Source organism: Pseudorca crassidens, chromosome 5 (assembly GCF_039906515.1).
Source record: "Pseudorca crassidens isolate mPseCra1 chromosome 5, mPseCra1.hap1, whole genome shotgun sequence".
NCBI classification, from domain to species: domain Eukaryota; kingdom Metazoa; phylum Chordata; class Mammalia; order Artiodactyla; family Delphinidae; genus Pseudorca; species Pseudorca crassidens.
This window is the reverse complement of record NC_090300.1, coordinates 136,933,047-137,044,716: the sequence shown is the minus strand read 5'-3', so window position 1 is coordinate 137,044,716 and position 111,670 is coordinate 136,933,047. Positions and strand designations below refer to the sequence as shown.

General features: G+C 48.3%; 1 protein-coding gene across 5 annotated transcripts; it reads right to left on the bottom strand.

Annotated features, from left to right (window-relative positions):
• Positions 1 to 28,272: 28,272 nt before the first annotated feature.
• On the bottom strand, positions 28,273 to 111,101 carry EVA1C (eva-1 homolog C). 5 transcript variants are annotated; one of them, XM_067739345.1, is made up of 8 exons: positions 110,751 to 111,098; positions 76,464 to 76,660; positions 72,554 to 72,677; positions 64,169 to 64,321; positions 48,177 to 48,320; positions 39,406 to 39,486; positions 37,594 to 37,683; positions 28,273 to 28,844 (listed from the first exon to the last, which is right to left on the bottom strand). In XM_067739345.1, the coding sequence occupies exons 1-8, from the start codon at positions 110,959 to 110,961 to the stop codon at positions 28,468 to 28,470; spliced, it is 1,377 nt and encodes a 458-aa protein (XP_067595446.1). In that variant the 5' UTR covers positions 110,962 to 111,098; the 3' UTR covers positions 28,273 to 28,467. The 5 variants fall into 5 exon arrangements, with proteins under 5 accessions (XP_067595446.1, XP_067595447.1, XP_067595451.1 ...); XM_067739346.1 differs by having other exon boundaries at positions 110,802 to 111,097; XM_067739348.1 differs by having other exon boundaries at positions 28,529 to 28,844; positions 37,590 to 37,683; positions 110,751 to 111,101.
• Between the last annotated feature and the right edge of the window lie 569 nt (positions 111,102 to 111,670).

The window sequence follows — 111,670 nt, the reverse complement described above, 5'->3', positions numbered from 1 at the left end:
ATGTGGAGTGAACAGACAGCACTCCCGTCTTAATTCAAGAGCTGCTTTGCCTTTTTTGCTCATTGATTATCGAAAGGGGCGATGGGGCCAGAGTCGGGCAAGGTGGGGTAGGGGGGATGTTAATTCTTTGCAAGTCTATGCCTCGGGGTCAGTGATAAGGGTCCACAGTCACCACCCTCCGCCGGGCTGTCTGGTCTTGCCTGGAAGATGCTACTGCTCCCACACACTGTGGCTGGATGTGGACTTTCCTGGTAGAGGAAGCAGTTTGGGGATAGCGCTCAGCGCATAACGGACTGCTCGGTTTACAAGCTACTGTGTGTGCCTTTGTCACCACCGAAAGTCCTCCGTGAAAGTCAGCCTTACAGCTTTTGTGACTGGGGAAGCAATGACAGGATCGGACTTTCACTTTCGGAGAGGGGTCTTCAGCAGAGCACGGGAAGTTCTGTCATCACACAGAGCGCACCATATGTAATAGATCATCTACATTTTTTTAATGAAAACATTTTAGGGCCAAACATTTACAATGGATCTGTTCCACCCAGCACATCTTGAAATGGGGCACACAGGTTCTTTTTGTTCTTGGAGTCCTCCTCCAGGCCTGTGTTTCTCCAAAGGGCTGTAGAAATGCTACCAAATAGAAAATTTACCAAATATTCGTAGAACATTTTCAAATAGAAGAGAAATGTCTCTGGGAAGCTTCCTGCTGCGTATGTGGAGCAGAGGTGTGTAGACACCCACCCTACCCTCAACCCAGGGATGTATCTTCCAAAAGGGGAATGAGGCACCCTTCCCCCGGAGCTTCCTGCATGGGCTCTGTAGTTGTGGCTCGTGGGCTCAGTAGTTGTGGCACGTGGGCTTAGTTCCCCCACGGCATGTGGGATCTTAGTTCCCCAACCAGGGATTGAACTCGCGTCCCCTGCATTGCAAGCGGATTCTTAACCACTGGCCCACCAGGGAAGTCCCAAGGCAAAATTTTAAAATAAAAATATAAGGAAATTGAATCCAAAAATGCATTAAATATGATATTTCACAACCCAGTGGGATTTATTCCAGAATTGCAAGGGTGGTTTAATATTAGGAAATCTATCATATTAACGGAGCAAGGACGAAAATCACACGATCGTGTCCATAGGTGCCTACAAGGCATTTGACAAAATTCAACTCCCATTTGACTCCGGCTGTGAACCACAAAGCACACTGTACAGGTGGTTTCATCCTGCCACACTTCGTCACGCTCTTAGACATTCTTCCGAAACATGACAAGGATGAGGTTCCAAGGGGGTGCTCTGGACGCCCCTCCCCCTGGGGAGGCTGAGTATGGAGGGTGAGGTGGAGGAGCTCAGGTCAGACAAGGAAGCAGGGTTGACCGCAGATGTGCAAGCAGTTGAGGAGGAAACAAAGAGCCACAGGCCAACATCAAGCTGGCAGGTCTGGTGTCTTCCGAGGCCTCTGTGCTTGGCCTGCACATGGCCACCTTCTCTCTGTGTCCTCGTGGTCCTTCCGCTGTGTGTGCGCATCCCTCATGTCTCTTCCTCTTCCTATAAGGACGCGAGTCTTATTGGATTAGGGCCTCACCCTTATGACTGTGGTGTAAGCCCTGAAAACGAGGTTTTCTCTTTTTTGAAATGCAAGTGCCAGATTTAAGCTTTGATTGAATGAACACATTGCCAGCCACAGGACTAGGTAAAGAGCCAGGCCGCCTTCCCCCACTAAGGCTCTTTTGTTTTAGAGATCTTTTCTTTTGTTTTGTTTTTGTCTTTGTTCTTGTTTTAGAGATCTTGATTGACTTCAGTAACTGCCGGCTTTGGGCCACTTGGTTTTTCTTTTCCCTCCCTTTAAATTCCTGCTCTTATGTTTTGAACTCAGCAGTAGTGAGCCCATGAAACCCTAGGCCCCCACCCTCACCCCTATAAAAGGAGAACCCCTGGCCTGTGCTCACGCGCTCTCTACCCACAATCTTGCGGTGTGACCCCAGGTGTGCCGTGTAATTGCCGGGTCCTGTAATACATATTTTTTTTCAGTTTCCTGATGGTTATTGCAGTTTGGTCTCACACCAATTGTGTTAAATGTTTACAAGGACCGGAGGACTGAAGCCTGTTCTCTGGAGGAAATAAAGAAAGTATGTTTGGAGGGAAAAAAAAAAAATGTTTATGATTGTGTCTTGAAATCATAATAACCACAAGGGCTTGTCCAGCCACAACATTGGTTATTAGCAGGCTGAGGCTGGCACACAACAATGACCTCATTTAACCTTGTCTGCAAATGCAGTCACATTCTAAGATGCTGAGGGTTAGGGCTTCACCATATGACTTTTGGGAGGACACAGTTCAGTCCATAGAGGCTCTGTCATTTAAGAGCCACCAGGCTTTGGGTAATTTTATTAACATTATAGGCTTCAGTCTCCTCCTCTATAGAAGGGAATAATACCATTGCCTATTTCATCCATTAGGACTAAAGTTGGCTGCGTGTACCAGTGACATAATCACAGTAACTTAGCCAAATAGAGGTTACGTTTTTCTCAGGATCCAACTACTTGATCCAAATCTGTCCTGGTCAGAATTGAGACCTGGCATCTCCATGTGTTTCTGACGCTTTGACTCTGGGCCTTTGCTGGCCCTGGAGGGACTGCCCCTCCCAGGGTTAGCTGATTCCTAGAGACAGCAAACAGCTCACCTGGGAGCACACCTCTTGTCTGCAAACCAACCAGTCCAGGGCCCACCCCAGTGACCTCCTTTACTGAGCTCTCACAGGACTCTCACACTCAAGGCCACTTATCTCCCTGCCCTCATCACCCAGGGCTAGGTATCAGACAGCCCTACCCTCCAGAGCTTGCTGGAATTATTCAAACTAGCCAGTCTCAAGCCTGCTTACCCTGCCTAGCCCATTCCTTCCAGTTAAACCACAGTAAAGGCTCTGTTCACATTTCCCCTGCACTCCCTCCGTCTCCTGACCGACCCTTGTGCTTCCCCGTGTGGCCCTGCATGGGGCGGTGTGCCCCCTCCTCTTAGGAACTGTGAGTAACAAGCTGTCTTTTCAGCAGCAGTTGTCTCCTGATCTGCTGCCTTCACTACCCCCAAATAATAATAAAACCGATGTTTTAACAGTAAGAGGATAACACAAAAATATAGGCAAGTGCAGGCAGTTTAGAGAGCTGCTCACGCCTGGGCGCGTGGCTGAGATCCTGGTGTGCAGGTGGCCTACCTGCCTCTGCCCAGCTCTGAAGGCGCTACTTCTCCCACCCATACAGGATGCACAGGAAGCACGGGGACGCCGGCCCCTGCCTCCGGGCATGGCCCTTCTTGGCAGTTCTTCCCCACATCGCCACCTGACCCCTGCCCCACTGCCCAGTCCCCATGCACCCCACCCTGGCCACGAGGCTGTGGGGTGCAGCGACTGGACCTTTGGATTCCCAGAGTGTATGCTCTATCTGAACCCATATTTGGGGAACAGAGGGGGGAAAAAAGGCTGCTAAGTTTAGAATCTCAAAGAAAGGTTCACAGCCTGTGAACCCAGATGCGTCTGGCTGTTTCAGTAAAAGGAAGTTTATAGAAAGCTGTGGGAAATATAGCACTTCCTTGGATACAGACACAGCCCAGTTACACATGAGCTCAAGATTTTGCCATCGTGAGAAGGAGTTTCAATAGCTGGAGACTCCCAACAGGCTGGGACTCCCAAGCAGACTCCCAACAGGAGCGTGTGGTGGCCAAGTGAAGTCAGAGGGGACGGGCTGGTTCTCAGCGGCCCCGGGTCCTCGGCTTCGGGAAACCAAGTGCTCCCCAGAGTGAAGGAGCTCGGCTGGGTGTGGGGAGGTCATCATAAAGCAGGCCCGCGGGGATAACCGGAGCAGCCACGACACGTGGGGCAGAATCTCCGAAAGTCACCTCTGAAGCGAGACTCTCTGAGTGCCTGGCCGGCTGTCCCGAGAATTGCGAGGTTTTCCAGCCTCGCTGGTGGAACAGGCACCTCTTCTCCTTGCAGAGCTCGGGATGCAGCTTCTGCTGGTCCTTGCCTGTTTTACCCACCCCACTACCCCAGCCTCGAGTGGTCCCCTCCCAAGCACATGTGATGAGCTCTCAGCCGCCTTCTCGAGGGGCCTCTGCTCACCCCTGGGTTCTCTCTCCCTGTGCACCCCTCTCATCCCCGACAGTCTGTCCCAGGGACTCTGGCCACCTTGGTGTCCCTGGATGCTCAGCTCCATGTCTCCAACTCAGGTGAGCCACTGACCACCCCCCTGCCCCCGGGGCTGCCCCTGCCTACGCTGCCCCCAAGGCAGTGAGTGGGGCGAGCACTGCCCCTCCTTGCCTCATGTCCAATGTCTTGAAGACGTTGTTTCACATACTTTTTAAAGTTTTTGATTGTTGCAGGTGAGAGGGTAAATCTAGTCTCTGTTCTCCATTTTGGCCAGAAACAGAAGTCTCAGGATACTCTTTTTAATCAAATATTATCCTCACTATAGATCTACAGTCATTAAAATACCAATGTTTAAAGAATTAAAATAGGGCTTCCCTGGTGGCGCAGTGGTTGAGAGTCCACCTGCCGATGCAGGGGTCGCGGGTTCGTGCCCCGGTCCGGGAGGATCCCACGTGCCGCGGAGCGGCTGGGCCTGTGAGCCATGGCCGCTGAGCCTGCGCGTCCGGAGCCTGTGCTCCGCAACGGGAGAGGCCACAACAGTGAGAGGCCCACGTACCGCAAAAAAAAAAAAAAAGAATTAAAGCACATCAATCACTGGAAACTATACTAAATATGATTGGGTTTGGGGTGATCAGGAAGGTGACTGGGGGCATATGGTGTTTTACGGTCTCTGAATTGGACCACTGCCTCCAGTTTCTCTCTGCTCTGATTTTGTCTGATTCCCACCACAAGCCCCTCACTCGTTGGAGCCGCCCCTCTAAGGCTCCCCTTTGACGTCACAGTTCAGTTCAAACTCCTCATTCAAGCAGGAAAAGCCGCTAGAATGGGTCACTGTGGGTGCTTCAAACCCATCCCACGACCGGCTGGCGTCATGATCTGGGCCCAGCTGGCCGTTCGTGTTTCCCCACCCCCGGCGACATAGGGATCACCGTCATTCTCTCTGGGTCCCCATATTCCAGCTGAAAGGAACTGCGCATCCTTCCCTGTGATGGTCGCTGCTGAGCACACCTCCCTCCCCCACCATTTGCTGAACTGGGCTGATGTGCCCATCCCCCCACTGCTGTGAGATTGGCTGCTGAGTTCCCACCACCACCCCATTCCCTGGGGAACTGCTCTCTGCCGGCCAGGAGCCACCTGGATGGGGAAGTTGGCCTCTCTCCCCTCCAAGTTCCCCAGGCCACGCCCGACTGTGGACCACTCCTGTGCACGCGCTTAGCTCCAGGGCTCCAGTGGGGCAGGCTGCATCCACACCCCTGCTGGGCTCTCTTCCTCTGCTCCATCCCTCTTCCCCCTTCCCCTCGGACAGCCCTCCCTTAATGAATCTCTTGAACATGAATCCCCGTCTCAGGTTCTGCTTCTAGGGATCCTGACCTAACACATTCCCCTAAGAGGCTCGCATTTCTGGCGTCCGCCCCTCAACTCCTGTTGCCCCCTCTCCCCCAGAAGACCCTCTTCCCGACACACTTCTACCTGAGCAACTCCTACCTGGACTTCAGGGACCTGATCAAGGACCCCCTCCTCCATGAAGCCTCCCTTCATGTATAATGAGACGAGACAAGAGCAGACGCCCTGGTCGTGCCAGTCTCACTCTTCCGCGATAGAGCTCAAGAAATCCTCGCTATTCTGATTATTGGGTGTGAGATGGAGATCTGTCCAAAGAACGTTCGGGATTCTGCGCTAAGTGCTTCAAGCACCACAGCAGAGGCTGTAGCAGCCCCCCACTACCTCCTCTACTTCTTTAATAATTGAAACCCCAATATTCAGCTGGTAGCAGGACCCCCCCGAATAAAATCTACATTTCCCAGCTTCCCACTGAAGCATAACCTTGTGATTTCTGGGTTACAAGCAGAAACTGTGTGTGTGACTTCTAAGACATGTACCTTCTCACCTGCCCACCCCTCTCTTTCCAGCGAGCTGGAATGTGCAGGTTATTTGTCCCTGGGACTCCAACACCATGGACCATAACCTGACCTTGAGAAGGGAGGCACATCTTGGAGCTGGAGGTACCTGCCGTCTTGAGTACGGGGAGAAAAGAAACTGGTATTTTTTTAAGCCATTACTCTCTTGGGTTTTTCTGCTTCTCAAAGCTGAGCCTAATTCTAACTAAACCACGTAGGTTATCTCTCCCTGAAGCCCAACTCATAAGTGCGTAGCCAGGATTTGACCCCAGGTTTATCTAAATCTGAACCTATGTTCTTCACTGCTTTGCTCTATCCTCTCCAGCTTGGCAGGGTGGAGGGAGGGCCCACATCAATGGGGCAGGAGTACAAGGTACTCCTCACACTTGGGAAATAATCAGTAATGGTTGTTTGGGTGACCAGGAAACGTGATGCCAGCCCCTAGTTTATACCCTCTTTATCAGGGTTGCCGTTCACAGCTGTTCAGGTTGTACACAGCACAAATGGTCCTGGCTGTGTGGGTGCTGAGACTGAGCATGGAGCTGCATGTCCCCAGAGAGAGTACCTTTTTCTTATTTTTTTAATTGTCACAGACACAACATCTGGGCCAGTGGGGGCCCTGAACCTGACCCAGCTGAGACTCCTCCTACATGGGTGGCTTACTGAGCCTGGGGAAGCTGGGCTATGCATGGACACTTGTAATAACGGGTCTGAACTCATGAGAGATGGACCGAGTCCTGAACTTGACTTTCTGTGACATTGTCAAGGATCCTGCAGTGGTTAGCTGAGTGTCAGAATAAAGAGAGACAGACAGGGATCCCATAGTGCTGGGCCCTCATCCCTGGCAGGATGAACTAGAGTGGACCCCTGTTGAATTGGCCAGGAGACAAATTTAACATCTTCTTTTTACCATTTAAATAGCACCTCCCTGTGCCTCCCTCCTTCAGGCTGCTCTGGGGGAGGCAGAAATCACCCTTAGACCCACCACCTCGGGGCACTTTGCTTGCATACGCTTACCCAGCATAGCTTGTCCACAGATCCCAGCACCAGACACATGTATGTCTCCTAGTTCTTCCTGAACCCATGACCTTGATCTTCTTCCTCATAATACAGCAGAGTAACTATAACAAAGCCAGCCATTTGCCTCCCAGTTGCAATTCTTTCCTTTTCTCTTAGCAAAAGAGCACTTTAAAAAAAAAAAAAAAAAAGCTGGACACAGTGCTGCCAGCTAAAACACTACATCCCCCAATATTCTTCACATCTAGAGGTAGCCATAGAAGAAAACTTTGGAGAGAGAAATTAAAGTGAAGGGGTGGAGGTAACAGTGGAACATCTCTTTAAAAGTGATTTCTTCCTCTTCTTCTCTTTTCTGTCACCTGGAATGCAGTGGTAATGGCTGGAGCTCCAGCAATCATCTTGGACTATGAGATGACCTTGGAAAAGAAAGCCACGTGTGGCAGAGCAACGAGGTAGAAGAAGCCTGGGTCTGTAACACCATGGGCCACCGTACCACTCAGGAAGGCTTATGTGTGTTCTCTACAGGTTAAGTCACTGTTTTCATTATTAGGTTACTTGCAGATGAACCCAATCTAATTGGTATAGCTACACAACCCATCTCCATCTTCCTCTTACCTCACGGCGGCCCCATTCCTGCAATGCTTAACAATGTAAACAAGAGAAACCAGAGACAGAATTGATAAAGTTGCCTCGGGCGGTGGAAAATCGAGATGCACTGAGCCAATGCTTTGTGCTGGAGTGTTGAAAGACTGAAGGGCACTTGCCTGCCAGAGGAAAACAGAGGAACACTTCAAAGAGTCTTCCCACGTTCCACACTCAAAAGAAGACCCGAGCAAGATGCTTCAGCGCTCGACTGTCAGAAAAACGTGGGAATCGCTCATCGCTCCTGAATCAACACCTAATCTGGCAACGTCTCTTTTTCCTCTACTGAGCATTTTCTGCTGGTAGTTTCGAATTGGTAAGTCACCACTGCAAGCACCATTTGGCCATTTACTGAGAGAGTTAGAAACAATGAGAGCCGATCACTGAGTGGGTGACTATGGGGGAGGATTCTTTCTGAATCGAAAGAAAAATCTTTTCATCTCCAGAGTTGGGGCAATTGAGCATTGCCCCTCGTGTCAGTTTAGGCTTTTTTGCTGGTAGCAGGCAGAGGAGCTTGGGTGAAGATCACAGGCTCATGTTCAAATCCTGACACCACCTCTTGCTGGCTCTGGAATCCAAACAAGTTACTTTACCTTTGTCTGCCTCAGTGTCCTCATCTGTAAAATGGGAATGATAATACACCTAACTTCATAGGGCTGTTATGAAGACTAAATGAAATGCTCCCTGTAAAAACACTTAACGTGGCACAGAGAAAGAGTTCCAAAATTTTCAGTTACTGTTCACAGTTTCAGGAGATGTGATTTGAGGACAGTCAAACCCTCCAGAACCAAGTGATAATTGAGTTCTCCTGGATCAAGGGAGGTGACGGACCCAGCATATCATGGCCTCAATCTTCAGACACAGCCTCCCCAGGAAAGATGTCTGTCAGGTTTGGGTCCAGCTGGGGTTCTCTCATGGTGCCTGCCACAGGTCAAATTTTAAGAGCAAGTTGTTGAATGAGGAACTTCACTAGAATGTAGAGGGTCCCAGGCCCCTGTGATCTGCTTGGGGACCATTCTGGCTGGTTCCATCATGCCCTTTATTCCCGTTTTTGATGGTCCCAAGAGGCCCAAGACTCCTGGGTCTCTCATCCAGACCCCTACCATTTGGCTCGGGAGAGCCTGTGGTACATCCACAAAAATCCCTCATATGCTCAACCTCCCCTCCAGCGTCTCCTTCACTCTGTCGCATCGAAAGCCTGACTCTCCCCTGAGGCCCGCTGTCTGTGCAGCCTGTGAAGTGGGGACCGGTTTCTCCCCGATCCCCCGATTCCCAGGTGGGTGATTCCCAGGCGGGTGTGGGTCGATGTCCTCCTGGCTGTTCTAGATCATAATCCTCTCTCCTCCCTCAAAACCCTGCCTCTGACACTTCTTCAACCCCTCGGGGTCTTTGTACAGCTCTGTTTGCTGCCCCTTCACCACCCTGCATCTGAACACCCCCTCACAGACCTCAGGGCGCCTTTAAACCACCACAGCAGGCCCAGTCAGCTCCCACACTCGGCCCTCTCCCTTGGGAACTTTGTTTGGCAAAACCCCAAACATTGTTAAAAACAACATTCCAGCACAGCACGATGGAGAGAACAGCACAGTCATGGCCATGGGGAGGGCACCCCTGGTCCTTAGCTTCTCCCCTTAGGCACCCACGTCACGTCTCCTCTCTCGCCACACCTCTGCGCTCCTCCCATCCTCTCTTGCCTCCTAATTCACAGAGAAAACAGAAGCCCCTACCAGAGAGATGGTCCGCATGCTCCTGCCACCACTTCGCCCCCACCTGGCATCTGCCCGCATTTCAGGGGGCAAACTGTCTGGGCTCCCGCCAAGGCCAGGGCCTTGTTCCCCGGCCGGGACACAGCTCTGGCCGACCCCCTCTCTGCTCCACACCGCCATACTCCCTACAGCATCATCCATCCCATTAATCTATAATTACATAAGGGTCCCCATCTTAAAACAAATCCTCTCTGTCCGCACAATGAATTCGGTGTCAGAAGCATCTCTTCTCTTTTTTGCTTCCTTAATTGGAAAAAAAAAAAATTTTTTTTAATTTTTCCTTCCATTTCTGTTTTTATTTTTTGACTATCTGATTCTAGGTTTTCTTTTTGTTATTTGTCCAAATAAGTCTTGTGCTTTGTAGTTGGTTTTAGGGGAAGAATTTTCATCTACCGAAATGTTTTAATTTGCATTTTCTGTTTACTTTTTTTTTTTTTTAAATATTTATTTACTTGGCTGTGTTGGGTCTTAGTTGCGCACGCAGGATCTCTTGTCATGGCGCGTGGGCTTCTCTCTAGTTGTGGCGTGTGGGCTTAGTTGCCCTGCCGCATGTGGGATCTTAGTTCCCTGACCAGGGATTGAAACCGCATCCCCCAAGTTGGAAGGCAATTGGTAATCCATGAAATGGAGGATACCTCCTCATCATGATAAAGAATAAAGAGCAGCTAATGTCATTTATTTATTTATTTATTTATTTATGGCTGTGTTGGGTCTTTGTTGCTGCGCGCGGGCTTTCTCTAGTTGAGGCGAGCGGGGGCAACTCTTCGTTGGGGTGTGCGGGCTTCTCATTGCGGTGGCTTCTCTTGTTGTGGTGCACAGCCTTCAGTAGTGTGGCACATGGGCTCAGTAGTTGTGGCTCACGGGCTCCAGAGTGTAGGCTCAGCAGTTGTGGCGCACGGGCTTAGTTGCTCCGCGGCATGTGGCATCTTCCCGGACCAGGGATCGAACCCATGTCCCCTGCATTGGCAGGATGATTCTTAACTACTATGCCACCAGGGAAGTCCCAGCAGCTAATGTCATTCTTAACCTTGACATATGTGGCTAACACTTCCCAAGTGAGTCCTCAGAAAAGGGGATCTGGTGTTTTTATTTTAAAAATAGTATCATGGCGTATTAGTTAGGGTAATGTGACAAAAGCCAACATTTCAGAGGCTTAATACAATAGAAATGTATTTCTTGCTTCTGTAATAGTCCCGTGTGGACGTTTCTAGTTGGTGGATGTGTTTTTCCGCTCGGTGGTTCAGTGACTCTTTGATGGATTCCTTCCACCATGTGGGCTCTACCATTTCCCAGGGCCTTGAAATTGGCTTCCAGCTGGTGGAGAGGAAAAGAGAAAGTGGAGAATGCACACCCTCTTCTCACTTCCCTTGGATGCACACATCACTTCTCTTCACATTCCAACAGCCAGAGCTAGATTTACAGACTTCACCTGTCGGTGAAATGTGCATGCGTGAGACCCGGTGGGGGATGGGAAGTCGCCCCAAGTCGGGGATAGGCATTCTTGTTTATAGTTGGCAGAAGCTGAAATTAGGACCACCCTGATGAAGGGCATTTTGGTAAATATCTATCAAATTTTAAAGTACACTTATCCTTTAACCTCATAATTCCACTTCTAGCAATTTTTCCTACAGATATAGTCACAAATGTGTGTAGATTTACATTTTGAGGATATACTTATTGTGTTTGTTTCTTGTGGCTGCTATAAATTACCACAAACTTGGTAGCTTAAACAACAGAAATTTATTATCTCACATTTAGGAGATAAAGTTCAAAATTGGTGTCACTGAGCCAAAATCAAAGTGTCAGCGGGTCCGCACTCTGAAGACAAGTCCTTCCTTGCCTCTTCCGGCTTCTCGTGTCTGCCAGCCTCCCAGTTTCTTCTTCTGTCTTCACATCACCTTCTTTCTGTGTGTGCCTTCTCTTCTGTCTGTACCAAATCTCCCTCTGCCTCTCCAAGGACACATATGATTTCACTCAGATACAGGTTCCCCCCCTGTATTGAGAGCATAGTAGAGCATTGCTATGAAATCTTCTGCAAGCCGAACGGGCATAAAGTAAAGAAGCAATTACCTTAGGACACATCTTGTTAATGAATGCACAGAGTAAGTTGAGCACGGATGCTCAGACAGTTCAAAGCTCTGGCGGCTTGATGCTGAGATGCTGAGTGGTGCTCCTAGGGAAGGAGCTTGGTGGCACCACTCTAGCTGCTGAGGATGACCACCTCTATAACAGCTCTCTGCAAAACAAATGCTGAATGTTATTTTTCAATTTTTGCCTTTTTTTCATATAAATGAAAATCCTCTTCGAAATTCTTTCTGTTAGCAAAAACAGGTACTAACGTAAGTCTTTAGTAAAAGCGAAGTGGCCTAAAACGAACTTTCAGAAAGTGGGAGATAGATGTAATCTAGGATCATCTCTTCATCTTGAGCCTTAATCACACCTTTAATCACATCTGCAAAATTTTCCCACATAAAGTAACACTCTCAGGTTCCAGGAATTAGGGCTTGATAAGTTTGGGTGGCCACCATTCAGCCTACTACACCTAACAGCACTGTAATAGCAAAAGATTGGAAGCATCTTGAACGTTCATCAAAAAGGAATGGATGGATAAATTATTGTACATCCACATAGTGGAACACCTACAACCACCATGAGGAACAAGGACACGATATGTGTACTGACTGGGGATAGAATAATCAAGATACAAAACTGTGTATGCACTCAACCATTTGTTTAAAAAGAAAAATAAATACATAAATGCTCATATACTCATAGACTCTTTGTGGAAAAATCACAAGAAACTGGTAACTATGACCACTTGTGGTTAAAACTGTAGAGAGGAGGGGAATGGGATGGAAGGAGTCACGCTTTCACTCTATGCTCTTTTTTTTTTTTCTTTATTTGCGGTATGCGGGGCTCTCACTGTTGTGGCCTCTCCCGTTGCGGAGCACAGGCTCCGGACGCGCAGGCTCAGTGGCCATGGCTCACGGGCCCAGCCGCTCCGCGGCATGTGGGATCTTCCCGGACCAGGGCACGCACCCATGTCCCCTGCATCGGCAGGCGGACTCTCAACAACTGCGCCACCAGGGAAGCCCCTATATGCTCTTTTGTACCTTTTGAAGTCACCTATCCAAATAAACACGAGAGCCAGTTGTAGTACCATGCTCGTAGCATCATCATTCACTATAGCCAAAAGGCAGAAGTAACCCAAGTGTCCATCAAGGAAGGAATGGATAAACAAAATGTGGTCTATCCATATCATGGAATATTATTCAGCCTTAAAAAGGAAGCAGACTCTGACACAGGCTACAACATGGATGAAACTTGAGGACATTCTGCCAAGAGACATGACTCAGACGCAAAAGGACAAATACTGCATAATTCCACTTATATGAGTTTCCCAGAGTAGTCAGAGTCAGAGGCAGAAAGCAGAGTGGTGGTTGCCAGGGGGCTGCGGGGGGCGTGGAAGGCCGAGTTAGTCTTTAATGGGTTCCGAGTTTCGGTTTTGCAAGATGAAAAGAGTTCTGGTGGTGGACGGTGGTGATGATTGCCCCAAAATATACTTTATACTCCTGAACTGTACACTTGAAAGTGGTTAAAATGGAAAATTTTATGTTATATATATTTTACCACAATAAAAAATAAAGAAAAAAATTTAAAAGTCAGTTGTAGAAGTACAGTAAATAACATGGGAAGATAGTTGTAACGTATTGTTGCCACAAAGTGGCTTACTGAAATTATATATAAATGCGACTGCATTTATGTAATAAATAAAAAATTTAAACAGTATATTAAAAAATCCTCTCTTGACCTCTCATCCTTCTCTAGCTCTTGTCTCCCTTCTCTGCTTTCCTTTATGGAGAAGCACCTTAAAATCATTGTGCACACCTGCTGTTCCCTCGCATTTTCTCCTGAACCTACTCCAGGTGGCCTCTAGTCCACACAGCATCACGGAAGTGGCTCTTGTCACACCGCCGTTGACCTCCATGCTGTTGGAAATAGAGCCTTTGCAGATATAATCTAAATTATGGACCTCGAGACAAGATCATCCTGGGTTATCCAGGAGGGCCCTAAATCCAATGACGTGTCCTTTTAGAGACACACAGGGAAGGAGACATGGAGAGAAGGGAAGGGCATGTGAAGAGGGAGACAGACACTGGAGTGATGCAGCCACAAGCCAAAACCACATGGAGCCACCAGAGGCTGGAGGAAGCCGGGGAGGATCCTCCCCTAGAGCCTTCAGAGAACACGGCCCTCGCGCCCCCTGGATTTCTGGCTTCTAGGGTTCAGAACTGTCAGAGACTAATTTCTGTTGTTTTAAGCCACCTAGTTTGTGGTATTTGTTACAGCAGCTGCAGGAAATGGATCCACAACCCAAAGCCAAAGTCCTTCTCAGAGGTCTACATGGCCCTAAATGACCAGCCCCTGCCCTCCCCCAACCCGACTCCACCACCCTGACCTCCTGCTCTCCTCCAAACAGGCTGAGCATGTTCTCTTCCTCGGGGCCTTTGCACTCACTCTGCCTCTTCTGGGAGCCCTCTTCCCTCTGCTTTGTGGCTTGTTCCTTCACTTCCTTCTGGTTTGTGGCTTGTTCCTTCCTTCCTTCCTTCCTTCCTTCACTTCCTTCCTTCACATGCTACCTTATTAGCAAGACCTTCCCTGACCATTCTTATAAATAGCATCCCAAGGTCTCTTCCTCCACCTTACTCTGTTTTATTTGTCCCCATAGCATTTATCACAAGATGGCCTACTGTGGGTTACTTAGAACGTAAGATCCATGCGGGTGGGTTGTTTTCTGTTTTGTTCACTCCCTAGAACAGTGCTCGGCACAGAGTAAGCCGTCATATTTTTTAAAAGTCCTTATCTGATCAAGGTCTAACATCTGAAATATATAAAGAGCTCTTAAAACTCAACAATAAGAAAATAAGTTTATTTTGCCAACTAAAAATAGGCAAGAAATCTGAACAGACACCTCACCAAAGAAGAGATGGCAAATTAAAAAAAAAAATTATTGAATGAAGAAATGAATGGAATTTAATAAACTGGGACATTTTCTAATTTCTCAAGGAACTTGTCTGGGTCCTTTTTTTAAAAAGTAGTTAGCCTTTATTTACCCGTATTTTTTTTTCTTTTAAATAGATTTTATTTTTTCGAACTGTGTTAGGTTCACAACAAAACTGAATGGAAAGTACAGAGAGTCCCCATAACTTCCTGCCGCCTTTCCCATTGTTGAGACCCCAGACCAGAGGCATACATTTGTCACAATCCATGAACCTACACTGACACATTATTATTACCCGAAGTCCATAGTTTACATTAAGGTCCACCCTTCGTGTTGCACATTCTATGGATCTGGGCAAATGTATGACACGTAGCTACATTATAGTATCGTACAGAGTATTTTCACAGCCCTAAAAATCCTTTGAGTTCCATCTATCCATCCCTCCCTCTCCCCTAACCCTGGCCACCACTGATGCTTTCACTGTCTCTGTAGTCTTGCCTTTTCTAGAATGTCGTATGGTTGGAATCATAGCATAGGCAGCCTTTTGAGATTGGCTTCTTTCACTTTGTAATATACTTTTAAGTTTCCTTCATATCTTTTCATGGCTTGAAAGCTCATTTCGTTTTAGCACTGAATAATATCCCGTTGTCTGGACGGACCACAGTTTATCCATTCACCTACTGAAAGACTTCTGGTTGCTTCCAAGTTCTGAGGATTATGAATAGAGCTGCTCTAAACATTCGTGTGTGGGTTTGTGTGTGGAGATAAGTTTTCAACTCCTTTGAGTAAATACAGAGGAGCGTGGTTGCTGGAATGTCTGGTGAGATTGTCTGGGCCCCTTTAGACTCCAATTTCCTACCTATCCCGCTTGGCCCGCCACACTCCCCCGTATCCCTGCACAACCAGCACCCTGCGACTCCTTTCCTTTGTCTGTTTCTCATGGTGGTCTCGAATACGGGGTTTTCCCACCATGGCTTCACCACAGGGTAGAAAGAGCTGCAGCCTTCATTCTAGAAGGAGGTACTCCGGCTGTGAAACGCGGGCTGAGCGTGGCTGAGGAGACCTGAACCAATCACTGGCAGAGTCACACAAGTATTTTGTTTCATAATGTTAGCTTTTCATTTTTAAGTATGAATATCAATGTTTACGTATACTTTTTGACTTGTGATAAGATACACAAAACACAAAACCTACCATCTTAAACATTTCCAAGGGCACAGTTCAGCGGTGTTAAGTACATTCAGACTGTTCTGAAACCCATCTCCAGAGCGCCTTTCATCTTGCAAAACTGAAACTCTATACCCATTAAATAACAACTCTCCCGTTCCCCCCACCCCCAGCCCCTGGCAACCACCATTCTACTTTGTCTCCCTGGATTCGACTACTCCTATACGTGAAATTACACAGTATTGGTCCTTTTGTGTCTGCCTTACGTCACTTAGCAAAATGTCCTCAAGGTTCACACATGGTAGCCTGTGTCAGAACGTCCTTCCTTTTTAAGACTGAATAGTATTCCGTTGTGTGGACAGACCACATTTTGCTTATCATCTGTCAGTGGACACTTGGGTTGCTTCCCCCTTTTGGCTCTTGTGAATAACACTGCTATGTCAATGTTTATGTTTTTATATGTAGGAATGCCACTGCCTAGCACATTCTAATAGATGTTTTTTCTATACACTAATGTGTTACTTTCACTGTTTTCCTAGATGAGCCTTAGAACACAGGATTTAACAAAGACTTTCCATCCTGTGATCTCCCTGAAGGGCTCTGGAGGGCTGGGCAGGGCGGGGTGACGGGCTGTGGTCTTGGGGATGGTGGGTGGGCTCCAGCGCTGACCAAAAGGGAATCATTCTTGGGGCACAAGGTGACATGAGCCGGGCCTTCTCCAGGGAAACAGCCCAGGTGGCCGAGAGGGCCCCTGAGCCCAGGGCCTGGCCAGGTGTGCATGGACAAGGCTCCTTCCATCCTTTATCTTCTCTCTGGTTTCCTTTTCATTAAAGACAAACTTCCTAGGAATTCTGTATGAGTAAACTTCCCACTTTCTTGACCAAAGCCAGGCTTTTCAACAAGCAGTGGGGTTGGAGGGTTGCCTGTGAGGGTGGGAACACCTGGAGAATCCTCAGGTAACAGGGCCTCCCGGCTACCGTTCCCCGGGCACTCTGACATCTGGGCCCTGTGCAAGCACTTGGCGCTCCCAACCTCATTTACTTCCCGCCACAGCACTCTGTGGTTGTACCATCTCTATTTTCCAGAGGAGGAAACAGAGGTGCCAAGCCAGCCACCCAAGGTCATGCAGCTACCTAGTGGCAGAGGTGGGGTTTGATCCCAGGTCAGCAGAAGCCAGCACCCACCCTACTGACCTCTACGCCAGCGGCCGCTATTCAAACTTACACGTGCAGACCTGCAGAGTGGAAACGACGCCTCATGCCCTGGCCACTTGGCAACGTGCTTTTAAGGGCAGAGGGAGATAAGACACACATGCCTGCACACACACATGTACACACCCACAGGCATACACGCACGTGCACACACGCGCATACAGATGCACCCATGCACGCACACCGTGTTCTCTTTGCCCTTCAAATAGCTAATGATTCTGATGGAAAGAACAACTGAGCAAATGAAGATCTGAGAGGGTGAAAGCCTGGTTTCTGCAGCTCTGGGGCCGGGGAGCCTTTGTGAGCGGGGTGGGGTGGGGGGGATGCGGTGCTCTGTCCCTGGGTTGATGGGGCTGGAATTTGAAGGTGCTGAGGGATCCTTCTGGCCCCGCCCACACGAGGGCACCTTGTGTGAGAGCCAGATACACTTTCACGCTGGAATCGGGGTGAGGGGCTGAAGCTGAAACGAATGACGCTCGTGTGTGAAATGAGTTTAAACAGACCCCGTGAGCAGGAAGGGGGTAAGATGGGAGCAGCGCCAGGCAAGGCCGCTGGACCGGACCCTCCCAGAACCCAAGTCCGCCAACCAGCCTGGGCAGCCTCGCAGGCCCCAAGGAGCCCACGACCTTAGAAGCACCGCGTTCTCCTTTCTTGTTTTCTAGGGTCACATTCCTGGGATCGCCGAATATGTCAACCTGACATTTCATGATTCAGGCATCCAAGCGCAGAAAAGGGCATTATTTTAGACTGAAAAGGTGCATTTTATATTCACACACTTGACTTTCAAGACCCTGAATAAATTTTGCTGAAATAAATATTCACCTTTGGGTCTAGTCCAAGTATGTGAAGTTTCAGTACCAAGGGCCTTCTCTCTTTCTCTCTTATATTAAAAGGATATTAAAAGTGACTGAAAAGAGGGATTTAGAGATGAATGGCAGTTTTTCAACATGCCTTATAAAACGAAAAAGAGCAAACGCTATAATATTTCTTTGGGACATGGATTTAAGGAAAATGAGATTTAGAACCCGGTGGCTGTTCGTTGCAACGTGAGACTTCTATCCTTGCACTGCCTGGTCAGAAGGAAGGTGAGAATTAGGGTGACCACCCGTGTGTGTCCACCCATCACGACTGCCCAGGATGACGACCCTGGTTTTAGTGCTGAGACTCCCGCATTGCAGAAGACCCCTTGGCCCCCAGCAAACCAGGATGGTGGGTCACCCTAGCTGAAATTACTACAGATACGGGAAGTGCTTGTAAAACCCACTCACCTGAGCTTCTCACCAGCCCTGTAGGCAGACACCCAAGGATACCCACTGGGTCAGTGGGAGCTTTTAGACAGGCTTACAGGAGGGTCAGGGGTTTCTGGAGGCGTGAAGTTGAGCTGTCTTCACCTGCTTGGCTTCCTGCCCCCTGCCTTTCCCAGGTCAAGGACCTCTTGAGGTCCTCAAGGACCTTGTCCTCAGCCCATCTGCAGCCCCCGCCCAGGGCTCTTCACATTGTCTAAGAGGATAGATTCCAAATCCCCACCCAAGAGCCACTGAGTCTCAGGGGGCAGGGCCTGGGAATCTGCATTCTTATCACAAACTCCCCTGGGTTTCGTTCTTTTTTTTTTTTTTTTGGCCGTGCTGTACGGCTTGTGGGATCTTAGTTCCCCGACCAGGCATCAAGCCCGGGCAGCGAAAGCGTAGAGTCCTAACCACTGGACTGCCAGGGAATTCCCTCCCTGGGGTTTCCGATGGGCAGGAGGCTGAGAGGCCCAGCCTGGCCTCTGCCTGGGCTTCCTGAGCCCTGTCACCTACCTGCTTATATCTTGCAGCCCAGGTACCCCCCATATTTGGGCTTTTTGTTTGCCCTTGTACAGAATCCCTTCCCTTCGCCCTGACCCACCTGCTCTCCACTCTCTTCCAGCCTTCTCCACCCTGTCCTTCACCCCAGTGCCTTGTCAGCCATCCTGACTTCCTACAGGGCTGGGCCCCCAGCAGGAGATCACATACTTAAGGCTGTTGGGGGCATGGATGGAACAGGGAATGGACACAGGAGCCGTGTCATCCACACTTCAGTATGGGAGGCCCCTCCCAGAGAGGGACAGAAGGGAGGTGGGACTCGAAGGGTGGGTCAGGGGCCAGAGTATGAGACCAGCCCCCTCCTCCCCATGCAGCCGTGTTGCCGCATCAAACCCTGAAAAGCCTGGGAATTCTGTTTGAACCTGGGCTTCAAGGTCGTTATAAAGGTATATGTGTCAAGGAAGGCAAGAGAACATTTATATAACTTTATATTTTCGGCCTGATGTCTATAACATTTTAACACTTCGCTGTTCGGTATGTAACACTCGTTCCTCCTCTCCGACCTGCAGATGTGAGAGGCAGACCTATAGATTTCTATGCATACACAGAAAAATATAGTTTTATGTGGGAGTCTTTTTCTTTTACATAATGATATCATAATCTATGCATTATTTTCCAATTTGCCCTTTTCATTGAATAAGACTTCAAGAAGTTTTCATGTCTGTATGTACAGATCTACCTCATTTAAAAACACAGTACAACCCGTCTTTATTCTAATTTTTTCCGAACAGTTGGAATTCCTCCCAAGACATCTTCCATAAGAAAAGAAGTTTTCCACGTGCCTGAGCTGAGTGATGTAGGCAAGTCTGATTTAACAGAAACCTCGGAGGAGGCGAGTCTGGCTATAGCTCCTGTGAGTCCCCCTCTGCTGACAGCACACGCCTTGCTCTCCCAGGGTCCAGAGGCTTTACAATCAGAGGTCAAGTTCTAAGGAAGGAAGTTCGGGGAGCTCAGAGCTGGGAGGCAACTCACTGGGTTTTGTAGATTCCTAACACATTCTCTTGCTCCTTCATGGTTAGTGGGTTGGGAACATTTTGCTTTTTCTCCGTGAGGGAGGTAATATCATGATTCTACACATCCCTCTAATTGCTACTCCCTCCCTTCCTCGGAAACTAATCAAGCATTTTCCAGGTCAGATTGCTGTTTAGTCATCTGAACACGAGTCCCCTTCCTCTTGCCGTAATCTTTCCCAGGCTGGATTTTGTCTTTGAAACAATAGGAAATGACAAGGTCTATTTTTCTTTTCTTGAAAGAACTCCATGCATGGAGTCATGAGTTGCAACAAAGTACGGGGAATTAATATGCAGCCCCGATCGGAAGTGACCAGCCTTCCTGTCTTTGTTCTACTGAGTCCTGCAGTCTGAGCTCATGATATCGTGGGCAGTTTGCTTACAAGCAGGAAGGCTGCATTTTCATCTCAAGATAAATCCCCAATTGGATTTTCTGCCGGACCCATCTGAAAGAAGTGCAGTTGGGCCGTGAGCAATCTTCAGGCAAAGATTGGGAACATTCCAAAGAATGGCTCTGCTACAGATCATCTGTCAGGTCCTGGACATATATTTGTATCATTGGAGAAGTTCATTGCATCTTTTTTTTTTTAAGAGTTTTTTTGATGTGAACCGTTCTCAAAGTCTTCAATGAATCTGCTACAATGTTGCCTCCGTCTATGTCTTGGCTTCTCGGCTGCGAGGCATGTGGGATCCCAGCTCGTCCACCAGGGATCAAACCCACACGCCCTGCACTGGAAGGCGAAGTCTCAACCGCTGGACCACCAAGGAAGTCCCTGGACCGCCAGGGAAGTCCCCACTGCATTTTCAAGCACCCTTGCGAGTCAGTCCCTGGAATAGCTTTCTAAGAACGTTGTTTAATTTCTCCAACAGAAAATTAAGCTGTAATTTGGTAACTTATAAGATAGTAAGACTAGCCGGATAGTCACCAGCAACCTTAAAATCAGGAGCCATTACTGTTCCAAGAGTTCGAGGCCCAGGTTTGAGGCCAGGCCCAGCCCGTTACTGGCTGTGGGTGCGCTGAATAGGCAAGTCCCTTACGTGCTCTGAACACTGGCTTTTGCTTCTTGGAGATGGAGGGATCCTGCCCAAAGTGGGTGATGCCCCCTACAGCCAGTCCTGCACCCTGGAGTCCAGACCCAGCTCGTGGTGTTCTCTACCCCGTCAGCCTGATTTCCCATGGCGCCCCTCACCCTGGCAGCTCCCCATTCCCAAACATCCCCTTCCTGTTCCCACCTCGTGGCCCACTGCTGCGGCTCCCGTCTCCCCCTCAGGTTTCCTCACCTTCACCTTTTAAAATTCTGCTCATGGGCTTCCCTGGTGGCGCAGTGGTTGAGTCCGCCTGCCGATGCAGGGGACACGGGTTCGCGCCCCGGTCCTGGAAGATCCCACGTGCCGCGGGGCGGCTGGGCCCGTGAGCCATGGCCGCTGAGCCTGCGCGTCCGGAGCCTGTGCTCCGCAACGGGAGAGGCCACAACAGTGAGAGGCCTGCGTACCGCAAAAAAAACAAACAAAAAAATTCTGCTCATTCCTGAGGACCCTGTTGAGCACCGTCTCCATTAAGCATCTCCAGCCCATTAGGTAGAATCGTTCTCTCTGGGCTCCCATGGCCATTTGGTTTGACCATCTGATGTCATTCCTTTTTTCTTTTTTCTTTCTGGTCCCGCCCCAAGGCTCGCAGGATCTGAGTTCCCCCACCAGGGACTGAACCCAGGCCTCAGCAGCGAACTGGACCGCCAGGGAATTGGGCTAATGTCATTCTTATACTCTGTCTTGTGAAGCTAAAACCTCCAAAGGATAAAGAAGAGGGCCTCTGCTGACTCCACTCACAGGTTCAGCAAAAAGATGGAAGGTCCTGAAGGTTACGAGGAAGAGGAGGGTAGGAGGTGTGGGCCTGGTGGACCAGCCACTGCTGCCTGGGAAATGGGGAGACAGGGCCTTGGTGTGAAGAGGGCTTGGCCTGAGGTTCCTCTGGACGCTTCCTGGGGGTGCCGCTAGCCTGCTGGGCCAGGAGGAAGGGGCGCTGGCTCTTCTCGGAAGGCACGCTCTTCTCACGAGGCAATAATAAAAGGTGAATTGATAGCAGCAGCGGTGCCCAGAGGAGGGCTGGTGGCAGCAGCTGCGGCAGGACAGGTGGTCAGAGCAAAAGGGCGCCATGAGCTGTGTGCAGCTGGGGCAGCAAAGGTGGACATGACGGCTGCGGGCGCGGCTCTGCAGGGGTCGGTGCCCACAAAGGCTGGGCTGCACCGAGGTGTCCCCGCAGGACCAAGCCCTGAGGGCTTGGAGACTAGGGACGTGTGAGGGCATCCCCAGGAAGGTGAGCCAGGGTGGGAGTAGGAGGTACTTTACCCCATGTTTCTGTGCCTGGGATTTTGATCTGATTACCCCCTTGGTTGGTAATAAAATATCTGCTCCATTTCATTGCAGTGAGTTGGGCTTGTGTCTCCGAGTCTGACTTAATACACCAGCTCAGCATCACCTAAAAGAGCTCTCTGCACCGTCCAAGACGGGAGCCACTGGCCACGTGGCCACTGAGTGACTAGCGTGATTGAAGAGCTCACTTTTACATTTTATTAACTGGACTTCCCTGGTGGCGGAGTGGTTAAGAATCTGCCTGCCAATGCAGGGGACACGGGTTCGAGCCCTGGTCCGGGAAGATCCCACATGCCGCGGAGCAACTAAGCCCGTGCACCACAGCTACTGAGCCTGCGCTCTAGAGCCCGCGAGACACAACTGCTGAGCTCACGAGCCACAAATACTGAAGCCCGCACGCCTAGAGCCCGTGTTCCGCAACAAGAGAAGCCACGACAATGAGAAGCCCGCGCACCGCAACGAAGAGAAGCCCCTGCTCGCCGCAGCTAGAGAAAGCCTGCGTGCAGCAACAAAGACCCAATGCAGTCAAAATTTAAAAACTTAAAAATAAATAAATAAATAAATGTTATGAACTGATTTCAGTTTAAGATTAGCTAAGCACACGTGGCTGCTGGCTCCGTACCAGACGATCAGCGTGGTGATTAGTACCGTCTCATTCATTCTCCAGGGAGCCCAGCACTGCCCCCACGGGGAGGTGCCTGTTGATTTGAAATTCCTACAAAGGATGTGATGGCCTTGGATAATTATTAGCTGGCTTCCTGAATTCTCCCTTATCTGGTTGATGCTATCGTGCTTCTTTCTTGTCTTACTTCCAGCTATAGGCCAGGGTGGCTTCCAATTGACAGGGCATTTAGTTGGAGTATTTATTTAGGATTTAATCTCTGAGGCTACCGTCCAGTCATGGGATGGAGTTTGGCCAACTCTGCATTGGTGGTCAGGCTTACAATGGGCTTCTGAAAACCCAGTGACCATAGTTCCGGGTTTACAGCTATCCTGCCAATACTGGGCCTGGCCTTTCAAGTCCAAGTGTGGGAAACTTCACAATGGACTTGGCTGAAGACTCCCAGCAAGGTCAGGCCTTGACACTTTCCTTGGAGCTCTGCACAGTCATTCCTCCTCCAAACTCCCCTCTGTGGTGAGGCTGGAGGGGTGCCTTGTTCTCCCCCTCAGCAGCTTGTTCTTACTTTGCCCTAGAGCTCTGGCTGATGCCCTGAATGTGGTAAAACTGGAGAAGTTTTGGCCCTGCTGGATGCTGACCCTCAGGAGGAAGAAATAATCGAAGATAAAAGCTTTCATTTACGGTGGTTCTTATTAGGTGTGAAGCACGGTCACTCTCCACACCGCTAGGGAGGAGTTACTATTATTGTGCCCATTTTACAGATGAGGAAACTGAAGCACAGATAGATCTTCCTGAGACCAAGCTAAGACCAAGTCAGACAGAAGTTGGGAAACAAGAGGGCAGCACAGCAGGAGGGGGACCCTGAGGCCAGGGCTGGTGCAGAGGCATGTCCAGTCTGGTTGACATCAGTGTTCCAGGGTCTGGGTGGGGCAGGGAGTGGGGTGAAAGTTTCAGGGCAGTGGTGCTTTCCAGGAGGCCCCCACTAGACAATATGGGCTGCCGAGAGTGGATCAGCCCTGGGGAAAGTGGATGAGAAGGTTCATGCAGCTCCCCCCGCTGCCAGGGAGGACTCAGCGTCAGACCTTGGTCCCCCAGGTAACCTGGAGCCGGAATAGGGGGTCGCCACGCATGGAGAAGGACAGGGACAGATTGAAAGGGGGCCCTTGTGGGCATCACTTTTCTGAGACTCACCAGATGCCAGATGTATGAACCAACGGCTAACTCTTCCCTGACATCGCTTGCTAGTGGGGAGGCTCCCCCATGTTCCTTCCACTCTGGCTCCCCCAGAGGCTGCGGGTGGCATTGTGCCAGCAGTGTGGGCCGACAGGGACCAAATAGGTACCCCCAGGCCCCTCACACTGGATGTCTCAGGTCAGTTTCCGAGATCCTTGAATGAGTGGTTTATTGAAACAGTGCTCTCAGGGGAAATACTTGTAAGAAAAGTGCTATGGTCTGAATGTTTGTGTCCCTCCGAATTCATATGTTCACATCCTAACTCCCAAAGGTGATGGTATTAGGAAGTGAGGCCTTCGGGAGGTTTTTAGATCAAAGACCTCATGAATGAGATTAGTGCCCCGTGTGCCTCCCATCATGTGAGGACGCAGCGAGAAGTCTGCAACCCAGAAGAGGGCCCTCACCCCACCATGCTGGCACCCTGAGCTTGGACGTCCATTTCCATAACTGAGAAAAAAAATTCTGTTGTTTATAAGCTACCCTGTCTGTGGTAGTTTTGTTATAGCAGCCCACGCAGACTAAGACAAAAATGGTGAGGGGGCAATTCTCTGCAAAAGAGGGCAGCTGTGGGCCGTTAGGTCACCCTCGCAGCAGCTGGGGCAGGTAGCAGGCTTGGTACAGGGATCTGGGCGGCCACAGCACCGCGCACTGCCCATCTGCGGGGTCGGCAGTGGAACCGCTCACAGGGCCGCCCAGGAACTGTTTGGTCCCTGGGTAAGCACTGCTTTTTCCTGAAGCGGCAGCAAATGCCCCAGCATCAACAGAGCGGGAGCGGCCCTGCTAACAAGTTCCGTGAATCCATGAGGGCTTAATTTTACAGCAGGCGGCTTGCATTTTGAAAGTCAGCATTTGCAGCAAGTAACTGAGGTAGTGACACGTGCAAACCTCCCACCGAGAGCTGGCCTCTTGGCACAGGACTTCCGGAACCCCACAGCTTGGAAACAGTGGGGTGTCTGTGGCCCAGAGAAACACAGAACTTAGAAGCAGCAGCCCATGTGTGCCTCACACTCCCCGGGTGGAATTCCACCTGGGAGCTTCCACCAGCCACCACGCTCCATCAGAAATCCTTCATCCAAATCTGGTTTGGTCCTTTTCCTCCTGGGCGTGGTGCCCGTCCAAACACATTCTCAGCAGGACCTCTCAGGCTCCTTCCATGAGAAGACCGTGACATTCTTCTCTTGGGCTCAGAAAATGCAAATAAACAACTCGTTGCTTTTGATCAGGCCAAAGACTGCCCCTCGCTTTGGCCGGCCTGTCTTCCAGCTGCCTCCTCGGGGGTCCTGGGAGGAGTGTGCACTTGGGTTGGTGTTGGGGGGGAGACGCAGATAAGGGAAGATCCAACGCGGCATTCAACAAGAGCTTTGAGACTGAGGTCAGTGTGGGCACAGCTCTTCCTCCAACTGGAAAAGTGAAAACCTTCAGCTGGCGCGTGCTCTCTCTTTAGCTGCACAAGGTCATCGGAAGGACAGCGGTTACGTTCACGGAGCCAGAGAAGATGCTGCTTGGGAATTAGAACTAGAGACCATGGCGGAGGCTGTTCTGGGACCTGAGACAGTTTCAAAGTGCTTCAAAGCTCAGGAAATAAAAGGACAAGGATTCTCTTTGATTAGAACAAAATCCTCATGAAGAAGTTAGACAATGGGGCCATATGTTCATTCTCTGCTATGACCTAGAACAGATTTATCTCTAATGACAGACTGAAGGCGAGTCATCTTCGCCCCGTCAACTTCTCCCAATTCCCTCCATTAAGGATGGAGGACTCGGGTTCCTGGAGGTGCTGAGGCATTTCAGCTCTGCCCACACGACCCCCGCCTGTCCATATGGTACCCCTCTGGACCAGTCTCTACTCTCCCACCTTCGCAGGTAAGTGTAAGGGAAGCACCCTCTGAAACTGGCAGAAGCGGGGGTGAGAAAGGGGGTTTCACTCTGACTCACCTTCACTCCCCCTTCCCTCTGTTGAATGGAATCCGCGAGATATCTCATCAACTTTATCTGCGGTTGCCGTTTTATGTGGTTTCACTGCTGTTAAAATACCACACGAGGGGCTTCCCTGGCGGTCCAGTGGTTAAGACTCTGTGCTGCCAGTGCAGGGGGCACAGGTTCGATCCCTAGTCAGGGAACTAAGATCCCACATGCTGTGCAGTGTGGCCAAAAGATAAAAAAGAAAAAGAAAACACACATGAATGTTTACAGCAGCACTATTCACAGTAGCCTAAAGTGGAAGCAACCCAGATGTCTACCAATGGATGAATTAATGAACTCAATGTGGCCTATACATATAGTGGAATATTATTCAGCCAAGAAAAGGAAGAAAGTACTGATTCATGCTACAACGTGGATCACCTTGAGGACATTATGCTACACGAAAGAAGCCAGTGACAAAAGATTACATTTGTATGTGTGATTCCCTTTATATGAACCCTCCAGGATAAGTGAATGCATAGAGACAGAAAGTAGAGAGGTAGCTGCCAGGGGCTGGAGGGAAGGCGGAATGGGGAGTGACTGCTGAATGGGTAGGGGGTTTTATTTTCTGATGTTGAAAATGTTTTGGAACTAGATAGAAGTGGTGGTCCCATGACACTGTGAATGTACTAAAAGCCACTGAATTGTGTGCTTTAAAATGGTTAATCTTACTTCGTGTGAATTTCATCTCTGGCGTAGACCAAATGTTTGTGTTCCCCCCAAACTCAGAGTAAATCCTAACACCCATTGTATTTGGAGGTGGGGCCTTTGGGAGGTGATCAGGTCATGAGGGCAGAGCCTCCCTGGATAAGATTAGTGCCCTTATAAAGGAGACCCCAGAGAGCTCCCAGCCTTTCTGCCATGTGGGGATCCAGTGAGACCGCCAGCTACGAGCCAGGAAGCCAGGCTCTCACCAGACCCTGGCCCCTTGATCTTGGACTTCCAGCCTCCAAAACCGTGAGAAATAAATTTCTGTGGTTTTATAAGCCACTTGGTCTATGGTGTTTTTGTTATAGCAGAATGAATGAACTAGGACAAACTGAATTTTAAAAAACAAACAAAACTGCAGCCCCTCTGCCCTCCAGGCAGCTGGGCTAGTTGATGAGAGACAGGCCCCTCCCTCCACACCACCCCCTCCTCTGGATTCCTCGGATGGGCCTTTCGCCCTCAGGATCTGGGGGCTGAAAGAGAAATGCCTCCTGTCCTACCTGTCGTTACTGGGGTTCCTGAGGGAACAGCTAGTATTTCCTGGTCACCTTACAGCTGAGCCAGCTCCAGCACTCTCTACCGTTTGACTTGGCCCCAGTACTGTCAGCCTTCAGCTCCCTCATCTACATATGCCTGCTTGCAGGGCTGATGTGATGATGAAGTAAGATAAGGCAGGGAGACCTCATTCATAGTCAACACCATCATTTTAATGCTCGAAGCCCCCTAGGACAAGAAAGAGAAAAAAATTCTTTTCTTATTCTACTCCACAGCTATAAGCCTCCTGTCCACCAGGGGGCGCCTTCTAAAAGAAACCATCACCAGTTCTCCCACCAGGAATCTTGTTTCCTCAACTCCTTTTTCTTTTACTTCTTCACCTGCCCCTCCCCTTAATATGGTAGGACCTATTTTTTGGCAATAATTTGAAAGGTAGCTCTACTTGATCCTTGCCCACAGGCTGCTGGGGAATCTGGTCGACTGTTTTTTTACCACTAGAAATTCTGTAGTTTTCATCTAAGTCGGGGGTCAGCAAGCTTTTCCTGCAAGGGTAAATGTTTTAGGCGTTATAAACCATACTTTATTTACAAAATCAAGAGGCAGGCCAAATCTAGTCTACTGCCTGTAGGCTACTGGACAGCCCATGAGCTAAGAATGGCTTTTACATTTTAAAATAATTGATTAAAAAGAGAAATATGTGACATGTGAAAGTTAATTTCAGATTGCAGTTCCCACAAATAAAGTTTTATTGAAACACAGCCGTGTTCATTCATTACCTATTAGCTGTGGCTGCTTTTGAGCTCCAGGGTCAGAGGTGAGTAGTTGTGGCAGACCTATCTGACCTACGATGCCTAACATATCTTTCCCTTAAAAAGAAAACAAACTTTGCCAATCCCTTCTCTAAACAAATTATGTTAGTGATTAAAGTCTACCACCAGTGAACGTGGAGTGACTGAACTCACGCTTGCCATTGTGAATATTAGTATAATTCTTTTATGGATAGATAGGGATCTTCTGTTTACCCATCTGTAAAACGATAATGACAGTACCATCTCCCGAAGTTGTCGTGAGCATTAAATGACTTAATACATGAAAAGCAGCTAGAACAGTGCCTGGCATTATAAGTGCTCAATAAATGTGAACTCTAGTTCTGTTAGCATATAGACATGAATTTAAATAAATACAGAAAACCAAGACTTCTTCCCTCCATATTTATTTTGAAATGTGCTGTAAACAGTTTGAAATGTCCCTTTAAGAACTTTCTGGCTTCCTCAGTATTGGATGACATGACAAGTTCTCCTTCATAGAAGGTACGAGTGAAACAGAACTGGAGGGGCCTTCTCAACCCTTCCCTCTTCAGAAAGTGTGATCATATCAAGATGCATCTGGTTTTCAGTAGAACTGGCTCATGTTTCTTGGGAGTGAAGTGTCCAAACCACTGTTCATCCATATTTCCTGGATGATTTGCTCCCTGCGCTCAATCCTTTCTGCCAGCTCTGCAGCCTCTATGGAACTGTAGACAGGATATGTAGTCCTACGAAACCCCGACAGTTCCCCCGGAAAATCGGAGTCGGAGGAGTCCTCCTCCCCCTCCTCATCCTGGCTGTCCTCCTCGGCTTTGTTGCTTCCTGGCACCAGGTGCTCCCTCGCCAGCTGCAGCTCCCGGAAGTCCTTGGTGCAGGACACTCTGATGACCAAGGCACACAGTGTGAGTGCAAGACCGATGCAAACACTGGACACGAACAGCAGGGCAGCTCTTTCCGGGTGGGCTGTAAGGGAAAGAGAACACGTCAGGACGCGGGGGAGCTGTCAGTCTTCACCAGGCCAAAGTCCCACAGAAGCAGATACGTGCAGTCCTGGACAGCATCTCCGAGACCATCCACACCTAACTGATCATATACCCCCACTAATTAAAAAGAAAAAAAAGGTTTGGAGCATATATAGTCAACATGTGTATGTTTATGAGAGGACACATAGCAAAGGACCTGAGAAGCTGGGCCCTCCTGAGTTCAAATGCAGATCTGTCATTCCCTAGTAGTGTGACTTTCGGCGAATTACATCACCTCTCTGTTCCTCAGTTCCTTCACCTGTAAAATGGGGCCAGAAGCCCCTTTCTGTCAGAGTTAATTCCTGTGAAGCTCTCAGAACACTCAATGACACACAACAAATGTTCAATAAACTGTTAGCTATTATTAATAGCAGTAAATTTTGAAAAATTAATTTACATGTGAAGTATATATATGAATGTAAGTACTAATATAGTAAATGTTACAAAGCTTAATTTTAGATTAAAAAATAAATATAAATAAAAGTTCTGGTAGTAAAAGTTCAACCTCCAAATAACTGTACGATAGAAATAGAAAGAACGCTAATTTGTACTATGTACCTTGGTCTAAATCTTTACATATGTTTAATCCTTACATTAACCCTGCTTGGAAAGGACTATGACTTTTCAGCTGTGTACCCCCTGAGGTGTTAGCACTCCCATTTTGGGAAGTAATGATCCAGCTAACTTCCTAATATAGGTCAGGAGTTGACAGATTTTTCTGACCCTTCTGTCAAAAGGTCAGATAGTACATATTTTAAGGCTTTGTGGGCCATACAGTCTGTGTTGCAGCTACTCAACTGTGCTGTTGTAACACGAAAGATGATACAGCTGTGGCTGTGTTCTAATAAAACTTTATTTACAAAATCAGCCCGTGGGCCGTATTTGTGGATCACTGATACAGAGACTCAAGCTGAGGTCTAGGCGAGCCACTGTCTGAGCTCAGCTGGCCTCTTTAGCTGGAGCCGGGACAGGAACCCAGCTCCTGAGCTGCAAGCAGCTTGTGAGATGTGCACTGGCCGTTTGCTCCTACGTCTCGACGGAACCAGCCTCCGCCAGGCACGTGGCCTCCTCGTTCACTAGACTCGACTATAATGATGACTGTTGTCGTCACTGCCTCGGTCCCTCCCCAGAGGTGCAGACTGGAGGTTCAGAACTTGACAGTTGTTAAGTTTCATGTACAGTCAAGGGATCTAGCCACTGTGATCTGACAGGAGAGATCTAAGGGGGACACGTTATCTCCTTGAAACATGCAACTTCCCTATTCGGCTTCCTTCACTTGCAGCTCAATTCACTGGACCCAAATGTCCTTTGTTGCCGTCGCCCCTACGAGCACCATCTCATCACTCTCTCTAAGACACAGAAGTCTGAATGCAAAACTGATTTTGGCCAGGGGAGGGGCAGTGAGCTGTGTCTGTAGTGCTATTAATAACAATATATTTTTCCTAAGGGTCAAGGTATTTTGGAGATTTGGTCAGATAGAGACACACATCCTTTGTGCTGTGTTCATTTCTGGGAGTGGTGGTAGAACAGGGATTGGAAGACTGGCATTTGGGACGCAATCATTAAACTGTAAACCACAAAATGATGCTAAGACCCGAGGCCCTGATCTGATGGGGCAAATCGTTTCTCCTCCCCCTGCACATCAAAGCCTCTGCTGGGAGTGGACTCACCACTCCCAGCTTCACTCTCACCTCCCTTTCCTTTGAAACCTCCTTTCCTCTCCCCGCTGCCTCCGGCCCCCCCTTCCCAAGCCTCCTGGCCACTGTCCTCTCCAGTCCTTCCTGTCCTCATGGACTCGGATATGGGCTTTCTGTGCAGCCACAATTCATCTCCTCTTCCTCCTGGGAAAGCGTAAGCCTTGAGCCCACTGACAGCCACGCCTGTAGCCATCACCTTCCTGCAGTGCCTGGAAGGAGCGCTGCCGATGGGCGAATGGAGTCCCATCCACTTGTAACCTTTTCCAGCCATCCCGGTTCAGGACAGGGCCAGCTCCAGGCAGAAAGATCCCATGCTGGTCAAGCTTCTGGGAGACCATGATCACCCACAGCCCCCTTCTCTCCTCGCCCACGAAACCATCATTCCCAGCGGTGGTCTCATGGGTGAATCAGGTACTCAGGCCAGGATCAAGGAGGATTTAAGGTCTGGCTCTGCCCCAGACAGGTGGGTAACTGTGGGCTAGTTACTGTCCCCCACTCCTTTCCCATCTCTACTTCTTTCTATTTTATTTTATTTATTTATTTTTTTTGCGATACGCGGGCCTCTCCCGTTGCGGAGCACAGGCTCCGGACGCGCAGGCTCAGCAGCCATGGCTCACGGGCCCAGCCGCTCCGCGGCATGTGGGATCTTCCCGGACCGGGGCACGAACCCGCGTCCCCTGCATCGGCAGGCGGACTCTCAACCACTGCGCCACCAGGGAAGCCCCGTTACTTCTTTTTAAAGACTCCAGGTGGACAGAACTAAACTCACCATAATCCTCAGGATATGACACATTCTGTTTATCGGTCAGTACGCGGCCTTCCTTTATGTTTATTTATTTAATTAATTACTTTAAATTCTGTAATCAGCACCCGCGCTGTGAATAAGCCCCCCACGTGGGAGTTAGAGCCTTGACAATAATCATGTCTAACCTGTGGGTTCCCCTCCCCCCAGCCTCCTCCCATCAAGGTAACTACCACCTGAATTCCATGCTCGTTACTCCCCCACTTGCCTTTTTACATAGCTTATCGCACCTCTGTGTATTCCTAAAAGCTTTATGGAAAAGGTGTAACGTTACAGCGTTGGGGGTTTGGTGTTTGTTTTGAACTTGACAGTATATTGCTGCATGTTATTCCGCTATCTTGACTACACTGTGGTTTATTCACTCGCTCTCCTGCTGATGGGCATCTGGGGGGCTGCCAGGTTTCTATATGTGGGCCTTGTAGCTGTGACCATTCCTGTAGATGTCCCTGGTGAATATCTGCAAGTGTCGGTCTCGGCTACTGACCTAGGAGGGCAACCGGATGAGCTGTAAGGCATGTGAATTGGGGAAATACTGCCAACGTGGTTTCCAAAGTGGCTGCAATGCATGAGGAATCCTGCAAATCCTCATCTTCTCCAGCACTGAGTATGGACAGGCTTCTAACATTTTTCCAATCATATGAGTATAAAATTGCATCTCACTATGGCTTGACTTGTATTTCCCTGATCCCCAGTTATGTACACATCTCTTCAGATACTTACCTATCCCTCGTCTCAAAATGCTGTCTCAGGTCATGTGCCCACTTTTTAAATGGGGTTGTGTGTGCTTTTCTTCTTACATATAAAATATATCTGTATCTATCTATAGTTTCTATATATTCTTGATATTGATCATTAGACAGTATATACATCGTGAATATCTCTGGGTAAGTGGCTTGTATTTTCCTTTCATTAAGGTGTCTTCTGATCTAGTGAATTTATCTGAAAAACAGGAATGATAACACTTCTCTTCTCCATCCTCCCCACCCCCAGCTGGTCTCCTCTCTCCTCTCTTGCCCCTCTCATCCATCTTCCCCACCGTGGCCACTGTAATCTTTTTAAAAGTGCACATCAGATCACATCACTCCCCTACTTCAAACCTATAAACGGTCCCCCTCCTCCCGTAAGGTAAAAATCAAACCCAGACCACTGCCTACGAAGTTCCTGGTCCATGGAACTACCCTCCCCAAGTTCAACTCCAAAGACTCATCCCTCTGCTTTCTGCTTTCGCACCCACTGGCCTCTCTCCATCCCTCGCAGGGGCCAGACGGCTTCGCACCTTGGCGCTTTTGCACGTGCTGTTCCTTCTGTCTGGAATGTTCTTTCTCCCCTCTTCATCCAGCCCTCCGTGACCCCACCCCCAGTCTGGACCAGGTCTCCTCTCTCATTAGGTCTCATAGCCTCTGGAATGGCACTAAGTTGCTGAGTGTGTTTTGTCCTCCCCCTCGCCCGCCATAGAATGCAAGCTCCGTGCGGACTGGGACTGAACAACCTTGTTTTTCACCAAATCCCCAGTGCCTGGCCCAAAGCAGGGGTGACACAGCTATCTGCTGAGTGCTTGAAGGGAGGGGTCGTGGGTCTATGGCACGAGGCTTGGTGCCCTGTGGGTTGGGGGCTCCATAACGTTAGTTGCCTTTCTTCCTCTCTCCCTCTGCTCCTGGGGAGGGAGGGTGTGGATTCTATTGCCAGGAGCGCTTCTCACTCATCAGACCCTAGGTGCCTCTTGGCTCAGGTGTACCTCCTGCCAAGTGATCACTCTTCAGGCCATGTTTACACCAAGTCTGCTAACATCCAATAATCAAAGATGGAGAACATGGCACCTCTTGGAAAGCCCGTTGGAAATAAGGCTTCCTAGTCACCTGAACCAACTAGTCTGGAGTCATAGAATAACCAGATCTTAGTTAAATGGAGCCCTGGTGGTGAACTGGCTCAACTCTTCCTGTCACAGCTATTTAATGTGTCCATAGCCACTGCTTGGCTGGGACCCCAAGCTCGGGGCCAGGGTTCTCTCCAAAGCCCCAGGCTTTAAACTAAGGGGATACCGTCTGTTTTCTAAAATCAATTGGACCACTTTAGGCTTCTGTGACCCCTTTTCTTATTATACTGAATGCGTTCTGTTAAAATAAAGGCATTAGTCTCCTTGTCAAACAGAATCTTCACACTGTGCTATTGTTGGTCTTATTCTCATTTTAGCCTTAGTTCATCACAGGCTCAAGCGAATGGCTTTAATTTCATCAGCAGTAGCAAGCCCTCGGGAATCTCACCATGGTGGCCCGTGGCCTTTAAGGCCCCTTGACCCTTAGATCCCTGGTCTGGAGCCAACACAAACTCCAGCTCAAACTTATTTGTGTCCAAATAAGACATCGAGAGGCTGGGGCGAGGGTTCCACCCCTTGGGGCCCTGCTACCGTCGGGTGAAAGCACAAAGAGTATTGGGCCTGGTCTGACAGCACTTAGGGATGTGATAATAACTTTCTGTCATGGAACCAAAGATTAGAGGCCGTGGGAACACTTCAGAATCCACACCTATGTGACAAGGCGGCGCTGATTTCCCATCGTCCTCCCTGACAGGGGATCGTGTAACTTCAACTCTGGAATGTGTTATGATACTTTCTATTTCAATGGGGGTTTGCCTGATAGCCTGGAGTTCCTTTCATATGAAACAATGACGCCCTCCCAACTCAGGAGAAGCACTGCTTTCTCACCCATGGCCCCAGTTACCCCATGCACCCCGCAAGTCCACAGTGAGCGCTTCCAGAGGCCAAAGACACACACAGGCCCGAGCCCAAGGCCGGGGCTGAAATATTGGGCCACGAGGGCACACGATAAAACACTAACTAGGTGGAATGGAGGACATCAAGTTCTGAGCCAGCCTGTCTAAGTCTCCTTCAGAACAACCTGCAGAGGTACAATGGCTGAGCCAGCCAACTGCCTTCTGCAAGCCTCCAATACAGACACACACACACACACACACACACACACACACACACACACACACGGGCACCTCTTTCCATTTCCCGGATATCAAAAATTCTCTATGAGTTTCTTCAGACCCATGATCAAAATTCTAGAATGAATTCAAGGAGTAGGTCTCTATTACTGAGAGGAGGGTAAATTCTAACACTCCTAAGAAAATGTCTCACAGACCATTTAAATGGCCCAAAGCAGAATCATTCATCACGGACCCTTGGATATCCTTGTGTCCGTTCCAGCAGCCTCTCTGTCTCAACATCCCAGGACAGGCCCCTTGATTCTGGGTCCTGGTCTGCTGGTCCTTCATGTGAACTTGGCTGCACTAATAGAGCAAAGCTACCTACAGCCTGACCTGGGAAACGTCCTTCTGGATTTGCTCAATCTATTGTCTATTTAGCTGATTTTGCTGGAATCTTCCCAGCTCATTCTTGGTGGCTCCTGTCGGGGTCCCTCCTGTAGGAGGGTCTCCTCCCTTTGGTGGGTGCCCAGGGACCCCAGTCCAGCCTTCAGATCATGTCCCTGCAACAAGGGTAAGGATGCTACTGAGGGTTGGCTGGGGCACCGCTTTCTAACGACGATGAGGGTGATGCTCTCACGTGTGACGCTCGTGTTGAAACAGCTCAGCCTGATGTCCTACCCTTCGCCGCAGTGTGCTGGCCTGACTCGTGAGGAGGACGAGGTGGGCTGGGGACCTCTAGAGTGACCACCCAGAGGGCGACATGCCCAGGAAATTCACCAGCAAGTGCAGATGTCCCTGTTTCCCTACGACTTGGTGAGTCTCTGTGATTTGACAAATGAACTCCTATAGCAACTTCATTTCACTAACACCTGACACCACACGTTCAGAGCCTCTTTCTCTTAGTCATGAAACTGCGGCCTAAACATCCCTCTATAAAACCAAGTAACAACCCACCAAGTCCTTACATTCCTTAAAAATTTAATACCTACAAACAGCAAATACAGGGTGATGATTAGGCGCAGGACAGCTCATGACACCAAAGGAGGACACTTCATATGGTCACTTATTAACTACTTAGTGTGCACCTACTCTGTGCCAGCTCTGTTCCAGGCAGTAGGATATGACAACGACTAAGGTGACAAACGTCTGTACTTGAAATAGTTAATGTCTAGTGGAGAGATGGGTGTTTAACAGATAAATCTCTCCAACGACTTCTGGGAGCGATGAGTGTGTAAAAGGTTAGACAGGGATGGAGGCAGTCTAACTTAGATCACTCGAGGTCATGAGGTTTCCATCCTTCAAAGTTCTGAAAGGCATACATCTCTCTTGGAGAAGCTGGAGGGCAGGTTTTATAACTGCTGAGTCTGAATCCTGCCCTGTTGCCGGCCACTTGGTGTCCTCAGGCACCTGGTTCAACTCCTCTGAGCCTCAGCTTCCCTGTGTGCAGAATAGGGGATAAGAGTCCCTCTCTCAAGGTCACTACTATGGACTGTATTGTGTCCCCCTCAGATTCATGTGTTGAATGAATATGACTATATTTAGAGATAGAACCTATAAGGAGGTAATTACAGTTCAATGGGGTCATACGGGTGGGGCCCTGATCCAACAGGATTAGTGTCCTTATAAGGAGAGACACCAAGGGGGACCTAAAACATGACATAAATGAACATATCTATGAAACAGCAACAGACTCATAGGCATAGAGAACAGACTTGTAGTTGCCAAGGGTGAGGGAGGGTGGGGGAGGGATGGACTGGGAGTTTAGGATTAGCAGATGCAAACTATTATATATAGAATGGATAAACAACAAGGTCCTACTGTATAGCACAGGGAACTATATTCAGTAGCCTGTGATAAACCATAATGGAAAATAATATGAAAAGTATGTATATATATGTAGAACTATATCACTTTGCTGTACAGCAGAAATTAACACAACATTGTAAATCAACTATAATTCAATTAAAAAAAAAAGAGAGACACTTAGAACTCTCTCTCTCTCTCTCTTTCCCTCCCTGCTGTGTGAAGACATAGGGGGAAGGCAGTTGTTTACAAGCCGTGAAGAGAGCCCTCACCAGAAACCAAGCCTGCCAGCTCCTTGATCATGGCCTTCCAGCCTGGAAGAAAATACAGTTCTGTTGTTTAAGCCACCGGGCCCATGGTATCTTCTTATGGTTGCCTGAGCTGACCAAGACAGTTGTTGAGAGGAACTGACAGGGTCCAGAATGGCCGCATCACATAAGCAGCCTCCTAGTTGCTCCTCTGAGTGAAGGATTTTCATGATGTCTTTCCTCCAAGGGGCTCTCCGGGGACTTTGAAAATATGTGATATTTTCAACAATAAAAATCCTTACATCTCTTAACTATGACAATTGTCCGGAACAGCAAGAAACAGAAATGGAAGGGTGGTTAGAAAAGAGAAGATTCTCAACAACCACACAACCCCCACACAGGGAGGATATTGGTAAGGAGGTCCCAAGACTGTTCTATCTCCTGTGTTGAGATGTTTCCTTAAGCCTTTATTTTCTTCTGAGGAAGGCTTACTCCAAACAGCTCCAGCTCTGGCAGGCCTTGAGTAAGTAATGCCGTCATGCATTGTATTACCATGTATTTTACAAAAGTCTTCTGAGGTTCTGGCTCTCTGAACAGAGTCAGGCAGGCACTGTCCAAACTTGCAGAGTTGACATTCCAAAATACGGTCTCTCCAGAGGTGAGCAGTGAGGCTGGTGAGGAAAGGTAGCATGCACCTGAGCAATGTGGGCTCTGCTAATTAAGGAGGGCTGAGTCTGACTGATCCTGAAGGGGAAGATTATCAAGGGAAACCTTGGAACCGTGAGAAGTAACGCTGGTGACTCAGAAAGGGGCTCTCCTTTCACAGAGCATGACCTGTTTTGTTAACCAAGTCATCTTTCAGCCCAATTTTCTCCCAGCCAAGGGTGGAATTCAATAATCCTATGCCCTTCCCAAATTTTACAGCTGGAAAATGCATTCCTTAGCTTCCTACTTTGCAAAGTGGAAAATTCCCATGGAGCCCAACTGCTACATAGTGTGACTTTAGCCTTTGCTACTTCCCTGTGTGGTTCTCTCGTGGGTTGCCAGTGGCAAGCATACCTAAATTCAGGCCTCTGTGTTTCTGGATTGTAGAAGATTGCAGTTGCTGTGTCAAACTTAAAGTCCTTTTTCTTTAGCCAACCAAGTGTTGTAATTGAACAGAGCATTTGTGAGTAAGAATTCAGCAAATCCGTTATTAATTCACTGACCTACCTCGAAGGTAAGCAAATGCTGCCAGGGAGTGGCTGACAATAGCTCCATCTTTCCTCAGAACTCTTGGTTTCCTTGGGTCAAAGTTTATACCTGTTTCGTAAAAAATGCAAGACCGATTAATCACAACTGTTCACAGTATGCATTTTTTCCTAATCCAGGACTGCCATAATAAATAAAAAGTCATAGAGATCCAATAAGTGGGCCTCTGACAAAATTAGGGAAGACTAAGCCAGGAAGAGCATTTAGTAAGCAGTCTCTGAAAATATTAAGTGATAAAAGGGATTCAGAAATTCTAAAATGTGTTGGTTCCAACTTCACTCATCTACTCTACCGCAGAAGGGAACACGTTTATTTTCCCATTTTAAGGCCCATTCATCACGCCTCTGGGAGATTTAATAATGTCCCACTTAACCACAGAGCTGCTGTCTGCTCTGTTCACCACAGATAAGAAGGCCTGGAATTGTGGAAGGAGGTTGTGTTGGGCTACTTTTTTGGAAATGAAGCAGAATACAGGGCAGATCTGGCTTCGGATGCCTGGTGAAGCTGCTGCGATGGAGCTTAGGGAGCCCCTGATGGGGTAGCCTAAGGGCCCTGGGGACCCCTGGGAATGTCAGACACAGCTCTCAGGCCTCCACGCCAGGGGGACCAGGATATCCATGGGATCTGGGTGGGAGCCCTTTTAGAAAGAGCACAGGGGCTGGGAGAGGCTGGGAGAAGCAGAGCCTGGTGGAGAGCTGGAGGGCTGGAACTAGAAGAACATAGGATACTAACAATAGTTATCTCTAAGCTTTGAGACTAAGGGTGAGTTCTATTTCTTGGTGCTTTCCTGTGTGCTCCATAACAAGCACACTTTAGTTTTATTCTTAGGGGGGAACATTTCATAAATGTCATCAAAGTAACACAAGACCAATTCTCAACCTGCAAAGTGCAATATCTTATATAGATTGTCTTGGGGGGGGGTTCTGTAATTTCTATCGAGAGCCCCAAGGGTCTGGGTCTGAACTCCATTCTAGATTTGATAAGAAGACCAAAACGTTCATCCCCTTATTTACAAAAGGCCGGTGAAAACCTCAGGAAGAAGGGCACCTGTGGATAGAGGCACACAGGTCCAGCCTGGGTGTGGCCCACCCAGGCTCCCTATGGCAGAGGTCCCCGTCCCCCGGGCCACAGACTGGTATCAGTCTGTGGCCTGTTAGGAACTGGACCGCACAGCAGGTGGTGAGCGGAGGTGAGCAAGCGAAGCTTCATCTGTATTTACAGCCGCTCCCCATCGTCTGCATTACCGCCTGAGCTCCGCCTCCTGTCAGCATTAGGGTGAGTTGTACACTTACTGTATTATATATTGCAATGTAATAATAATAGAAATAAAGTGCACAGTAAATGCAATGCGCTTGAATCATCCCGAAACCATCCCCCCCCACCCCACAAGCCCCGGTCTGTGGAAAAATTGTCTTCCACGAAATTGGTCCCAGCTGCCAAAAAAAGGTTGGGGACCGCTGCCCTATGTGATCCTCCTTCCAACAAGCTCGTCGGATAATCCAGGAACCCCAGATTTATTTCGGAGCAGATCTCTTTTCAAGGTGATTTTTCTTTTAGGAAATAAGAGAGGGAATGGAAGGGGGATTTATCCTACTTATAATTTAAAACACAAAATGTTGGCCACCATTTGCAACCATCTGCCACAGCACTGCCATCCTCAGAGCTGGCAGCTCACACACCTTCCATCCTAACCAGTGTGCACCCACCTGCGGTCACATGGGGCTGTTCACCTTCACTTAAAGAGAAATGCTGCAAGTAAGCCATAAACCTTACCATAGTCACCGTCTTTCTGTTTCACAGAAGGTTTTAGATTAGCAATGGATGGATCGATCGCTGTGAGTATATTCTTGGGAACTAAAAACCAAAAAGAAATATTTTAAATACTTTGTACACATAATACAACTTTAAAATGCAATGTAGATAAGACAAAAAGAGATCAATTTTCAAATCAGTACATAAACCACTCTGCTTGTCCAATACACTCACATACATACACCAACGGTACCCATGTGATCATCAAATATCCCAGAAAGGTTAAACTTTAGGCCTATCTTGCAGTATTTAAAAAAAACAACATAGAGAACAAATAAACAAGATATGGCATATCTATCCAATTGAATGATATTTAGCGATAACAAGGAATGAAGTATAATCATCTTTCGGTATCCTTGGGGGATTGGTTCCAGGACCCACCTTGGATACCAAAATCCACAGACACTCAAGTCCCTAATACACATAGCATATGATTTGCATGTAACCTATGCACATCCTCCCGTGTACTTTAAATCATCTCCAGATTCCTTACAATACCTAATATACTGTAAATGTTATGTAAATAGTTGTAAATACAGTATAAATAGTTGTCAGTGTGCAGGAAAGTCAAGTTGTGCTTTTTACAACATTCTGGAATTTTTTTCCAAATATTTTCAGTCTGTGGTTGGTTGAATCCACAGATGTGCAACCCACAGATACAGAGGACCGACTGCACTGACACTTGCTACAACACGGATGAACTTCAAAAACATTATGCTCAGTGAAAGAAGCCAGACACAGAAGACCACATATGGTATGATTCCATTCCTATGAAATCTCCAGAAAAAGGTAAATTTATAGACAGAAAGTAAATTCGTGGTTGCCGAGGACAGGAGTGGGGATGGGGACTGACCGCAAATGGGCGTGACAGAACTTTGGGGATCTTGGAAATATTTTAAAATTGGAGTGTGGTGAAGGCTGCACGGCTCTGTAAATCTACCAGGAATCACTGGATCACTTTTACTTACAACGGGTGAATTTTAAGGTATGTCAATCACACCTCAATAACGCTGCTCACTCTGAACATCAACTTCCCTGAGACACAGTGAAACAAAATGAATGGGACCGACTCAAAACTCATCACCGACCTCTCCCGGCTGCGATTCCACTTTTTGTTCACTCTCTTTAACTCACTCCTTCCTTAATAACCCTGAGAGAATTCGAAGTCTCTGTGCTAGAATGCAGCTCTCAGTATTATAAGAAAGGATGACAGAAGGACGAAGAGAGAGGGCCGTGAAATAGACTCCCTTGGAAGATGGTTAAAGATCCTTCCAAACTGACCTTAAGAATAAACCATCCGGATCTCAAGACCCCCCAGGCAAAGCGGACACGACGGTAGCAGGAGCTGAGCAGGGGGGCAAAGCAAGAATTCTGAAGAGCCAGTGCACTGCAGCCAGCTGGGAGGAGGGAGAGGAAACCAAATGTTTTTGCTACAGAAAATTATTTTTGTTTGTTCTTCGGCTCAGCTGGTATCTGGGAGAAGTGGCAACAGGAAATAGAAGTGAAGCCAATACAAACCGGGCAAGTTCAACTGCACTGATTTTTTGGAAAAGAGCTGGTAAGCCATCTTCAGCAGCAAGAAAACCTCATTTCCTTTCTCAAAGTGCTTAACAAAAGTCTTTTGGGGATGTCCCAGGATCAACAACCAGAGGACGTTCCTAAATTGTGAATTTTCCACGTGCAGGAGGCCCTGGCGCCTTTGTGACCGTCAGCAGCGAGGGTCACTTTCCAGGGCGGCACAGTGATGGGGACAGAGGCGGCGTAAGCTGTCCACCCCTCCCCCCGGGAATGCTCCTTGGCCGACCAAGGGGCAGGCACGCTGCTGATCCTGGGACGCCGGCGGTGCCCCAGACAGCTGGGCTGTGCTGCCCCGGATGCTTTCTGATGAACAACCTCTCCATCACTTCTGCGCCCTGATTCCTCGGCAGGAGTTAAGTGCTCCCTGCAGGAGTGGTGTTTCTTTCCCACGTCTGCCTCTCGGCTTGTAGTCAAGATACAGCCGCAGGAGGGCTGGGCTCCCTACAAATGCCAGAGGCTTTCCAGCGCGAGGAGGAATTGCTTGGGAGGAATGAGCTTTGCAGAATAAAACATTAAATCGCCTGTGTCTGCCGTAGGCTCACGTCAGGGAACTTGCTGATTTACTATGTGAAAATGGCTCTCGTCCTGGGAGAATCTCTTAGGATCTTTAAGGTAACAACAGGTGTCAACACACCTGTCAGATTCTCGCATCTCCTGTTTCAAACTGATTCTGAATGAGGACAGGGACTGCGTGTCATTTACTACCACCCCTAAACCCGTCCCTCTCCACTTGAGGTCCTTTTGTGAAAATGCCAGCAAACCCCCTTTTCATGGAGCTCCCGCCACGTGCCGAACCCTGTGCTCAGCGTTTAAACAGTGCCTCTTGTGCAGTCCTCTTAGTGACCCCATGAAGATGTGTGTCATTCCCATTCCCGCAGATGGGAAAACTGAGGCTCAGAGATGAACCATTCACCTAGCAAAGGGCGAAGCTTCAACTCCTGGTCTCACTCACATATGCCCTTACTCTTTTCTGTGATGCTGGGACGTTCAGCCTTTGGGAACCCGATACAGGATTGTTTTAAAGGATTATAAAGATGGCAAAGCAATTCCCACTCAGATAGTCCCCCTCAAGCCTCTTAGGTGAAACCAGAGATGATGATTCTAATGGGCTCCAGTGGTTCGCTAAATTTAGGCAGGCCTCCTTCCTGAATTTTTTTTTCCTGAGTAAATCTGTGTCAAGCCTGGATCCGGGTAGACTTTAAGAAAGAAGCCTCCACAGGTTGAAATTAGAGCCCCACATAATTTTTCACATCAGAGACAAAGAAGATCTCTGCTTACCCTCTCAATAGGTACCCAGATTGCATGAGCACCTCTGAATCCTGTCATTCCCCCCATCCCGCCTGTCCCAAACCTGCAGCACCTATTCCTCCTGTCCCCAATCCTAGCACCTACAGAAGGGGGTACCCCAAATTCTGGTACCACCATCCCTCTTGTCCCCAGATCCTGGCACCCATTCCTTTTACACACAACCCTGGTACTGAAACAGAGCAGGACCTTACGGTCTTTCTCCTCTATGTCCTCTGCCTGCCTTTTGCCTGTGGAAAAACTTTAGCCAAAGAATAAGTTTAATCGGAGAAGTGAGAAAATGCAGAAAGAAAGGAAAACAGTCAAAGGAGACCAAATAATAATAGTTTAGTCATTAAGCATAGTCAAGGACCATTAGTTCCTTCTCAAGGGCTATAGATGATATTCTGAGCCATATCCTGTGATCTGTCTTATAGATACTGAAACCCCCGCCAGACGAGAGAAGTTAACTATGTGTTGACCAGACTGTAGCCATGACGTAAGGTGTCACAATTCCAAGAACTGGCCTCAGGGAAATGAGAACAAACCGACCCTGGAACTGAAGATTAACTGTACTTAAAACAATCAAGATGACGCTGGTCAGACCACCGATGACCAATTTCAAGATGACCGTCAGAGCTGACTGTGCTGTTTCTGCACGTAGCCCCTCCCTCAGCCTATAAAAGCTCTTGCCCACTGGATGTCAGTGGGGGGAGTCGGCCTTTGGACAGGCATCCCCTCCCTCCCACCCCGCGTAGGTTGCCGGCATCCAAAAGAAAGCACACTTCCCTTTCCACCAACCTGGCCTCTTTATTGGCTTTTAAGCAGCGAGCAGCTGGACCCCACTTTCGGTTACAGTACCACCATCCCTCCTGCCCCCAGATCCTGGCATCCATCTCCTGGGAGGAGCTGCAGGCCCCCGGCTGAGGTCCATGTGTTTCCTGTCCCTCTCAGGAACTGTCAGGGCGGGGATGCTGGCTGTCAGGGCGGGGATGCTGGCTGTGCCTCTGTCTTGGTGACCCTCAAGGACCAGTGGCTGTGGACCCAGGGAGAAGCCCTCCCCGTCGGGGTGAGGGGAGAGCAGGCCGTTCTCCAGGTCTGCCTCCTCCTAATAGGAGGAAAGTCTGAAACCTATCCTGTCCAAGAGATGTGGCTAATAATAAAACCTGGATAAAAATTGAGAGCGAGGGCCTCGTCTAGCCATGCATTAAAGAAGGGAGCTCCAGCGATGCATCTCCCAGCCCAATCAAAGACTGATTGCTCCGCTCTCTGAGGGGTTTGACATCAACTAGATGCACCGCCTACAGTTCAAAAGGCAAAAGGTCCACAGCCTGAATCATTTCCCCGAGGGTTCACCAAGACGCTGAAACTCTCCACGCAGCCTAGAGCAATGAGGGAGGGGAAGGCAGGGTTAAAGGAAGCTATAAAATAGGGAGGGGTGTTCCTATCAAAATGCAAATTACTTATGTCCCCAGAGAACACCCTCCAAGGGCTCCCTGCTGCCCTTAGGTACAAGCCAATCCTTAGTCGCCCATCCCCCAAGGTCCCTCCGTCCTGCTCCTGTGCTCACTTCCCAGCCTTTGCCTGCCCGTCACCTTGCTGACTCCTTACACGCCTGGTCTCACTTGCCTCAGACGCCACTCCCCTGGGAAGCCCTCCTGGTCCCCCAAGTCACCAGAGCCTGGAATCACCACATTCCATCCTATAGCTCATGAGGGCAGGGACCACATTGCTCACAGCACTGAGGCAACCTCTCCCCAACCCAAGGGGCGGGGTATATCCTGGGTGGGCGCAGCCAGATTGCTGGGCAGAATAGCAAAGCCCGGTTGGACACTGCAGTCAGAAGCCAGGTAGTGGAATAGATGTCTATAGGGGTGGCTCTTCCATGAGCCTCTTAGGTAAGAGCATCTTGATTTGAGTAGGGGGTTGGCTGGGCCCCTCTCTAGCAGCCATGTTTATAATCACATCACATGGTCTCTGGCCAAGGCAGATCAAAGGAGGGGGCTACTGGACCCCAGCCCAGCCAATTAAATAGCTCTCTGTTAGAAATTTGGAATTAAGTTGCCAGATTGCCAGTCTTCATGTTGTTCGAACATAAAAATCTAACCGAAGAATCACTCGGGCTGTGGGGATAGCTGTATGGCATCCAGCCCAGGGTCAGAGGGCTGTCTGCAGAGGGGGGAGAGAGAGAGAGAGAAAGACAGAGACAGAGAGAGACAGAGACAGAGACAGAGAGAGAGAGAGAGAGAGAGGGAGGGAGAGAGAGACAGAGAGAGGGAGGGAGGAGAGAGACAGACAGAGAGAGACAGACAGAGAGAGGGAGAGAGGGAGGGAGAGAGAGACAGAGAGAGAGGGAGGGAGGAGAGAGAGAGACAGAGAGAGAGAGAGGGGGAGAGAGGGAGGGAGAGAGAGAGAGAGAGAGAGAGAGAGAGGCAGAGAGGTGAGGGACGGCTGCCATCGCTGTGAAGTCTCCAGCTGGGCCCACCCTGAGGCCTTGCTTTCCGGCCCTGGCTTCTGGAGACGGCCTTCTGGCCTCAGGGTACCTCCCCAACCTCAACCCCCTTTCGGCTTAAACCAGCTCAACTTGGTTTCTTCATTCACATCCAGAGAGTCCCAAGTAAGACAGATTCTCTTAGAAATTAATTCCCGACATCCTCTGTTTTTGTATCAACTCCCACACCAGTAGAACTCATGTTTTTAAAATGTAAAACTTTTCATGCCCATTTGGTAATCTACAAAATATGCAGACATTGCAAATCATGTTTTCATGATTCAGGTTTCACAGTGAAGGGTCATCTGTCAGGGGGAGAAATAATTTTAAATGTCAACCACTTAGAAAAGAAAAAAAACATCAACCACTCAGAAGGTAGTTAGAAGTTGCCTTAGAAGGTGTCTGCTTGGACAGTCGGGGCTGGGCTGGGAACATTAAGTGGCCTCAGGCTGAGGGTCACCACCTCCCTTTGGGATAACTCCTGGGGAACCATGCTGACGACAGGGGGCCACTGTCCACGGTCCCACGTCCGAAAGCAAGATGCAAAGCCCCCTCTCTGACCTCGGCTTCCCACCCGCGAGCGGACTCACGTGGATGCCTCCCTCTGCCATCCTTCGACCTCGTCCAGAACCTTCCCCGTTGCCCAGTGAGGCTGGAGCAGGCCTCTGCTCCGTGCCGGCCCTCAAGCAGCTGGCCCTGAGGGAGGGACCCACCACCGGGCAGACCAGGGTCCCCCAGAACGCTGACCGCTAACCCCCTGGGCTCTCAACACACCCAGCTCCGTCACTACCGCCCTTTCCAAAGTCAGCCTGTCCCCACGGCCCTTACTTCAGACCTTCTCCCATCTCCTCAAACCCCTCTCTCCTCCCCCAAGTCCTCACAGCGGACCACCTCAGCTCGCACTTATCTTGAGAAGGTTGGGAAGACGGGGGCCATGCGGTTGGAACCCCAAGCCCTCCCTCCATCCATTCCCAGATCCTCTGCCCCACCCCGTTGGGACAAGGGACAAATCTTTCCCGCCCTCGTCACCTTCTCTGGACCCCAATCTTGCCCAAATAGGCCAGGTCTCTCCAGCATCTTGAATGTCTTCCTACTTTCCCAAACCTCTCAATCCACCCAGTTTGGACCACATCCTCTAGCGCCATTCGGGTCCGAGTCATTGCCTGCCGCTGTCTGACTGGTCTCTGCTTCCATCCCGCTCTAGCCCACCCTCCACCCTACAGCCGGAGTGGTCCTCTAAGGGTCTAATCATCACCAAATGACTCCCTTACTTAAAACTCTCCAGTGGCACCTCCTCCCAGGACCCTGTGGGATCTGGTCCCGGCCCCTCCCGTGCCACCTCATCCACCTTCCACCTCACCCACTGCCCTCGTCTCCCCCACTCAGCACCTGCCAGCTCACGCCTGCCCACCCCTCAGAGGACAGGGGCAAATTCGCCGCAGAGGAAAGTTCTCTTTGGAAAACGTCTCCGTTCCCCCACCTCCCACCAGCTAAAAGGGCCCCTCCACTGTTATCCTTCCACACGGCATCCTGTCCTTCTCAGAAGCATCAGTTATCACGGTGGGTAACGACACATTTCTCTGGTTATTTGTTTAATGCCCATCTCTCTCCCCCAGCTGATAATTCCATGAGGACACGGACAACGTCTTTTCTTTTTTAACTACAACACGCCCACAGTGTGCTGAACGATTGAATGAGGGAGAGGAAGCTTGGACTGGAACACGTGACCCCTAGGCTCTGAAAGTCCACCTTCTCTTCGCAAAGAGCAGCCTCAGCTGGGAACTGCTCTGGCCTCGCCTTGAAGGCGCACCAGGAAATCCACCTTATTTGCAGGTTAATGTCCTGCCCTTCCCTCAACGCTCAGCTGGAGAGGCCTGGAGTTACTAGAACTTCAGAGTGATCTGTCTGGTATCTTGGGGAAACTCAGCCAGAATGGGCTCCATGCTACCCAGAGCTGCTTTACACGGGAGCCAGCATATAGACTGGAGAGCAAATAAAACCGTGCTTCCTGGAATGTGAGCGTGGGTGCTGTTACTGGGTGCCGTTACTCTGGGAATACAATCCTGTAGTCACTGCACTGTGACTATTACAGCTTTGCTATTGCAGAGGACAACGGTTTGAGCTCGGGATAGAAAAGGCTGGGGATGTCACGAAATATTATTGGGCCATAAAAAGCAATGAAGTACTGCCACGTACTCCAAATAGATGAACTTTGACAACATATACTAGGTAAAGAAATCAGTCACAAAGAACCACGTATTGTCCGATTCCATTTATATGAAATGTCCAGAAGAGGCAAATCAGTAAAGACAGAGAGTGCTGGTTGCTTTGGGTGGGACTGGAGGGTGAGGGGTGGGTCGGGAGGTGACTGCTGAAGGGTCCAGAGCTTCTTTGGGGGAGTGATGAGAATGTTTTTAAATGAATTATGGTGGGAGTCGCACAATTCTGTGACTCTACTAAGATCACTGATTTGTATGATTAATGGGTGAATTGTATAGTTTGTGATTTATAGTTCAATAAACCTCTTACCAAAAAAAAAAAAAAAAAAAGACAGGCTAGGGGTATCTGGCAGGGGGAAAGGGGTTTCCATGAGCAAAAGTATGGGGTTCTTCAGTTATGATGTTCTTTGCTTTCCCTTTGCTTCTATACGTATTTCAAAAAAAACAAAAACAAAAACAAAAAACACCTCTAAAAACCAGTTCACATGTCAGGATTACAAACCAGAAATCCACGGCACCCTCTGAGGGTAATTAACACCTGATTTTTAAAGGCGGCTCTATAAAATTAGAATCAAATGAATGAGCAATTTCATTTTATTATTTGAAGACACTAGGAAAGCAAAGTGATGCTGTCATGTAACATATTTAATGGCTGTGGGGTAAGCATTTGATCTGTTGGTTTAACCCCGGGGGTACATCGATAAAACGGCTGTCGGCAGCACAGAGAATTAGTCATTTTACAGCCTAAAGGCTGGGATGGAAGATTAGCTGGGAGTCCAGCAATACTGAGTGAATTTGTGTGACGTACCCATACATTTCAGAGCCTCCTAAGAACCCAGCTTGAAATCATTCTTCTCAGTGACATCCATTTTATCCCATTTGCTTGTTCTTTTCCTGCCCAGCCCGCTTGCTGCCAATCTGATTGCTAAAAGCACTTTTAAAACAAATGTGGACCAGAGACAATTCGATCGCTTATCTGAGGCGAATGTCATAAACAAGGCTAAGGGATAGGAGAAGAGGCTCGCCAGTATCTGGGATGACAGCACAGTTTCAGGGTAGAGTGAATGCAATGGTTTGTTACCGGAAAACTCCTGTTCACATGCTCACCACCTCCCCAAGAGGCAGGGTCTCCAAGCAGCTTGGGGAGGGTGGATTCTTACCACATGCGTAGGCGACGGTGAGGTATTTCTTCACTCCCGGAAGACAGGGGCTTCCGAAATGGTGATTGTTGACGAGAATTTTGCATCTCTGCTTCCCATAACACCTCCTGGATAATACTTGCAAAGCCGAGTAAGACAAGCAATCTGAGAAGCAAAAAAAAATCAAGAACTTCATGTTGGTTGGATTCCACGTATGGCCACCATGTAGCTACTGTTATTTTCTGTAAATAAGGATACTGAGCTGGATCTCACATCTCACGGAGATCGTTTCTCTGATTATTTTCTGTCTCATCAAAGCACCCCGCATGGGCTAGGTATCAATACTACACAGGCAGGCCTGGAAGGGCTTACTTTAATCAGACTGCTCGAACGCTCTGCTGTCACTGGTCGGAAATCCTTATGTATTTTTGAACAAGGGGCCCTGTATTTGCATCTTGCACTGGGCACTGCCCCTGTCTCCCCAGTCAGGTAACGGGCCTCGCATATAGAAGAGGCAAAGCACGCAGAACACTGAATAAAGATTCGTATTTCTTTTGTGAGCGTTACCTCTCTGAAATATTTTAGTTATTGGTTAATTCTGAGAATCCTTCTCCCTGTGTGAGCATAAGCTCCATGAGGACGGGGACTATTTCTATCTTGTTCCTTATCTAATTCCCACAGCCTGGTCCACTGTGGAAATCCAGTAATAACGAATGAATGAATGAACAAAAGGATAGATGGATGAATAAACACAAGGATGTGGTTTTCAGCACCCTGGCACGATGCCATCACAATTAGTAAATATTAATTGAACACGTACGGAGGACAAGGCACTGGGCTAGGTACCGTCTGAAAAACAAGTCAGAAGAAGCCTGCCTTGCATTCGCAGGATGTCGGATGGGGCTGGAGAGACAAAACCCACATTAACCTGACGGCTAATAATGTGAAACACGGAGTGAGTGTCAGCAGTGATTGGTCCAGACAAGAGGTGATGGGGTTGGAGGCAGGAGAAGTTGCCGGGGACCGGAGTGGTCAAGACAGGCTTTATGGAGCAGAGGGGCTTGGTCATGGGAGAAGCAGCATGAATTGGACAGAGGCAGGCAAAGAGAGAAAGGTAGAAACACCAAGGCAAGTGGGCCAGAAGCACTTCGTGGGAGTCTAGGGGCTCAGCGTGAGCTGGAATAGCGGGCGTGGGCAAGGAAGACGCAGTAGATGAGTCGGAAAAGCAAAATGGAGCAGGACCAAGCTACCTCTGAACGCTGAGCTAAAGACTTTGAACTTTATTCTGCAAGCAACAGGGAGCCTAAAAAAATGCCTTGATGCTACTTCCTTTGGGGACAGTGTATGGGATGCCCTGGGAGAGAAAAGGAACCAAAGGCAGGGAGACTAGTTTGGAAGCAATTTTAATAATACACGTTGGGAGGAGTTAAGGGCTTGAAGAGAAGGGAATGGAGAAGAAGAGAATTCTAGATACCTCGCAAAGTTCAGCTCACTATAACAGCTAACATTCTGCCAGGCTCTGCTCTCAGCACTTGTATGTGAACTGATACAATGTTTCAACAACCCCATGAGATAGGTTGTTTATTATAATATCTTATATTTTAGAGAGACTATATATAGGATAGGATATATTATTATGTATCATAAGTTGCTTATATAATCTATAATAGGTTAGTTGATATCTAATAGGTTGTTTATATTACATATATGTTTATATATATCTATATATATATAGAGAGAGAGAGAGAGAGAGAGAGTGTGGGTGTATATATATATAAAATATCAATTTTGTGAATGGGGACACAGATGTGTGAGAGGTTACGGAACCGCATACAGCTAAAGAATGAGGACAGCAGGGTCTGGACGTGAACACCCGGGAAAGGCCCTCAAGTCTGCAGGTTTAACCTTTTAACCTCTGAGCTCCACTCTTCAGGTCTCCAGTGGGGGGGAGTGAGGGCCCCACTAAGGATGAGTCAGACCTTCAGCCTGGGGACAGAGGAGATGGCGGTGCCACTGCCGTGGACAGGGGAGATCAGTAGCAGTAGGCAGTTTGGAGGACGAGATGGTAAATTCATTAAAATAAAACAAAACAAAATAAAAAACTATTCTGCCTTTCAAAGGGGAAGGACCATTCAAGAAAGTTTTCAGATCCTGAGATGCCCGTGGGATGTGCATGCCCGCAGAGCCTGAGGGCAGATGCTATGAAGCTGGTCTCAGGGAGAGCACAGGGGCCCCCAGTCACAGGACTTTTCTTTTCTTGGCTACACCACGTAGCTTGCGGGATCTTAGTTCCCTGACCAGGGACTGAACCCGGGCCGTGGCAGTGAAAGCGTGGAGTCCTAACCACTGGAGCGCCAGGGAAGTCCCCTCACAGGACTTTTCTTGTGCTGTCTGTTCATGTCTTACAGATGACAAACTCCTCTACCCTGTAAAAACAAAACCCCTGCAGTCCAATCCCGGAAACTGTCTCCAGCCTTATCGCCTTCCTTCACAGTCAGGATTCTGCAAAGGTCCTCCATGCCGGCCACCTCCGCTGTGTCCCCCTCCACCCACGTCCCAGCCATTCCCCAACGTGCCTCTGCCCTCCACACACCCTGACAAGGGTCCCTTCCCTCAGATCACAGGGACCTACCACTGTCCTAGCAGAGAGATGTGGCGGCCCTAATCCTCGCCCATCTCCGGAACTCGGGTGCCTGAACACTCTTGCTGGAGGCTTCCTCCCTGACCTTGGCTGCCTGGTGCCCTTCCCCCCCATCTGTCTGACTGCTCCATCCCAGAGACCCCTGCAGGCCTGCTCGCCCCACAGGAGGTCCTTCCTCAGCCTGGGCTCTCTCCTTGCACCTTCACACACCATCTGGGCCCACGTCCACCTGGACCATCGGAAAACTGAGGACCCGACCGCTTCCAGCTCCCATAATGGATCGCCTTCGCTGTTCCCTCAGGAACCTCTCACTCCTCACGCGACATTCATCATGTTCCCCTCCCCCACCAACACCCAAGCGAAGCAGCCTGAGCTTGCTCTTCCCCCACTTGCTGCTCTCAGTCGCGCTGCGACATCCTCTAGGCAGCCCGGCCAGAAGCCCCGCCTCCCTCCTCCGAGGTCTGATGCTCGGTCCTAGAATCATCCCTCCTCAGTTCCCCGCTGCAGCTTCATCTTCAACCCTGTCACTTTTGCAGGAAATCTTTTTTTTTTTTTTTTTTTTGCGGTACGCGGGCCTCTCTCACTGTTGTGGCCTCTCCCACTGTTGTGGCCTCTCCCGTTGCGGAGCACAGGCTCCGGACGCGCAGGCTCAGCGGCCATGGCTCATGGGCCCAGCCGCTCTGCGGCACGTGGGAATCTTCCCGGACCGGGGCACGAACCCGTGTCCCCTGCATCGGCAGGCGGACTCCCGACCACTGCGCCACCAGGGAAGCCCTCCAACTCCATCTCTTATGTTAACTAGATATCCGTGAAAGAGTCCAGTTGAAAGGAAGGATCTGTTTGGAAATTCCCTGGAGGTCCAGTGGTTAGGACTCTGCACCTTCACTGTTGAGGGCGTGGGTTCAATCCCTGATTGGGGAACTAAGATCCCATAAGCAGCACGGTATGGCTAAACCAAAAAAAAGGAAGAAAAAAAAGAAAGGAAGGATCTGTGGTAAACACCACAAAGCTGGAAAGACAATGATCTTGAGGAAAGGACAATTAAATTAAATAAATACACACACACACACATATATGCACACACACATATATACAATATATAAATTATATATTTGTTTATGTAATATGTGTGTATATATATTCACACATATAAAAATATATGGACCCTATAAACATATATGTATATATGTATGTGTGTATGTGTGAATATATATGTATATATTTTTGGTGATATATCTAAATGTATGTAATATGCATATCTCAACAAATGGTGAGGAACATTCTTATAAAAGCACTTGATCTGAATATATTCATGAAGGTTCTGATTTATTTTGCTAAGTCCAGTTCCATGATCACTGGAGTGTTGGGCACATAGCAGACACCCAACAATGATATATTTAATGAATGAATTAGTGGACTGGCATGGACGCCAGGGAATGCAAACATCCCATATATCTGGCTTTAGAATGTGTTTGCTCTGTGTGTGTGGGGAGGGGCGGGGTGTGATCCGTGAGTTCAAATCTGTGCTGAGAAAAGCTGCCTGGAGGGGCTTCAGGAAGCTGTCAGCCTCCTTTTGGTCCCTGGGTCAGTTCTCTGCAACTCGCTCTGGCTTGGAATAGATCCATCTTTTTTCTGACTGCTTCTGAATACTCCAGTCTAAAGGAGGCATCTTGCTGGACCTAATCTGGTGCGTTCTTATGAATGAAAGAAAAGTAAACAGAGCAAGTCAAGCAGCCAATGAAGATAGAATGAAATGTTTTAAGTGCCTGAGCATCAAGTACGTCTTTGTGAAGAGTCAAGAACAGTAACGTGAGCAGTGGGTATCATCAGGGTTCCGGCAGGCCACCCAGCGCTCAAATCGGACAACGTAAAGCAAGCTTGATAAAGAGACTTTACAAAGGTGTGGATGGGATGTGAACACCTCGAAGGATGGTGCAGGACCCCGGGGCAAGGAAAAGCTGTGAGATGCTACCACCCCAAGCCTAAGGGGCGAGGGCAATGGCTTCCAGAGCACAAAGGGGGATGCCCCATGGACAGGGCTGCTGCACGGAGCTGGGGTCTGCGGTGGGCAGTCGTGCTGCTTACGGTGCGTTGTGTTGCGTTAGGTTAGCTGCTTTGGTGCCTGGATCTCTCATTGGATGAGAGCTCCTGGAGGGCATGGGAGTTTCTCTGCTGTTTGCCCAGCACCTGGTATCTGCTCAACTCACTGAGACTCTGTGTCCCTCCTGCGTAGCACGAGGAACATCTTTTTCACTGTCTCTCTGTGAGGTTTGTATGAAGCAACTGCGGAAGTCAAAGCCCACATAAATGTGAACTGTTCTCACCAGCTGTCTCTAAGGTCGAATGGAATACCTCCTATGGTTAAAAGTCCAGAAAGTGAAAACAAGCATATGGTACGATCAGACCTAAATATTAAAGTTTAACCTGCAAATAAGCAAAAATTTAAAAACACTGTAAGGAGAATCACCAAGATGGTAACGGGATATTTCTGGCTGATGGGAAAGTTTTTTTTCCCCTATCGATTTTGAGATACTTTCCAAGTTTTTGAGTTTACATTGCTTTGAAATGAAAGCGTACAAAATGAACTTCCTTAAAAAGAAAAATAAAATTCATGTCTGGATAGAAGACAGCTTTTGAATACGAGGGTCTCTGGGGCGATTATTTTCAGAAATGTAAATTTTTCTGCAAATGTAATGATAAACTATTCTTTTGTATAACCCAGTTTGCCCCAGAAGCCATGAAAAGTTTACCTAGGAGTAAAAATGTATCCTTTGAATTTTCTTCCAGTTTATTTAAAAAGTTTTTTATTGAAGTATGATTAATTTACAATGTTGTGTTAGTTTCAAGTGTATAGCAAAGTGATTCAGTTATACATATATACGTATATATTCTTTTTCAGATTGTTTTCCATTATCGGTTATTATAATACAAGATATTGAGTACAGTTCCCTGTGCTATACAGTAGGTCCTTGTTGTTTACTTACTTTATATATAGTAGTGTGTATCTGTTAATCCCAAACTCTTAATTTATCTCTCCCCAGTCCCTTGCAGTTTATTTTTATTATTATTTTTCATTGCTTTGTGGACGCACAGGTTCTTCTCTGAGCACATGTATGAGTTGAAAAAAAGAAACCTTAAATCTCAAGAGATCTGAGAATGCACTGTATGATTTCTGTATAAGCCACCTACACTGGGAAGAAGTAACTGTACGAATTATGAAGTTATTCTTAGAAGTCCTATAATAACTACTATTGTTTTTGTCTGTAAACTATTATTTTTTTCTGTTTCAAAATAAAAACATGTTTGTAGTTGAAAACTTGAAAATCACAAATATGCCTAAACCAGGAAAATAAAAATCCCTAGTAAATCCCACTAATAGGAAAAAAAAGGTTAACCTTTAAAGAACATCCTTGTAGTCACTTTTCTATGTTTAAATGTCCTTCCCCCCCCAATGGGATCATGTACATATTACTCTGTATGCTATTTTTTCTCATTTATTAATATATTTGTGAAAATTTTAACATAAGCATCATTTTAAAGAGGTGTAGAGATTCTCACTTCATGGATGTATCAGCTCTATTTACAATACCCTATTGGTAGACATTCTGATGAGTTCCATGGTTTAATGCTATAAAGAATTCTATGTGAAACATCCTTAGAGATAAACATTTGCACACAGGCATGGTAGTTTCTAATTCTTGGAAGTAGATTGCTTTGTCAGAGGGCATTCAAAATGTTAAAGTTTTTGACACACACTGCCAACCCGTTACCCAGAAGAGTTGTACCAATTCATGCTCTTGCCAGAACGGTATAAGAGCCCTGGAAACATTATATTTTCTTAGGACATGTGCCTGACCATATTCTTTAAGGCTCACAGAGGAAGGGCGAGGGGAAGAGACTCCCATTTGTAAGACGACAATCCTCTTGCACCCAGGAGGTCCTGTGACCAGCGTGATTTACAGAGGCAGGCTTCTGCACTCACAGCTACCCTGGGAGTGAAAGAATTTATCTTGGTGAGAAGGAAAGAAGCCACAGTGTGTTTTTAGGAAGAGGCCCAAGGTAATTCAGGTCCACTTCGGGTCTGACCATTTCCTTGTTGATGCTGAGCTCTGAACCATTGGCAGGATTCTTTTTTTAAAGTGGTTATTTCCCTCCCAGGCTGATTCTGTTTGCACCTCTCTGCCTGGCAAACTACCCTCCACCCCAATACATGTGATAACAAGATATTCAACTTTTTTTTGGGGGGGGGAGGCTACTGTTTAACAGAAACTGAAGTTAATCGCTCTTTACAACCTGTGTTTATTCAGATAATTAGGCTGGTTGCTCTTAAGAGACTTTCTTGGCAGTGGGAATCCCTGGCACCTTGATCTTTGGCTGAAAAGTCCAGGCTTGCCCACACTTGGCCTTGGGGTGGCCTTAGCCCAGCCTTTGACGTCCATTGTGTCGTTTTTCTCATTCACTTCTTAAGGAAATAGAGTCCCTGGAGCCCATCCAGAAAATGCAGCTGCAGCAGGAAATGACGTCCCATAGTGGAGGCCCAGCGAAGGGAACTTTCTGGAGGCCTGCTTTCCTAAGTTCACGCCCGGGTCTGTGGGAAGGTTCTGTGTTAGGATGCTGCTTCACTGGTGTTTGTCTGGAACCAACGCTGATCACTTCCATACCTTTCTTTCAGTTTCTCTTCCACTAGAGGAGCTGTAAGTTTTCGGGTTTTTTTTTTTTTTTTTTCAAATTTTGTGGCCACGCCACACGGCATGTGGGATCTTGGTTCTCCGACCAGGGATTGAACCCACACCCCCTGCATTGGAAGCGTGGGGAGTCTTAACCACTGGGCCTCCAGGGAAGTCCCAAAAAGAGCCATAAGTGCTGAGGGGTCTGACTTGCTTTAAGATCTTTCAGAAATTTTGGGTCACCACCCTCAAGAAGAGACACCAGATCTACCTGTGTTTGAACCTGCGTGACGGTAAAATGTCACTTTTTGACAGCTGTGACGGTCAGTCAGCCTTTGTAGTAGTTTATAGGGCCGTGGTAATGAGTACCACAAACTGGGTGGCTTAAACAACAGAATTTTGTTTCCTCTTGGTTCTGGAGGCCGGAAGTCCAAGATGTCAGGAGGGTTGGCTCCTTCTGAGGTTTCTCTCCTTAGCTTGCAAATGGCTGACCTCTCCTGCGTCCTCACATGGTCTTCCCTCTGTGTGTGTCCGTGTCCTGATCTCCCCTTCTTATAAGCAGTCATGTTGGATTAAGGCCCTCCCATATGACCGCGGTTTAACTTAGTCACCTCTTTAAAGGCCCCATCTTCCCAGACAGTCACAATTCTGAGGTACTGGAGGTTAGGATGTCAACACGGGAATTTTACGAGGACACAGTTCAGCCCGTAGCAGCCTTCAAGATGGCGCCCAATGGTCTCAACCTCCTGGAATTCACACCCTTGTGTAGCCTCCTCCCTCAAAGAATCAGCTGGTCTGTGAGACCCATAGAGTTGGGTGGAGGTGACGGTGTGTGGCTTCCATTTGCTCTTCTCCATCTTGGGCTTTGGGAGAAGCCAGCTGCCATGTCTCAAGGACACTCAAGAGACCTATGTGGGGAGAACCAAGGTCTCCCACCAACAACCTGCACCAACTTGCCCGCCATGTGAGTGAGTCACCTTGGAAGTCCAGCCCTCAGATGACTGCAGCCCAAGCCGACATGCCAGCTGCAACCATGAGACACCATGAGGCCCTAAGCAAGAACTTCCCAACTAGGGTATCCCAGAATCCCTGCCCCACAGAAACGGTGTGGTAATAAATGTTCATTTTTGTTTTAAGCCATTAAATTTGGGAATATTTCATTACTCTGCAATAGAAAACAAATACAGTAGATGCAAACTATTACATTTAGAATGGGTAAACAACAAGGTCCTACTGTATAGCACACAAAAGTATATTCTGTGATAAACCATAATGGAAAAGAATATAAAAAAGAGGGGTTTTCCTGGTGGCGCAGTGGTTGAGAGTCCGCCTGCCAATGCAGGGGACACGGGTTCGTGCCCTGGTCCGGGAAGATCCCATATGCCGCAGAGCTGCTGGGCCCGTGAGCCATGGCCACTGAGCCTGCGCGGCCGGAGCCTGTGCTCCGCAACGGGAGAGGCCACAACAGTGAGAGGCCCGCGTACCGCAAAAAAAAAAAAAAGAATATAAAAAAGAATGTCTACCTGTGTATAACTGAGTCACTTTGCTGTACAGCAGAGACTGGCACAACATTGTAAATCAACTATACTTCAATTTAAAAAAATAAAAGAAAAGAAAACAAATACACATTGCTGGGGAAAGAAAATCCTAAAACTACAGAAGTAGCTTTGGGACTGGGAAGTGGGCATAGTTGGGAGGACCTTGAGGAGATGGTTCAAGTCCAAGGGCCTTGAAGACAAGCCCAGCATCAGTAACCTTTGCGTCCTGAGCCAAGTGCATCTTCAAGGCAGAGCTTCCCAACTTCAACAGTGAATGCAGGGACTTCCCTGGTGGCGCAGTGGATAAGAATCCACCTGCCAATGCAGGGGACACGGGTTCGAGCCCTGGTCCGGGACGATCGCACATGCCGCGGAGCAAGTAAGCCCGTGCGCCACAACTACTGAGCCTGTGCTCTAGAGCCCGCGAGCCACAACTACTGAGCCCACGTGCCACAACTACTGAAGCCTGTGCACCTAGAGCCCATGCTCCACAACAAGAGAAGCCACCACAATAAGAAGCACATGCACTGCAACGAAGAGTAGCCCCCCACTGGCCGCAACTAGAGAAAGCCTGCATGCAGCAACGAAGACCCAACGCAGCCAAAAATAAATAAATTATAAAAAAGACAAAACCAGTGAATGCACACAGGTACACTGAATGCATCTCCTCAGGCCTCCAGGCTTCCCTTGGACTCTTGATTTTGGGTATGGGCAGTGCCTCCCTTTACCCCTCTGTGCCATGCAAATATAATTTTCTGTGTGTGATGACGTGGGAAGACTGGGAAGCCCTGTCCAAGGCCAGGGTGTGGTGTGTGACCAGCGCCTCACCATGGCTGCGCCTGCCCTGATACATTCCAGATGGGACCAGCTTAGAGTATCACCCATAGAGCGTGGAGACTCTGTCTGCCCTCCTCCCAGCCCAGACCCGGAGGCCTTGCCGAGGACAGCATGAGTCCCCTCATATCCTTGGGGATGTCCAGTAGAAGCTTGGGTCCCGCTATGGGAGGTACTGACGGCCAGGCCTTGGGCAGCCCTGAGGATGCTTGTGGGAACATGATGCCGTCACACCATGATGTGGGGACCACATGTACCTGCCCGACTCCCACCAGGGGCGTCCCCCTCTCCACCACCACTCAACCCATTCCCTTTGAACTTATCCTATGTATGAAGTACACAGACGCAACCAGCCCTATATAGCAAACCTGGACTACTAGTTCAGAAAAAAATATACCGTGGCATGGGAAACGTCCAGCAGAAAAAAATGTATAAAGGGTTCATATCTTTACTCTGTCTTGAGCTCATAAAAATTAATGGAAAAAATAAAGATCTCAACAACAACAAAAGGACAAAGGCTAGAGACACAGTGTGTGCAAAGCACAAATGCAATAACCACAAACACAAGGGGAAAGGTTCAAGGTCATTCATAAACAAAGAAAAGCAAATAAAAAATATACAGAAAGGCCACTATATACCTATTAACTTGGAAACATGAAGAAAAATCATACAGAATGCTGCAAAAATTGCAGGGAAACCCACAGTTCTACGTCACTGTTTATGCACATAAACTGGTATGAAAAGGTTTTGGAAAGACCTCTGGTGGTACATGGGAAGAACTGTAAACATGCCCATGCCCTCCTTTGGAATAAAACTTCTGGGAATTTATCCCAAGGAAATAAACCAGAGGAAAGAAAAAGCTACAAGCACAGGTTCCTTACACATTGTTTATGATATTTAAAAATCAGAAACAATGAAATAGGGACTTCCCTGGTGGTGCAGTGGTTAAGAGTCCGCCTGCCAATGCAGGGGACACGGGTTCGAGCCCTGGTCAGGGAAGATCCCACATGCCGCGGAGCAACTAAGCCCGAGCGCCACAACTACTGAGCCTGCTCTCTAGAGCTCGTGCTCCGTAACAAGAGAAGCCACCGCAACGAGAAGCCCTCACACCCCAATGAAGAGTAGCCCCTGTTCTCCGCAACTAGAGAAAGCCCTCATGTAGCAACGATGACCCAATGCAGCCAAAAAATAAATCAATTAATTAAAAAAAAAAAAGCAATGAAACAGCCACCAGGGAATGGGTAAGTAAAGTATATATTGTATCCCTTTAACAAGAGAGTGATTGACTTTGTCAGGAATTCACTGGTCATGTGGAAAACCACCCGTGACATAAAGTTAAATCTCAAAGCAGAATTCAAATGTATCTACTTCAGAATTGCCATTATGTAAAAGTTGTTCTCTGCTCATCATACACCAGGACTTGGAAGAGATCCTGAAAAGAAAAATCTTTTCATTTGATGGGAAAAATCTGTGGCTGAATCTTTCTCTTATTTCTGTTCAATACAATGACGGTGCTTGTGCAGAACAACAATCATCACAACAATTATCTTTTAGAAAGAAGTGGAAATGCTCTCGCTGGGTATCTGCGTGCTAACGCCCCGCTCCGCCCTGCTTTCTGACCGAGTATGCGGGGCTGCCCTGGGTACCCAGACCCTGAGCTTGTGGGGCTGCACCAGACTTTAGCTTATATGCAAGAGGAAAAGCACACACATCCCCTTTCAGAGGCCCAAGGTGAGACCCGACCACTTGGCCTTTAGGCAACCATCCTCCCAAGTTCACACCAGGTTCCGGGGTTAAAAATAAACAGCCCTTTCTCCTTCTTCGAAGCGCTGAGGCCCAGCTGCAGTAATAACTTAGAACTGAGAGCAGAGATCACACACCGGTGGCCCATGGACCGGATGTGGCCCGTAGGCATGTTTTGTTTGGCTTGCACGGTGTTTTAAAAGTTGGAAAATTTCACATTAAAAAAAAAATTCAGATTCCCAGCATCTCATGAGAGGTTGGAAGCTGTGACAACACCAGGCCCACATTCCAGGCCGGCAACCATCCACCCGCCGGAGGCCAGTGTGGGTGCCTCACTTAGGAAGGGGGGCTCTGACTCATTCACAGGGCTCGAGATTCACACGGGCACCTGCTCTGTGCCAGGCTCTGCTCTGCTTGCTGGGAATTCCACAGGAAAAAAGAGGCATATCCTCTGCAGTGCTGGCCTTCTCCAGGTGAGAGAGACCATATGCACGTAAGTGACTATTTCCACGTTATGAAGACAATCAAATGGGGACAGCTCGAGTGGGATGGCAGGGACAAGGTGCCGTGCTGGCAGGCTGCCTCGGAGAACCTCTCTGAAATGACATCTGAGTTGATTCCCGAATGACGAGACGGAGCTGGCCATGCAAAGATGTGGGGTGAGATTCCAGGCCAGAGGAAGAGCTTGTGCAAAGGCCCTGGGGTATGAAGGAGTGTGGAGTGCTCCAGTGGTAGTGAAGGAAGGAGAGAGAGAGGCGCACCACAGCTGGGAGACTGGGTTTATTCTACAGTAGACAGAGTGAAGGGCTTTAAGTGGGGTGGGGGGATGTGATCTGATTTGATTTAAATAAAATCCCTCTGACTGCTAAGTGAAGAAGGGGCTCAGGGAGGGTGTGGAATCAAGAAGCGAGGCCGGAGACCAGTCAAGAGGCAGCCCAGATGGTCCAGGTGAGAGAAGCCCTGAGTGGGCTGGGAGCAAACAGTCTGGATACTGGGTACGGGGAGAGTCCACAGGACTTGCAGACGCAGTGGATGGGAGACAGGGGGTCAAAAGAGGGTGCTTTTTAAAGTGGGTGATATTAAAGTGTGTTTATATCAGAGGGAAAACTGATGATTTTTGTGGGGCGAACACGCCAAATTCAGTTTAAAACCCTTACGTACAGTTTACCTGGGCCAAGAAGTGGAGTATTTCTTAGCCTTCAGTTAGATCAAGAAACTTCACCAGCACAGGCAGCCAGGGGTTCATATTTCTGCACACATGCACGGTTCTGCCCTTAAGTGCTAACCCGAAAGGTGAAACCAGAGGCCTCCACGTAAGGCTGTGGGACAAGATGAACGGGGACCCGAGACGGTGAGGTGAAGGGCACACGAGATGGTGAGATGAAGGGGGACCCGAGACAGTGAGCGGAAGGGGGACCCGCAAGGACCCTTTCATTTCCCTTGGACCCCTTCGCACTGCAGAGCCTGGGGCCAGTGGATCTCTGGCATTTGGGTGGCGGTTCATGAATGCAGTGAAGAGCTTGACCCTCACCCTCACGGGCACTCAAGGGGCCATGGGCAGAAGCACGCAACTGCGAGGGGAGGGTGGGAAGGGGGAGAGGGATGGGCAGGCTGTTTATTTATTTATTTTTTTGCAGTACGCGAGCCTCTCACTGCCGTGGCCTCTCCCGCTGCAGAGCACAGGCTCCGGACGCGCAGGCTCAGCGGCCATGGCTCACGGGCCCAGCCGCTCCGCGGCACGCGGGATCCTCCCGGACCGGGGCACGAACCCGCATCCCCTGCATCGGTAGGCGGACTCTCAACCACTGCGCCACCAGGGAAGCCCTGGCAGGCTGTTTTTGCCATGTGACTTGGCCAGGGCTCAGGATTTAATAACTGAACAGCCAAGCAAGGGGCACAGTCTCCCATTCACAGCCCTTTCCTGAGTCAACAAGGCTTATTCACAGCTGACCTGAGGATTCCCTGAACTCTCTATGGAAACCTGTCTTTTAACCACGGGGTCTGCTAACGTTTTCTTTGGCTGATGACTTTTCCCTGTAAACCCAACTCCCATCCAACCTCCCAGGAACCTAAGGCAGTGACGTACGGAACGTCAGTCATTCAGCCTGCACACAGATCTACCTACCTGGCTGACCAACTTCTGCTCAAAAGAACTCCTAGGATAGATGTTACTTATTGCTGTCTCCCAAAACACACATGGCTAAGCTAGACTCAGTGAGCCCGAGAAATGGGATGTCCCACACTGATATTAAGAAGTGGAGTCGCTTTCTGTCGAAAGAGATCAGATCACCAAGGGTGCCTTGTCCAGCTAAGCAAACCAGATGATACAGGGAGCCCCTGCAGGATGTTCAGTGATCAGATTTGCCTTTTAGAAGGTACCTCTGGCCACCCAGGGGAGAAAGCCATGCCTAGGGACAGGGGGACTCCTGTGATGACCAGGCAATGGTCCTTTGACCTAACGCAGCAGCAGGAACAAGGGAAAAGGGGGTGGAGACATTGTGAACACGGGGAGATGTTATATGGGAGGGAGAATGGAGTTTCCAAACTCACAAGTCACTTGCTGGAGCACCGGGCACTATGCACAGACAGCAGGAGCCACCCTCACGAGGGTCTCTCTGCCCACGTGGCAGGCAAGCCTGTTAAGACGGGACCTAATTAAGAGCGGCCGGATGCCCACTTCGGCCTGCTTCTGCTGTCTGCCTCGGCTGTCCTTCAGACGACCTTCTACCTTCCCTGAACGCTGGGCGAGGGGCCTCGGAGACACGTGTGACACGTGTTCCTTGTGAATTGCTTTTTGGTTCTCTCTCCAGCCTTGCCTAAGAGTGTGCCTGTGTAGCTAGGTCACTTTACATTCTTTTTTTTTTTTTTTCAGATCCAAGATATTAGTTATGTATAAACTTCTTTTTTAAATTAATGTTTAATTTCACATGTGATCCAGGAATCGATTGCAGCAATTTAACACATTAAGGAGCTCATTTCAGGTTTGATGAATAAAGTGCAACTTCTTGGGCCGTTTCACAATTGGTCTGTTCTCTCTGGTAACACGGCGGGTGGAGCTGAGGCCGTTTCACCACCACAGATTGGGGTGTGTGATGGTTAATTTCATGTGCCATTTTGCCTAGGCTACAGTGCCCAGTGGTTTGGTCAGACACCAGTCTAGATGTTATTGGGAAGGTATTTTTAAGATACGACTAACCTTAGACATAGAAAATAAACTTATGGTTACTAAAGGGGAAAGGGGGGAGGGATAAACTAGGAGCTTGCGATTAACAGATACACACTACTATATATAAAATAGACAAACATCAAAGACCTACTGTATAGCACAGGGAACTATTCAATATCTTGTAATACCCTATAATGGAAAAGAATTTGAAAAAGAATACACACACACACACACACACACACATATATACATGTATAAGTGAATCACTTTGCTGTACACCTGAAACATTGTAAATCAACTATACTTCAATTTAAAAAAAAAGATATGACTAACAGTAAATCAGCAGACTTTGAGTAACGCAGATCACCCTCCATAACGTGGGTGGACGTCAACCAATCCATGGAAGGCCTTAGGAGCAAAGACTGGGGTCATCTGAAAAGGGAGTTCTTCTCCAGGCCGCAACATAGAACTTCTGCCAGGGTTTCCAGCCTGCTGTCCTGTGGAATTCAAACTCAAGACTGAACATCAACTCTTACCTGAGTTTTCAGACTGCCAGCCTGCCCTGCAGGTTTCAAACTTGCCAACCTCCACAAATATGTGAGCCAATTCTTTAAAATCAGTCTATCTATCTATCTATCTATTATCTATCAATCTACCTATCATCTATCTATCTATCAATTATCTATCAATCTACCTATCATCTATCTATCTATCTATCTATCCACCTATCTCCTATTGGTTCCATTTCTCTGGAGAACCCTAATAATAACAGAGGGTGACTTTGAAGGGTGGAGCTCTCAGGTGTGTCGGGTCATCATCTTAGCTCCAAACTGCGGACTTCTAAGAATGACTCACTGAGCCCTTCTCCACCCTGAACATAGCCTCAGGGCCTTAGCATGGGCTCTTCTCCCCGCCTGGAGAAGAGCCGTCCCCAGGACCTGCAGGCTCTGCCCCTCCGAGTCCCTGCTCAGCACACCCATCAGTCCACAGCACTGCGCCTCCCTGCAGCACCCTCCGCGTGCTCTCCGGCCTTCCCTCCCTCCCTCCCTCCCTCATGTGCTCTTCCCTTTAATGCTTATGGGCACCGGAAGTGCGACACATTAGCTCGTTTATTATCTGCTTTCTCATCCACTGCTGGAAGGTCAGCTCCAGGGAGACTCTGTGCTGGTCGCTGATGACTCCCCCATGCTTACAACAGGCCCTGCATACAGCAGGTGCTCAGTAAATACTCGGTGTAGACTAACTGAACAACAGACGGATTCCAGAATGTGGGGCAGAGGGAGACAGGACCCTCGGGGGTGGTTTCCCCCTGCCCTTGACTTTCCCTCTAGTCCAGGTACCAGCCAGCGCGTGGCCTCCTTCCTTAGGGACCGGAGCCCTAATCTCCGACAGCACCCTGACAACAGCCACATAAAGACACATACCAAAGGGGGGGAGCCACGTGGCTTCCGAGGAGCAGACGTCCCTCTCCTGGGTCTTCCTGCCATAGGTCGCTGAGTAGATGTTGAGAAACTTGGACTCGTGGCAGTGCAGTTTCAGCTCGTGGTCTTCACACACAGTTTTGTTTTTTAATTCATCTGAAGCAGAAACAAAAACAGGTGGCACCATCAGCTTCCTCAGAAGGAATCAGAAAGCACTGCCCGTGCCCCGGCCAGGTCCCATCCCCCGGGGGGCTGCACCCCAGGAAGGGGAGAGTCGGGATGGTCCTGCCTGCCATGGGCTCTCTGACCCTGCAAAATCCTCTGCAGGAAGAGGGTCAACAAGTGCAAAGACCCAGGAATTACCCTAAGGACCAAACGGAGGAGGAGAGATGCCAGGGTGAAGACAGCAGGGCTCCCTGGGCTAGGTCCTGGGCCAGGCCATAAAGGGAGTTTCTCTCTCTCCCCACTTGAGGTCCCACGTTCCTTAATCGAAGGGAGCCTCTTCTCAAATGCCATACTGGGACTCACACAGGTAAATACCAGGAATTACCTGATGGAAGATTAAGTTCAGGAGAGAGTCCAGCTAAACGGCACCACCCAACTTCGTAACGTTCTAGTATTCCGTTCGTGTATTTACAAAGAGAAAGAGAAATGATAGGAAAGTAAATTATGTCCTTGTCTAGGCAAGGAAAAAAAGCAAGGCACGGTGTCTGTGAAGGATCGCTCTTTGAAACAACAAGGTCCTACTGTAGAGCACAGGGAACTATATTCAATATCATGTAATAAACCAGAATGCAAAAGAATATGAAAAAGAATATTGAAAAAAAATAAAAGAATCCCTCTTTGAAGAGGTGTGAAGAGTTGGCCCCAAGTCTGGTGATCCAGGAACAACGAGCCCTTGTGCTGGCGTGGGTCCTAGGAGAGGACGAGTCCAGCTTATAGTCTGTTCCAAAGAATTCAGGAAAAGTTTATGTTTATTCCGTGCACCACAGTGACACTTCCCTTTGCAACGTCATACAGAGTTGACATTATACATGCGCCCTGGAGAAAATATAGTTCGTTGGTTTTTTTTAAAAGAGTGCCCCCAAAACCATTCAATTGACTAAAATGTCTTAATAATGATTTGATTTTTTAAAGTAATAATACTTAACACTGCAGACACAATAGAGTACCTAACGTATGATTCTAGTTCTGTGAGCTATCCAGAAAAGGCAAACCTCTAGAGACAGAATGAAGATTAGGGGTCTTCTGAGGCTGAGAGCTGGGGACACGAAGTGACAATGGCAAATGGACACAAGGAAATAGTTTCAGATGATGGAAATATTCTATTGCTGGACTGTTGCGGCTGCACAACTTCAGTACGTCTACTAAAACTCATTGAATTGTACAGTTAAAATGGGTGAATGTTTTGCTATGTAAATTACACCTCAACAAAGACATTTTAAAAATAACAATAGCTGATGTTTACACCTTCTCTGAACTTAGGCCTTGTTCTGGATCTTTAAATGTATCAGTGAACTTACTACTCCAAGCAGCCCTTCCGTGAGCCCCTCTTTACATCCTTTGCATGTTGTGTTTCAGATCTTTAGAAATCACTTGTAGGAGTGATTCATAGATACTGGATGCTAACTTTTGAACTTTGGTCTCTTACATGTTATAAATGTCTTTTCCTAGCCTCCCACTTATTTTACACCTTGCAAGATAAAAGCAAAGCAAAACATAAAGGGGACCGTGGTCATTTCTTTGCATGTGGGGTTCTCTCCCTCCCTCACCCAAACGTTTGTATAAGAAAAATCATGAAAAAATGCTAGCCCCACTCTATCACCCCAGTCCTAGTTTTTTCTACTTTGAGGCACAGCTTTCAGCCAGACAAGCATTGGTGTCAACAGCAAACGAGAGCTAAATTCCATGAGCTGCTCAGGGTGTCACGGGCTGCCTAGGACGAGAAGAAACAGAAAGGAAAACTAGCCCACACCCTCCATCACCCTCACAGTCAACCTGTCTTTCACTTCTCTCTCCCATTCATGTTTTTGTTCCACTTTTCTTTCCTGGATGGGAGGTATAGCCTGATCCCCTGAAACCAAAGTTTTCCAATTGTCATTTGAGGTCATGAAATTAATTTGCTGAGTTGTGATTAAAATTTTAAAAAATAAAGAATAGTTCAGAAAACATCAAAGTGCATCATGCAAAGTAAGGATAAACCGTAGTTTATAAAAGATTTTTTCAGTCGAGCGTGCGTTATGTAGGGCCAAAACGTAAAATGTTTTTCTCACTCGGGGTTGTGATCAAACCAATCTGAAATTCCCTGCAGAAGAAGGCGTGAGCAGTAAACGACAGCGCAACGGTGGCCGGTGGGACCTTCACACCCTGGAATCGCTGATGCTTAAGTCCCAAACTTAAAACATGAAAGAGAATAATTTCCTAATAGAAACGCCACCTTTCGGTAACTTGTAAATTCCCATGCCTCTCTCCTGAAGACAGAGACGTAGCAGTGAGGCCAAATTTTTGAACTGCTTGAAGGAAACATTTTAGGATCTCAAGATTACCATCAGCTCTGGCGCTGGAAAACTTGGGCAATGCTTCTTTAAAACATGATGATGGGAAGATTCATGAATGAAAGGTGCAGAGCAGAAACCAGGTTACAGATGCTCACAGAATCCTCACAGATGCTCATCATTCTCTTTAGTATGTGAACATAGTTGAGGACCCATCAGAGGAGGGAGAAGTCAGGTGATGACTAAGCAAATGTCTAGGAGGCCCTTTACCCACTCACTGGAATCTTAATATAACAGTTTAAACTTAGAGCCAAGAAAAGTTTTGTTTCCTTTTTCTAAATAAAAAGAACACTGTGTCTGACCTTGACATTGGAGGGTTTGATTTCGGTGAGTCATATCCGCACTGGTATGAGTTTTTCAGGGCTTTTGATGAGTAAACGCTAAATCCCACCAACTCCGAAATACTGCCTGACTTCAAAGGTCCAGCGTGAGCCACGGCCTTTGGCGCAGAACAGAGGGCCTAGGAGACACACCAAAAGAGCTCAAGTACCCTTCCAACTAGAAGAATACCAAAAATGCTAAGAATTTTTGGTGAACTGCCTTCCATTGGCAGAGCTTGCCAAGAAGGAGAAGGGAGAACGCAGGACAGAGAGCAAGCCTTATCTCTGTAATCCGGAAACTTTTCAACAGGAATGGTTTCTTTCTTTTTTTATCAGAATTCAAAAAAAATTAGATGAGCTTTTTTAAGGCATGTCACGAAATGCATTTAGTAGGCCCCATCTCTCTGATTTATTGAGACGCGTTCGCGAAAGCTTCCAGCCTCGGTACCAGCCAAACTCACCCAGAGTAACAGGACACTCCCATGTAAGGCCTCCAGTGATTTCTGTCCCCAGAATATGGGCAAATCATCTCCTGGAATGGAGGGGCCTGGGAGCGTCACATTATGTGCTTGGAGGTTAGCGCTGTGTGATGTTGAGTCCTTTGGTTCCTTGGGGGTGTACTAATTCATTGTCACCTAAGAGTGACATTTCTGGGTTCTAAAAACAATGGGACCATTAACATAATTGCTGCTTTTCTTAGAGAACTAGAATTTGTGTTAGAGCTGGGTTAGCGTGTGGGCGGCCTTCCAGAAACGGGTTGCCAACATCTCTGTGGGTTCGGACGGTTGACCCAGGAGCCTGGGTAGAGGTAGAACCACGACTCTGCTTAAAGGACAACAGCAACAAATTCTCTCGCCTAAGTAGAGGTCTTTGTGTGCCATGCATTCCTCTTTAGCAATGCATATGGACTTCCCAGGTAACGCAGTGGTTAAGAATCCGCCTGCCAACACAGGGGACACAGGTTCGAGCCCTGATCTGGGAAGATCCCACATGCCGCGGTACAATTAAGCCCCTGTGCCACAACTACTGAGCCTGTGCTCTAGAGCCCGTGCTCCGCAACAAGAGAAGCCACCGCAATGAGAAGTCCGCGCACCGCAACAAAGAGTAGCCCCCGCTCGCCGCAACTAGAGAAAGCCCGCATGCACAGCAACGAAGACCCAAAACCGCCAAAAATAAATAAATTTATAAAAACAAACGAACAAACAAAAAACAATGCATAGACACATCTGCATATCAGCAGTGGCCTTCCAAAGATGGGCATGTGGAGTGATCTGCCATGATGCGAACATGTTATTATTGACATTATTTATGACTGCCAGCGCATGGCAATGTTAACATGCAGACAGATACTTGGTCTCTTCTATTGTGTTTTTAAATTCTCAGCAGACAGTGCACCCTGCTATTGCCTGCACTCAGGGCAGACCGCACCCCCCTGCACCCCCAGCCATTGGTATATCACTGCCTTTCAGTCATTCACATCTTTAGCAAGAATTATTTTAATCTGCCTCTTGGAATAATAGCTACCAATCGCTGAGCTCAAGTCCATGACAGGTGCTGTGCTAAGCATTTTACGTACAGCACTGTAATTTTAGTCTTTACAACAGCCCTAGGTAGAGGGTGCTTTATCTTCATTTTATAATTGAGTTATGGTGCCTCAGAAAGTTTCCCTCCACTGCCCAAGGTCACACAGCAGCTCCACAGCAGACAGGAGCATGAACCCTAAATTCAAAGACTCACTGGAACCAAAATTCTCTGAAGGGATGATATTTAGGGAGGAAGTGAAGCATGGCACACGATCGGGGAAAAGAAGATTCTAGTGAGGACTGTTGGTACAATACTCTCCAAAAAACAAACATACAAGTAAGCCCTGATTTGTAGCCTTAGCCAATTTCCCCGGTGTGAGAACTTCCATCAGGGCAGATTTCACTGCACACAGGCACGGCTGGGAAGAGATGGGAGTAACTGGCTCTCACGGTAACAGTCGGCTCCATGCGCACCTGGGTGCAGCCATGGGGCCCTTGGACTATTAGAGTGTTATGCAGGGGCTGGAACTGGGGCCATGGAGAAGAGCCTCAGGAGGTGACAGGGTTGCAGAAAAAGAGACAGGAGGGTGCGGGGACCTCACTTCCACCCCTACTTCATAGCAGCAATAGGTGCTGCCACCTAAACGGCAGTGCTTTAGGCCCCCAATGTCCGGGTCACACGAGGGGCTCTGGTTTCTTTTATTTATTTATTTTTGGCTGCATTGGGTCTTTGTTGCTGTGCGCAGGCTTTCTCTAGTCGTGGTGAGTGGGGGCTACTCTCTGTTGTGGTGCGTGGGCTTCTCATTGTGGTGGGTTCTAGGGTCACGGGCACAGTAGTTGTGGCTTGCGGGCTCAGTAGTTGTGGCACGTGGGCTCAGTAGTTGTGGCACGCGGGCTCAGTAGTTGTGGCTCGCGGGCTCTAGAGCGCAGGCTTCAGTAGTTGTGGCTCGTGGGCTCTAGAGCACAGGCTCAGTAGTTGTGGCGCATGGGCTTAGTTGCTCCACAGCATGTGGGATCTTCCCGGACCAGGGCTCGAACCCATGTCCCCTGTATTGGCAGGCGGATTCTTAACCACTGCACCACCAGTGAAGCCCAGGGGCTCTGGTCTGAATGTTTGTGTCCTCGTACAATTCATATGCTGAAATCCTGATGCCCATGTGATGGTATCAGGAGGTGGGGCTTTTGGGAGGTGATAAGGTCATGAGTACGCAGCCCCCATGAATGGGATTTGTGCTCTGGTACACGAGACCCCAGAGAGATTCCTCGCCCCTCCGCCGTGTGGTTAGAGCAAAAAGGACAGCCGCCTATGCGGAAGCAGGCCCTCAGCAGGTACCAGATCTGCACCTTGATCCTGGCCTTCCCAGCACTCCAGAATTGACAGAAATGAATTTCTGTTGATTATAAGCCACTTAAATTATGGCACTTTGTTGTAGCAATTCAAACAGAGTAAGATGCAAGGGCTCTGCCCCTCAAATCCGTTACACACAGGGCAGCCAGAGGGGCCTCTACCACCCCAGCCGAGTAGCCTCCCTGCTTCAATGCTGCCCTACAGGAAGACTCCACCCACTTCCCTGGCCATCAGGGCCCTGGATCACACTCCAGCTCTCTGCCCAGGGCTCCTTTTGCTCCTTCCGGCCCCCGCACCACCCTGTGCCACCCCTGCCACAGGCCTCTGTAAGGACTCAGCTTTCTGTGCCCTGACTCTACCCCAGAAGGTTGTCACCATCTGCCGGGAAAGCCTTCCCTGAGTTCCTGCCGAGGTCAATTCCTCCTGGGAGCCTCTTGCACAGTACCAAGGGCGCACGGGTCTTCTTTAGATATTTTTTTGGACAGAGAAGGTCCCTCTGGAGAAAGGAGGTCTTTGGCCTAGAATCTAAAGAATGAGAAGCAGCTGGCTATGTGAAGATCTCAATAAATGCTCGCTTTATGAAGGGACATTGGAAATCACCCAAGACAGAACCACCATCCAGGAATCCTCTGTGAGATACGAGTTCTCTTCATAACCAAAACGTGGCCCACACCTGTGCACAGCAGTTGCTTAATAAGTGTCTGAGGAAATGAAATTAGCAAACAGACCTAACTGCCCCCTGGAGAAACCAGGCTGAGGCCCAGCACTGGCTTATCCAGGGTCCTGCCAATTTCATGAGGGTCTTTTCACTTCTTCTAAAGGCTGGTCCTGTCCAACTTTTTATTATGAACTATTTCCAACATATAGAAAATGTGAGAGAATATCACAATAAATGGGCAGAAGAGAAAAAGAAGGGAAAGCTAAGACAGTCAAGGGTGAGGCCAAGGGCGTGGCCAAAACCATGGCCAGGGCATGGTCAAGGGCATGGTCATTGTTTGTTTGTTTGTTTGTTTTTGCGGTACGCGGGCCTCTCCCTGTTGTGGTCTCCCGTTGCGGACGTGCAGGCCCAGCAGCCATGGCTCAAGGGCCCAGCCGCTCCGCGGCATGTGGGATCTTCCCGGACCGGGGCACGAACCCGTGTCCCCTGCATCGGCAGGCAGACTCTCAACCACTGTGCCACCAGGGAAGCCCTAGGGGGTGTGGTCATTTTTTGAGATTCAGCAGAGGGAGGACGCTACTAAAAACGTGGGCATCTAGAAGTGATTTTCCTGAGTCTGTGAGGTAGGGCAGGAGTTGGTGAGAATCCCTGGGTGGGGAGCAGGGGAGTTTCGGCTGTTCTGCAAACTTTGGGCCTGCTTGTGAGAGCCTGTGATTGTGCGTACTTGTGAGTGAGTGTGCATATGTGGTATGACTACATGTGTGACAGTGCATATGTGTATAATAGTGTGTATGGGTGTGATAGTGTATACGTGTGAGAGTCCAGGTGTGTGCACCGTGTGTGATAGCGTGTGCATTGTGAGTGTGTGATAGTGTGTGCATGGGTGCACGTGTGAGTATGAGTGAGTTTGAGTGTATGTTTGGGTGCAGGGTAGGGGCGCTGAGCCATAGGGCCGTTCTAAGGTTTCTGGGTCCCAGCAAGGAAAGGATTTGAGACAGAAGCCTGGATATTTGCCGAAGCACCCAGGGCTTTCCCTGAAGACGTGCGCCTGAGACCGTTCCATGCGTGTGGCTGATGCCTCACCCCCCACAGGAACCCAGGCCACCAGTGTCTGGGGAGATGCTGGGCTCCAGAGGCAGAAACCAACACAGAACAAGATGCAAAACAATGAGAACGGTTGCATTGCTGTGGCAGTACAGAATTTTACAAATGATTATCCCTGATGTTTGGCTAAATGTTGTTGCTAGAACACTGCTGTCTTTCAACAAGTTTTCCAAGTATTACCAGGAACCCGTAATTACCTTTGGCTTCTCTCAGGCAGACCCTCCACGCCTGGAGGTGTGACCTCCTCATGGAACAGCAATTATTTTTAGCCTGCAATGGGTTAACCACAAAACTGGTGTGCGTTAGAAATGGCGCAAGTTAGTGGAGAGAAGTGCAAGAATCAGAATAGAAGAGCTTGCTCCCGCCAAGTCCTCTTCCTCTTTCTTTCTCCTTAGGAAACATGCTGCTTCAGGAGCCCCCGCTGAAGGTGAAAGTGGGAAGAAGCCAGTCTGTAAAGATCTGGAATCCAGGGCTCAGCTGGCAGCTGTGCCACCAGCCTCCTCAGAAAAATAAGTTGCCCTGCAGCCGGGGGAGGGGGAGCCTCATAACAAGCCTTCCTCTGAAAAGGAGAAGCAGCTCCTTATGTGGGGAAAAGCCATTGCAGTCTCTCGTCACCTGGCATCTTTAGCATCAGTACAACCAAGTTTTACATATTAGGAAGGATTTTTTAAAATTCAGGGATTTGCAAGAATTCACACAGATCGGTGCGCGTGCGCACACAACACGCACACAAATACACACAAACTAAAACACCAGGTGGGATGGGGCCCCGACATTCCTATGAACAAGAGTTTCAAAGCTGGACGAACGTCAGCTGGCGGAGCACTGTCGTCAGGGAACCCACCCCCTGCGCGTGCTGTGCCCCTCGCAAGTTACTTACTAGGTTGGCATTTAAAGGAGACCAGGAGGTATTTACTGCTTCCTGGACAAAGGTCAGGTCCAAAAACACGGCTATTGACCAGGAGGTGGCAGGTCCGCTGGTTCTGGCATTCGTCCAGCACCTTCTAAAATGAGGGGGTAGAAAAGGGATAGGCTTGAGAACCACACACAGTGTCTGCGAGACTCCACACCTGGGCTGCTCTGGGCTCTCAGGAGGAAGGGCACCTGCCTGCCTGGCCTGGGGCTCCCGTTTAAAACCTTCTCGCTGGTACCAGCTGTGTCTAAGATGGAAGCACCCGCACGCGGCTGACCAGGTCGGCTGCCTGTCTCCCCATGTCTCCCCCAAACGAAACCTGCTCCAAGAGTGCCAGGCCTCCCTCAGAAAACCAGCTCCTATTCGGCTCACCTGGCACCACTGCTGACAGTTTGGGCAAGACTGCTGCATCATGGAGGCTCCCAGGGACGGGAGCAAAATCAGGGCACCGCGGAGTGTGGACTGGAGGGGACTCAGAGGCCCCCTTCTGGGAGGGATCCCTGGTTTTAAAGCTGACAGAGGGCTATGGGGAGCGGGAACCGTAATCACAGCTCCTCATCCTTAGAAACACCTGACGCTGGCCACAGGGGAGCTCAGCATCTGGGGGACGCCTTGGAGACCCCAACCCAAACACAGGCCAACTAATGAAAATTAAAAAGCTGATTCCCTAGGAGGCGGGTCAAAAGGGATCTTGCTGTGATTTATGTCATAGAGTGTTCTGCCTATGTTCTCCTCTAAGAGTTTGATAGTTTCTGGCCTTACATTTAGGTCTTTAATCCATTTTGAGCTTATTTTTGTGTATGGCATTAAGGAGTGTTCTAATCTCATACTTTTACATGTACCTGTCCAGTTTTCCCAGCACCACTTCTTGAAGAGGCGGTCTCTTCTCCACTGTATATTCTTGCCTCCTTTATCAAAGATAAGGTGACCATATGTGCGTGGATTTAATTCTGGGCTTTCTATCCTGTTCCATTGATCTATATTTCTGTTTTTGTGCCAGTACCATACTGTCTTGATTACTGTAGCTTTGTAGTATAGTCTGAAGTCAGGGAGCCTGATTCCTCCTAGAGTCTGTCATACAGAGTGAAGTAAGTCAGAAAGAGAAAAACAAATACCGTATGCTAACACATATATATGGAATCTAAGAAAAAAAAAAAAAGGTCATGAAGAACCTAGGGGCAAGATGGGAATAAAGCCACAGACCTACTAGAGAATGGACTTGAGGATATGGGGAGGGGGAAGGGTAAGCTGTGACAAAGCGAGAGAGAGGCATAGACATATATACACTACCAAACGTAAAATAGTTAGCTAGTGGGAAGCAGCCGCATAGCACAGGGAGATCAGTTTGGTGCTTTGTGACCACATAGAGGGGTGGGATAGGGAGCGGGGGAGGGAGGGAGACGCAAGAGGGAAGAGATATGGGAACATACGTATATGTATAACTGATTCACTTTGTTATAAAGCAGAAACTAACACACCATTGTAAAGCAATTATACTCCAATAAAGAGGTTAAAAAAAAAAAAGCTGATTCCCACCCTCGCTAACCTCAAGGACGTGGGACCCACGTTTCCTGGTGGAGCAATTTTCTGGGTGGAATATGCAGGCTTTCTGTTGAGTATTTGGCTTAAAATTTTTCCTTTATAAAAATAAATTTAAAAAAAAGCTTTCCTTCAAATCTCTCCCGACCTCTTCCAGGCAGATCACACTTTTGTGAGTCTGCTCTGCGGAAGCTTGGGGAACGCCCAGTACTGGGTCGCAGATGGGCCAGCGTCACGCTGCTGCCCTTCCGGCTCCCAAACGGATCAGGCCCTGCCGACGACAAACACAGAGGTCGTCCACACCAAGTACAGTAAAAATGTTCCCAAGAATCTACTTATTACTATTGGACTGAACTGCAGATTCACGAGCCTGTCTGAGTCGCCATGTTCTCATAGTGGCTCATGGAATATCTCCGTGAAGGATGCTGGCCCTACCAGGTATCCCCCCGTCACCTCAGGGGCCCCGTGGATGTGCGTAAAATCAGGAAAAACGCCCAGGGAGACCCCAAGGACCCCCAGATGATGGGGCATATTCCACGGCCGAGGGTATCGTGAAATAACTCAGCCCTTGGATGGCTCTTTGTGTTACAGCCATGGAATGGGACCCAAGGGCAGAGCTCTTTCCAAACTGTATTACAGCTGGAAGTTGCAGAGAGGGGACTTCCTATAGCCATTCAGTCGTGGGCTAGATCAGGGGAGGTGCTCCTGTGTGGACATCAACCTGTTCTCTCCTACGTTAAGCAACTGCCCCCTGAGGAAGCACCTTGCCTCAGCTCCCAAACACAGGTTAAAAGACAAAGTAAAGGATCTCCTAGCGTGAGGGGATGTTTCTGGCAAACAAACCCTCCGCATAGCATCAGAATTGTGTTCACAAATTCTGACTTGTCTGCCCGGTTATGGCAACATCCTCTTCCCTCGGGGATGCCCGGCAGAGGCAGGCGCCCGTGTTGGAGGGCGAGGTGCCCGTGTTTTGGAACCGCAGGACGCCAGGAGTTCATACGTTCACAAAGCAGGCGCTGCCGCCCTGGTGGCACCGGCCACGTTCTTTTTATGTCCCTAGGAGGGCAGCAGAAAGCCTGGGTACCCGGGATAGGTGGGCAAGAGTGTTGGGGGGAGGAAAGGGAACATTCTCAAGGTACAGGGAAGGATTGGGGGTAGGGTGGGGCACACAAGTAAAGGAACTGCTTGTCTCCAGAAGACACATGTTGTGTCTCCTCAGGGTGTGGAAACCAGGGGATTCATTCAAACACATTCTTCTGGCTCCTCAGTTGGTGTCTTTACCAATCACATGACCACCCGGGTACTACAATGCTTAGCTTGGAAGTAATACATAGTAGACAAAATAGAAAAATCCTTACATGATCATTTTATGTCTGCTTTTCCTCTTCCGGCCTCAGGGAGAGTTGCACGGCATTACAGCTAATTCCATGTCTCCTCAGTCCGCCTAGGAAATTTACCATCACCCACATTTCCCACAACTGACAAAATCGAGCTGACATCTAATTTGCCACCTATCTGCTCTCACCACCGTGACTCCAATGGACTCACAGGGAACTTTGGAGGCATTAAAAAAACCCAAGGCCAAGGGACTCCATAATCTTAGCTAACTAGTTATAAATGTTGAGGGGCCTGGGAGAGCAGAACAGAGGTTGTTTGGATCATTGAAAGCCAGAATAGTCTAGAATCATCATCGCTATATTAGTTTTGACCTCCCCGTAGACCACGTATTTCCCCAATGCCGACTGAAAAAAAAGAATGAGTCAGCCACCCCCCACCCCTAATTCCTGGTACCATCAAGGACGAACCAGCAGAAACTGCCCAAAATAGCTCCAAACAGGAATAACATGATTATCTACAACTGGAGAAGCAAACCATAAAAAAAAAAAAAAGATAATTAGTGATGTTCCCCTTCCTTGAGTGCATTCTCTAAGAATTTGATCATGGCTTCTGATGTCTGCCTTGTGGTTTCCACTAAAGAATGCACAGCCTTTCCTCTCTCCCGGGGTACTGATAGGCAACGGAGGCCTGGAGGTTAAAGCCCAACATGACGATACTTTATGGCAGGGAGGAGTGTGCCTATGAATAACTTCACTCTGCAAGTGTATTAAGGGAGCTCTCCAATAAGCAGGAATTCTATTTAGACTCGTTTGGTAAAGGATCCTTTTGAGAAGCAAAGACTAGCTCGCCTGCAAAATGCGTGATTTGCCTACTCTGAGATTTCATGGAGCGGGTTTGCTCTGAGTACACCATAGGATCACAAGTACATACACAGAGAGAGAGACAGAGAGGGAGCGAGAAACCCACTTCGTCATCTTAAACCATCCGGGAAAGGCAATACCTGCAGTGTGGTGGGCGCCACGCAGGTTAAGCTGTCTTCTCTCTGGGAGGCAGGTTGCTGCGCGCTACATGTTTGGTAATCTTGCCCATAAAATGCCGACTGGACACTTATCGTCGAATGCCGAGGGCAGTGCAGATCCAGATGGTCCCCATCACAGGCATAGGCGGTGTGGTTTTGCAGGAGTTTGGTTAGGTAACCTAGAAAATATGCACCCGGGTTACAAGAGGCCCAGGAGTTCACCACTCCTTCATGGATTTGGGGGCAGGAGGACCTCGGCTCCCCGGAGGGAGGAGCTGGTCAGTGAGCAAGGTGTGGGCGGGGCCTCCTCAGCTGCTGCCTGGACAGGACACCAGACAGGCCCGGAGCTGGGGCGGAGGGACCCGATGCTCGTTTTTCCATCTGGGCCTGAAACCTTGGTCTGGAATGGCACGTTGCAAGCCTCCAAGGGCTCCTTCCCTCCAGGAAGCCCTAAAGGACGGGCCAGGAGCCATGAAGTCCCGAAGCATCTCTATAAAGCAGGAAAAAAATGCGAGTAGGTGTCCCTTGGGCATGTAGATGCCTGTCCTGGGGGAGACTCGGGTTCTCTGATCTCCCACTAGCTGGGCCAGGCCTTCCTGGGGCGAGGGGATGCCGTTTTATTTTAGGAAACCACTCCTGGGCCTGCCTCAGTCCTGGAGAAGAAAGCAAGGCAGGCCCCCTGCATGGGATAAGGGCCTTCTCTGAAGGAAAGGGAAGGGGAGGATGGTGGGGCTCTGTTATGGGTCGAATAGTGTCCCATCCCCCCAAATTCATGTTCACCTGGAACCTCAGAATGTGACCTTATTTGGACATAGGGAGGGTCGTTGCAGACATAATTAGTTAAGATGAGGTCAGACTGGAGTAAGAAAGGCCCTTAATCCTGTATGACCTATGTCCTGATGAGAAGAGAAGAGACACAGAGGCAGACAGCCATGTTTCTACAAGCCAAGAACACCAAGGATTGCTGGGAGCCACCAGGAGCTGGAAGAGGCGAGGAAAGACTCTTCCTTAGAAACTTCAGAGACAGCACGGCCCTCCGGACGCCTTGATCTCAGCCTTCGGGCCTCTGGAACTCTGAGAGAATGTATTTCTGTTGTTTTCAGTCACTCAAGTTAGTGGTCATTTGTTACAGCAGCCCCTGCAAACTCATACAGGCTCCCGATCCCTGCATCTCCGGCTGGCTGGCTGAGCTGAGCAGGGCCTCGGGCTCGGAGGAGCGCCGGCGGCCTGGATGTTTTCTCAGGAAGGAGGAGGGAAGGTTCATCTGAAACACAGATTCCTTTCTTCCTTCTCACACCTCACGAGGTCAGTCGCAAGGCGGCTGGGAGGGAAGCCAGGGACTTTCTGGTGAGGTGTGTGGGAGACGGCCTGGCAGACTTCGGCCCTCTGAGGGGGAAGAGGGAGAGTGTAGGAGGGCAGCCTTCGAGCTCCCCAGTTCCCACACAGCCAGGCCGTGTTCCAGCTAGTCCTGCTTGGCTTTCAAAATCCTCTCCGGGCCGTAACGCTCTGCAAAAGGCACCCAGTCCAGCTCCCTGGGCTTCCCTGACAGTCACAGAAAAGGGACTGACATGCTCTGCGGTACGGTGGGCACACCAGCCCATCCACACCTGCCCGCCTGAGGACGGAGACCGGGCGCCCTCGACAGCACACTGCATCCACACTGTAGGTCTTTCACTGCGACTGCTTTTTTTCCTTCCCGCCCATGACAATCATCCTAAGAAAGGCCAAGACATCAGCTACCCTGATTTAACTCTGCTTAGAGAAGCAAAGTCTAGCTTGAGCAGCAAAACTGCCAGCGGGCATGTGAGTCAAGAGCCTGCTTGGTGAAATGCTGTCACTCATAAGGTCACTCAAACCCCTCAGGGCACCAAGAGGGGCCAGGAAGAGGCCCCTTGGTGGTCCTAGGGCCCCAGGTCAGTGTCATCCTGTAGGATACACAGGTGAGCCCTGATTAAGCCATGATTTGATTTGCACAAGATCATTTGTGGGCTCTCAGCATTATGAGCTGAGCTGAGCCACACCAGGGAACTCACGGTGGCCCTCAGGCTGCCCCCAGGCCAGCACCCACCCTGAGGCTTCCCAGACTGGTACCCCCGCACTTTAGCTTCGTCATTAACACTTTCTTGTCCATCACGCATCACTCATGGAGATGATCGGCTGACTGAAATGTTACATTAATTCTGGGAGCATGACTTCATCTTCACGTTCACGGTTTGTGCAAAAGGCCATGTGTTACTCTGGCTAAATGAAGGTGATGATAAGGCACTGGGGCGGGTGGAGCCACAAGACGGAAGGGGCCTGGGTCCTGGATTCACGGAGGGAATTGCTGCCTGCTCCACAGTTCGTCACATGAGTGAGAAAGAAACTTCTGCTGTGTTCGGGCCATCACCTTTCTTCACCCTATGTGTCATGTACTCTGTGCCCAGAACAAACTTGATCTCCGTGGGACCATTTACATCAAAACACAACACGATGCAGCACAGCGGCCCGAGCCCCCCTGCATACCGTATTCACATTCTGAGTGATATTCTAGAGGCAGAAGCTCAGTGCATAGAATTGACTAACTCCAGGTCTTTTAGGCCCTTCTGCCATTGAGGGGGGAGGGGAGCCTCCTTCCCCGTACATCAGTCCTAACACTAATACAAGTTCAAAGAAGATACTTCAGCAGTGAAGCTTGCTCTAGACGTGGTCCAATTCCTTCTTCGAAAACCTATGCCTAGGTCCAACAATGGAATATTATTCAGCACTAAACGAAATGAGCTATGAAGCCACGAAAGACACAGAGGAGACAAACGCATATGACTAAGTGAAACAAGCCAATTTGAAAAGGCTCCACACTGTGTGATTCCAACTATACGGCGTTCAGGAAAAGGCGCAACTATGGAGACAGTGAAAACATTAGTGGTCGCCAGAGGTTTGGGGGGAGAGAGGGATGAACAGGTGAAGCACAGGGGAATTTTAGGGCCATGAAACCATTCTGTCTGATACTATACTGGGGGATACATATCATTATACGTTTGTCAAAACCCAAAGAATGTATAACATCAAGAGTGAACCCTAGTGTAAACTATGGACTCTGGGTGATAATCAGGTGTCAAAGCAGGTTCACTGATTGTAACAGCTGCACTGCTGGTGTGGGATGCTGACAGTGGGGAAGGCTGTGTGTGCGGGGTCGGGGGGGAAAGGGATATACGGGAAACCTCTGAACTTTCTGCTCCATTTTGCTGTGAACCTAAAACTTGTCAGAAAGAAAGTCTATATAAAAGGGCAAGAATTTAAAAACCACCCATGCCTCCCCAGGATAGCGCGACCTCTGGGAAGAGAGGGTTAGGTGACAGGGAGGGGACGTGACAGGGAGTGCGTGTGTGCTGGCAGTTTCGTTTCTTGAGCTGAAGGGGGAGACACGCTTCACTTTGTGAAAGTTCACCGACCTGCGCACTTAGGATCTGTGTACTTTTTGTTGGTAGATAAATGTTTGTTTAGAAAGCCTTTACCTGCAGTTTTGTGACCAATACTCCACACTAATAAAGAGAGTCTAGGTACTGAGGAGCCTGTGGCTGATGCATAGGACATGGAGAGCCATGGAGCCCCGTTTTCTGCAGCTGACCCCATCCCATCCAGACTAGATCCTCCTCCATAGTGACAGCAGGAAACCCTCCCGAGGACAAGCCATTGGCCCGCCCACCTTATGGCCCCCATAGGTGCCTTCCATGCCCCGTTCTGATTGGCCGACTATGTCAGAAGCTGCCAAGAGGTCCAAAGAAGGACAGTTAGAACTGCCCACTGCTTTCAGCAACATGGAGGGCATCAAGGACCATTTGGAGAGGCATTTGGGATGGTGAGTGGGGAACAGAAGCCTGTTTAGAAAAGGCTGAAAGGGAGTGGAAGTTAAGGAAATCTAAGATGGTTCACCTGGTAGACAGAAATAATGCCCGCCCCCCCAAATGTCCACAGGGACCAGTCCCCAGAACCTATAAATATGTTCTTTACATTATAAAAGGGACTTTGCAGTTATAATTAAGTTAAAGATCTTGAGATGGCAAGATGATCCTGGCTGATCTGGGAGGGACCAGTGTCATTCCAAGGGTCCTTATACGAGGGAGGCAAGAAGGTCAAAGTCAGAAGAAGGAGGTGTGGCAAGAGAACCAGAGGTTGGAATGGGGCAGCCATGAGCCAAAAAAGGTAGGCGGTTTCTAGAAACTAGAAAAGACAAGGAAACAGATTGTGCCCTGCAGCCTCCAGAAGGAATGCAGGCCTGCCAACACCTTGATTTTAGACTTCTGACCTCCAGAACTGTAAGAGAATAAGCCTGTGCTGGGTAATCATTTGTTAAAGCAGCCATAGGAAACTAAGAGTTTATACAGATGACCCTCACAACAACTTGGTGAAGATAAGGAGAGACATAAGGCTAGAGTCATAAGAACTGATGTCCAGGGAGAGATTTTTAAATAATTATGATGGTTTTAAAGTTGGGAGAAGTCTATGCAGGTTTGTATGTATGTGTAAAAATATATGTACATATGAGTCAGAGGTCGTATGTAAATTATATTCCTTACTGTAGATTAAATTATATTCCTTACTGTATATTGCTTACTGTAGATTAAGGTTCAAAACATTTGAAAGCGGATGCTAGCAAGAGAGAGCTTGAAATGATGGACTGTGGGCTCCAAGCTAAATAGAGGGAAGGAGATGATCACGGAGAGGCCCAAGGGAACAGAGAGGTCCTGCTGAGATCCAGCAAGGTCAGAGTGGAGGCAAGCACACCAGCAAGCTGGGGAGGGAGGAACTCGTGCCCAAAATTTGTTTGAACAGATTTCAAGACGGAGCAGTTGCAGGTGATGAAGTGGCCACGGAAGTGGCCACGGAGGAGTGTGCAAGAGGTCAGCGGAGGAGAAGGTTCTTGGAAACGAGGATGCCAGAAGCTGGGAAGATGCCCTCTGGATCAGGCATCTCCCAAGATGAAGGAAGGAACTGGGGTGCAGCAAGAACCTTCCGCCAAGGTTGACCTTGAACAAAGGGCAGATGACAGATGACCCGCTCCCAGTCCAAAGCCCCTTCCAGCGTGCTACCCGGCTTCCCCAACGAACACGCGCACTCTTTCCAATGTGTTGTGTAGGGTCAACACGTTACTTAGTGTCTCAGTCCATTCAGGCTGCTCTAACAAAACACCACAGACGGGTGGCTTATAAACCATGGAAATTCGTTCCTCAGAGTTCTGGGGGCTGGAAGTCCAAGATCAAGGCACCAGCATGGTCAGGTTCTGCTGAAAGCCATCTTCCTGCTTCATAGCTGGCCTCTGCTCACTGTGTCCTCATATGGTGGAAGGGGCAGGGGAACTCCGTCGGGTCTCTTTTGTAAGAGATTAATGGGATTAGTGAATCCCATTCATGACTGCTCAACCCTCATGACGTCAGCACCTGCCAAAGGCCCTACCTCTTCCCTTTGGGAGTTAGGATTTCAATACGTAAATTTAGTCGCACAGATACATTCAGACCACAGCACTCAGCTTCCCCACACCTTGGTTTCTCGGCTGGTTCAAATGGGATCTTTTTGTTGTTTTTTTAATCAACATACGGCCAATTTTATGTCATTTATGCCCTCGCCAACTTTCAAATGGGATCCTTTTTAAAGATGTAGCTTTTGTTCACAGTTCTCTCTGGATCAAATGCCCCATCAGTCAAAAATGCTTTATGTGTTAATACTCTCTGCCAGCATTTTCACAGTCTAGCTGTATATTTGGGGGGCAAATATTTACTACCCTGAAAGAAGGCAGAAGTACACACTCTGTTACGAAATCACTCCTCAGGGGCTTCCCTGGTGGCGCAGTGGTTGAGAGTCCGCCTGCCGATGCAGGGGACACGGGTTCGTGCCCCGGTCCGGGAGGATCCCACGTGCCGCGGAGCGGCTGGGCCTGTGAGCCATGGCCGCTGAGCCGGCGCGTCCGGAGCCTGTGTTCCACAACGGGAGAGGCCACAACAGTGAGAGGCCCGCGTACCGCAAAAAAAAAGAAATCACTCCTCAGAATCTGGCATGGCCTGTAAATGCTCCGTTGATCCTTGCTTAAACTGGGGGAGAGGAGGAGTGGGAGGGTGTAGATGCTTCATCAGCTGCACACAGCGCAGACGCCTTGGAGCAGCTTCCGTTTAACTCCAGGATACTCTCTTCCCTGGTGAACCCTCCACTGTGTATCAGCAGAAACTCCTGCAGCCACCGCCATGGCTCAAACCTTCCTCAAAGCCACATCCCGAGAGGCTTGGGTTGGGCAAATCTTAGAGTAATTTATTTATTTATTTATTTATTTATTTTTTTATTTATTTTGCTTTACGTGGGCCTCTCACTGTTGTGGCCTCTCCCGTCGCGGAGCACAGGCTCCGGACGCACAGGCTCAGCAGCCATGGCTCACGGGCCCAGCCGCTCCTCGGCACATGGGATCTTCCCGGACCGGGGCACGAACCCGCATCCCCTGCATCGGCAGGCGGACTCTCAACCACTGCGCCACCAGGGAAGCCCTTAGAGTAATGTAGATAAAGGCTTTTCTGTTTCCCTGTTTCTAAAGGTAGGTGAAAAGTTCATGGGAAATGAACCCCTAAGAGGGGCAGAAGCTCTTCTCTGTCTTCAGAAAGATATCCTTGGGATCATAACCCCCATCGCATTTACAAGGAAAACCCATTTATACACAAATAATCCAGGGACCACTGAAGGACCAGAATGGAAATGACTGCTTTTCAAAGAATAGGGATTCTGGAATCCCCATTCAAGAATGGGGAGGAGGTAAAGAGTTCTATGGGAGGAACAGCTATTGCGCAGGGAAAAAGAAGGGTCTATCCGGAATAAGCCTGGAATGTATGGGTTCAACCAAGGCAAACAGTGCTTGCCCTGCCGGACTCCACAGAGCCACAGAGAAGCCACTGTGCACTGGGGCGTGAGGAGGGACATAGGAGGTAGAATCTCTCGCACATATTTGACCAGACCCCCCGGGTTTTTGTTTTTTTGCATGAAGAATCTGAGGGTTACTGTTAAGCACATCATTCTGAAGGGAACGTTCACTGAGTCTGTAAAGCACGGTCAGTGCTAAGAGCTGCCTCTAACCTGGGTGATTTCAGAAGGCATTTCAGAATCCCATACTGCTGAGGAATCCTCATCCTGAAACAGGGGGACGGACAGGGAAGAAGTGGGGGGAGCAGAGGATTAAAAGCCCCGAGACCAGGGTTCAACCTGGGATTAAAGTGTGTGACTGTGACCATCACCTCTCAGAACTGATGTCCTCATGTCTTACTGTGAGGATCAAATGACGTCAACGGGCAGAGCACCTTCTATCAACCATAAACCACTGCACAACCCTAAGGTATTGCTACTATATGGTAAATCCTGAAGGACATGAACTTACTCATTGATGCAATGCCAATAACACCCCCAGTCGCCCCTCTCTGCTCTGAGCATCAATGGTTAGACGGTCAACTCAGAGACGGTCAACTCAGAGACAAGCACACAGCCCAGTAGCTGCTGTCACGGTCCAGAAATGTCACTGCTGAGCTTGGAGGGAAAAGAAAATTTTTCTCCTTTCCTTTCTCCCTCCCTCCCTCCCTCTCCCTCCTTCCCTTCCTTCCTTCTTTCCTCCCCTCCCTTCTCTCTTTCCTTCTCTCTCTCTCTCTCTCTCTCTCTCTCCAGTTTTTAAATCAATAAGGTTTAAAAACTACTAATATTTAGAAGATGCCAAATGGGCTGCAAATTCTTCCTCTTTCTTTTCTGAAGCCGGAAGCCATCCACAAAAGTCCAAGTTTCCCAAGGGCTGAGGTTGCGGGAGTCACCCCGAGTGCAGGATGTAAGTACCTCAGTCCCCAGAGTCACCCCGAGTGCAGGATGTAAGTACCTCAGTCCCCGGTCCCACATCCATGTGCTCAAGGCCCCTATCACCTGGGGCCAATTTCACAACCTTTCTTCTGGGAAGAGAATGGAATTCAATTGTACTGTTCTTGCTACCCCACGCCCCCATTTTCTTAAAAGAAGGCAGCTCCCTCCAGTCGGTTAATGCTTTAGATAAGAGACCACACCCTTTTATTCACAAATACTCAAAGGTGTTTCTACATGTCTGAAGTCCTCTTCCAGAAAAGGGTATTTTTTCTTTTGTGTTTGTGAGTGTGTTTGGAAAACTGGCTAAAGCTCGAGGAGGGGCAGCCCACGCGGCTTTAGAGCAATGAGTCAGTGAGGCTAAGGATGCAGGAAAGGCCCCACAATGGATAAAGGGCTCGAGACTGGGAACCACACACCCAAGAGCATTAAGATCAAAAAGTCTATTTAGACTTTAAGTCTCTTCTCTAGTCCCAGGTTTGGCATGAAAACGTTGACTCTGGAGGTTAATTATGAGAACTAGAGCCATCGGCCTGTTTCTTAGATGTTTGGGGGGGGAATCACAATGACAGGGATGACCAAGGTAGCTGTGCTGCTCTTAAATGATGCAATTCAGACCCTGGTCCCAAAACAAACCAGCCGAGGACAGAGGTAAAGTGAGAGTCTAGATGGGGCAGAGATAATACACTTCTTCCTCAGTCCATGGAGGAGCAGTTTTTCCAGGCCTCCTGACAATATAGTGGACCAGTGGAAAGTTCTGGCCAATACAAAAAGGGCAGAAGTGATGCTTGCCTCCTGCAGGTCTGGCCCTCGAGACCCAGTGTGACTCTCTACTCCCTCTGTCTCCCCATCTGCTGTCACATGTGGAAGAGAGAAGGGACAAGGACAGATTCTGAGCACCCAGAAGATGGGGGAGGCACAAGACAGAAGGAACCTGGGTCCCTGAATGACCTCATGGAGCACAGCCTCGTTATCCCAGCAAGATTTGGGAGCTGTTGGTTTCAGCAGCTAGCCTCCCCTGACTAATACTCCAGCATTCTGTCAACGGGTACTTGTGTTAAGTAGGAAGCTGGTAGGTCTTTGAGGAGTACCAAAAACTTTCACCAAACACATCTCACTGATTTATGATGGTGGTGTTGACACCATTTCACATGACCTTCAATCCTCATTGGGATAATCCTTTCTTTGAGCTGAGACCTTGCTGCCATTGAATTACTAAGGAGATAAAAAGAACTAGAGGTCTCATTACTTAGCCTACTAGTCACCACTCTTCACAATGCCACTGACTTTTTAAAACTTTAAAAAGCTGCATCAGCAAAAGAGACTAAGTGGGCTTTTATGGAATGCTCACAGGTAGGCAAGTTTCCATGTCCTGATGAGTGTGGGAAGGGTCTGGGGCTGTGGGCAGACTGGTGTGGTGCCCCAGAGGGTGCTGGCCCAGGATAAAAGTGCCAAAGCACAGACGTGGGGGCCACAGGTTACGATGCAGGGAATTCAGGCTTTGAAACCCCTCAGATCAGATGCTTTTCAGGCACGTTAAATATAACCCCTTTAGATCTGTTTTCTCATCTGTCATATCGGAGACATACCTCCTTTACAGAGTTGTGCAGGCCGTAAGATAGCATAAGTAGAGCAGCTTACACAGTGGCTGGGTACGTCAGTTTCATTCCTTAAGGACTGCATGAGTGTACTAAGAGGAAAAGAGATTGGGAGTCCAAGCTCTATGGAAAAGGGAGCCCCAAACAAGCAAGGACAAGCAGCCCCAAATCCACTGCTTCCTAGGTCAGCCTCGGTTTGGATTCAGCATTAAGACACGGTAAAACAGCAGATGATATTTGCTTTCACAGTCTATAAAAATGTCCCAAGGACGGGCTCATACTCACGATGGGGATTACACCATTAATCATTTGTCCCCCGGTTTGAGGGTGTCATGGAAGCATTTTTTACAGAAATGAGCACAACACTCCCCCAAAAGAACCAGCCGAGTGCAAATTTGGAAAAGTTTGCTGGCTTCTGATACGTTACTTTTGAACCTACAAATTCCAAAAATCCAGTTTCTGACCCGTTTTTCTCAACAAACTCAAGCTATGCTCTTTGTCAATAAAGCTGCTTGATTTTCTTAAAGCCAAATAAAAATACTATTGCTGAAGGCACAAAACCTGCAACATTTTCCATGCCTGCCATTGTTTCAAGAGCATTTAAAGGAACCCCAAAGTGTATGTGATTAAAATACTTTCAAATTTCTGATCAACAATCATGGAAAAAATAACCCTGGAAGTTGGCTGCTAACATTTGACAAGAAAAGTGACAGCCGCCCGGTTCTTCTCTGTGACTTTTCTGCCTAAGGAATGAACATTTTTTCATCTTTCATGAGTGCCACATGGCACCCAGGTCCCATTTTTCCACTTCCCCCGGGCTTTGAATTCTTGTATTTAACTCTGGTTCCTGACAATCGCTTAGTCAATGATCTCTTATCTCGTTAGTTTTTCTCCCAACATCTCCTTCTTTTCCCTTTCTGCACACTGACCCTCTGATTCACCAAACCCCATACTTACCCCTATATATTCATATATATTAAGCGGATTTTTCTGTGTGGATGACCAGGTGTGTATTTACACGTATGGGTCAGATCCTTGTGCCTGTCTAAGCATTTGTTTACACGTGTCAATCCATTATTTGGCTTTCGACTCATTCAAACAAAAAAATCTGAAGTCTGTGTGAGATCAAGCCCCCTTCCGCTACCTACCTGACCTCATCCTTATAACTCTCCTCCTCAGCTCCAGCCACAGTGATCTTGTTTCTCAAAAACGCCACACAGGGACTTCCCTGGTGGCGCAGTGGTTAAGAATCCGCCTGCCAATGCAGGGGACACGGGTTCGAGCCCTGGTCTGGGAAGATCCCACATGCCATGGAGCAACTAAGCCCGTGTGCCACAACTACTGCACCGGTGCTCTAGAGCTCACGAGCCACAACTACTGAGCCTGTGTGCCACAACTACTGAAGCCCGCATGCCTAGACCCATGCTCCACAACAAGAGAAGCCACCGCAATGAGAAGCCCGCGCACCGCAACAAAGAGTAGCCCCCACTTGGTGCAACTAGAGAAAGCCCGAGCACAGCAACGAAGACCCAATGATGAAGACCCAATGCAGCCAAAAATAAATTAATTAATTCATTAAAAAAAAAAAAGCCACACATACTCTCACCTCAGGACCTTTGCTTTGGCTGTTCTGTTCACCAGAAAGCTTCTTCCTTCGAGTGTCTACTTTCTCCCTCCCTCCTTTCGTCCTGACCTTTGTTCAAATGTAACCTTATCAGACAGGCTTTCCCTAGCTGCTCTGAAAAACATGCACTTCCTGCCCCACTACCCCTGATTCTGCTGTATTTCACTACACAGAGATACTGTCAGTTTCTCCTCTTCTGAATATAAGCAGGGATGTTGTTTTATTTATTGCTCTATTCCCAGAACCTAGAAAGAGTCTGACATATAGTAGGAAGGCAATGAATAGTTTTTAAATGAGTAAGACTGGCAGAGAAAGGGCAGACCAGACGTGAATGGGTGAGTGGTAGATTCTGATTAACCCTCATGGCACCAACGTCGCCCAGTACTTATAGATCTTGCTAGGGAATTGTACTGTCAATTTTTTCTTTTTATAAATTTATTGTTTAGTTTTTATTTTTGGCTGCGTTGGGTCTTCATTGCTGTGTGTGGGCTTTCTCTAGTTGCAGCAAGCGGGGGCTACTCTTCGTTGTGGTGCGTGGGCTTCTCATTGCAGTGGCTTCTCTTGTTGCGGAGCACGGGCTCTAGGTGTGAGGGCTTCAGTATCTGTGGCGCACGGGCTCAGTAGTTGCGGCTCGCAGGCTCTAGAGCTCAGGCTCAGTAGTTGTGGCGCACCAGCTTAGTTGCTCCCGGTTCTTCCCGGACCAGGGCTTGAACCCATGTCCCCTACATTGGCAGGCAGATTCCTAACCACTGCGCCACCAGGGAAGCCCCCGGTACTGTCAGTTTTTTAAACCTATATTCCTAATGCCTCAACATCCCCACAAACACGCTGTGAGCAGCCCGCCCAGGCAATCAGTTGCACTGATGTGATAAGGCTGGTCCCTGCCACGTGCTCCCGTATGACCCAGTGACATTCAAACACACCAATAAAACCCCTCATGACTTCTGCTACGTACTCCACCCTGACCCCCAGTAAAGGTACTTGCCCATGGGTCCTCTCTCTTTCTCGGCTCCCTACCTGATTGGCTGAGCTGCTCCCTGGGTGCTTCTCCCATGTGGCGCCCTGTGTGGTGTGCCACGCCTCCCTCCTATAGAACCTGTGAGTATAATCAATCCTTTAATTTCACATGCCTCTCTGAGTGTAATTTCCAGCATGCTGTGTTGGTGTGATCCTTAAAGAGCCCAAGAGGAGGACTTTCTCCACCATTTACAACACAATACTATAGTGTATATATATGTACATACATACATGTATTATATATATACGAGCATATGTATATAAACATATACAGAGAGAAAGAGAGAGAGGAAGATATGAATCAACTGATTACAAATTATTCTAAATGAACTGCGCTGGACTTGAATTACAACCGTACGATGACACTATTTTATGTCTGAACAGTCTGGTAGGAGCTCCTTTGTGCCCTTTCAACCAAAGATTTCACATCCTATAAAAATGAACACCTTATTCGGTAATCAGGTACCCACCCCAGAAAGTTATTCAGCCGACACCATCTGGATTAGAGCTGTTTAAAAGTAACTGGATCAATCCCCATTTGCCCGAAGCCTTTACACGGAGTACTTTTTCTTTTCTTTGGGATGCAGAGTCACCCCCAAACTACAGAGCCCCTTGGCGATTAAGGCAGGATGGAGGTGCATTTGATAACTTAATGCAACTTTTAATCCGCACTTAAAGCTCAGATGTGAAATCTACACTTGATCTTTCCTGCCTCGGAATTGGCCAAATTAGTGGCTCGATCCCCACGTACAACAAAAGGCTCTCAGAAACACTCAGGGAAGCCGACCAACCAGAGGGCCCGACACAGCCCAACACATGGATGTGGGGGCAGAGAGGTGCTGCCTCTCCAAGGAGCCCCTGAAACAGCCTTTCAACTCCAGACTGTTCATTTCCCCGACAGCCCACGCTCGGGATGTGTAGGACGATCAAGGTGGCTTGATGCGCTCAAGGTAGAAAGACTTCAGGGCGTGCATTTTGAGCTTTATTCAGTTAACTGGAAAATTATACAGTGATTTCACTACTCATAATAATAAAACTCTTTCCTTAAAGATGATGACTGGTGAGCAGCGCTGTAAACCTCAGAAAGCTATTTGGAAGGGTTAAAATGATTGGATTTAGGGGCAGGATTTGCTGTACTCTTGACTAAACAGGCTTTGTTCCCTAGGCAGTTAACAAAAGCAGAGCAGGGAAGTTTCTAAAACGTGCAACAGGTGTAAACTTCGTATCCAAGAGGCTGTGCTGAACAGGCCAGGTGACCTACTGTATCTGTTACAGCCTCTTCGTGGGTTTAACAGGATTTTGGGCAGGTCATTTCGCTGCCCCCGTCTTTGGTTTCACCTTAGAATTAGGGGAAGTAGCAGCATTTCTTCTTTTGTATTTTGCAGAAACAGGGGAGGCTGGCGAATGTAAAGAAATACGGGCGCCCGCAGGGTAATCAGGCCGGCCTGGCCTTAATCATTATATTCATCCTTAATTGAGTCCCTGGCATGCTGGCCCCTGGTGTAAACCTTCTCCAGTGGACTCAGCTTCACTCAATGGCCCCAGGGACCCACGCTTTCTTCATTCTCCTATGAGCTCTTTATTTACTTTTCTGTATCCTTCCCTGGCTGACACCTGTTCCTTCTGACGGCCCTCAGCTTACACTTGCTATTCTGGGTCTGTTGCCTTCTTTTATACACAACTGTTTGGGTGACAGTTGAGCGATTACATCCCGTCATGTCTACTTTATTCATCACCGTGCTGGAGTCTTATTCTACCAACTGGCTTCTGGCCATCTTCTGGATGGCTAAGTAGAGGAAAATCCAACCCTGGTTCAGTGGTATATACAGCTGACCCTCATGATAATTTGCAATGTTTTTTGCAAACTCGCCTACTAATATTTATTGGACACCCCCAAAATCAATCCTCCCAGGGCTTTCCTAGCCATTCTTGGGAAAATTTGAGTCACCCAGTGTGCGTGGTCCCAGCCGTAGTGGAACCAGGTGACGCTCTGCCTTCTGGTTTCAGCTCTCATACGATAAACGTGGGTCCTTTTCATAGTCTACCTAGTGCCAGGTTTGTCACATTTTTGTGCTTTGTGCTGGTGATTCTGCTGTGTCGAACAGCCCCAAGCACGGTGGTGCACAACTGTCTCACGTTCTCAAGCGCAAGAAGCTGGGATGGGCCTTACGGAGAAAATACACGTGTTAGAGGGGCTGTGTCCAGGCACGAATCACAGTGCTGTTGGCCGTGAGTTCAACATTAATGAATCAACAATGGGTATTAAATAAGGTGTCTTTCATGGAAGCAACCTGAATGCCCATCAATAGAGGAATGGATAAAGAAGATGTGGTACATGCATTCAATGGAATATTACTCAGCCATGAAAAAGACCAAAATAATGCCATTTGCAGTAACATGGATGGACCTAGAAATTGTCATACAGAACGAAGTCAGAGAAAGACAAATATATGATATCGCTTATATGTGGAATCTAAAAAAAGTGTACAAATGAACTTATCTACAAAACAGAGTCACAGATGTAGAAAACAAACTTATGGTTACCACGGGGTAAGGGAGGGGAGGGATAAATCGGGAGACTGGGATCGACATATACACGCTAATATATATAAAATAGATAACTAATAAGGACCTACTGTATAGCACAGGGAACTCTTCTCAATACTCTGTAATGGCCTACATGGGAAAAGAAACTAAAAAGAGTGGATCTATGTATATGTATAACTGATTCACTTTGCTGTACACCTGAAACTAATGCAACATTGTAAGTCAACTATACTCCAATAAAAATTTTTATAAAATAAGGTGTCATTAAGCAGAAACATGTATAAAATTAGGCTGTGCATTCTCATAGGAACAATGTCTCAATATTTGAGAATTCAGTGCTATACAGCAGGACTCGACAGAACATACCACCTCGAATAATGAGGACCCAGTGTATTTCTATATTAAGGATAGAGTGGGATTTACACAGCCACAAAAGCGCTAGCCTTTGTAGGTAATTCAAACATGCAGAACTGGGACTGCCTTCAGAACAAGTCTCCATGTGGCAGAACTCGGTCTTTGCTTCAAAATATATATATAAGTATTCATTCTTCCTTTTTATAAAATGTTCAACCTTTCACAAAAGCCTTGTCATCTCCTAGCTCACGATGATACCCACGACAGCCTGCTGTGATGTCAGGGAAGTATTCCACTTTCGGCGGCACAAAAGATCTCACACCCCACTGGTGATGGGGGCCAGGGTGAGTCCCTGCTCCGACTCTGGGCCTGGGTCTCTACTCCAGGTTCAAGGGCCCCTCATTACCCCTGCCTGAGTCCAGGATGCCGAATAAAGGAGGAACTGCTCACCACTTCTCTCTCTACTCCTTGTCATAGTATTATGCTGAGTGATTTTAAATGCTGTGGTAGAGGAGCACAGTGGGTGTCTGGTGGGCAGGGTGCAATAACAAGAGACATCTGACCCACCTGAGGAGGTGGCCAGGAGGGCTTCCAGATGGGAGGTGATGCCTGAAGAAAGAGCAGGAGGTAACCAGGTGAAAATGAACCTCAGGCAGCAGGGGCAGATGTGCAAAGGCTCAAAGGGAGCTAGACGTTCGGCGTGGCCAGGGCACCGGGTGTGAAGTCAGGAGGGAAGGCTGACGAAGTTAGCGAGGTCTTCCCACGGAGTTTGCATTTAACCTGAAGTCAGATGGGAGCCACTGCAGGCTCGAAGGCAGGCAAGTGATGCTGGTCAGATTGGCAATTCCGAGAAATCCTGAATCCAGGGGCCTGTGTTAGATGGACTGCAGAGACCTATGAAAAGATTAGGGTGGCTGCAGTCCTCTGGGGGGCAAGGATGAAGGCTTGAGCTAAGACAGGGGCAGAGGGATGGGGAGGGAGGGATGGAGATCAAGAGTCGACCTCGTGGGTCTATGCCCCGCGCTGGTGCACAGAGCCAGCCCCACGCTCAGAAGAGCCCAGCTCTTGGTTTAATGCTCTGCTGTGACCACCTTGAAACTTTAATAATTGAATCTTTGAACTTGTGTTTTGTAAACGAAGCCCCATAGGCCAACGGGGCATGTGCTCGAGCAGAGGAGACCCCATAACCTAGGTTTCCACTGTTGTTTCCCACCAGGTTGCCACGCAGTGTTTGACATGCCCCGAGCACAGAATTCTGGCGGAAGTGCGATCTGACCAGCAAAACTCAAAGTGAGCATCAGGAAAGCGTGTTACATCTCCAACTGGGGAAGCAGAGATGCTGACAGCACTGAGAGGCCACACTCTCTGTTAGAATAGGAATCTGCTTTGAATGAGGAAGGATGGCAAGGGCATTGTAAGAAATAGGGACAACCAAGAAACCCACCGTATCTTTTTTTTACTTGTGTTTACATTAGCCAGATACGTATGCTGAAAATGACGACACAGAAGGAAAGGGAAAGACAGAGGAACCCACAGCTTCTCTTCCTTTCCATCATTCCTTACACATCAGTAAGAGACAAGGTAGAGAGCAGTAGCAGAATGGGCAGTATATACACAAAATAAGAATGTATCGTTTCTGTAATGCCATGTACCCGCTCAACGCTCTTGTATTTGTATTTAAAACTAGCATAGCCTAATATGAAGATGATCAATAAAAGTCATGCTAATAATTTAAAGTGTCCATTTTTTTTTCTCTTAGAACAACATTGAAGAGCAAATAAAAACCAGTGTGACAAGAAAACTTCGTATTTTAGTGCCTTAAACAGCTCTTTCCCCCTGATTTTTGAACAAGGGGGTCCCTATTTTCATTTGGCATCTGGGTCCTGATTATGCAGCTGGGTCCAGACTGAAGTGACAGTGATTTAGCCCTAGAATCGGTGGGAATGGGGGATGGGGATGAGGGGCACAGGGACAAGTGAGACTTAGGGATGCCTCCCAGGTTTTGAACTGGTGATGCTGTCCTCTTGGGAAATCGAGCATCAAAAGCAGGGTTTGTGACTCTGTTCTGAGTGCCCGTGGGGCATCCCAACGGAGTGTCCAGAGTCAGAAGCTCCAGAGAGGGACCTGGGAGGAGGGAAACCAGGAAGCGATCGGCACACAAGTGAAACTTGAGAGAACGGCTAGTGTGGGAAGAGCCGAGGGCAGGGACGCCTTCAAGAGGCAGAACAACAGAGAAGGCCCCTTAGAGGAGACCGAGAGGGAAGGAGGACGGGAGGGAGGAAGAGGCACAGGGCGGCTGTGAAGGAGAGGTGAGACGTAAGATGACGGCCAGAGGTGGATATTACAGGGTTGAGTAAAGCGGGGTTTTATCAGCTCAAGGGACCTTGAGCAAACGGCCCGACCCCTCTGAGCCTCAGCCAGGCATCTATAAAATGAAGGTAACGATAATAACTCTTATCTCAGGGGACCGTTGTCAAGATTAACTGAGCTATTATACGCATGGTGCTCAGAACTCTGCTGTATTAATTTCCTGTGGCTTCTGTAACAAGGTACCACAAATTCGGTGCCTTAGAAGCACAGAAATGTATTGCCTCACAGTTCTGGAGGCCGGAGATCCAAAATCAAGGTGTCGACAGGGTCACGCTCCCTCCGAAGGCTCTGGGGAAGGCTGTGTTCCAGGCCTCTCCCCTAGCTACGGCAGTTCCTTGACTTGTGGCAGCATAACTGTACTCTTCACGTGGTCTTCTCCCTGTGGGCCTCTCTGTGTCCAAATTTCCCCTTTTTTGAAGGACACCAGTCATATTGGATTAGGGGCCACTGTAATAACCTCATCTTAACTTGATTACTTCTATATTGACTCTATCTCCAAATAAGGTCACAGGTACCAGGTTAAGACTCCAATATCTTTTGTGGGGGGAACATCCAGAGTCAGCTGTGCATAAACATTCATCTTTATCATTATTACCCCCATTAGTTGTTGTTTGGCTCAGCGGTATGAGGAAGTGACCGAGGGACAGCGTGAGTTTGGGGAACTTAAATTTGTTGCGGCCACTATCTCCATGACAAGGTGACGTTTCTCCAACAGCCCAGGTGAAGGTAAATATATGAAGTAAGGAGAGGGAACAAAGAAGAGGGAATGACACATTCTCAGAATGAGCCAAAGACAGCCGTGAGCAGAAATACCGACAGCGGTGCAGGAGGGAAACTGCTTGCTACTCAGGGGCCCTCGGGAGGCCTGGTATACCAGATGGACAGAAATAAACACCATCTCCTATTCCACCTCAGTCCATACACTGTCCCCTACATGCACACACAAGGAAAACCAAGTTCTGATAGTTTATTAAAACAAGTAATAGGCTTCGTCTGTGGAATAAGAAGGTCTTCAGAGCCAGAAGCAAAACGGATGCATTCCATCCGTTGAAGTTCTAGCGCTCTTTGAAGTGGTAAAAACCACATCTGATCTGAAGATATGCAACAGATAATAAACAGGAAGTGGCAAGCTGGTCATGATCTTAACAGGAATCATATCTGGGGCTAAAACTGGAAGCTGTCGATCTCCATTACAGATGGAGCTGCGAGGCGCACCAAAGCTTAGAAAGGGTGAGTTGCTCTGATTTAGATGGAGGATTAAAAAGGAACATTTCAGTCCTCACCAAAGCCACACGTAAGCAGTCTCTCTTCTTGCCCCTCTCCCTAATCCGAAGCCCCTTCCAGGACAAATGCTGTCCTGTCACTTCATCCCAACGCCAGGAGCAACATTGGCAGTGCCTTTCCTGGACCAGTTCCCCTTGCCAAAGCTCCAGGTTCCAGAACCTTTTTATTCTTTCCCCTCTTCTGCTTTAAGACTTGCTTCTCCCGAGTTCAAGACCCTAACGGCTTTGCTAGATATATTGCTACCTACAGTGACTCAGTTTGTGTGAGGATGGCTGATGATGGCATCTGTCATCCAAAAGAGACCTTCACCAAACATCAAAGTCACTTCAGAGTAACGGGGTGACCGACATCCCATTCCTCCCCATGCAACGCACAGAAAAGAACACAGCTTCACTGCTGCAACGTCCTGCCCAAATGCGTAAGAATGAAACATCAGACAAATCCAAACTAAGGGACAGGCTATAAAATGACCATCTCATAATCTTCGAAAATGCCAACGTCATGAAAGATACAGACTGGGAGCCATTCTAGGTTGCAAGGAGACTAAAGAGACATGACAACTGAAAATACTGCATGAGCTGAGGTTTTCTTTCGCTCTAAAGCACATTACTGGGACAACTGGTGAAATCTGAATGAGGTCTGTAGATTAGAAAACAGTATTGTGGCAGGTTCATTTCCTGATTTTGATCATTGTTCTTGGTTATGTAAGAGACTGTCCTTCCTTGTTCTTAAGGAACACACGGGAGTACTCGGGAGTAAAGGACGTCTTACTTGCAACTTAGAAAAGAATAAGGCCGGGCTTCCCTGGTGGCGCAGTGGTTGAGAGTCCGCTTGCCGATGCAGGGGACGCGGGTTCGTACCCCGGTCGGGGAAGATCCCACATGCCGCGGAGCGGCTGGGCCCGTGAGCCGTGGCCGCTGGGCCTGCGCGTCCGGAGCCTGTGCTCCGCAACGGGAGAGGCCACAACAGTGAGAGGCCCACGTACCACAAAAAAAAAAAAAAAAAAGAATAAGGCGAATGTGATAAAATGGAAACGTTTAAGGAATCTGGGTGAAGAGTATAAAGGAAGCCTTTGGACAAGTATTACAAATTTTCTGTGTCTGGAAAAATAATAATAAATATTTAATATTGAATAAATATATGGACAGATTTAAAAGTGTGCAATGCTTTCCAGCAAGTGTCAACCTTGACTGAATGTCAGAATCACCTCGGGAGATTTAAAAATATCAATGTCCAGGCCCCAGCCCAGAGATTCCAATTCAATTAGCCTGGGGAGGAGCTCCAGACATCAGTATATTTGAATGCACCCCCAAAGTGATTCTAGCGTGATCCCAGAGGAATAATAAAAAGCCAGGTCAGCCCGTGGTATCATCAGGGAAGGGGAGAGTTCTGGGCTGGGGTCTTTCTGAACCCCTCACATCTGCTCCTTTTTTTTTTTTTTTGCAGTACGCAGGCCTCTCACTGCTGTGGCCTCTCCCGTTGCGGAGCACAGGCTCCGGACGCGCAGGCTCAGCGGCCATGGCTCACGGGCCCAGCTGCTCCGCGGCATGTGGGATCTTCCCGGACCGGGGCACGAACCCGCGTCCCCTGCATCGGCAGGCGGACTCTCAACCACTGCGCCACCACGGAAGCCCTCATCTGTTCCTTTTGAGAGCTGATCCTGCGGGCAGCACAGTGACTCCGAACAGGAGTGGAGTCCTGAGTCCAATCTTGGTCCTGCCTCTAATAAGCTGGGAGACATCCTGGCAGACCCCTTACTGGTACCCAGCCTGTGTTCTCTCCGCTGTGGGCTAAGGTTAACCAAGAGCAGCCTCTGGGAGAAATAAGCTTTCCAGTAGGAGGATGCACAGTTCAAAAACTCTTGCACCACTGAGCCCCGATGCCCCGTGGTGGGTTTGCACAGGATGACAGCCTGAAATCCTTGTGATGTCCACGTGGCAGAAAGGGATTAAGGCGAGTAGGGCTGATCAATTTCTGGTATTGCTGGAAGGTTCTGTTAGAGTTTGGTGACTCCCGGCAGCCCTCTCCCTGTCCAAGGACAGAAATCTAGGAGGGTTCTCGGGAAAGGGCTTGGAGGAAGCATGAGGACACCAATCCTCCTCCACGCGGCAAGGAGGCAGGCTGGGGAGGCCAAGCTCCCAGGGAGGAACTGGGGCAGCTGGCACTGGCCCCTTCACGAGGCAGCCTGACGGGGGCTCTGTGAGAAGAAGATGCCCTCACCAAGAGCTGAGGCCTGAGGCTCCACGCTGATCCCCTACCTCAACTCTGCCCAGCTCTAGACATCTACAGACTTTCGTGCCCTGCTCAACCTTCTACCGCTGCGCTGCTCAGTACGGCGGCCCCAGGCCACACGTGGCTACTGGGGACTTGAGATGCAGCCAGTCTGAACTGAGATGTGCTGTAAGGGTAAATTACATACAGCATTTCCAAGTCTTCATAAGCAAAAAAGAACATAAACTCTCTCATTAATAATTTAAAAAATACTTATTAGGGTGGAAATGATACTTTGGGTACATTAGGTTAAATAAAATTTCCTATGGAAATTCATTTCACCTCTTTAACTTTTTCTAATGTGGCTACTGGGATATTTAATATTACCTACATGGATGACGTCATATTTCTATTGGACAGCTCTGTTTCTGAAGTCTGCATATTATCCTTTCGTGACTTCATTCCTTGGTGATAATTGTATTAAAATCCAATCAAGGAAGGATTTAGTATGCAATGGCATCAGCCCTGGGCCCCGAATGCCCTGCAGTGAGAAAAGCTTAACCCTTTCCCCTGGTTCTCAGGCTTCGGTGATTCCAGCAAATTCACTCTTCCCCAAAGCCAGCGGAAGTGCAGATATGGTCAGGTAAAGTCCATACCTCACAGCTTGCTGGAATAATAATGATGATGATGATGTAATTTAAAACTAGTACTTAGCCCTGCAATTTTAACCCAGTCTGTGAAACTGAATCACAAACATTTGACATTCTTAACATAAGACCCTCAGTATATCAGACTGTGTATACTCCACCTAATAATTTACCTTGCCAAAGAAAGAGAATACATAAGTGGGTAATGAAGATGAATGGTGCAGACTCTCATGAAAGACCCTGAGGCAGTAGCAAGTCACATTCCAGAAGGTTCCAGAAGGTTCCATGGAAGACTGTAGTTTGAGTTTGGTTCACATGTCACTGTCTGACTGCACTCTGAGGATGAAAGGCCCCTCACTTGTGCGTGTTGTGTGTGCACACACGCACACACGCGTTTAGCTACACACACAGGAGCAAATAACTAAGACATTCCCTTTGGCCAGACCTTCCTCACAGTAACAGCCTGGGGCTGTGGAGAGTCATGGTGGGTTTATCTGTGTTCAGTTTCCCAGGACTGATCTTGTCCATGGTCTGATTTTATTTTGGACCCAGCCTGGGGCGATCCATGTTGCGTATGGGGTCTACATGTTAAATTTCCCATTATAAAAAAAAAAAAAACAACCTTAAATTCAGTGACTGTCCAGGTCTTTAAGGGAGTTTTCTAGAAACCAGGAAGAAGGAAATAGAGTCTGTTTTGCTGAGGACCAGTGGCGTTGGAAGCAGGGAAAGTCACTCCCATAACATGGACTGATGCTTGGTAACATTGTGAGAAATTTTCCCAGCCTAGAAGCTTACAACCTGGTTCAGCTGAATCCAATGGTTGAATAGAATCCCTTGGTTCTTTGTTTAAAAACACAGTATATAATCTTTATTAACACAGAGACATCGAGGATAAACGTGTACTCTATATTAACATGTCTATATGATGAAAAAAATCACTGTTCACTATTTAATATCCTGGGAAGAAAACAACTAGGAAAGAGCATCTTCATAAAATGTTTTTTTCTGCTTATTTTTATAACATCTGTATCCGGAAGTAAATAACAAATGCTTGGAGCATTTGGGAAAATCAATAATGTCTCTAGGTCTACATTTTCAAAAGTGTGTTGTTAAAACAGAGACTCACAGACACAGAAAACAAACTTATGGTTACCAAAGGGGGAAGGGAAGGGGAGGGATAAATTGGGAATTGGGGATGAACAGATATACACTACTACATAGAAAATAGATAAACAACAAGGACCTACTGTATAGCACAGGGAACTATATTCAATATCTTGTAATAACCTATAATGGAAAAGAATCTGAAAAAGAATATATATATATATATATATACACACACACATATATACATATATATACCTAACTGAATCATTTTGCTGTACACCTGAAACAGTGTAAATCAACTATACTTCAATTAAAAAAGAAAAAAGTTATAATTTTTAAAAAGTGTATTGAGAAAAAGAGAAGATCTGGCAAGAAGATGCTCTGTATATATGCATAAATATATATACACACACAGACAGTCAAATAATCAAATAGACATATACAGTCAAATATGTTTTTACTTTTATTGCAGGAAGTCATATTCATTTTAAAGACATACTGTACTTTGCTTAGGGATGTGGTGCCTTTTTATCAACATGGTGTCAAGGGAAGATGCTTCAATTTCTTCATATAAACGGATTCTGAACACTCAAGTTCTGTCACACCAAAATGGGCGGAAATGAGAAGCAGCAGCAAAGCCCTCCCATTGGACGGCATTCTTACATCACCCACTTTAAAATTAAATCTGAAACAGAGTTCTGACAGGCCTGCTATTTTCTTCAGTGCCAAGAGCCACACAATAGACCTTTTTTTGGACAAAGCTCTTAAAATGCTTGGAGATTCAGAGTTACTGAGTCACGAAACTTTACAAATATTGCACACCCATTCCTGCTGGTGCCCCTGCCTGCTCTTTTGGAAACAATACTATATTTTCTCTGTGTTTGGCAGAAAGAAAGAAATATTTTAATTAGTGTTGCAACCTGTTTGAAAGAAGGGTGACAGAGAAAGGCAAGCTCTGACAGTGGTTGGCTGTCCGCCGGTCTGGTGGCCTCTGGGCAGGGGTTGTAGCTATCATTTCAGAGGAATCTGTTTGATTCTCCTTCTACTCAGTGTGGGCCCTACAATGATGCCTGGTCCCATGACCACAGAAGCTTCAAATGTGGCCTGATAAGGTGATAACATTCAGCACAGAGGGGTGGGCAGGGTTGCACTGAAATAGTAATAGATGATTCATCCATGCAATTAACACTCTTAGAACCATCTCTGAACAGGTCTCTTTACAGAGTATATAACAGGCGGCACAGATGGGGACACAACGTTGCACAGAAATGTCAGCGGGTATATGTGCTGTCAGTCTGTGGATGCAAAGGTGGGGGGCGGTTAGACAGGGTGCAGGAAGAAGGGAAGCAGGAACAGAGGAGGAGGAAAGTAGGGGGAGGCAGTGAGAGGAGCCAGGGAAAAGCAGATCTGAGCATGGTTTTCAAGGCTTGCTCTCTTCCTTTTAAAAATTCAAATCGAATTGCCCCCCCATCCTGCCCCGCGCCTAGGATTGTTTCAGTGAAGTTGTGAAATAATTGAGAGGTGTTGCAAACACATCCTCGCACTGCGAGCGAGCAAGCGACTTCAAGTCTAAACACCTCTGCGTCCACAGGGCTATTTTAGAGTGACGTTAACGATGGCTAGTATTTGAGCTTGAAATGAGGACAAAAGGGCCAAAGACACAGGCAAGTTCCAGAGAGGAAGCTGGGGCTGAGGGGAGCCTGAAGAAAAACCTGGATGAGAGCAGTGCCTGGATTGCCACGTCCTTGGCTTTGAGGAACTGAACACTTTTGGGTGGCTGCAGGAGGCGAGCTGGCCTTGAAAAGAGCGTCGTGGAGCCACCTCTAGGTTTTCCAGACTCAACTTTGGTTTTGAAAAAATGTTCCTACCTTTTTGAGATTCCAAACTTGTAGAACATAAAGCCATGGCATGTTGTCTTGTCGGACCCAGCATTCCTCAACCTCAGCATGAGGACTGAGGACCTGATCATTCCCTGCTGTAGTGGCTGTCCTGTGCCTTGTAGGACGTTTAGCAGCACCCCGGCTTCTACTCACTAGATGCCAATAGCACCCCTAGTTGTGAAGAATCAAACTGCCTCCAGACATTGCCAAATATTCCTGGGGGGACAAAGTCTCCCTGGGTTGCGAATCACTGGCTTCTTTCTTTTTTTACTGAGATATAGCTGATGTACAGTATTGTGTTAGCTTCAGGTGTGCAGCACGGTGCTTCAGTATTTTTGCCGACTAGAATCCATTACAACTTATTACAAGATAATGGGTATAATTCCCAGTGCTATACAGTAACTGTTGCTTATCTATTCTATGTATAGTAGTTTGCATCTATTAATCCCATGCCCCTAACTTATCCCTCCCCCGCTTCCCTCTGCTCTTTGGTAACCATTAGTTTGTTTTCTAAGTCTGTGAGTCTGTTTCTGTTTTGTATATACGTTCATGTGTATTATTTTTTAGATTCCATGTATAAGTAAATATCATATAGCATTTGTCTTTCTCTGTCTTATTTCACTAAGCATTGAGAATCACTGGTTTAGATTAAACATTAGGACAAGCTAAATTCTCCTTGAGTGAAGACAGCCATCTACTATAAGGACCACATGGCATTCTTGGTGAAGACTGACAACCCAAATAACCTGCCTTGAAGAGCTAGAAAGAAACGCAGAAGTCTGCGACAAGAGGAGACCTTTTTCCTCAAAGCACTGGTTTATGGCTTTAGAGAACCATAACACTGTTTACACATAATCCTGGGGACAAAAGTCTTGGAGCCCTTTGCTTAAAAAAAAAAAAAAAAAGTAAATCAGAAGAAAGGGACCTTCACACTTAAACTGAGGTTTAAAGAGGCAAAACAGAGAAGACCACAGGCTCTGCTCTGTAGAATTCTCCACAGCCTGAAGGACAGACTCCACACAGCAGGTCCTGCAGCACCGGGGCCTTGAGGCCCCTTTTCATGCTGAGGCTGCAGATGGCACCTGAGTCTTTATATCCGGTCTGACTTGTCCACAAAGCATTTGGCATTGTTAGCTTTGGAAGGTGTGTTTAGGCCTCCCAAAATAGAAGAAGGTGTTTAAAAACGACCGTCCCTTAATTTCACCATCAAATGGACAGAAAAGAGGTGTGTGAGCCTGAACGTGAGTCAGTGTATATTTTTTTAATAGAAAGGAGACTATAATTGCAGGCACTCCTTGACGTGTATCCCTCAAAAGCTGTACAAATTGGCCTTCTAGATAAGATCGTGCGTTCTCATCTCCACCTGTCTCCCGCTGCACAAACAGAGAAGAGAAAGGGCTCCGTGACTCAGGTCTCTCTCGTTCCAGAGTACAGTACTACGATTGATTTATGATTGCTAAGCCTGAGACCTTCGGAAGCCGCCAAACATGAAAAGAGGGAAAAATCTTCTAAGTCAAGAGTAGAAAGGGAAGGACTTGGTAGCAGAGCGCCCTTCTCAGACTCTGAAACACTACTCTGAAAGCTGTCATGAGGAGGCATCGCTCAGGCCCTCACAGACAAAAAGGGTTATTTTATCCAGATTATTCCCCCACATTGCAGGGGAAAAGGGACTCATTTGTAATCATCAAAGGAATGCTGACAGACTTGAAATGGGATTACATTCTATTATCCTCATCCGAATTAAAGATTTGTTTTGGAGATCATTCTTAGGTTTCTTCCTCCCTGCTCCTCCAACCCCAAATGAGGTGATTTGTATTCATGGGACATCTGAGGCAGACATGAAATCAGACAGTTTGCAAACATACATTTCAGAGTCAGTGGCCTGAGTTTTGAATTTTAATGTTGCCTGCTTCTCTGTGTATAGAAAACTTGACTCTCAGGTCGAAACTGACCCCAAGCATCGCTTCATTCCCTAACTGGTTAATGCAGGAGAAATTCATCTCCAGGAGCCTGAGTGAGCAAGTGATACAGGTGTCCTGAAATGCAGGTGTGAAAATGTAAAACCTATACACGGGCAGTGTCATCTGGTAGGTCTATGGATACACTACTAAACCCTCAATTCCAAGCTCTGTGCTTTGGGTACCATTTTGAGAATGGGACCTGCCAAATCTATCCTTCATCCCTCAAACTGCTTGTTATCTGTGTGACTATGAAACCACTGAGAAAGAAGCTTTCTCAGGACAGAACTGACTCTTTAGAGTAGGCCTATATGATACCTAGCACAGCATCTGATACCTGAAAGACCTGAGAACATTTCTTGTTCTTTCATACAGACCTTCCACTGTGTACTCACAAGGGAACTGATGTCCACCTGGTAAGGAGTACTGGGTACCCTCAGGATGAAAGTCATAGGTCAGTGGAAGAGTTCAACTGGGTCAAAAAGCTATCTCTTGATTTTAGCTGCCAAAAGGACAAGATATCTTAGAGAACATCTCTATCAAGGCAAGGAAATGACACTCTCTAAGCAGGCGGACAGCAAAAAATATAGGTAAAGTACATTAGAAGTTATACCATTTCTTTGCTCATCATTTCTTTTCTTTATATCTCAAGCCTTCCTTCTAGACTCAGTGTCCTTCTTCAGGAAGTATATTCTTTAGTAGTTCTTTCAGTAAGGATTTATTAGTGGTAAACGTGCCCGTATTTCACACTCACTCTTGAAGATAGTTTAGCTGGGTATATAGCTCTGCACTGACAGTTTTTTTTCCCCCAGAACCTGGAAAATATTTGACTGGCTTCTGGCTCTCACTGTTATGGGCAAGCCTTTATAGATGAAAATTTTTTTCTCTATGATCGTTTTAAAACTGTCACTTTGTTTTAGCATTTTGTAGTTTTAATACGATAAGCATAAATTCATTTTTATTTATCTTGCTTGAGATGCTTGAATCTGGATCATTCATCAACTCTTGAAAATTGACTCTAAGGTATTATCTCTTTGAGTGTTGCCTCTCCCTCATTTTCCCTATTCTCCCTTTCTGGAATACTGATCAGCTGTATGTTGAACCTTCATTCCATTTTCCATGTCTTATAAACTTTTTTCCGTGTCTTTATCTCTTTTGCGGCATTCTGGATAATTTTCCCAGCTTTATTTTCCAGTTCACTAAAGCTTTGGATCTGGTATATTAAGAGATAAACATTACAGAAGTGGCACTGTTTTAAACAACTTGTAATTTATTTGTTTTAGCATTAGAGAAGCTGCCTGCATTCAAATCCCCAAAAGTTACTTAGCCTCTCTTGATGCTATTTCTTCAACTTATCATAGCAGTATTCCCTTCGTAGCGTTGTGAGGATTAAATGAGTTAATGAACATGAAGTTCTTAAAGCGCTGTGCGGCACACAGTGCTTTATGTTCTTGATACGCTATAGTATTTTTAGCTAACTTCTCTTACTTGTGCTAAGGGAACCAAGTAAAGAATATACCCCTTACGATGGGTCAGAGTTTAAACTGAGATGGTGCACACATGGGGGCCAGCTAAGGGGTAGCAGAATTAGAGACCCCACAGGGAAGGAGAGAAGCTCAGAGAAAACAGATTAGAATCACTTGGTCAGCCACCCTCCCATCTGAGAGTCTCCTTCTATCGCTAAAATCTAGGTGACTCTAGGACTGATGCTATTCAGGGAAGCTATTTCCTTCCAGAAAGATACAAACACATCAGCCTCATTAAAATAGTGGCTGAGGGCTTCCCTGGTGGCACAGTGGTTAAGAATCCGCCTGCCAATGCAAGGGACATGGGTTCGAGCCCTGGCCTGGGAAGATCTCACATGCCGTGGAGCGACTAAGCCTGTGCACCACAAATACTGAGCCTGAGCTCTCGAACCCGCAAGCCACAACTACTGAGCCCAAGTGCCACAGCTACTGAAGCCTGCGTGCCGAGAGCCCGTGCTCCGCGAGAAGGGAAGCCACGACAATGAGAAGCCCGCGCACCACAACTAAAGAAAGCTCGTGCACAGCAATGAAGACCCAACACAGCCATAAATAAATAAATAAATTTTAAAAATAAAATAAAATAAAATAAAATAGTGGCCAAGTATCATAAAAGTTCAGAATGCCTCGCCCCCAGCTTCCACGTCCATTACTTAGCTTGAATGACAGGAGTATGGATTTTTGAGACAAGACAGTCACGGGATTCACATCCTGCCTCTAAATTTTACCAGCAGTTGTTAACTGGGGTAGTGGGCGTGGCAGGGGAGGGGCTGGGTCACATGGGGGCAGGTGCTCTTTCAGTGTATGTTATTTCCAAAGCGGTGCCTTTTCAAGAATTTTAAAGGTGCTGACAGGATGGCTGAGAAGACCAGTGGCCTCCAAGTGTTTTAGATCATGAGCCCCATCAGTAAAAATATTTTGAGAACATTTCTCCACTATATTACATTTAGAAATTATGTTATAAATCAGCTATACTTCAATAAAATAAATTTTTAAAAAAAGAGATTACGTACTGTTCTACTGTCGACTTGTATGGGGTTTTTTTTGTTTTTAGTTTTTGTTTTTGGCCACATGGCGTGGCTTATGGGATCTTAGTTCCCTGACCAGGGATTGAACATGGGCCACGGCAGTGAAAGCACCAAGTCCTAACCACTGGACAGCCAGGGAACTCCCTCAACTTTATGTTAATTATAAGCAAAACTTCTTTTTTAAAGATAGAAAAGAAACAAATAGAAAAGAACAGAAGTTCTAACATTTTTCTCCTGTATCCACTCATCACCTTGTGCCTGTACCGACTACGGATGAACTGTGATGAGAAGATGTGGAAGGAAGGAATGGGAAAAGGTCAGTCTACTCAGAGGGCAACTGAAACCACCACGGTCAATCCAAGGACTATACAGAAAGGTTAAGCAAATTGTGGCACTTTTTCTCTGGCTTTGTCCCCCACTCAGCACCCACAGGGGCCAAGCCCCCCAGCCTGGCCCCAGTCCTGGGCTGGAGTTAGGGTCTGCCTCTGCTCTGCTTCCTAGCTGGGAGGTCTTGGGCAAGTCACTTAACCTCTCTGAGGCTGGGTAAAGTGACACTACTACTTACCTCACAGTGTTGCTATGAGGATGAAATCAGATAACCCTGTGCTCAATTAACTTTTACTCCCTTCCTTTCTGTTCCTTCCTTGAAATGGCTACTAGGCTGCCCTTTCCAATAAAGCGCCTGGGAGACCAAAGCCATTAATAACAGGACCACTCCTTTACCCAGACTCCTCTTCTCGGCTACAGAAAGAGCTGGGAGAACACTTTTCAAACGTTGTTACTTTCCATGGAAACAGACGAGCCCTTTGAGACACTTACTCTTCATCCCTCTTCTTCTGTGACAGCTGGACAACTCCTGCAGACATTTGCTTTGTTTTTTCTTTCGTTACGAGCTGGCTTTTCGCTTCATAAAAGTTTTGAAAATGAAGACAATCCTGAATTAAAGGATGATGTGACCAAGGTATATTAAAAAGAAGAGCTGTGCGTGTGCACATAGGCACACGTGCATGTATGTATAAGTGTGTGCATACGTGTGTGCTGGGATGCAGTGGCAAACTGAGAGCTGGGAAAATACATCCTGGTCTCCCTGGTGGTGAGCCCTGGGGTGCGGGGTGGGGGTGAAGGGAGACCCCGTCATGCCCGTGTCCCCCTGGATGAACTGACACAAAGACAGGAGGCAGCCCTGCCCTCTGACACCAGAGCAATGGTTCTCACCTCTGGCTGTGCACTAGAATTGCCTGGGGGCTTTGAAAAAGAGACCAATGCCTGGATCTCCCAGATCAATTAAATCAGATGCCTTGAGTTGCTGCTAGAGCATCCATACAGTTGTTTAGACTCCAGCAGTTCTAGTGTGCAGCCGGGGTTGAGACCCACTGCCTCTCTGAACAGAACAGGAAGGTTCAACCTCTGCTACATGGACAACTCCATCACGACCAAGTTCCCACCCCCCAGCCCCCAAGATCAACTGAATGACCATTTTTCCACATTCTGAAATTCCTGACCAATGAAATAGGAGCTAGGATGGGGCTTATTTGCTGGGCTGCAAATGATCTGATAACAAGCCCCACATCTTGTTTGCTTGGGCTACTGATTCCCGGGGGCGGGAGGCAGGACGTCAGCCCAGAGACCCACTTCTCTCGTGCAGTGCCCCTTCTTTGAGGTCTGAGGACATCTGGGTACAAGGAAGGCCTTAAAAGCTGCTCTGCTCCCCTTGTTTCTCACCTCCTTTCCTTTCCGCTTCCCACATTTACCACTACGTGTCCTAGGGTAAAACCAAACATGTAAACATATGGTCATGACGACTTTGTCAAAAGTCAAGAGTGTTCTAGGAATCCAAGGGATGAATTTTCTATCCTTTCCTTCCCTCTCTGCCCATCAGCCCATCCATCACTTTGAACTTCTTTGAGAAGAAAGAAAAGAAAGAAAAAAAAGAAAAAACACAAAACAGAACAGAAGAGGGAGAAAGGGAAGAGCAGATGGAGAAGGCTGTGCCTGCTCTCGGCAAAGAGTAAACCACCAAAAACATGAACAAGACCTGAGGGACACGGCAAACTAAGTTCAGGGACGCACTGGAACATCCCGCTTTAAAGCAGGACCAAATGTAGAGGGTCCTTAGCGTTTTATGGCTGGAACCAAAATGGCACCCCTCCCTCCCCTCTGCCCTCATCCTGCCTTGTTCTTTGAACAAAGATGATGCTGACATGACATTTCTATTAAAAAAAAAAAAAAAATCAGTGATCAGTTTGGACCTCTCAGGCTAAATCCTCAATTTGGGAATGCAGTCAAAAGAACAGAAGACCATCCCAGAGGAAAATGGATGAAAGCCAAGCACATTTGAGTTCGGGCTTAAGGATCAGAGGCAGTGATTCTGCATGAACTGTTCTTGCCTTCCTGGGATGTGTTTTTAATGCAGTGATGATAGCCTTCCAGTGGCCGCTGGCAGCATCTCAACGTCTTCAGGGAGGAGAGGGAAGGGGGTGTTTAGGGAGCCTGTTTCCTAGCAGGCTTGGAGGTGATTACACAAGTCATGAGCACGGAGGGGGAGACGCAGGCCCCGATGCAGCCTCTGGCTTATTAAGAGTGAGATCCGATGCTGGAATCCCTGGGGCCAAAAAAATCAATGACCCAGGAAAACTACAGCAGCTGATGGCCTCGGTAAAGAGCTCAGGGAAGAGTTGCAAAGAAGAGAAAGGCTTAAGTAACTTTCCAAAACTCTGCACCGTTCGTCTCCCTGGAGGCCCCGTACTGTACAGACCATAGCTGGGACCCCTTTCATTTTGACACTTTCTTTCACCTGGATTCACCATCCTTCTTCCATCCCCTTCTTCAGGAAGGTTGAAGGGGGTCCCAAGTTCCCTCCACCCTCCCTCTGTCTGGCTTTTTGATGTTTCCTTGTTTAGAAAAACAAGCAAGTAACTACATTGTCAAATGGTGCTCTCCAGTCCTCAGCTATTGCTGTCAGGCTCCGACAGGGAGGGTCCACTGTCTTTTTTCAGGCACTGATTTCTACACACCCCTCCAAGTGCAGGAATAGGACCTCCTGTCCCCAGGAAAGCAGGCATCAGGCTTTGAGGCTACAGTGGGGGGTGGCAGGGGCGGAGGTGTGTGTTGGAGTCACGTGAGCAGGATGCACTGCTTCAACGAAAACATTCAACTGAACCCTCAGACTGTCATCTTCGGAGCTTAGGAGTTTTCCTCGATGCCGTATGTCACATGGTTACGGGGTCCCTAAAGGTTCATGAAGTTTCAAATCAAATGAATCAACTTTGAAGACTTCATCTTTCTCCCTGAGCCTTTTCTAATATTTCCCCGACGCCACACAAGATAGAATTTAGATCTAAACCTGAGTGTGTCTGTGGTTTCAGAGAAGCTTATTTTTCTTTTCTTCTTCCCAAAAGGCTCCCGAGCACTTTCTCCCTGGTCTTCACATCACAAGAGCAAGGCTGCCCAGAGGAAACATGGGAACTCCTCGTGGATGCACCTGGAAATATCACCGCCGACCCAACACTGGCTCAGGGAGTTTTAAACCCTGAAATTTAGGTTCCCATCCAAAGCAGGAGAAAATTCCTTTTATTGTTTAGTCATTTAGAAAAACATGTATGAAAGCATCCATTTCCCAGAGCAGAGCATCCCTGTTTGAGAGCTCAAGTTCACCCTCTGGAACAGTTGCTCCGTACAGACAATTCCAAACCTGGGTGGTAACCTATAGACTGCTTCAAGGACTGCAACTGCTCCACTAAAGAAACAAACTCTAAGTGTCTTTAATCTAGGAAAACAATCTAATGGTTACACCGCGATTTACCTAAAGCAATATTTGTTCAGTTACGATGATGTCACAAAAGAAGGGCTTGTTGGCTTTCAGTTCTTTCCTTAACAATATTCAGAGCTTGATGGTGGCTGAACTCAGAACTGCTTTCCATAGCTTAAACCAGCAAAGAGAGAACTCTCCTAGCAGCCCAGAAAGTTCTATTACCAAAAAAAAGTCAATAGCACTCGCTATTCGGCAGTTTCCCAGCACATTTACCATAGCGCTCTGATCCCGTGGTGCTGGATTTTAAGGACCACAGTTTCCTTGCCAAATAGACATATCTTGGCTTCCTTTGCTAGGTGGAAACACTGCCTTGATATTAAATATTCAAAGCAAAGAAACTCTGACCCAAGGGCTCTCAGCTAACAATGACATTCTCTGTAAGTAAACTAGAAACCCAACTCAGCTTCTGATTTGCCAGTGTCCCCTGCCATGTACTAGTCTACTGCACAAATAGGGCTGAGGAACGACTCCTGTTTGCCGTGATTATACCGCAAAAGACCCTCAGGCAGGGATGCGGGAAGCCTGGACTTGGCAGGAGATGCTGGAGAAGGGGAAGAGTAGGATTCAGAGCTGCTTCCTGGGCAGGGCAGGGGCGAGGAAAGGGTGAAAGGCCTCCAACCTCGCCAGACGGAGACTCAGGTCCGATACAATGGCAAGGACGTTGTTACTCTAAGCAAGCGCGGTCGTAACGTAAGAATGCGGCTCCTATAGCCCTCGTCAACCCAGAAACTTCTCTCACTTTGCTGCGCCACACCTACAGCGCCAGAACTATCTGAGATCAGCTGCGGAAGCCTTGGTCGCAATCCCCCCAAAGAAAAGCCTCATCCTTTACTGGGAGGGGGAAGTCGTTAGTTTTTTGTTAAGGCGATAGGGGACAGGCAATGGGGATGGAGGTGGGGGACGCTGGTGCCTTTTGGCGGTCAAGTCCTACCCCTCAGTCTACTCTCTGTTCCGTAAGCTTCTACTCATCTTCTTACTGCATCTCCACCAGACCTCCCATCCTCTTGGGCTTCCCTCGTGCCTGTCGGCGCAGACTTCAGGTCAAGGGTCCTCTGGGCTGGATTCCTTACGTGGGCACCTGAGAGGCTGGCTGGGGCACACCCGGCCTATGCGGAGAGCAAACCAAGTGCAGCGTGGACCACAACACGTGTTCCAACAGCGCTGAGCGCGGCACAGGGCTCAGTTTAAGGTATTTTAAGCCGACCCGCATCCATCGGAGTCGGGTCCCTGACCCTGGGAAATTGACGAGGAGGTCAACTCATTGAGGGAAAAACTCCAAATACCCTACCCACCCTTCCTTCTCGGGGGGGGGGGGGCTCCCCTGCCACCATCCCACATGCGCAGCTACTGAATATGCTAAGGGCTCCTATTATCAGGCAAGAAAACTGGCTCTGAGCGCGCTCCAACTTTAAACCAACCCGGCCTTGCCCCCTCGAGCGCCTGCCCCCAACCGAGGGCTCACCTGGGCGCCCCGCGGCGCCGGGGGCGCACAGCGAGGGAGGTCGCTTCTTACCGGAGAAGTCCGTGAGCGCTGCGATCTCTTTGGAGCAAACCAGGACGGTGCAGTAGAAGAGTCGCAGGAGCTGCCCGGGAGGCTCTGCCTGCCTGCGGAGGCCGGGATGCTGTGCTGGCTGGGGCGCTGGCGGTGGGCGCGCGTGTCCCGGCAGGAGCATGGTGCGCGGCGCGACAGAGCGCGGGCGCGGGCCCGGGGCGCGCGGGGGGTCGCTGGGCGGAGGGCGGCGTCACATGGCAGGGCGAGTTGGTAGCCAGCGGCTCCGCGGCCCCCTGCCACCTCCTGGCCCAGGCTACCAGAGCTTCCTCCCCGCCGCGGGCTAGCACCGGCTCCCCAGCAAAGAGGAGGGGGCGGAGAACTGGGGCGGGGCGAGGAGCCCCGGGAAGAGTCCGCGTGGTTTCCCCGAGAGGAAATCTCCGCTGCGGCCGCGCGGGAGGAAACGAGGGCGGGGGGCGAAGGGAAAGTGTAGCCTCTCGCGCCCAGAGCTGCGGAGGCCGGTCCCTGGCGCGCTGCCCGCCGCGGAGGGCGCCCCCAACAGCGCGCCCAGGGCCGCGCAACTTTAGCGCCTTCCACGCCCGGGTCCCCGCCCCGGAGACGGCTCAGCGCCCCTGGCCTGGCCCGCGCTGGCCCCGTGCCAGCCTCGCCCTGGCCGCCTGTGGAGTGCGGCCGGTGCCCGTGACGCACTTAGGAGCCAGAGCCGCGCTTGGAGCCCGGGAGACCCGGGGTGGGGGCCGCGGGAAGGTGGGGTACTGGAGGTGTGGGACCGCAACACTGACGTCTCTGCGACCCAGCGCGCTCCACGTGCAGAATCGCCAAGCACGCACAGTTTTCCCCATTTCACAGAAGAGAAGACCGAGACCCGGAGCACT

What these genes read in the sequence shown, in the direction of transcription:
- EVA1C (XM_067739345.1), bottom strand. Translation starts at nt 110,961, where the DNA reads ATGCTCCTGCCGGGACACGCGCGCCCACCGCCAGCGCCCCAGCCAGCA. An exon ending in CTCCTTTAAATGCCAACCTA is followed by an intron (nt 64,322 to 72,553) that starts GTAAGTAACTTG and finishes TTTCTGCTTCAG; the next exon opens with ATGAATTAAAAAACAAAACT. An exon ending in AGCATTTGCTTACCTTCGAG is followed by an intron (nt 28,845 to 37,593) that starts GTAGGTCAGTGA and finishes TTTCCCTTACAG; the next exon opens with CCCACCCGGAAAGAGCTGCC.